At 41.2% G+C, this 144179-nt stretch overlaps 6 protein-coding genes across 11 annotated transcripts in view; 2 read left to right on the top strand and 4 right to left on the bottom strand.

The window, feature by feature from the left end:
- Positions 1-13803, bottom strand: part of SHCBP1 (SHC binding and spindle associated 1) — a 16309-nt gene extending 2506 nt beyond the window's left edge. Inside the window, exons 1-10 of the mRNA XM_057401117.1 lie at positions 13663-13803; positions 11629-11799; positions 10964-11079; positions 10155-10363; positions 9055-9147; positions 6423-6656; positions 6157-6325; positions 4829-4949; positions 1140-1271; positions 154-272 (exon numbers count right to left, since the gene is read on the bottom strand). Of these exons, the coding sequence (XP_057257100.1) occupies positions 154-272; positions 1140-1271; positions 4829-4949; positions 6157-6325; positions 6423-6656; positions 9055-9147; positions 10155-10363; positions 10964-11079; positions 11629-11799; positions 13663-13771 (1473 nt within the window). The 5' untranslated portion in view covers positions 13772-13803. The remainder of the gene's footprint in view (positions 1-153; positions 273-1139; positions 1272-4828; positions 4950-6156; positions 6326-6422; positions 6657-9054; positions 9148-10154; positions 10364-10963; positions 11080-11628; positions 11800-13662) is intronic.
- A 21780-nt stretch (positions 13804-35583) lies between these two features.
- Positions 35584-39383, top strand: LOC130594867 (histamine H3 receptor-like). Its single transcript, XM_057401112.1, is given in 5 exon segments — positions 35584-35880; positions 35960-36126; positions 37955-38299; positions 38301-38357; positions 38359-39383. Coding segments are annotated over 5 exon segments (1302 nt in total). The 5' UTR covers positions 35584-35624; the 3' UTR covers positions 38836-39383.
- A 1834-nt stretch (positions 39384-41217) lies between these two features.
- VPS35 (VPS35 retromer complex component) lies at positions 41218-58957 on the bottom strand. The gene is made up of 16 exons (XM_057401109.1): positions 58802-58957; positions 58328-58424; positions 57464-57587; positions 55827-56009; positions 54551-54764; positions 53698-53781; positions 53114-53223; positions 49988-50084; positions 49749-49897; positions 49030-49237; positions 48366-48521; positions 46657-46779; positions 45521-45700; positions 44224-44463; positions 43407-43550; positions 41218-42126 (listed from the first exon to the last, which is right to left on the bottom strand). The coding sequence occupies exons 1-16, from the start codon at positions 58814-58816 to the stop codon at positions 41947-41949; spliced, it is 2304 nt and encodes a 767-aa protein (XP_057257092.1). The 5' UTR covers positions 58817-58957; the 3' UTR covers positions 41218-41946.
- A 6844-nt stretch (positions 58958-65801) lies between these two features.
- ORC6 (origin recognition complex subunit 6) lies at positions 65802-72123 on the top strand. The gene is made up of 6 exons (XM_057401114.1): positions 65802-65892; positions 66684-66847; positions 67954-68043; positions 69703-69815; positions 71006-71080; positions 71461-72123. The coding sequence occupies exons 1-6, from the start codon at positions 65812-65814 to the stop codon at positions 71631-71633; spliced, it is 696 nt and encodes a 231-aa protein (XP_057257097.1). The 5' UTR covers positions 65802-65811; the 3' UTR covers positions 71634-72123.
- Positions 72124-74532: 2409 nt separating this feature from the next.
- MYLK3 (myosin light chain kinase 3) lies at positions 74533-129240 on the bottom strand. 5 transcript variants are annotated; one of them, XM_057401103.1, is made up of 13 exons: positions 96310-96980; positions 92790-92880; positions 91384-91810; positions 88243-88760; positions 86690-86795; positions 85518-85611; positions 85108-85217; positions 84273-84414; positions 83213-83283; positions 78680-78808; positions 77486-77638; positions 76072-76204; positions 74533-75091 (listed from the first exon to the last, which is right to left on the bottom strand). In XM_057401103.1, the coding sequence occupies exons 1-13, from the start codon at positions 96820-96822 to the stop codon at positions 75020-75022; spliced, it is 2559 nt and encodes an 852-aa protein (XP_057257086.1). In that variant the 5' UTR covers positions 96823-96980; the 3' UTR covers positions 74533-75019. The 5 variants fall into 5 exon arrangements, with proteins under 5 accessions (XP_057257086.1, XP_057257087.1, XP_057257088.1 ...); XM_057401104.1 differs by lacking the exon at positions 96310-96980 and adding an exon at positions 108649-108805 and having other exon boundaries at positions 74538-75091; XM_057401105.1 differs by lacking the exon at positions 96310-96980 and adding an exon at positions 93855-93972 and having other exon boundaries at positions 74540-75091.
- CUNH16orf87 (chromosome unknown C16orf87 homolog) lies at positions 123168-137062 on the bottom strand. 2 transcript variants are annotated; one of them, XM_057401116.1, is made up of 5 exons: positions 136808-137062; positions 132116-132212; positions 129103-129285; positions 124362-124419; positions 123168-123707 (listed from the first exon to the last, which is right to left on the bottom strand). In XM_057401116.1, the coding sequence occupies exons 1-5, from the start codon at positions 136871-136873 to the stop codon at positions 123686-123688; spliced, it is 426 nt and encodes a 141-aa protein (XP_057257099.1). In that variant the 5' UTR covers positions 136874-137062; the 3' UTR covers positions 123168-123685. The 2 variants fall into 2 exon arrangements, with proteins under 2 accessions (XP_057257099.1, XP_057257098.1); XM_057401115.1 differs by lacking the exon at positions 124362-124419 and having other exon boundaries at positions 136808-137057.
- Positions 137063-144179: the final 7117 nt, after the last annotated feature.

The raw sequence follows: 144179 nt of genomic DNA, 5'->3' as shown, positions 1-144179 counted from the left end.
AATCTCCTTAAACTCAGTAATGTGCAGCTGTCCCAGATGAGTTCGTAAAGGTTCTCTCAGGAGCAACAAAAGTTGCCCCGCTATAGACAATTATTTCCAAGCAGAAACCTTTATTTTAATTTGGGAAACCAGTCACAGTTAAGAATTTTGTACCTTGGCACCATACAGATCTGAGTTTTTCATTAACAGCTCAGCTGAAGTTCTTACTGTTACACCTGCAGTTTCACATTGTAACACACAATTCTCCACAGTTGTTTTCCCATGACGGACATCTGCATACACAAAAAAGAAATATTGTTAAATTAATCAATTATGCAAAAGCAAACCCTTCCTACACATAGATGGGCTTGTAGCATTTCTGCAGTGTGATAAAATTACTGTTTTAATCTTACCCACTTCAGGTCCACATGCATCATGTGAGCTCATGCTATTTTTTTAGTATAAGCCAGAGCCCTGTTGCAAGGGAGTAGGAGTCAAGAATTTCTTACGGGTTCTTTGGCTTTTTTTTTGTTGTTGAAAAGTGGCAGCAACTGTTCTTTTCTGATTCAATAAGATACTGAATACATGTATACAGGTGACAAAAAAAAGACATTTTAACACCTTTAAACCCAAATGTCTGGAGGCAAAATTTTAATTGGCACCGTCTGCAAAGAGAGAAGGATCATGGCCAATAAATTAATTGGATACAATTTAGGATTATTCAAGCCTCAGTTTGACTGTGCTGTTAGCAAAGTTCTACACTACTTCTACAGCATATGCCATTCCTCAATGGAGAGGTTTCTTCTGTGGAAGGAGAAATTATTTCCTCTTCCAGGTTGCCTGACAGAGGCTGTACAGCAGTCAGAGCCAGGCAGCCTTACCAGCAGAAAAATTATGCAGTCAAATGATCTTATACAAGTATAAAAATAAAACACAAGAACCCCAATAGCTTAAAAATGCAAAAAGTAATGTTGTTTTGAACTCCACATTATGAGCAAGTTAAAAAAAAAAAAAGGGGGGGAAGTCTGCATGTTTATACTTGTAGTGCTCCACTCTACGGTATTGTTAAAACTAGTAAATTCCAACACTGTGTCCCAGCTTTAATTCTATGAGCAAATTATGAAAGAGTCACACAGAGATCAAGGTACTTTTACACTTACTTAAAATCGCCTCCACAGCATCATGCTGCACTAACTTCAAACTGGAGATCCTTATATTGTTTCCTGTACAGTCAACAAAATTGTCTCCTTTCCCTCGTTTTTCTATCACAATATCATCTGGCAGGCCATAGCCTTGAAGCAGAGGTGAAAGACAGAAGTTTGATGAATAATTGGTAATAGTCAGGGGCTAAATTACAGACATTTAAATATGGAGGTTATGGTGCTGAGGTCTAGTATCTTGAATATGATTTTCCACCCAGTGGCCAGGCTATACCATACATCCCCTCTGAACCAAGGTACAGGTACTCAGAACTCTAGAGTTACCTTACTTGAATGACAAGCTATAAAACGTAAAGTTATTTTAGACAGTTGAACAAAAGGGTAAGTGAGCTCAAATTTGCCAAGGTCAAAGTTCTCACTCCCCAGATTTACAGCTGAACAGGGAGATACAGTAGCCAAGGACACTGATGCCTGCAGTCCACTTGCAAAGTGCAGAGCTTCAGAAGAGCAAGCAGAGGTTCCAAAGAGCAAGGGGGTATAAAAGCAGTCACCACCATGACACAAGGGAGGCAAGTGCAAAGGACTTGATATTGCTAGTAAGCTTCACTGAACATCCATATTTAAGTGAAACTTGGGTCAAAATTTAATGTTCCTGTGTTAATGGGCTTCCAGATTAATTCAGATCAGAAAAGAAACCTTCAAACATATGCCAGCATTGATTTACAAAACCATCCATAGTTGTCAGCATTCAACCACTTACAGGGAAATTTAGAGCATGTAGGGCTCTTATAGCTTGTCACTGACAAGAATCATGATAGGGAAAGCAATAATGCAGTATTTATTAAAGCAGCATGAGTCCTGTCATTTTCTGAGAGCACACACAAACTCAGATAAGAAGTGCCTGAGCAGGATGCTAGCTTTTAACCAAGTACATAAATAAATACTGTAATGTGCAAGTAAAAAGCTTCAAAAGCAAAGCCTTTGAACAAGAGTTGGCAGAAAGTTTTAAACACAGCAGACTTAATGCAAATATGAGTGACTGACATACACTGTACTACTAAGAAATCTTTTCCTACTGCTACTGATTTATGGTCACCCCTGGGGATGTGGCATGGGGCAGTCTACTTCCAGTGCATAAAGAGAGAACACTACAGGACAGCAAATGGCACATATAGTTTAACTTCACACAGAAGGAAGTTATTATCCAGGGAAACAGTTTTGGGAATAATTGTCCTACAGACTACTTGCAGTTTTTCCTAATGTCATGGTTTAAGCCCAGCTGGTAACTCAAAACCATGCAACTGCTAGCTCACTCCCACTCCTTCTATCCCCACCCCTGCTGCCAGGGGAATGGGGAGGGGAATCAAAAGAATGCAGGTCCCATGGGTTGAGGTAAGAACAGTCTGGTAACTAAGGTATAACGCAAACCACTACTACTACTGCTAATAAGGGAAATGACAAGGGGAAAGAACATAAAACTAAGAGGGAAAAGGAAAAAAAAACTAAACAAAAAACAAAACACACACACAAAAAAAACCAAACAAACAAACAATAAACACAAGTGATGCACAAACAATTGCTCACCACTCACCAACTGATACCCAGCCCTACCCGAGCAGTGACCGAGCCCTCCCGGGTAAGTGCCCCCAGTTCATAAACTGGGCATGAGGTGCTGTGGTATGGAATACCTCTTTGGCTACTTTGGGTCAGGTGTCCTGTCTCTGCTTCCTCCCAGCTTCTTGTGCCCCTCCTCACTGGCAGAGCATGAGACTGGAAAGTCCTTGACTGGGGTAAGCATTACTTACCAACAACTAAAAACATCCATGTGTTATCAGCAATGTTTTCATACTGAAAGTAAAAACCACAGCACTGCACCAGCTACTAAGGAGAAAAATAACTGTTACAGCTGAACCCAGGACACCTGGCCAAGTTTTGGCTTGCTTTACACTTCACCTTTGAAGTGGCAGCTCTGGTAGTAAAAAGGAAACTGTGAGAAGATAAGGCATAGAGGAGGAAAGAGTCACCTGCTGTCAGTGGTGCTCAATACACAAGGTGGTCATGGCTGCGTCCTGTAAGCTCAGTGACTGCCCAGGGGCTAACAGCAGTAATCATCCAGTAACACTGACCACAAGTGTTAGATGGGCTGACACTGCAGGTTCCCATCCAGCTTGAACAACTACTATACAAGCAGAAGGAAAGCCCTTAGGTGCCTTTGCTACACATTTTTGTCAAGTGTTAAAGTTAACTTTACTGTGATTTCCTGCAGTTGCTACTGCTTTTACCTTTCAACCTTAGGACTGACTTGCACAGTAGCTGGGAAAAAAAAAAGCTCCACTAAACAAAGGGACATTTTATCTTTGATGGGTCACTCTTTCATCCCCAGAAAGCCACCCAAATGGCCAGCTGCTCAGATTAGTGTCAGCAGCATTATTCTTCATGCTCCTACTTCAAACAGTTTTGGCTGCTCCTATTGCTATCAAAACTTCTCTAACACAAGTCCATGTAAGACTAAATACCCTGGCAAGTACCCATTATTCAGAGTGATTCATACTAAAGATACATATGCATATGCCTTGCTCCTTAAAACAGAGCAGCATATTCTTTAATAGGGGTGCTATTCCATCATTTGTATTACTGCTTTCTCAAAGCTACCACCCCACAATTTTAGAACAATGTCAGTCTTGCAGATAAATAAAGCACTTTAGTGCAAACCTGTATCCTACAGGTGCATTGGCTATCACCATGCATATCTGTATAAATCAAACATACACAAGAGGACAAGAAAGAAAATGACACCAATAAAATAAGGAGGGCAAGAAAAATCAAATCCAGAACAGCAGGAAATTAAACTCCCAGCCTTCTCATTAAGAGCTTTTGACAAAACAAAAATGCAGTTAAGTATCTGAACAGCTGCACAAGCCCCAGTGATACACTGCAGATTGTGCATGCCTTAAGCAGAGGAATTATACTGAGAAATCAGGAACTTTGAGGAAGGGATGCAACTTATCCTACACAAAAGTATTTAAACCAAGTATTTTGCAAGAAAAATGTGATCACATACGCTGTGTCTGTTTGAACAGCAAAAATAAATCCACAGCTCCCTCTTCTACCCATGTGCTTCACATAATGTATATTCAATGTATATTCAGCCCCCCCCCCCGCTGACAGGCAGTAAGTGCCATAAATAGCACTTGGCTCTTGCCCTCTGTATTCACCAGTACTATACTGTCAGGGAGTCTCAGACTTCACCTCTGAAGCACATTAAGACATGAAACGAAGTACTTTTAAGTTACTGGTTCTAAAATCTGAAGCCCTTCAGAATGACTTTTCTGCTTCTGAAATTAAAAAACATCAAATCCCCTGTGTTTCTTTGAATCTTCTGTATTATATATATAAACAGGATTTATCCAGACAAATGGTTAGCAGGAAATTATTAATTTGCTATTAATCAGCAAAATTTGCAGTTTATTTGCAGAAGTAACTACAGCTAATGAAACAGCTTACCCCATCCTGCATTAGACATGGTTCTACAGACAGAAATAGGAACACTTTGAAGAAAAGAAGAAAAAACAAAACAAACAAACAAACAAAAAATGCTCCCACCAGTCTCCACAGAAAGTAAATCTTTCTGCAAAGCTTGTTCAAGACATTGTTTACTTTAAGGATCTTTATGCTATCAAACTTTCTACCTTCTAGTTCAACTGAATCAGCAATGCAGAACATGTCATCTACAATATAATGACCAGGACAGATGATGACTCTGTCTCCTTCATAACAGGCATTTACAGCTGCCAGTGGATCATTGTGAAACTGTGAAAGACAGAAAACATAATCAGCTCCTGAAAATGCTATAAAAATGGATGCATTTTTACCCTTAAAAAGCTTGCTTTTCAATTAAAAGTTGCTGCCTTTACTTAAAAGAAATCCCTTTTAATGCATCAATAATACAGAATTTCTACTTTGTCCAGAACGTGATATTATTCTTAAATTCAAAAACAGGCTTAAAACATTCCTTCAATATTTGTGTCATGTCCATTACCCCATAAGAAAACTGGGACAAAGACACAGATTGAAGAACATATGCATCAGAAAGCAAACCTCAATATGGCCTTGGTTTGAAGCCAGCTTTTGAACAGACAACAGAATGTAAAGAAAACTCAGCCACTAGATTTGAACTGGTTTGAACAACTGACATAACCCTTTACTCCTGCTGCAAGTCACCCCAAAATAGAGTTTAGATATTACAGTAGTAAATATGGGGTCTAGATAGACCTTTTTCTTGCCCAAAGAGGGCAGGCTGATACCCTTCACAAATATTATTGGGGATTCTGTACTGAAGGATTACAAACAGTGCAGAGAAACTGCACATTTATTGCTTCCCAGCAAATTCCAGGGTAAGCTTAAGAAAAACACTTTCAATTGTCAAGTCAGAAAATCTGATTTATAGCCCAAAAATTAATCTAGGACCTTCCCTGTGGCTCCATTGCAGCCACCAGGTCATGAACTTGATCAGAATACAGCAAGCAATTTCATTTGTGCCCAAGGAATCCAAACTGTTAACCAGTAAAGTGGTAAGTCCTATCTGAATTCACTAGAACTAGACTGCTCCAAAATAAATGTATCTCCTACTCAGAAATAAAACAAGAGAAAGACATTTCTTCCTTGAAATTCTAGGTCATTATCAGCAACATCAAAAGAAACCAGCATATCAGAATTATATATAAGTATTATACCTTACCATGTTTCATTGTAGAATTATTACAGGTTTATCTCATTTCATACACAGAGGAAGGAAATTGCTTGTATAGAGTACACAGCAGACAGATGAATTAAAAGAAATTATTTGTATCATCCAGTCTTACCACTTACAGTTAAAATTATACCGCTTTTTTTGAACTGACAAAAAACAACACTACAAATGTAGTATCTTGCACATGATAAATTAACTTACCCTTCCCTATTGTTTCTCAAGCAGAAAGAAAACCTGTTAGTAGTCAGACAAGTCCTGCTGCTGTACCTGTATTTCTTGTTCTTCGCCACAAGATTCAGGGCAAAGTTTGTCCCTTATCAATGACTGCAGCGTACTTGCCACCATGGTTGAAGACACAATGTGAGTGATCTTGGCACCCGTTGGTCTCAATCCTTTAGCTTGGAGACTGCTGTATTTTTGGTAACCACACACATACCTAAAACAAGAGCAGCAAAGCCATCATTGTTATATTAAAGACTGTCCATGTATAGTTTCCCGTATGGCCCTCCTCCTTGCATAAACCCACCAAATACCTGAGCAGAGGATTCTCAATTAGTTTTAGCTTTCGTTTTAAGTGCTCTATTTTCTCATGCAATTTTAGTCCTTCCACCATGGAGACATTTTCTACTTCCGAGTCTAAATCACTGCTTGATAGGCAGCTCCTCACATCTGAAAACTTGCTGTAAAGCTCTTCACATTGAGACAAGTAGTTCTGGTAATTGGCCACAAGCCCAGAAGGCACACGGTGTTCAAGAATGTCATAATGCCTGCAGTTCAGAGCAAGGGGTCAATTATTTCACATTAACAATTTTTAAACACAGAATATGAGAACAATTTTTAAACACATTAAGTACATCAGTACTTCAGTCTAGATTCTGTGCAGTCTACGTCAACACTGCTAAAGTTTCTGAAAGCACAAAACCAAAAATATGAACAGACACAAATAAATTACTTCCTAAAGAGTTGGCCATCCACCTTGGAAGATTATATACAAGTATCAGAAAATCACGGTAAAACAAAGGCATAAGCACAGCTCTAAAAAATGGTAAGTACTTGTAATTATATATAAAAAATAGTCTTTTAAGCATTTAATAGAAAAACTGAAAAAATCATGTTTGAAGTCAAAGAAAAATCCTATAATGTACAGTCTCTATTAGCAGAAATCTAAACTACCTGAACAAAACTGCAGAATGAGAATAAGAAAGGCTTTATCGGCACCAGATGAAGATGGGAAGGCACTGCATAGCAAAATCTGCACCATCTCAAGAGTAACCTCTACAAATGAAATCGCAAGCCAGAAAATGCCAGCCCATAGTTGCATTGCCAAGGTCAAAAGATGAGGACATCTGCTAGCTAGACAGTGCCAAGAGCTTCAGGGCCAATCATGTAGGACCAAAAAAGCTGGACATCAATTAATGACACAAATAAAACAAGATTTAATTATCTCGCACCATTTTTGTAGGAAACCAACTGAACACAGTATACAGAACTCTATTTGAGAGGCTGTGTGAAATAAGGGCAAAGATGTTCCCTCGACTTTCAGAGATTCTTTAAAGGGTGCACTTAAAACATGCTCCAAAGAGCAAGAAAATTTGTAGTCACAGCAGTCAGTATCTATACAGGGTGAACAAAAACACAGAGCCTCACAAAATTTTGGCAATAGGGTTATTAAAAACAGAGTAAGTCAATGCAGCATGATTAACAGCAGATGATTTTATAGTAATATAGAAATATAAAACATCTGAAGGAAACAATTTTGTACACAATTCGTTTTACATTTTAGACCATGCACTATGAAAGTGCATAAAATTATCTTGATTTTTCAAGCTTTAGTTATACAGTTCACGCAGCTTTACTTAACTAATGTGCAATGTAAAGCTACTGTCTGTTCTCATTAAAACAGCGCACACCAGACACCCAAAAAGTTTAAAGCATACTGTGTTTCCATGCACTGAATATGGTTCCTATTATTCCTGAGCTGAAGCATCAGAGAATAAGAAAGTATAACATTCACTTTTCTACTTGAAGACATTTTTTTAAACATTTTGGATTCTTGCTAAAACGGCTGTAAGGCCACACAGTCTTAAAAAAAAAAAATAAAACATTATCCCATGGCATATCATTCTATTCTAGTTTCATGACATGGCAGATCTCCATGAGGCTGGAAAAACTCAACAGCAGAACTGCCACTTGCTGGAGAGAACTGGTATAAACACTTCAGAAACATGTATAGTTTCCATATATAACAGTTCCTCCTCGTTTGCATGATCTCAGAAAAATACAGGCACATCCCAGTCCTGTTTGAAAGAGTCACATTGTGTCCTGTCTTAAAGAGAGGCCTCCAGCCACCTTTCTAATGTGAAGAATTGCACTCCTTTTCTTTGTGAAGTACATGCTATATGCTATATTCTAAATAGCATTTCAGGGTAGGTTGCAAATGTTCACTGATTTAGTTCCCCCGCATCATAGTGGTATCAAACATGTATCTGAATGACACACAAACTGCCAGATACTCACGGTGCTAAGTTATGATAAGAAAAGGAAGAGTAACTCATGAAAGAAAGATACAGCATCAAATCTCAGGAGAAAACCCACATTAAAAATCACTTACAATTATTCTTTCCAGGTATATTTTATGCTTTGGTTATTTGGTACCCTCAAAACTATAAACAGATCATGTCTTTACGCACTGCTTCAGTTCCGCGTGACAGGACAGCATTTAAAACCCACCTACAGAAAACCTAATGCTGACTAATCCCACTAGGGAAAACAATGCACGCATTCCTCTTTCAGCATAACCAATTCACAATTTTTGTTTACATTCAATTCCATTCCAGTTCTTTCTCTACACCCAGAGGCATCACAGCATCCTCTGCTAGTATTACAGTTCACATCCACATGAAGGAGGCTATAGCTGGGTCTGGAGTACCATCTGATGGAAGGTCAAAGATGACAGGGAAAAACAGAGGGTTCAGAAATCAAGTGGCAGTCTCAGCTGCACCCTTTTTCCATGAAAGGTTTTGACTGTCAGAAGTGAATGCTGCTAGAATAAATTTGCTCAAATTTACCAGTAAGAAAGGCTTTTAAAAATCTAGCTGTGTCACTATTACTACACAACCCTTCCCTGTGGTTCTATCCAAATAATATCAAAGGTTTTGCACTTACAATTTCAGTCGAGGCTCAACACATCGCACAAAGTAATCAAAATCATCATCCTCCTCCTCATCCCAGGACCTCCAGATGCACTGGTAGAAGAACCTTTTGAAGCAAAGTAGGCATTTAACCACACAAAGGAGATCACGTTTACCTGAGCAGGGAGAACAGCACTGAAAATGCAAATGTAACCAGTTTGAGATTTCATCTCAAAGCATCACCTCGCTCAAGTTCCATGTTACTATAAAATATTTAACGCACACAGTTCTCTGTTGTCTACCTGCATAAAGAGTTTTATTTTGTCCATTAGAGCTGAAAATCCCTAAAAAGCCCAAGTTCCAATTTCATCAAGACAGTGAACAACTAAAAGCTGGATTTGGAAGTTGTTTGGTTTTGGGCAGGCATCCTTCAGCTAAACTTTCTTTTTGGCAATGAGCTTGTCACCTCCATCATTCAAGCTTAGATCTCTAATACGGAGTACCTCTCAGCAGAATGTGTCTGTTCTCCCCTTTTTCACTCACCACTTCTGAAATGGCCCATTTTCTAGACAGGAAGGTCATTCCCCCTATTTGAGCTGTTTCATCCATCTACTGCCTATTTGTACACAGTATTTAGTTTATGAAAGCAAGTGAGATGGAAAAGACACAGAGGTGATAAAGGAAAAGAAAATAGAAGACATGAACACTTGAAAAATAAAGAGAAAATTCAGGGGAGGAGGCAAAAAAGCAAAAAAAGAGAAAGAATAGAACAGAAAAATGTTATGGAAAAGAAAGAAACGCTGCATTAGAGCCAGCAAGGTGATACAGCCCAAGGAAATCTGGCTGAAGGGAAGGAAAACACAAATTATTTTCTTCCAAGCTTTTGACACAGCAAGCAGACTGACAGTAAGCTGCAGCCAAACATACCTGGTTATTGTGCAATTACCTGCAGCTGCAGAGGACGCCATAGATTTTTCTTTATGAACAGTCTTCGCACAATACCAGTCACCAGTTTTTGGAAAGCTTAGCTTGTGGAGCTGCCATCATGACCACAAGAACTCAGGGCACCACCCACAGGATACTATCAGAGTGTCATTGCTCAAGACAAAAATTAAACTTCGGGCATTTTCCTACCTGACATGCTCTACAGCTAGTGCTGTGTTGTCCAACTCTCCTGACTCATCATACACAACCCACAGCTCCTGCAGTAGTATCTTTCGCTCCTTCAGCTCCAAGAGCTCCTGCACACACTCCAAGGTAAAGGTGCTGTCCCGCGACTCACACAGGAAAGGCTCACCGAGTTGCACAACTGCTTTCAGAGCTGAATACTCCACATCAACAACCTGTTAGAACAAATAGTTCTTAAGATTCCTCAGAACCTTAGATACAGCTGAGGAGGCTAACATGCCATGCATATGCCAGCAGCCTGTACTCATCAAAAATGTAATGGAAATGCCAGTTTGAACATCGAAGGTTTGAAAAAAGATGTATGATTTGGACACTGAGATACCTAGAAAAGAAATACCCAAAGCCAGCAATCCTCAGTGGGTCTGTGACAGGAGCACAATGTGGAAAAACAATTGTCAGTACCAAGGTGGGCTAAAATGAAGAATTTTATTGATTAAAAAAAAAAAAAACAAAAAAAAACAAACTGAGAAATTATCAGAGGCTGGTATCTGAAAAGATTACATTACACCAGCCAGCTCTGGCCAAGTATTTATTCCCTCTGTGCCCAGAGTTCTACCTCACAGCTCGCTCTCACTGATTTGGTGTTCCCCTTCCAGTTTCAAACAAGGACCCTTAAAAAAATCCCCATTGCTCTAGCCATCACTAGCAATTAGATATGAAAACATTACTATTTTCTATCAGCTCCTAAACTTATAACTGATCTGTCTGTTAGAGGTAAATCATGTTAGTTGGAGACTAAATGCCTGAGCATTTACCTCAACAAGGACCTCAAACACATTAGTGCGCCAGACTGCCTGCCATCCAGATGGTTCAAGGACCTTCGCCAGGTACTCAGCTGTGAATTCTTTCACTTCAGAAACTTTGCAGTCAGCTAAAGAAATTGAAGACAGCAATTTATGTAAAGAAAGTCATTCAGCTCACCAGAAAATGAAAGTCAACACGGTTGAAGTCTTTCACATCTGAAGTTTGAATTCATTCTGTTTTGTTCATGATAACCAGCAGCATTTTTGCTGTGTGTCTCTCTCAGAAAGCTGGAGAGACATCTGTTTTGTGCTTCTCTAGAGAAAGAGATACAGTACGCAAACTTCCAGGTACTGAAAGTTTCAGTGCCAGTGGTATTAAACAGCTAGCCTGTGCCTTACTACAAACAAAAAAAGTACTAGTAAGATCAGTTAAAACAAGGCACAGAATCCAATATTAGCACCTCTGCCTTTCAGAGTTTATTTACTTATACTGAAACCATTGCCTCCTGATCCACAAGCAATAGCAGCATAAGTGATCACAGCACACTACATCTTTGCTAAGCCCAGTTAAGATCACCTTATAGTTTAATACAGAATCAACTCCACTTAAACTGGATTATTTAATAAGTCACTACAAGAAACCTGACTGCTTATTCCCTTTCTAAGAAATTACTTACCCAAGATATAATCCTGGTAAGCTTTAAATCGCTCATAAAACAAAAGATGACTGGTGTGAAAAACATCCGGAAAAAGCACATTCCCATTTGGCGCAGTCCTTCCTAAAACAGTCCCTGGTTTATCGCTGCTGCCATAATCGCTGCTGGAATCATCATCTTCCTGGAGCAGATCTGGGGAGAGGAATGGGAACAAAGCAAAGCCCACATACTGTCAGTTCAATGCAATCATCAGTCACTCTATTCCAATAGAACAGATCACTCTATTCCAATAGAATTCCTTTTCAGCTCAAGATCTATGACGAACCTGCTTTCTACAACATGTTTTAAATTATCCTTAGTGAAGAGACTGCCTTATTTAGTTACTTGTTCTCTTCTTCAGGATGGTTACCCCGTATGAGAAGACGATTTCCTTTTTGCTGCCACATGGCTGAGCTGCAGCTACATGCTAGCTTACTTGGTGACATCCAAAACAATGCACAGGATTATTGTGAGCAAACAGCAAAACATACACAAGATGCACAAGAAAACAGTGGATACAAGTCTCAGCTAAAGATGTGTCTTCACAGCTCCCTGTAAGTCTTTTCCTGTTCTTCAGTGCAGGCATTGATTTTGCATTTTAATAAACTAACATAGAAATTCAGTCAGAACGGGGAGTGTTGTAATTTTTAGCCCACTTAAATGGATACTGGCTGAATCTGTTCTTTGAAGGTTACTAGGCAATGATAGCAGTTCTCCAGGAAGTGTCTCCACTTGTGTTCCAATTACAAACTCAGTCATGGTCATCCCTAAGTTCAGAAAACAGCATGGAAATGACTGAGTAAACCAACAGCGATGATGATGTGTTTTTTTCCTTTTCATTAATGCAACAGCTCAAGACGCCCTCTTTGCCCATACCTTGATACTTTAACAATTCCTAGACTTCTGCATTTTTATTAACTACAGTCTGTCCTTCACCACATATCTAGATGTAGATATGTAAAAGAAAAAAAAAAATCACATTGTTTTTAACTCATCCCTTACATTTCAGGATGTGTTATGAAAGCTAGCAGTTTTGACCTCAAATTTTTAAAAATTTTACACATTTGGGGCAAAACTCAATCAGCAAAACCTAATCAGAACCAGTGCATGAGCCAGTTACAAGTATTTAGGCAATGTAAATTTTCTTTGTAGCAGAAACACATAAATAAAGGAAAAGCTGATTTTAATCAAGTACGATTTATGAAATATTTTAAGTGCTTATTGTAAAACTGTAGCTATGCTACACATATGCTGTAAATAAGTTTTTTTTTCCTACACACCCATAATCAAATACAGGAACTACAATAGCCATGCCCTGTACTAGAGCACAGCATACACTCCGGAACAAGCCATTTAATTCAGCTTGCACTTTGTTTACAAATAGCAAGCCTATAACTTCGCATCAATAATGACCTGGCACTGAGCAATGATATTCCCTAGATACTAAAACCATCGGTATTCCCATGCTGTGCTATTAAGGCAGAGGGCAGGGGTCTCTCCCAGGAAAGCGTTTTTCCTGTCAGCGTTTCAAACGCACAGATGTTCCTGGACGCCGACCAAGTGTCTCTGGTTTGTACCGGAGACACCCGCCCCAAGTTCACAACAGAAAGAAGATCGCTGTGTTTATGTCCGCAGACACCGGGTGTTCCCCCACAGGGCACGGCTCCCAGCGCGGTCCCCGCCCCACGCACCAGCGGCCTCACGCCGAGAAGCGGCGAGCCGCTGCCTGATTCGGCCCAGGGCACCGCTGCCTCCTCCCGCTCGGGGGGTACTGGGCACAGGAAGCACCACAGCAGCGGCTGGGGCACGCCAAACCCCTCCGCGGCCTGCTCTGGCTCCACAGCCCCCCGGCTCCGCGGCCGCCTCACGCTCCGGCGCCGACCCCACTGCAGCCGCAGAGCCGCCCTGGGCAAACGGCCCGACCCTGCCCGCGGCTCAGCGATCCCTTCCCGACCGGAGCCAGAACCGCCGCCCGCAGGCTGCAGGCGGCCCCGCGCGGGACGGGCAGGCCCCCACCTGGCTTCGCCTCCCCGGCGCGCTCCTGCCGGGCAGCGCTGCCCGCGGCACCGTCCCGGCCCTCCCGCTGCGGCCCCGCAGCGCTCCCCGCCGGCCCCTGCTCCGCCATGCTGCGCGCGCGGCTGCTCCCGCCGGGATTTCAAACTGTTCCACCACCTCACCCTCCGCAACGTCACCGGCAGCGGCTGTTCTGATTGGCTAGCGACAGCACCGTGCGAGCCCGGCCGCAGCGGGAGGGCGGGGCCACGCTGTTGAACATCCAATAAGGGCCATCCTGCCCCAACCCCGCGTTCACCGCGCGGGTCGCTCGCGCAAGTGCCGGAAGCCTGTCTTGGCTGCGGCCCTCTTGGCTCTGACCAGCTCCCATGCACAAGGCACGTGAGCTGTTTCAACGCGCAGGGGTCTCCCGGCTGCATTTCTCAGTCCTTCGGTTTCTCTTCCCGTCCTCCCAGCGCCAGCATCTCCCGTTTCTGCACTGACACCTCACAACCAGTCTCGCAACCCAGCGCTTCTCTTCCCTCTGCTGTTCGCGTTTTGAGTTGTGAATACAAGTGCCTAAGACTGAAGTCATAACGATGTGAGCAAGGTTGAGCAGCTGAAGAGGTTCATATTTAATATAGTTAAACCTAGTAGATCTTTAGCAAAGAAAAGGTGACTGCAGGATGGGAGGGAAGTAAAGAAAGGAAAATCCAAGCCGCTCCAGGGAGCATTCAATGCCCACGGAGTCATTGTCGTGAAGCATTCATTTCTCCTCCAAATAATAGCTAATTTTAATCGGCTTTTGGAACAATTGCTTTAGAACATAAACGGCCACGAGAGGGCTGCCTCAGGTTTAAAGAGCTCCCAGCTTGGAAGTTTCTTCATGTTCACTTCCCAAACATTAACAGCTTTCAGAGTAGCAGGCCGTTGCCTACAGCAGTTTTCACCTCCGGAGCAAGCCAATAGCCTTGTTCATCCCGACATCACAAAGAGTCCGAGTTGCCTCGGGTCCACAGAAATCAACTCTTGCCCATCATAACCCCAGCAGAGAGTTTCCCAGTCCCGAGGCCTTGTCTGTAGCATGCCATCAGAACTTAATCATTGCACTGGCCATGCATGTCTAATACTGATGTAGTTTTCACCAATCGTGATTAGATTAAAAAAGTCCACTAAAACATATAAATTTCACCACAATGCATATTCCTGGGGGAAGGTCGGCCTTGAAAGCAGAAAGTGTCCATAAATGAAGTGTCTCTAAACTGATTTAAGTAATTAAGAGTTGAAAGTTTGCCCCTCTGAACTTAAAATACCATGGAACATGGTATTATATCTGAGGTGGGTTCCCCAATATTTAAAGAGCAGAGTGACACAGTCATTCACAGCATTGAGATTCTGCAATAGGCAACACGCATTTGTATATTCGCGCAGGTGAATTTCTCTGGTATGAAAGAAACTCCACAGAACGAATAAGGGTTTTGAATCCAACCTCAGCAACACGTACTAGCAAAATTGTATTTCAGCTGTACAGAGTCAGGAACAGGAGAGTAATGGTCAAAAAGAGAAAAAAAAAGTAAGTAATAGCATAACAGAACGGAAAGATAATGAAGCAGCAGCAATAAGAACCTTTACAATGGGAATAGGAAAGAAGAGAGTATTTGGAAGGAAAAGTACTGGAAAAGAGGTATTCCACCAAGATGAAGAAGATCATCTTTCAGCATTTTGGCCTTATGGGATGTTGCTTGTCTTGTACTTTTTTCAGCTCCTAGAATGCAAAGACTATCAGCATGAAAGGACAGAAACAGCAAACACAACAGAGACAAAAACTGAGAAAGGCCAAAAAAAAGGGCAGAAAAGCAGAATGCCAAAAATAGCCTGGAAGATGCATGAGAAGCCAAAGAGAGTCTCAAAAACTCAGAAAATGTTTTTGTGACTAGAGGAGCACAAGAACAAGCTTCTTTTCCTGAACGTGGGACCTAAGTAAAGGATTCAGTAAAAAGCATGAGGTGGCTACAGAAGAAAAGGGGTAGCAAGTGACGAGCAAGCAAAAAATCTCATTCCATTATATATTTTAGAGGTCTGCTGTTACTCTTGCCTGTAAGTATAACTGTATGCATAGAGTAACTATATAACCACAGTAACTATATAATTGTAAAGTTATAGGTATGTGTCCTGGGTTCAGCAGTAGCAGTCATGTTTTTTCCTTTGTGTTAACTGGTGCAGTGCTGTGTTTTGACTTCTAGTTTGAGAGCAGCGTTGGTGAAGCCGATGTTTTCGGTTGTTGCTAAGTGATGTTTACCCTGACCAAGGACTCTGTGAGGCTCATGCTCTGCCAGGGAGGAGGGGAAGCTGTGAGGAGGCAGAGACGGGGCGCTTGACCCGGGCTAGCCGGGGAGGTATTCCATACCACAGCACGTCATGCCCGGGGTGGGGGGTAACTGGGAGTTACCCGGAAGGACAGGAGCTTCCGGGTGGAACTCGTTTTCTTGGCCGGTGGTATCGTATTCTCTTCCCTTGTTATTTTCCCTTATCATTGTTTTAGCTGATAGTAGCGGTGGTGATTTGTTGCTGGACTGTTCTTGTCTCAACCCGTAGGAGTTGCACTCTCTCGATCCTCCTCCCCGTTCCTCCGGGAGCGGGGAAGGGGAGAGCCCCGGTGCAGGGGGGGGGGGAGACGGACACGGACCTTGATTGTTGTCAGCTCGGCACCACTCACTGGGAGTGAGTGAACAAGTTACCTGACTGGGTTTAAACCACGACAGTATGTAGGTTCCGGTAACATTTAAATGTTTAGATTATTTTTTTCTCCTCATACATACAGTGAATTTCATCAGGGCTTGCAATAGGAAGGTCAGTTTTTTTCACATCAAGGTGAAATACTGGCACAACGTTGCAAACAGGACAATCCTTTTACCCCTATTTCTTCAGTTTTCAGCATAGCTGGGGCAGAATGAATTCTATGTAAGACACTTCTGTAATGTTCACCTAATCATCCCCAATCCTTACAGCAGAGCTGGTTGGGTTTGCTGCTGCTGCAGGCAACTATGTCATGGACCACTCAAGCTCCACTGTGGTCAGAAAAAAATCCACTATAGTTGGTTTTCTGCCCCTTATATTGGAAATAGAAACTCAGTCCTCTTATTGTTGGAAATTTTCCACTTTCCAGCTTGAATGTGCGTGCATAATGCAGACCATCCATTATTTTCTTGAGCTTAAACAGTTCTTTTTCTCCCTCGATATTTATCCATCCAGTTTGTTCTTGAACATATATTAATGCTTTCCTGAAATTCTTTTGGTAAATCATGGTCTGTGTCTCCTTTTGCACAGCAGGTCCTCCATTTTCCTCATCTCACTAGTTGCCCTTCTTCGCACTTTTCTCAAAGCTTATTTATTTCTTCAGTGAGAGTGACCAGGTCTGTGTGAAGTGCAGAGGACTGGGAGGATTTTACATGGAATGTTAACACTCTTGAGTTTGAAAGGAGGAAGAGAAAGTGGTTGCCCTCACACTCTGTAATCGGCTCTCATACTTTCTAATGAAATCTCATTGCTATTGTTCTGGTCAATGAGATGTGTCCACTGCAGTCACCTAATACTTCTAAAATGCTTATCCTTATCTAAAGTTAGGTTGTCTTTCCCCTGAAATACTGAAATAGTAAGGAGTACTGGTAGCAGAACTCTGACTTCTGAAATCCGAAATATACCTTCACTGAAAAACATGACAGGGCAGTTATACAGTGTGTAAATCACAGAAGGCCATTAATTGTGTTACAGAAATAGATGCGAGTGCAGTATCTAAGGAAATGCAGAGAGGAACTTGTGTCTTGGCACTAAAAGATCATTTTATTTTGGTATTTAACTAGTTTAACTGAAGGAACACTATGGTAAAACAGACCCCAATTGTGGGATTTGGCCAGTCTGGGTGTCCTGACAACAGGCTCATCAGAAGTAGTCAGATTACTGTAGCTCCAATGCAGGTGTCACGTAGGCAGCAGTAAGAGTGTTTTGGCTCAAAGCCTGGTGGAAACCCACTGCCTGGCTAAGAGAAGCAGCCAGCCATAAGGGTTGCTGAAGCTGACATGTGCAAGCCAGCCTACAACCAACCCCCTGTGGAGGAGGGCTGAGCTGCAGTGGAGAATTATTGCTGTGCAAAATTATGCTGAGCTGTTGCATCAGCTCTCCTCAGCGCCGGGAAGATAGCTGCCAGTTATTAGAGATAAAAGTGTGCAGTTCACAGGGTCAGGACAGCCCTTCCTTTTTAGGTGTCAGCTTATGAAGAAAAAATACCCATCTACAGAAGTATATGTAGGAGAACAAACTTAACTTGGTGACTCTGGACTAGAACTTCTTTATGTGCCATTGATTTCACTGGAGCAATGTCTGTTCATGCCAACTGAGAATTTGATACCAAAGTTAAAAACTGGAAGAAAAATAGCAGAGTGTTTTACACAGACTTCCTATCCAAAGAAAAAATACCTTCATTCTAATTTGCTGCTGGAAGATAAAACCCTTAATATTTGTGGACATGCATTGACTTCAGTTGAGACCAACAGCTATTTCTGCTTTAAGATTTCTTAAAATAAGATCTTCTTTGTCATGTCTTATTACAAGGCAACCTTAAAATACACATTAAATCAAAAAATTAAATTATTTTGTTACAAGTAATGAAAAAAAAAAATTTTAGTTAATTTAAGGCTTGCAAACCAGAAAATGTTTATCAAATGTGGAGAATAAGCAGTTGAGACAAGCCAGCAGAGATGTGATAGTGACGGGAAAGAAACACCAAATACGCAGAAAAGACAAAAAGAAAAATCTAAAAGAGGCTGTTACAGAAGACAGTGAAACAAACATTGTGTGCTGTTCTTTTTCCTGTCACAAATTTTCTTGGTTGCCATGGCAACCACTTTAGAACCTCTAGGCCTCCATTTGCCCCCTATAAAATGGAGATTTTTTTTTACTGCGTGTTTTGTTACTCCATTTGCAAATACTTTTATGTCTGGAGTTGAATGGTGCCACATAACTGTTAATTACTTGGGTTATTAGATGTAACTCATGTTCTTTGACAAGATTCCATCAGTCTTTAGACTTCTTTTTTATAACTGTATAAACTGAAACTAATGTAAACCTAAATAAATTGAATCTACCCAGAAAAGCAATTAAACTTTTGAAAACCTGTATACTTCCATTCCCTCAAAAATTCAAATCCTTGTATTTTTTATTAGATATTTTGGAGCTTCACATATGAGTTCTCCACCAAATGTCTATATTTATCAAAGATGGAGCCATATCACTGAGATCAAGATATCTGACTTGCAGAAGCTGGAAAAAGAAGAGCTGGAAATCAGCTGTTCGTGTCACTGCTTCTCTCTTTATTAACAGAGGATGCTTTCTTAAGTGTTCTCTACTGTGACTTGCGTAGTTTCAGAATCTTCTTAATATTGTCTTCTTCAGAAGGGTGCTGAGTGGCCTCAGAACTGGTCTAATGGCGCCTTATATTTTACAATCCAAATAACAGCATTGCTGATTTGTTTTTTCCTATTTATAGAACATTCTTTTCTTGCAATTCACCTGAACAGCTTCCAAGATTCTTACTGCTTTGCCTGCTGAGCACTGGGGGTTTTACCTACAAACATGCCTCGTATTGCTAACTCCTTAACTTTCAGAAATGCAAGTTTCACCTGACTGACCTTGCAAACTGAACCTTTGCTCTTCTTACCAAGGAGCTGGTAAAACAAATTTTAGCCTTTTCACTCATTGAAGAGGACACTGCAGTTCTATTTTCAAGTTTCACCGAAGAGCAAGCAAGGTGCTTCAGTAGGGGTAGAACTGAAAATTGAGTCCAACCAAGAACTGATCTAATTCAGATGGGGGTTTGGGTTTTTTTTTGTTTGTTTATTTGTTTGTTTTCTGTTTGTTTTGGGTTTCCTTTACTTTTTTCCTTATTTCACATATATTGAGATATATCTGCCTCTCAGCCCTGCTTTTATATCAGGGAACATTCAATCTAGATGCTGACTTATGGAAGGAATCTGCATAATAATGGAAAATTCAAGTCTATGCAGATTACTCAACTAAAACACATCTACAACAGAAGTGCTATTCATCAAGCTCCATTAGTATTGGTAGGCCCCTTCTCCAGATACTCAGCTCTCTGCAAGAAGACCTTAGTCAAGAAGCAGCCCTTTTCTAGATGTTTCACATTTGTCAAGAGCCCTAGAAGAACAGACTAAGCCTTACACAAGGTGTTCCTCAGCTGACTGCAGAGATACAACTTGAACATAGTCCATTACATTATATTTTCTTTCTTTGGAGACATTAGGTCGGCAGATTTTCCAACAGATGTTAAAATTGAAGTTGAGTGTTGATGGGAAAAATTGAAATGGTAAACAGCCTTCAGCTTTATGACTAATACTGTGAGATTTATTTTTCAGGCGTTTAACATTGCATTTTCACTGGAATTAGTAAGAATGGGCATCATGGCCATCACTGGCTTCTTAACTTTTTCTCCCTCTAGAGCTGCTGACCACATCTTTGAAAGAATAGCGAAGATGCCCTGACCAAAGGATGAAATCACGATTACTGCAGATGCAGAACATGAGCCATTAGCTATAATTATGGCAGGAAGAAGGCATGCTAGAAAAGAATGAAAACTGCTTGCGCTAGTGATTTCACATGAGCACTGCACCGCTTCATTCACTGTAAAGAAAACAAAATTACTACTGACACAAAAGAATGCAGCTGTTGGTGATGGGATATGTTCTTATGATTGACACTTCCTCTCAATTCAGTGAAAATTTTGAACATGGCTTTTGAAAAGTGATTCTCCTATAATTTCACGATAGTTCAAGTATTTAAAGTTCTTTTTTCCAAAAGACAGCTGCATCGTTATCTTGTCAGCTAATAATGGCTCTCAGGTCTTAAAAATTAACTGTTATAGTGCGTTGGAAAAGATATCAATTAGCACAAAGTCATTTCTGACAAACACTTGCCAGTGGGTTTATGATTATGTCTTAACAGATGGTAGTTTGAAAGGCTGGAGCTATCTAAAGTGTGTTGCTTTGACTGATAGAACAGTGAAAGGCAGCCAGTTCATCTTGGAACTGTTGGAACAAGTCCAGAGGATGGCCACGAGGATGATCAGGGAACTGGAGCACCTCCCATGTGAAGACAGCCTGAGAAAGTTGGGGCTGTTCAGCCTGGAGAAGAGAAGGCTGTGTGGAGACCTCATAGCAGCCTTCCAGTATCTGAAGGGAGCCTACAGGGATGCTGAAGAGGGACTCTTCATTAGGGACTGTAGTGATAGGACAAGGGGTAACAGGTTCAAAATTAAACAAGGAAAGTTTAATTTGGATATAAGGAGGAAATTATTTACTGTGAGGGTGGTGAGTCACTGGAATGGGCTGCCCAGGGAAGTTGTGAACGCTCCATCCCTGGCAGTGTTCAAGGCCAGGTTGGACAGAGCCTTGGGTGACATGGTTTAGTGTGAGGTGTCCTTGCCCATGGCAGGGGGGTTGGAACTGGATGATCTTAAGGTCCTTTCCAACCTTAACTATTCTATGTTTCTATAAGCACAGGCACACTGGGCTTTAGCAACTTTCCTGTTCTTGAGTTGGGTTTCTGTGCTCTGCAGTCTGCTTAGCTATTTGTACATAATCACAACAATTTTTCTACATACTACAGAATTATGGCTATATAAGAATAATGTAACATATAATTACATATACATTAAAATGATATAGTCAACTCTTTTTCTAATGGAAGTCTTAAAATATTTTGGAATTTTAAAAATATGTTGAAGGCCTCTCAGGAAAATATATTTCAGAAAAAAATGCAGATTTTTCTGCTCAGCACAGCAAATAATGGAGTGCATTCTAAAATCATGGTTTATAATGAATAGAATATGTGACCCAGTGATCACTAAGAAGCACAATCTATTAAACTAGATAAGATTTGTCTGAATCTTACTTTTTATAGGTAGAATAGTATATATCTTAGTATATAACATATACTAACATTGTTGTTAGTAACAAATGGCCAGGATGAAAGTTACTGTTTTGTTTGGATACCATAATTTGTGGCAAAAAGCAGTTACTAACACAAAATAGTGACACAGAGTAAATGGCAAATGCTATCACTGTATTGTACAGCACTTTGAGACAGTCAAACAACATTTGCCATAGCAGGATTGCTTCTTTTACAGTATTTCCATTATATTATAATCCAGAGCACCAACATAATGGTTTAAACCAGATGTAAAGAAGTGAATGGCTTGAGCTTTTATTTTAGGCATTAGGAAAAAAGGTACTGACATCCTTTTGGAAATTGCTTGGGAGGGATGAGAAGCTTCCAATGTTAGATGTTTTTAAGAAGAAATAGGCAAGCATCTGTCACTAATTAAGTGGTTATAATGAGCTCATCTTCAGGCAGACAGCTGATGAAGCATAGCCCTACTTCCCACAACCCAGTGTGCTATTTTGTAAACAGAGTATTGAAAGGTGCTTCCATCATACAAACGCTTTTTCATCCTTTGAAAGGTGACAGATGAAGGTAAACTTAACCTGTGGTTGCAGGCATCTTAAAGAAAAAAAAGGGCGTATCTACCTGATGTATGTGTAAGAGGTCCCAGACTTGTTTGTGCTTGCTTTCTGTTGAACCAGCTTGTGATGTTAAGTGTAGCTTTACAAAGACTGTTTTTTCCCCTCTTTCCCCATCTGCCACTATACACACAGAGCTATTTGTCAGTGCTGATCCAAAGCAGGCAGAAAGAAAAGGCCCAGTCCTCAACATAAGAAGCTCAGCTAGGTGCTGTAGTGATTCACTGGTGTACTTCCAGACAGCACAGCAGTATCATGGGAAGCTACAATTTTACTTTTAGGAATTCCAGGCCCTGAGGCCAGTGGGAACGCTTGGAGCAAGGAAGACATGCTATCAGTGGAGGAGGAACAGATCAGGGAACATTTAAATGCAGTGGACATACACAGGTCTATGGGATGTACTTAGAAATGCTGAGGGAGCTGGCCAGTGTCACTGTAAGGCCACTTTTGATGATCTCTGAAGGGTCATGGGGATCAAGGAAAGTTTTAAGGAAGAAAGCAAATGACACTCCTATCTTCAAAAAGGGCAAGAAGAAGGATGCAGGGAACTGCAGGCCAATCAGCTTCCCTCAGTATCTGGGAAGGTGACAGAGCAAGTAATTCTGGAAGCCATTTTCAAACACATGAAAGACAAGAAAGTGATTTGGAGTAGTCAGCATTAGGAGCAGGAAATTTTGCTTGACTAACCTGAAACAGCTACTAGCTCAGTGGGTGAGTGTATAGCACTGGATGTTGTTTATTGTGACTTCAGGAAGGCCTTCATGCACTGCATTTTATTACATCCTTGTAGACAAACTGATGAAGTATGAACTAGATATGAGAACTGTGGATCAAAATCTGATAGAACTCCCTGGGTCAAAGGGTTGCTGACAGCAGTATGAGTTCAGCTGGAGGCACTCATTAGTGGAGTACCCCAGGGTTCAACAATGGGGCTGACGTTGCTAACCTCTTCATTAACAACCTGGATGATGGGACAGGTTGCACTCTCAGCAAGTCTGCAGAATATACAAAGCCCAGCGAAGTGTCTGATAGGTGGAAATGCCCACCCCATTATCTGCTTTAATCAAAAATTATTCTCTTGCTGACACAAGGGCAATTTCATTTAAACTATTATAAGAAAAAAATACTTGGTTCATTAAAGTTCTATGAAAATAACAATATTAATAAATATTTTTAGATAGATAAAGCTCTTTATTATTGTCATGGTTTAAGCCCAGCTGTAACTCAGAACCATGCAGCCTCTCTCTCACCTCACCTCCTTCCTCCCCTCAGCTCCTGAAGGGATGGGGCAGAGAATCAAAAGAATGTACCTCCCATGGGCTGAGATAAGAGCAGTCCAGTAACTAAGGTATAACACAAACCACTGCTGCTACTACCAATAATAATAATGATAAGGGAAATTACAAGGGAAGAGAATACAAGCGCTCACCACCCGCCAACCGATACCCAGGCTGACCAAGCAGTGATCTAGCCCTTCTGGGTAACTGCCCCCAGTTTGTAAAGTGGGCATGACATGCTGTGGTATGCAATACCTCTTTGGCTAGTTTGGGTCAGGTGTCCTGTCTCGGCTTCCTCCCAGCTTCCCCTCCTCCCTGGCAGAGAATGAGACTCAGAAAGTCATTGGTCAGACTAAACATTACTAAGCAGCAACTAAAACCATTGATGTTATCAGTGCTGTTCCCAGGCTGAAAGTCTGCACCAGCTACTAAGAAGGAGAAAAATGACTGCTACTGCTGAACCCAGAACAATTATATTTTAGCTCTTTTTTATTTTACTACTTCTTTTCAGTCTCTCCTCCTCTGTTATCAATGTCCTCAATTAGCAAGATACCATGCTATTTGAAAAAAGGGCAACTTAAAAGCAGTGACTGTTTCTTAGATAAAAAGCTCAGCCCCATCCATGGTAAGGCAGTGGTACCATCTGTTGTCAGAACAAAGTTTTGGGGAAGCAAACCGTAAAAATCCAGTTAAAGCTGTATTAAACCACTAGAAGTACAGAGTGGCCTAATTCCCACAGCTCCCAGGCAGTACTGCTGTGGTGTACTCAGCAGTGGTTCAAAGGGCTGGTGTCGCAGGGAATCGTGGATGTGCTCAGCTGGGCAGAAGTGGGTGGCAGCGTGGTGCTCTCAACTGTCTTTGTGTTCATGATAATGCTGAAGGAACAAAGGCTGACTGGATAGCAGCATGCCCATCTCCTAACTCATCTTTAACATACTGAATTTACAGCTCCCTGCAAGACAGATAAACCTCCAGTACATGCAATCTTGTCTATGAACAGCATCTTTTACTAACTTCTCTCTATTGGTATCAAGAATTCTGCAACACCTACAACCGCACCATTAGCATGTGCTTTATACTGATGCTTATATTTCTGTATTACTTAACTCCATTCACGGTAACACGGAGATTCATATGTTGTCAGTGGCAACATTATGTTAGTCACCCTTACCATGGTGCCCTGCACAGCACAGTATTTCCTGTTCTCCTGCTGGAGTCTGGAGAAGTGAACCACTTTCAGCAGGCACTGAAATACAGCAGGTGACCTGAACAGCCTTTCCAGGTGTATCATCAGTACACTACTAAAAATGTGCTCAGAGAGAGATCACACTTTTGACACACTGCAGACAGACTCGAAGACTTCCAAGAAATGGAACAGTCCTAATTCCCCACATGGGCTTCATAAAAAGGTGATGTTGGTACTTTGCCAGAGCTTTCACCTCTAAGAAAATAAGGCAGAGAGATGTAGAGAGAAAGAGAGGCAGTCAGAGACAACACTTTTCTCTGACCTCTGTTACTGAGAACAGGAAGCAGTTTTCTCTAACTACATGAAACAAACCAGGTCCAAAATGGAATATCCAGTATTTACATATATTTGTTTTCTTTATGCCTTATCAATCCTGATCTTTAGCTATTTCACAGAATCATAGAATCATAGAATAGTTAGGGTTGGAAAGGACCCTAAGATCATCTAGTTTCAACCCCCCTGCCATGGGCAGGGACACCTCACACTAAACCATGTCGCCCAAGGCTCTGTCCAACCTGGCCTTGAACACTGCCAGGGATGGAGCGTTCACAGCCTCCCTGGGCAACTCATTCCAGTGCTTCACCATCCTTACAGTAAAGAACTTCCTCCTTATATCCAATCTAAACTTCCCCTGTTTAAGTTTGAACCCATTACCCCTTGTCCTATCACTACAGTCCCTAATGAAGAGTCCCTCTTCAGCATCCTTGCAGGCCCCCTTCAGATACTGGAAGGCTGCTCTGAGGCCTCCACGCAGCCTTCTCTTCTCCAGGCTGAACAGCCCCAACTTTCTCAGCCTATCTTCATACGGGAGCTGCTCCAGTTCCCTGATCATCCTCGTGGCCCTCCTCTGGACTTGTTCCAACAGTTCCATGTCCTTTTTATGTTGAGGACACCAGAACTGCACACAATACTCCAAGTGAGGTCTCACGAGAGCAGAGTAGAGGGGCAGGATCACCTCCTTCAACCAGCTGGTCACGCTCCTTTTGATGCAGCCCAGCACACAGTTGGTTTCTGGGCTGCGAGCACACACTGAAGCTGGCTCATGTTAAGTTTCTCATCGACCAACACCCCAGGTCCTTCTCCGCAGGGCTGCTCTGAATCTCTTCTCTGCCCAACCTGTAGCTGTGCCTGAGATTGCTCCGACCCAGGTGTAGGACCTTGCACTTGTCACGGTTAAACTTTATCAGGTTGGCATCAGCCCACCTCACAAGTGTGTCAAGGTCCCTCTGGATGCCATTCCTTCCCTCCAGCATATCAACCGAACCACACAGCTTGGTGCCTTAGGCAAACTTGCCAAGGGCGCACTCAATCCCACTGTCCATGTCTCTGATAAAGATGTTGAACCCTGTTTTTCCCTTAGTCTATCAAACATTATTCTGTATGGAACATTGTTCTGTATGGAACATTATTCTGTATGGAACACTGCATAATGCAAACATACAGCCAGGCTTTTCAAAATATATAACAGAAGAAAATGAAATATCCCAAATATTCCACTGGTAATATTCAAATAAGATACTGTACTCATTATGTGTTAATTAGCCTGCTAAAAACAAATTGTCACAACTACTTGCCAGAACTGATATGTACTTGAGGATGACAAAAAACAGCTCTTAATAAAAGCCCAGGATTGAATCTGGTTATTTTCAATGTTAATCACACTGCAATGCCACTTATATTGAGCTGTTGTACTGCATGGGAACCAAGAAGTCCTGCAGAAACTTACACAGCCAGGACAAACAACTCAAGGATAAAGCATACAAGCAGGGCTGAAATAGCACAAGCAATGAGTTTTAAGGTAGAACAACAAGGAGCATGTCTGTATATATGCATATAAATGTGCATGGAGAGACCTTAGTTAACCTAGGAAAAGACAATATGAAATCGGTAATAGAACAGACTATAGCTGCGCCCAAAAAAAGCACAAGTGTAACAAACCCACTTCTTTCTTAGGCACTAGAAAGAAAATTGGAGCAAATACTGTACTATGAATATAAGAGGAGGTTTCTGGGGACACTCTTACATGCTAGATACTGTAAGACATACTTACATGATAGGCCTGTAGACACATTATATTTTCTTATATTCTACATCTAGATGATTATATTAATCTATTCTTTCTGAGGCCCTGGATTTTTCCACAAATAACTTATAAAAAAGAAGGCTCAGTCTGGCATCACTTTTCTCTTCTAAAGCATCCTCATTCAATACAGGTAGGTAGCATGCTTGTAAGCGTAACAGGCTAAACAGGTATTTCAGAGCCATGAACTTTGCATATAACTGAGATCTTAAAGTACAAATACACGCTCAGAAACAGGAAACCATGCCATAATTACTGCTTTAAAGAGCTTGGGCATGTTATTACTACCTAAAATTGACTTCATGTTGACTATATAACTACATAGCTTATCTAATTCCTGTGCAATGAGCTAAAGTAGCCAACAGCTGCATGCATTACACAGTAAACAATTCAACTGTTAGAACATACCACAAGTTCTTCAGCCCTAACTTATGACAAGGGGTAACGGGTTAAAACTTAAACAGGGGAAGTTTAGGTTGGATATAAGAAGGAAGTTCTTTTCTGTTAGGGTGGTGAGGCACTGGAATGGGTTGCCCAGGGAGGTTGTGAATGCTCCAACCCTGGCAGTGTTCAAGGCCAGACTGGATGAGGCCTTGGGTGATATGATTTAGCATAAGGTGTCCCTGCCCATGGCAGGGGGGTTGCAACTAGGTGATCTTAAGGTCCTTTCCAACCCTAATGATTCTATGATTCTATGATTCTATGATGATACATAATCACAAGAACACTAAGAAATACCATTTAATGAAAGATACAACAAATGCAGTGTACTACTGAAGAACAAGAGCTTATGCTTCTAACACAACCTATGCCAAAATATTATACCTACACTAGCAATTACAGCATGAGAAAGTTTCAGTTAATACCTAGATCTTGCCTTTTACTTCAGTGACAGCAGAATGTCCTCTTGCCCATGATGTTTGAATACTCTTTTTTTTTTTTTTTACTTTCTATAAATATATATAAAATGCCAGCTGGTACTGTACCTTCGCTTGTGGCCTGTGCAGTGTTCAGGCATGCAGCTTTCTGTATTTAACACTGCATTTTACACTTGCCTGGCCTCCTATTCAGTTCTCTGACAATGCATTTTTCATGCTTGTGTACGAGACACTGTGTTTATGTGCATGTGCTCATTATCCATGTCACACCAAGCTCCAGAATTTGTTGTAGCAGTGCAGTGGCCATCTAATGCAAACAACTATGGATTTTAACCGTCTTCATAATGAAGAATTGGGTAGTTTCTAATCATACTGAACTGGTAAGCTTTGTTCAGAATTGGAGTAAGGGTTGTTTTGGTATGGGTTGGGGTTTGTTTGTTTGGGGTTGTTTGTTTATTTTTGTTGTGTTTTTGTTGTTGTTTGCATGGGTGTTTGGGTTTGTTTTTTTTTTTTTAGTGTAATTTTAAATAACAGTTAAGCTGTAGTAGGGTAATTTGCAAAAACTGTGAGGCAGATACGTCTCAGTTTGCTACTAGAATTTGTACATTTCAAGTGTCCCATCATTTTTCTTGCAGTTTATTTTGCCTAGGAAATCTTTGCATAGCTACAGAAATATAAGCAGAACAATAAAACACCTTACCTACTCAATTCCTATTTATTTTGCCCTTAACTTAAGATGAGGTTGGTTACTAGAGTAAGTGTGACTGTTATCTTACAGGCAGCAGAGAAACTTACTATCAGCTTGCCATGGAAATACCCTCCTGGCTTGGGTTAAAGGAAGAGGAAGAAAGCAGATGTCAGATGCGCTTGTTCCTGTTAATTTCTAGAAAAAAAGGTAGTGAGGAAAAAAAAGGTAGTGAGCAAGTGTATCCAAATGCCAGAAACACTGTTTCCCAGGACTCCAGTATCACTTACTCTAAAACTACTGTGGCAGATTAGCAAGATTATGTATCTGGACCCTATTCATGTAAACAAAAGAGGTGACAGGCCAGGGAGAAAAGGAACTTTCCGAGGATTAAGGAAGAAGGAATTAAGAATGAGAGGCAATAGTCTGGGTACCTCTGTTTTTTTCAATGTCCTCATCACCAATACCTTGTTAAGAGATACTTTTTTGGAAGCCCTTCCAGCTCTGAGTGCAACCAAAACATTCAGTCCTCCTGCAGCCAAGGGACAAAATTGTGATGAAATCCTTTGATGCTGGGAAAGTGAAATACTGATATGCCAAGTCACCAGGATGGGAAGGATATGAATGCCAAATATGTTGCATTACTAAACTAGGTAATACAGGGTACTAATAATAATGGGTGAAACTGCTGAATGTATCCAGAAGGAACAAAAGGAAATAAACCTGTTTGTAGTGCCTATAACATATTTCATTATGATGCTTCTGAATGCTAATATAATTTTGGTGTAACTTTAAGGCAGTTGTCTACAGGATGACTATTTCTGGTACCTTATTGCAGTCTAATTATCCAAGTTCATTAGTTAAATTGTATTTCAAATCTCTCATCTATATTCATTAAAATCACGAGTCTTACTTCTTGACAAATGGTTATTAGAACAATAAAGACAGATGTAGAGGCGATGGCAGCCTCCTGCAGAACGTGCTGCAGAAACGAATCTTCCGAATCACCTTATTACCTCCTTGATACCACATTCATGTTTACAAGTAAGCACAACAGGGCTTCATTAAGCAGCAAATCACACTGAAAGAGGATGGAAACCAGTTTATTGATGTCTGAACAGGTGAGAATGGGGTTCATCAAGAACTGAGGGGACAGCAGTCTGGTTTCTTTGTGCTGTTAAGGACTTTAAGGTCTCGCCATGCCTTTACAGGTGCCTTAAAACCAGGGTGGGATAATTCTATGACCAGCTGTTGCTACCAATACCTGCTATCCCACAAGAATCATTATGCACAGGACTGTATGATACTGAATGTTTCTTTAATAAAGAAAATAAAAGGCATCATCAGTAAATAGTAGGTAACTGTGTGTACTCTAAAGAAGATGTCTTCCCACTGGCACAGATCAAATCAGTGTTTTTTCTCTACAAGTGCAGGAACAAGAAGAATTAAAAGATGAATTGCATCATATGCATGGAAAGATCTACAGAACATTAAACAAAATGAAGGGAAATCAGTATGCAAGCAAAACCCTGACTGGTAACGTACATGAGGTTAATAGGAAATTATCATGGCAGAATTTATTTTTCCCTGTTAATTTTATTATAATCAGCTCTATCTGATAGCAGAATATGGTTATCCCAATTATGGTAACCCTGTAATGATTACCCGTTATGGTGGTAACGGGTTAACACTTAAACAGGGGAAGTTTAGATCAGATATAAGGAAGAAATTCTTTACTGAAAGGGTGGTGAGGCACTGGAATGGGTTGCCCGGGGAAGTTGTGAATGCTCCATCCCTGGCGGTGTTAAGGGCCAGGTTGGACAGAGCCTTGGGTGGCATGGTTTAGTGTGAGGTGTCCCTGCCTGTGGCAGGGGTGTTGGAACTAGATGATCTTAAGGTCCTTTCCAATCCTAACTATTCTATGATTCTATGATAATATGATTTATCAGATGAAAAAAACATGTATATGTTTTCTCAGGCAGTCTTTTCCTGGCCAAGGAAGCTTTTTCTCTGTCAAATACCAATCACTCATAGCAAGAGAACTGTTGACAACAACCTATAAATATTAAATAGGGCCATTAGCAAGGAAATATCTTATTGTAAATTTGCAAAACTACCAGTGAATAGTTTCCCTCATGTAAGGGAAGGTTCCGTACACTTCACTGAAATGTGCAAGAAATGCCCTTCAGTCTACTAGGCAGAAAACCTTCAGTAAAGCTTTGGTACCATACAGCTTGTGGCACACTGAGAGTTAACATGTAGATGAAATCCTAAAAATAAAACAAAGTATCTTTAAAAAGAACAAGCAGAGGAAGAAACATTATATGCAGTATGTTATTTGGTAAAAACCAAAACAATTTAGAATTGAGTTCAGATTCAGGAAAGATCCAAAGTAAGTGTGCTTACTACCTTCTTACTACCTTCCTTAATCATACTTCAAAGAAGGTACTAGATGAGAAGGTCTTCTCCATCTTCCATCCAGCTGGACTCTGCCCACTATGTGGTTGCCCAAGTCAATTTGGAAGCTGAATTTGGCCTGTTCTGGGAAAAGTGTCATCTATCTCTGGTATGGGAAAAACATTCTGGTTTCCCGTCATTTATGTAGATCTGCTCACCCACATATGCTAGAATCATGGGAAACTGCATGCTTCAGACCCCCATTTCAAAAATCACTAAAGGAAGTCTTATGGAAATGAAAACAATTACCACTACAGAAATCACAGAAAACAAAAACTAAAATTTCAGAACACATCAGTATTGCTATGCCTCGGAAAATGTTGCATTTTTCATTATTTTCTTGGGATATTGTCAATTTCTCTTTATCACATCTAATCAATTGTGTCTCTTGCTTCCAGGGTTGGATAAAGATCAGGAACAAAATATAGATTCATTAATCATAGTGTTCTCCCTCCAGAACAGACCACTCAGACAATGAAACTGATGAGATATAACTCTCTTCTCTTTCCTGTGCTTGTTTTAAGGCCTTTTTTCCCCATGTGTGCATGTACCTACACCACCATAAAGTGTATTTTAAGTAAAGTGAAGCTCTTTTCTCAAGAACTAATGTTCTTAAAAAGAAGTCAACACAGTTCAGTAAAAAAGATGGTAACTAGTGGGACATGACAAAATCCTTTTTCAGGGGAGAGGGAAAAAAAAAAAGCTTGAAATCCAGGTTTGTAAAACCTGCTGTTCTCACAGTGCTGGCCATCTAATGCACACTTGGGTTTTCTGTCTGCAAGGGTCTCTGGACAGCACAAGTGCAGTCTTCAGCAGTAATTCCTCAAAGTGTAGAGTTATGGACTGATGGTTCATGCTTTTAGGAACAGAATTCTGTTAAGAGTTGCAGTCCTCATGCCTTGCCATGCTGGCATACTGCTTGCCATACTGCCCAGCAGTAATAAAGGAGCATCAGAATGCACTAAATGCAATTATGGGACTTACTGAGAATCTCAAAATCTGCCATGAGGTAATACACTACAAAAGCTGCTCCAAATACAGTACATAAGCATACATGCTCCAAACTCACTGAGCTGCGGTGAAAGTACCTTACATTAAAGGAGTTAAAGAATATAGTAATTATTTGTGAAAGAATAAATGAATCCTGCCACGTTTTCCTGATGATTGATGGAGATATATATATATATATTTTTGTCACTCTTGGCTGCCTCTTTTATCTTTTATATTCGGCAACACCACCAGATAGCAGTAATCATTAACAAGCTTGATCCTGCCCAAACTGGAGTAACACTGCTAATTGTGCTCAAAGGGAAGTGAAAATGGGTCCCCAAATTAAGGAAGAACAATAATCCTTGTGATAATAAGATAAGGCTTCAGTGTTCCTGTCAATTGTGCTTTGTGTGGCTTTATTTGCCTTAGGGAGATGATGATATGGGGGCATGTAAAAAGAGTATTTTGCTCATCCACATCAGACATGCAGCTGCCATTTCTGATGTAAATAGAGAGGCCATATCATCAGCAGTGTAAATTGTAAAATCTACGCTGTAAAGCTGCTGATTTATAGGGATTACCTGGCCTGGAATTTGTAGTTCCAACATTGACATTAGGTTAATGATTCTCTTCGAATCATGGAATCATAAAGAAGTTAGGGTTGAAATGGAGCTTAAGATCATCTATTTCCACTCCCCTGCCATGGGCAGGGACACCTCACACTAAACCATGTCGCCCAAGGCTTTGTCCAACCTGGCCTTGAACACTGCCAGGGATGGAGCGTTCACAACTTCCCCGGGCAACCCATTCCAGTGCCTCATCACCCTCACAGTGAAGAACTTCCTCCTTACATCCAATCTATACTTCCCCTGTTTAAGTTTGAACCCATTACCCCTTGTCCTGTCACTACAGTCCCTAGCAAAAGGTGCCTCTCTAGCATCCGTATAGGCCCCCTTCAGATACCGGAAGGCTGCTCTGAGGCCTCCACGCAGCCTTCTCTTCTCCAGGCTGAACAGCCCCAACTTTCTCAGCCTATCTTCATACAGGAGCTGCTCCAGTCCCTGATCATCCTCATGGCCCTTCGCTGGACTTGTTCCAACAGTTCCATGTCCTTTTTATGTTGAGGACACCAGAACTGCACACAATACTCCAAGTGAGGTCTCACGAGAGCAGAGTAGAGGGGCAGGATCACCTCCTTCAACCAGCTGGTCACGTCCCTTTTGATGTAGCCCAGCACACAGTTGGTTTCTGGGCTGCGAGCACACACTGAAGCTGGCTCATGTTAAGTTTCTCATCGACCAACACCCCAGGTCCTTCTCCACAGGGCTGCTCTGAATCTTTTCTCTGCCCAACCTGTAGCTGTGCCCGGGATTGCTCCGACCCAGGTGTAGGACCTTGCACTTGTCACGGTTAAACTTTATCAGGTTGGCATCAGCCCACCTCACAAGTGTGTCAAGGTCCCTCTGGATGCCATTCCTTCCCTCCAGCATATCAACCAAACCACACAGATTGGTGTCATAGGCAAACTTGCTGAGGGCGCACTCAATCCCACTGTCCGTGTCAGCGACAAAGATGTTGAACAAGACTGATCCCAACACCAATCCCTGAGGAACACCACCCGTTACTGGTCTGCAGCTGGACACTGAGCCATTGACCACAACTCTTTGCATGTGGCCATCCAGCCAGTTCTTTATCCACCCAGTGGTCCACCTACCAAACTGATGTCTCTCCAATTTAAAGACAAGGATGTTGTATGGGACAGCGTCAAACGCTTTGCATAAGTCCAGGTAGGTGACATTAACTGCTCTACCCCTGTCCATCAGCTCTGTAGCCCCATCAGAGAAGGCCACCAAATTGGTCAGGCAGGATTTCCCCTTAGTGAAGCCATGCTGGCTGTCACCAAGCACCTTGTTGTTTTTCATGTGCCTTAGCATGTCTTCCAGGAGAAACTGCTCCAAGATTTTGCCAGGCACAGAGGTGGGACTGACTGGTCTGTAATCCCCCGGGTCATCCATTTTCCCCTTCTTGAAAATGGGGCTTCTATTTCCCTTTTTCCAGTCGTCGGGAACTTCACCAGACTGCCATGATTTTTCAAATATGAAGGACAGTGGCTTAGCAACTTCATTTGCCAGCTCCTTCAGGACCCGCAGATGGATTTCACCAGGCCCTATGGACTTGCATACATTCAGGTTCTTAAGATGGTCTCGAACCAGATCCTCTCCAACAGTGGGCCCAGGTCTTCGTTCTCACAGTCCTTTTGGGGGTAAGGGCACTGCTACCCTGAGAATACATGCTCACCCTCAGCCACGTAACAGACAAGTTATTAAGCCACTCTTACTTGTCTTACCTGAGGTCCCTTTGAACAGATTTTTGGAAAGCTACCAAAACTTCCTCTCGTGCTCATCAACAGGGAAGGGCTCATTGGAAATGTGATGCTCCAGGGCAGCCTTGGATGCAGCGATCATGAGATGGTTGAATTCAAGATCCTCAAGACAGTGAGAAGAGCGTGCAGCAAGCTCACTGCCCTGGACTTCAAGAGGGCAGACTTTGGCCTCTTCAGGAACCTGCTTCGGAAGGTCCCATGGGATACAGCCCTAGAGGGCAGAAGGGCCCAGGACTGTTGGTTGATATTTGTTATTTCAAACTGCAGATTCATACTAATCTTCTACAAAAGAGCTTACCACATGTGAAACATTGGCAGAATTAAGTGAAGATTATGTGCATCCCATAATAGGTTTTGAGCAAGTCCTGTTTTCTTTTAATGATAAAGGAGCTGTAATGAAGACAGCAAGCCTCAAACTGCTTAGTCTCTAGGGAACTCTCATGGGAGGGAAGTCAAAGCCTATCAGTGGTGACATATTTTAAGGCAGATAATGATACAATCGGCCAAATAATAATAGTAGAGGCAAGCAGCATTTCCTCTCTTGAATTACCCTTCAGCTTCCACAGGCTTCAGCAGCCTCTGCAGCTCATTCGGGGGTTGCTGTGCCCCACTCCTCTGCCTCAGCACTGTCAGCCGTCTTGACAGAAGCTGGAAGACACCTTAGCCTGTTCGTGGCTGCTCAGGTCAGGTTTCTGGAATAGACCTGACTTCTGCGATAAAACTGGCTCTCCAACATGTTTGTTAGAACACACTTTAAAATATCACATAAATCCACTGTCAGTTTTGGAAAGTGAGGTCTCAGAAATACCGCGTTCCTCCAGGCTTTGTGGACACAGCAAAGAGCCCTTCCTGGTGCAGAGCGACCGAGGTGACTGCAGTCCGGCCCGTGCCGGGGGCTCGAGGCTGGAGATCACCAGAGGCACAAGATGGCTGCCCAGACCTTAGCGGGGCATGGCGGAAAGCAAAGATCACCCAAGGGCCCTGTGGACCGCAGGACAGGGCGGCAGGTAGGGTGTCGGGCACGCGCCACAGAAACAGGGCTGGCGACTGAGACTACCCCATCAGGGACAGCATGTGAGGAGGGAACTGGGAGAGCCGTTGGGGGAATGCGCGGGCGGCCACGGGGGAGCCGTGAAGAGGGGCAGGCGGCCGCTGGAACCGCTACTGCATGAGCTTCGCAGGACGGGCTCGGGAGGGAGCCCACCCACAGGCAGCGGGAGCGGAACTGTCCCGCCCGCAGACTCCGCAAGTGCGGCCACTCCGCGGCCACCCCCAGCCCGCCGCGCCGTGTCTGGCCCCTCCTTCCGCCGGCGCGGGCTGTGGCGGGGTGGTGGCAGGGGCAGAGCTGCGCTGGGCAGCGGCCGGGCGTGGGGGGCAGTGCGGGTCGCCGCCGGGAGCCATGGGCCAGGAGTTGCCGTGGCTCAACCACTCCGGCAGCCCACGGGCGGCAGGCAGCGCTTGTACGGGGGACGGGCAGCGTGGAGGGCCCTTCGCAGCCGCCACCGCCGCGCTGCTGGCGGCTTTCATGGGGCTGCTGGTGCTGGCCCCCGTGCTGGGCAATGCCCTGGTCATTCTGGCTTTCCTGGTGGACCGGAGCCTCCGTAAACAGGGCAACTTCTTCTTCCTTAACCTGGCCATCGCCGACCTCCTGGTGGGTATGTTCCGGGGCGCTGGGAGGGGCAGAGGGCACCGGCCCGCGGGGCTGCCGTTGTCACCGCCGAGCTGTGTCCGCAGGCGGCTTCTGCATCCCACTGTACATCCCCTACGTGCTGACGGGCGAGTGGAGACTCGGCAGGGGCTTGGGTAAGCTGTGGCTGGTGGTAGACTACCTGGTGTGCACCGCCTCAGTCTTCAACATCGTCCTCATCAGCTTCGACGGGTCCATCTCAGTCACCAGAGCGGTAAGGGCTGGGCAGGGGTCGGGGGGCTAGGTGGGCTGCCCTGTCAAGCAGGAGGATTTGCTTCAGTCACCGGGCTCTCAGCCCCATCGCACCTCACTCAAACCGCTCAGCAGACAGGGGAATCAAGGCAGTTCCCCTCGGTCCTGGAAATAGTTCTGGGAGTAATCAACTTTGGCACAAAAGACATTTGCTTCTCACTTTCACATTGGAAGAGGTACTCTGCTTTACCAGCAGGCACAGCCTTAGCTGCTGCTGTTTCAGCTGAGTACTAGAGAGGTTTCACTTAGTTATTTTTCAGCCCACTGCCTCACCTACATTTCCTTAAAATGTTATTTTAGTTTCATTTCTCATTCTAAGTCACACTAAAAGACAATTATGCTTTTTGGCAAACAGCACAAAGAGGCTGCAAGATAATTTTAACAATTCATATGCAATGATGTTTTACCAAATTCTTTTTGAAGAGGGAAAAATGAACAGATTCGTAAACAGTCAACACACAGAATTCCTTTATTTTCTAGGTTCTGAATTAGCCATGATTTTTGCTTTCATAAAACAAACTCATTACTATCCCAATAGTATAAATATAAACTGGATGCTTTCAGCAAGGAAAACTGGTTATAATAAATTATAATAATTAGCCACTTTTACATACTTCAGATCAATCCCCATATAAAAATGCCTTCCCAGGCAAGAGTACAGAAGCTGCCAGTTGGATTAGGGCAGTGTAATAACATATAAGCAGGAATTTCTGAAGTTCTAAATTATTCTCCATATCAATAAAAATGCTAATCTTCCTACAAGACTGCCCCTGAAATCATTCATAGCTTTCTTAGGGATTGCAAAATCAGACCCGATTCAGACAAACTCAGGATTCCTCATCTTTGTGGATATTCTACCAGAACAGCATTGGCTTTGGAGAGTGAGATCCACAGACTGGGGCAGTAATCATGAATCCTATACAGAATTCAAGCTTGAGGACTTCATAACCCAAAACACTGCGTGGCCACATTAAAGCTTTGAAGACTGAATTCCAATTCACTATATGAATGTTGTCCAGTACACCAGGGAATTAGACTGTTGAGAAGATCATCTTGATTTTAAGATTCTACTGAATGTTACTGCTCATATGGTTTACTGACAATTTTTTTGTACCTTAGTTTCTTTATTTTCTAAATAAGGGAAATCAGTTACTCTTCTTGTAAAGCACTTTGCGGACCACAACACTCCATCTATACATCTTAATTGCAGAGAAGAGTTCTGCAAGTCTTCAAAAAAGAAAGTCATAAAAGAATGAAATTAATCATACCAAACAAAATTAAAAGCTGTTTCTTGTGGTGCTATTTTCACATTAAGGAAAAAAAAGGCTATCTTTCTACAAAGCACAAAGAAAAGAACTTACATGGATGTTCTATGAATTCACATGCTTTTATGTATTTGAAATTAAACTATTTAAAAAAATCTAAATAAGTGGATTCTGAAGTGCTTCTTTTAGACGTTATGTAAACTGGTGTCACAGGTAATGCGACTGAATACACAAGCAACTGGTGACAACCACTTCTAGGAATAGCGGCAGTTTGCCTTGGAAAAGCCTTGGTTTTCCAGCTTTTAAGATCTGATGCACATTCTCAAAACGTATCCAGCCGCCTTGATACTGTTTGTTGGAATTCCTATTTCAGAAACAGCTTTTCCATGGTACTGGTAAGCTTGGTATAACCCCTCACCCCTAAACCAATACATTATCAACCCTCACAAATCACTGAGGGGGCCATCTCCAGACGACCATGTTTGAGATACTAGTAATGTATGTGACTTCACTTCTCTCTCTCAGGTCAGTTACTGGGCTCAGAAGGGGATGACCAGAAATGCAGTGCTGAAGATGATCACTGTATGGATTGCTGCTTTTCTTCTCTACGGTCCAGCCATTCTGAGTTGGGAGCACATTGCCCAAAAGAGCATTCTCCCTGAAAGAGAATGTCATGCAGAATTCTTCTACAACTGGTATTTCCTAATGATTGCCTCTACTATTGAATTCTTTACACCTTTCATCACTGTTACATACTTAAGTATTTACCTCAACATCAGGAAATGCACATCCCTGAGGAAAGAAAACCTACCACCTCTTCAAGAGGACTGTGAAATGAGTTTCCCAGGGGAAAAAAGGGAACACACTATATTTTTTTGTAAAATCTGCTGACAGACACAAACATGAGAAGAGAGCTAGTAGCTTTTCTCCCCCACAAAAAGGCTTCAAGGGTTAGCGAACATATGCATGGCAATCAGTCACAAAATCTGAATGTCAGTGAAGACCTTCTACCACTCCAGGTGGAAGTCGAGACCAAGCCTCATAGGAGTGGTTTCTACAAAACTACAGAAGGCATATACAGCACTATCAGCAGAGTGGACACGGCTGACACCATGGCAAACAGATTTAGACTTTCCGGGGATAAAAGAGTAGCAAAGTCTTTAGCAATTATTGTATGTGTGTTTGGTTGGTGTTGGGCCCCATATACACTTTTGATGATCATCAGAGCAGCTTGCCATGGCCACTGTGTGCAGTATTCACTCTATGAGACCTCATTTTGGCTTCTGTGGGTGAACTCAGCCATTAACCCTGTTCTATACCCTCTGTGTCACATGAGCTTCAGGAGAGCCTTTATAAAACTCCTGTGTCCGGGAAAAGCCAAAATTCATCCTCATATTTTTATGTGAAAAGCATGAAGTATCTTCCTTTCAGTGGGAGCATGAACTGGCTAATACTGATCTGCAAATACTACAATCATCCACATAGCTGGAGAAATCACAGCAATGAAGAGAAAGATAATTTCTCAAAGCTCTTTGGGAATTATGCCGACAGTATATTTTCTGGTAATGGTGCACTAGCATTACAGTACTGAAAAGGGAATACAACATTTATGGCCAATAATAAAAGTTCAGGCTCTTTCACTTTTCATGATTGTAAATCCTGTTGGTAAGGAATTTCATAAAGTCTTAACCTTGAACCTGTTACATTTTACCCCCAAACCCACTCTAAGATACCAAGGGTCTCAGCTGTTAAATGTAGGATGCTTTTCCCTCCATTTAGTGACAAGCCAGATGAGATCATGACCAATGCAAAAAACTAAATATTGGTGTCTAGGAAAAGCATGGAACAAGAGGAAACCGGACTGGTCAGGTTAACAGAGCAGCTGATCAATTGTAGCAGGTAAGACAGCACTGATTTCAGTGGAAAAGGTGACTAAGAAATTGTAGAACTAAGTTCAATAGGAATAAAAAAGGTGTTTGAGCTCTGGATATAAGCTATGAGAATTGAGAGAGTTCATGTACTGGATGAGTTTCCCACCTCAGCTATGATTTCCTCCCTGCCCCTGCCTGGATCCTGCATTGGCAGGAATCTACTCAAGTCAAGCCTCTGCTCCTCCTCACAAGACTGACAGGTATTACTCTTCTATCTTTTGCTGTAAGTATTGAGTAAGCATGATTAGTCTGAGATCTATGTCAGACAGATCTTGCTATAGACACAACTTTAGGTAAACTTCGCTTGGAGTTATTTTTACATTTCCAATTAGCCTTCTACTAGTTCTGAAAAAATGTTGTCTTCCCCTACCCGATCCATTGGATCAAGTCACAGTGGAAAAAAAAAAAAAAAAAGATCTGAAGTGTTCAGACATTTTCAAAGTCATGTATCACGAAAACCACAACTTAGAAAAGTCTGTTAAACTTTATAGCCTTGCTACTGTGTGTTTGAAAATCAAGAACCAACAACTACATACTGCTGTTGCCATTTTGCCTCTGCCACTAGAGAAGCTTGAACAGGTAGATCGCAAGTTTTGACTAGACTTGTCCTATAAGAGGTATCAGTTTGAACATCATTAGTGATTCAAGTTTATTTCCACCATCATAAGCATTTTCTGCATAGCTGAACAGACACTTTACTGGCAGGTGATAGCTACTGAACAGCTGTAGTTGTCCACTGCCACAGCCAAAATGCATATTAGTACAGTCAATTTTAAAGTTTAAAGACAGTATTTTGAAATCATTTACTTTGTGAAATTTCAATAAAAGCAATTATAACTGTGGACGAGTCGTAGCTTTGTAGCCTTAACAAGTGGTACACGGGAAAAAGCACTAGCTACAACATTTGGGTTACTGCAGTTGAAACCACCACAAAACGGTTATTCAAAGACAGTTCCTAAGTTGCAAGGGCCAGCCTTGAGCTTTAAACAAACATGGTTAGCAAATACTGTATACTAGGAGGGCATATTGCTACTACATGAGTGGATCTACATGAACATGATCACCATGTTCTGCTATGGATGTTTTATAATAAAACAATCAACTTAAGAGTTCTCTTAGGAGGAACATTATCCAGATACAGAGCAACATAAAGGTTTTTCAACAGCATTAATTACATCACTTGGGCAAGTAAAGCCATTAGATCATCTACTCATTCCTCCTCCCCTCCAAGACAGACTTACACATCAGTAGATCAATGAAATTGTTGTCTACTCCCTAATTCCTGTTTCTTAGGATCATATTTGCCTTTTTTATAAAACATGTTACACTAAATTATTGGAGTCTCATTCACTATCTAATCAAGCCAGGTCAATTTTCACAAGTGGTCAACTGAAGAAATAAGGAAGTTCAATCAGTTAAACTTTAGAACATTACATTCAGTTAAGGTAAAACAAAATTTCAAAGCTTTCAGCAACTGGCATTAACTAACAGACCAGACCAGTTTTCAAAGGAGTTGCCATTGGCAATTGTTCTACCACTCTGTTTCCTGTGGCTTTTCATGTAATTGCCACTCATTACTCTAGCACAGACCTAGAATCCAGTAGGGTTTTCTACCCTCAAGAGATGTCATAAAAGCATTCTGAAATATGAACACACATCATCTTGGCATCAGTTGGAAAAATACTGTGTTTGAATGATAAACTTCCACATCAGAAACACAGCAGCCTCCCAGCTTCTCCAGGTTAACTATGCTTTGCTTCTTCTGTCCCTATAGAACAGAAGTTCTTTTGGTTTTATCAAAAGGTTCAACATTAACATTGGATTCAACAGTGGGCTCTGAAGAGACATGAAACAACATGCGTTAATAGCAACTTTATTGTTTCACTGGTGCAAAATCATGATACTGAATAAACTTGTGTAATGTGTTTCCCCCTAAATTTACAGTAATGAAGGTTATACATATCTATATAGATTGCAATTTCTCTATTTTTATACTATTTGGAACAAAGTTATCTTGATAAATATACCCTGTGCACAGTATTGGTCCTCACTGAATGTCACAGAGCCTTAATATGCAAAATATAACTTCTGATTTTGAATGTGGTGCTTTAAAATTCTCCAAACATGCATTAATATATTCTAGTTTTTAGGGAAAAATATTACACTTAGTCTTAACTTGCATTAAAAGAAAAGCACAAGCAGAATCTGACATACAATAATCCCAAAAATCTGATGCTCTGTATAAGGATCAGACATAGTTTCAGATGAGTCACTGCCAATTTAGAACTCTAGTGCTACAGAAGCAACAGTGAAAAAACAAGAAAATTCAGAACCTAAAGAACCTTACCATGTTACATGGATTTCAAAGAAAGTTTCAGCCATGCTAACTGACAAAACCTGCAGTTGCTGGTCCAACCTTTCAAATTGTTAAGAGTACCCCACGCAAGTGTTTGAAGTGTCAGACTGAACACACAAATGTTAACTTGACATTTCTGAAAGGCTCAACCTATAAATCTACCTTACAAAGAAAAACAAATAAACCATACGGTATGTAAATGAAAAGAAGTAAGTACAGTGTGTATCCTCCTAAAGAACAAGACCTTCATAAATTGGCCCCTCGGATTCTGGTGATTCCCTCCTCAGACGCAAGTGCTCCAGTGTGTTGTGAAAGTGTTTGTTAATTTGTTCTGTTTCTTCAGTAGACTCAAGGTTTGGGAGATCTTCTCTTATCTTCTGTATCAGCTGATTCAAAACCTGAATTGTCACCTACAGGAGAACATAAACAGAAGCCATCAGCAAGACCCGCATAGAAGTGCATTGACGTTGGCTTTAACAGACTTGTGTCTAAACTGTTTGTATTTGGACAGTTCTTAGAAATATTGGCAAGGCTGCATGCAGACAAACTGCTGGAGACAGCCTTCTCTTGCTTCTCATAGGGCTACTCTGATTTCAGAACTTTGTGGAAATTGCCCCCATGCCAGCAAATGTAACGAGTTTAATCAGTCATTAATCTGATAGATTTATGACTTTTACTACAGCATTTCTCTTATTCAACATAAATTGAAAAAGCTTTAAATAAAAAACCCAGATAATCAGATTGTCTGTGTGCTCTAATATAATCTGTTTCTTGTAGAAGTCAGCCAGGATGGTCATACCAGATTTAAAGTAGTTCTTAGTCACTAAGTCACTGCCTAGGAAAGCACATTTGCCTAGCGAGTCCTGCAATACACAGAACACCACTGAATCCAAAGGCTGTTTCTACATCTGCCAAGTGTTTTGAAATTCAAGATTTTATTTTCATCTCCATCAGATACTGCATCTCCTATGCTAGAACACTACAGCAGGAAGCCAGTTCAGTTGTTGTGAAGTCAGCAAATCCCTAAAATCTCTTTAGACATTCTTTCGGAAGTACAGGGTATTCATCAACATCTGCTCTTGACCAAATAATGACACTGGGGGGGGGGGGGGGGGTGGGGGGTGGTTGATCTCTACTTGACCAAACAGCTTTTTCAAAAAGTTTACTTTTTACTGTTTACTAACAGCGAGTATATGCAACAATTATCCCAGATTGCAGATGCAGAATTTAAACAGGTACATGAGATGTCATTATCTGTTTCTCAAAACTAAAGCTTACACCAACCATATGATGCACTCAGCAGTGACCTTGAATCACTACCTGAAAGTAACGACTTTCTTTCCCTTATGGACATATTAAGTTATGTACCTGTAAAGTTAGATGAGCAAGTAGTAAAATTTCAAGTCCTAGTAAGTTTTAATCTAATAAATATTTCTGGTATCTAAGTCCCACAACATTTAAATTCATACATAGACAGAAAACGTTTGGTGTTTTCACCCATGTAAGAACGAAGCTTTATCCCAAATATTACTACCATATCCAGAATTTGCTACTCTTACTGCCAGAACTTGTGCCTCTTATAACTACAGAGCAAGCTGAAGACACATGATTTGGGGTATAAGCATGAATGAAGAGCTTAAAGAAATCCTCTTTTAAAAAGATGCAATAGAGAGAGTGCATTTCCACTCACTGCCTCATTTTCCTTTTCATAAAAGTAGATGTATCTGTTCAGAATTTCTATGAAAAGCTGGACTTGCAGAGAGGGGTCCATGCACTGATTTGCTATCTTCAGAGCCTTCTTTAGGCATTCCATCACTCTTTTTCCTCCATGAAGCTAGAAGGAAAAAAACAAAAGATTAGAAGATAAAACAACCTTAGGGAGCTCCAGTATCTCTTCCCTTGGCACATTTCCAGGTGGTCCACTACAAACAGAAAACTACACAAACTGCGCAAACAAGCTGTCATTGAAAGATTGACAGTTTAAGTCTTGTTAAATCAGGCAAAAACATGAACAGTTGTTGATAGCCCTTGATAATGAGATGAATGAACTCAATCTTGTAATATGTACACTAATGCATATTTTGAGAAACAGATTTCAAACACTGTTTTTCACAATTACAACAGTTTATGTCACCACCCCTGAAGAACACATAATTTTTTTTTTTTTTTACATTTAATTTCAATAATGCGTATCTTTAATTTGGAAGTTTAGTAGTTCACATGTAAGACATCTACAATAACAGACATGCAAAATGCAGACTCCAGTCTCCAACTCCTCTCCGAAGTTTGAATGGTACTTCCACCCTTAAAATTGAGGTGTCTCCATTTTGGTATGCATGCAGCTTGCACTGCAGTGCGATTTAGCAGCTTTATACATTAGAACACATTTCAACAAAGTCTGCATCACTAAGTGGTATATCTACTTCAAGTGCCTTCAGAAGAAAGGCAGAGCAAGGAGAAGGAAGGCAGAGGTAGGATGTGTTACACTGCTGTCCCTTTATTCTTACCTCCTCTCCGTTCTTGTCAGTATTTCGGCCAGACCAAAAGAGATGGGCACAAGTACTCACAGCCCGGCACTGGTCTGGCTTCTTAAGGAGCTTAGAGGCCGCCAATGCACACTGAGTCCTCAAAGGCTCATGGTTCTCCTCACTGAAGCACTTCATCCTCTCAAATGTCCCGATTATCAAGGTGATTGCAGCCAGCTGTGCTTTTGAATCACTAATTTCATCTTCATACAGAGAGAAGGCCTAGTCAAAGGAGAAAGCAAGACTTAATCACTGCTTTAGAACACATCAGCAAAAAACCCCAAATCACACGTGCCAGTGACAAGGCAGTAAAGTGTCCAGTTTTACATTAGTTAAAAGCTTCAGGCAGGAAAACAGATCTTTCACTGAGAGTGTCAAAATTACGTTAAGTACACAGACTGGAAATAAATCTTCCACAAAATACTTAAGTGGTCATAGTAAACAAATGTGATTCTGCATATAACCTGAAGATTGAGTTTTTCCTCATTTCAAGCATCTGTTTGAATATGGAACCTCTTAACAATAGTAGTCCCTGAAGAGCATTTGGTTCTTTGAAACACACAGAACAGTAGAGCAAAGTTGAGAGGTAGGTCAGTAACCAGAGTAGGTAAAAATCATTGGCACTGCTGCTACATGGATGAAAAGCCTTGAGAGAAAATATGAGACTAAAAATCTTACGAATCTATGAATCATCTCAAATAGAAGGCATGTAACTGCCATGCTGCTCTCATCTTCAGAATTGTGCTATAAAAGCAACCGATACTAGACAGTGAGGAAAGGCTGAGGTTATCAGCCTCAAGAAAAAGGCTGAAGTGGATTTTCATGCTAGTTTATAATTGATTTCAATACAAGGATTTTAATTAGCAAAGCCTAGCATGACAGGTGTGAACAGTGCAAATTTTAGAGAACTTTCAAAGAGGGCTTGTGGTCAGGACAACACCTGCTTGACAGCAAGAGCTGTGACAGGCTTGGAAGCAGTGAAGGAGCATTTTTACGTTGAGAGAGCTGCACTCCTCCAGTGAGCCAACTATGCGACTAGGAGGCAGTACTGCAATATACCACATATTGTCAAACTGAGTATTCAAATCAGTAGCAATGGAGGTTAATTCCACAGCAGCCTGGGAAGCAAGAATTAAGATGAGGAGTTTCTACATAGTGGCATTAGCTGTCAATCATTTCAAGATATTTTAATTACACTGAATGGTTTAGTGTTCAGGAAACCTACCCAAGCCAAATTTAAGGTAGCACAGGACAGTGAGTGTAATAGTTGGACACTCACCTGGGACATGAATTCATAGGCCACGGTTTCATGATTCTCAAAGCCAATCTCTCCTGCAGCCAGTGCTCCTTGTAGGAAGAGACGGAGAGGCAGCTCTGCCAGCTCTGCTTTGATCAGAGCACTGATGGTCTGATGAGCAAATGAGAAGATCTTCTGGCATTTCTTTTCCCATTTGTCATCCTAGAGAAGAGGAACAAGCCAAAGCTTGAAGAAGACTATTGCTACAAAGAGAATCTGAATTGTAACAAGATCTGTCAAATGCTTGTCTGTTTTCTTCTGCGTGCCACACCAGGCACTTACTGAAGCAGTACTGAGTGCCCTAGCAGTACCGTGTTGACCTCAGTGTGCATTCACAAAAGTATTTCTTCCATTTACAAAAAGTTCACACCCATTTTTCCTACCAGCTCATAGAAACCTTCCTCACAAGTAACTGCAGTTACCACACCCATGCTTAGAACATAGCTAATGAAGCTTTTGCTCAGTTAAATGGAGTAAAATTCTATTCAGTCTGGAGCATCAATAAGGAAGGGAAGATAATTTTAAAACATTAATTTTGAGGAGTGTTTTAACAAACAGCATTTTAACTTATTTCCCCACAATATATCCTCCAAATAAGGGAAAGTAATATTTTAGCTAAGTATTTCAATCAGAAAGCATTAAAGGGCCAAGATGGACCAGTGATTGTTTTAGTGTGCACTTTTGCAACTACTGTGTGAGTTAAACTACAAAGAAACACTTGATTTAGAAACATTAAAATAGCAGAGCTGCAGATTTAGAAGTTGATTAATTTCAATATCTGGATTTAAACTGGTTTCATGCCAGCACTTGCAGTGTCCCAGCTCTCTGGTCTCCCCAAATAAAAACACATCAGTCACCTTCATGAATAAACAACTAGCCAATTTCTGCTTCAGCATTCCTCAAGTGCTGAGGTAATTTAGTATGAATTGATAAAAATCCTCCATAAGTTAGAAAGCTCTTTACTTTTACCTCTAGTAAAAATCTGGCTCAAGAAAAAGCAAACAAAAACCTTAGCATTCTACATCAAGTTTTAGCACACAGACACAGCCAGACAAAATGCATTTTTAAGAAAGCCCAAAAGATGCAAGTACACAAGAGTTACCTAGAGGTCAGCTTACCACTTTGGAGTTCTCTTTGTAGCGAAAAGCAAGCTGGTATGCAGCAAAAACCAATGGTGGCAGTGTAAAACGAATACGTTGGTTCCCACCTGCACCAAAGTGCTTCCGGGCAGTGTTGAGGATCTAGAATAGAAGCACTGTAAGCTTACAGCACTCTTCAAAATGTGCGTTATTCATATCTATAACTTAGTCTGCACTCTATAGAATTAGAAAGACATGGTGGCAGCATCAGACAGTATTTTGGGAGGACTAGATACAAGTTGCTTTACTTGAATTAAATGTGTGCAGTCTGTATCATCTCCACAAACTTTTGTTGTACTATACTTATTGCAGATACATTTCAGACTGTGCAGGAAGATGGAAGTTGCCTGAGCTTAATCCAGCTTAATGACACCAGATACATTCTGTCCTCAACGCAATGGAAGCTACAAAAGGACTATTTTTCCCTACAGTAGCCTGTAAGAACATAAAAAAGTAAGAAGCCAAGTTTCATGAAACTGAACACACAAGTCCGTAAGGCATCTCATACTCTGAGAGAGACTATAGCACTACATTCTGATAGCCACAACTGCAACTGTTGCCACTTCCCCCTGCTTTTACGTTTTCATTATGCTCATTAATGCTGCTTTTATTGCATTTCTCAGTTTTAAGCACAAGCTGCACATACAACATGAACATGATACTCTGCCTTTTGCCCTTGCTCTCAATGAGTGGAGAGAGACTAATGAGCTCTCCTTGTTTGTACTCTTAGCTTCTCCGCTTCCCCTTATTTTGGGATTATTTCTATCCATTGATACAATCAGTCATGTATTCTCACAACCAGAATTCTTGGTAATAGCAAGAATCTCAGATATTGGAAATCATTCAATTCATTCAAGGCTAGCTAAACATTAAAATAACCTGACTCCCTTTCAAAGGGCACAACTCAAGATGTACCATATTTCACACTAAAACTTCAGAAACCAAATTTCAGGTAATTTCTACTAGAGATCAGAGTTTAAAAGCGAGATTTATTTTGTGTCAGAACAATGATGGCTAGGTTACTACAGCCAGGTTTTATTACCTTGCTGTCTAGTCACGGCAGTCCATTACCACTTTGAAACAAGCACTAGAAGTGAAGCTCAGTGTCCAACCCTACATACATTTCTAGGTTACCTGAATTGTAGTTACTAGAATTCATGTAAACAACATGAGTAAACAGAAATCTGTCATCACCCATTACTCACTTTATTAGACACTTTGGCTTGTAGTGCACTAAGGTGAATGAATTTGCATTTCAGACCTCTTCCATACAGAACACATAATTTAAAGTGAAATACTGTGAAAGAGTTATGAAAATCCCATAGTCCTGGATTTTTTCCTACTGTTCCTGTAATGCAGGAAAATCTGATACAAGCATTTGTGATGCTTATCCAAAAGTACAAACTAATACAGTTGCATCAAAACTGCCACCTTATGCTTTTAAGTCCTTATCTGCTTTTTCCAAATACAAACCATTTCATACTAGCATTAAACATGTCATACAATGTTCTCTACCAAATATGTAGCACCAGAGTAGTGATGCCCCAGTACTCTGTGATGTCCCAGCTACACACTGATGTCCCAGACACTACAGTGATGTCCCAGCTACACTGAAGTCTTGTACAGCAAATAAAGGAAGAACTGACAATTCAGGGAACACAAGCATTTCGAAGCACTGATGGCCATACCAGATACTGTTGGTCAGGGTCATCTGAACGCAAGAGATGAATAAATCTCCCCACAAGACTCTGCTCATCAGCAAAGTCTTCAGGGTCGGGATCTTCAGCAGGCTGATCTGGTTGATCCTGGATCAGTGTGGATACCAAATTCATGATAGCATCAACCTGTTAAAGGCAATAATAGCTCTGTTTAAACCAAAGCAGCCTATAAGCATAAGTTGAAGTGAACTGGTGGCATCTTCACAGCCATTCACAGAGCTGATGAAGCATGAGCAAAGTCTGAGTTGGTGATGCTTTAGAAGGTATTAGCCTTACTCCCTGAAGTACAGTCCCTCCTAGCACAAGTGGGACAGCATAGCAGCACAGAGGAAATTCAGATCCCAAAAGTACTATCCAGTCTTCCTCAGGTAATTTTAAGGGGGTTCAGGGTCTTCATTCAAACTTAACAGAAACAGTCTCTAGGATGAGGTTAGGTAAGATGTGCAAAGACAAGATACTTAAGAACATGGGTGGACGAATTATCATGTGGGATAAAGCTCTGCTACTAAGATGGGAAGACAGAGGTACGCCCACTAGGAAACAAAGCATGTCTTGCATGAAGTCTATGATTCTAAGTCACTCAGTATTTGTTTTCATATCATCAAACAGCAGTTCAAATTAACTTATGTCATACCTGTTCTTGGGATACAATTTCTGTGTTATAATCCAATACATTGCTAAGCACGTAACAACTCATGCTCTTCCTGGACTCATAATCAAAATATTCAAAGAGTGGGTGAAAATGTTTTAGTTTCAGAACTGTCAGGATGTTGTTGTAAGTATCAACAGGGATTTTCAAAAGTCTAGTCAGCTCCTTTGAAACAGCACTGCTTGTTGCAATACTAAAAAAAAACATGCAAAACATAAAATTAATTAATAGTTCACACATGCAGACAGATTTAAAGTCTGTTTCAAGACCAATTCTGATGTATAGCACAACATCTAAGCAACTTGCTGATACAGAGAAAGGAAAAGGTATCAAACCAACTTTTATCTTGCTCTTTAGGATGTACAGTGGAAAATGCACGGTTTAAGTTGCTGATGGCAGAAGCAGAGATTGTGGCTGTAAATTCAGCAAGGGGAGAACTCAACTGCTGTAAGGAATGAACAGATAACGACTACACACTGCTTGGCATACACATTGTGTACTGTAGAGTGGCACAGTAGGATTTATGCACACGTGAGCAAGTCCTGGTGAGTCAGCAGTGTATCATGATCCTTTATAGCTTGAAGAAAGGTGCTAATTTTACACATCAAAGCATGTTTGCTATTTTGCTAAATATGAAATGCAGAAGTCAAGATTTTGAAGTATTAATCACCACACCAAAGAGAATGCAGGAGATATTTACTTACTGTTCTAGATTAAGTTTGTTGAATATTTCCACGGTTGTCTCCAACACCTTATCAACATAGTCAACACGGTCTGGGTAGCATTTCATAGCCAAGTTAATGAGAGAAACTTGCAAAGACACCACATCCTCTGAGGGCATGTCCTGACGAGACTGAAATTTAAGACAGCACTGAGTGGATTAAAAAAAAGCACATAGCTTGCAAAACCATCCCAAAACTGCATGCAAGAACACCCAACATACCTGTATAACAGTAGCCACCTGCTGTGAAAATATGTCAAACAGTTTGATATCTGCTGGGATACCAGGTCCATCTTCACGATGTGCAAATAAAGCTAACCTGGTAACACATAAAGAAAAGCAGCTGGTCAGCAAAGTCTTTCAACTTCTCAGATGCAGGCGAGAAAGAGATACTGACAGGCAAAGCAAGTCTTTTGGTGTATTTGCAAGCTCTATTACAAGAAAAAAGAAAATTAATGGAAGTCAGAAATCTCAAGAGCAACTGAGCCTGGTAAATATCAGTCCTGGAAAAAGTGTGTTAACAGAGATGGCGAGCTGAAGAAAGAGCAAGAAGGATGTTTCATTATCCCATGTTTTTCAGCTAGGAGCAAATATTCTGTTCTAGTAGAGAAAGAAATATTCTACTCAGATGATGGAAGAGCAAATATCCTGCATCTATTCAGTGATATTACTGAAGTCAGATATCCAGTAGCATTCTCTGCTAAACAGTCTCTAGAGGAAAAACAGAAGAAATATGCTGACTTAACTATGCTTTGTCTCCAAAGACAGATCAACATGTTTGGTACTTCTGATGTTTGCAAAGAGCAAACTACAACGCAAATTTGAAGTGGAGAAGAATACTTTTTTTTTTTTTTTTTTGGAGGGGGGGAGAACCAAAGCAAGAGATCACTATCCAGCACGCATCCAAAGGATGCTGTAGACCTGTCTCTATCTGTAATAAGAGAAAGTCACTCCAACCACCGTTTCTGCAAAAATCAGACACAACATAAGAAACACTACAGGAAGGCAAGCAACTTACCAAGGCTGCAACATAAAAAAAGCTCAGCATTGCTATCTTTACTTTCTAATTGCCAAGGGATTATTCTATACTGAATTAAAGAAAGACCAACATACTAAATACAAAAGTATTTAGGAAAACGCACCTGATTAAAATTTTTAAGTTATTAAACTTTAATTTTGAATGAACTTTGGGTCTGAAACAAAAAGGCAGGTAAGAAAAGGCTGAGGTACCAAGAAACTTCACTGCCAGTTAAAAACAGACATTGAACTACTACTGTATTTCATTAGGGTGGTAACAAGAAGACTTTCTAAAGCTAGGAACAATCACTGCTTTTTCTCAAAGGGACAAGGCAGCTTTTCTTGGCAACAGTTCAGAAGTTAAGGCCAGCACGCTACAAAGTATGATAAATTGCAGGCAGACAGCAGCATAATTAAAAGCTGTGAATGGCTGAGTAAGGCAAGAAAGATCCCAAAGCAGCAAGGCTATTTGCAGAAAGATTGCATAACAGGAAAGCCCCATGGGAATAGGGACTACAGCTTCACAAGCTTCCTCAGCAGTCACAGATGTTCAATTATCCTATACCAGCTGAAATAAAGATGAGAAATGACAACAGGCACTACCTCTATGGGGCAGATTCGCACCTTAACTACACAATACTGAAACACACAACAATTGCTCCTAACAACTCCAATCTAAACACAAGAGCATCTTCCCTACATGCATGGGACAGATCCATCCCCCAATACCTGCAGTAACACTACAGTCAGAAGCACAACTTGCCATAGTACAAAGATGATGAACATCACACCACCATACTTTTACCTTGTCCTGTAGCCAAATGAGAAAGCTCTGGAAGACACTATTAGTGCCCCAACAAAACACAGTAGTGGTAAGTCTAGGAGGACAGCAGGCTCAGTCTTAAGTCAGTTGCTTGCTGTTGTTTTTAATAGTGAAAACTTACTGTGGAGGTAATACCAAAGCTGTTTAAGTCCTCTAAGTAGACATGACTGCAAAGCTACTTGAGAAAAACCTTGCAAGAATCACATTGCTATGCACTAATGTTAAGTAAGAAGCTAGCAAAAGGTTGTGACCCCTGCTGAAAGCAGTCACAAGACAGTTTCAGAAATTACACTGTTACAGGCAATGCCTTTGCGATTTGGAGGTTTTGTGTTGGTTTTTTTTTTGTTGTGTTTTTTTTTTTTTAAAAAGCTAACTAAATTGAGAAAACCCTCACAAAATCACAGCTGCAAAGTGTAGAAAACCAATGAATTCCTGTGAACATCTCTGGATGAAGGCAGAACTGCTTCTCTGCCAAGTGCACAAATACTGAAAGATACTCCAGTAAGACTGAAGTCCTTAACAAATAGATCTGATGTAACCTTAAGAAAACAAACTACAGATTTGTTTTTACTATAAGATCCTAAGTTATACCATTCATGCTTAATATATACCTGTTCCATCTTCAGACATTAGATAAGACAAAGAAACAAAACCACAACTATACTCATTGTTGAATTCCAGTAGGACTCAAGATCCCTATAGCAACTGAAGTCCATATATTGGTACTTGGACCAAATACACAAAGGAACATACACTTGTGTGCAAACGCCAGGAGAAAGCTTTTCTGAGGCTTCAAAAAGCCAGGAAAGTGCACTTCCTTTCCACACTACGAAAGTACAGGCATTCACTGATAATTTGTATTGCTTCCTTTCAGGATACAGATCAAAACTTCAGTTTGACCTTAAAGGTCTTTTCCAAACTAAATGATTCTGTGATTCCTCCCCCATATCTGAATTCAGTGCAAGCAGTCTTAAGCTGTACCTCCACAAGAAAAACACTTCTGGGAGAACAGGCAGGAAGTTAGTGGTAAACTAAGAAATTAAGAATGTAGTTCCATTTCCTACTAGCTCTTTTATGAAGAGGTGTTATGTTATGCTCTTATCAAAACTGCAAGGTAAAGTATCCTTGATATGTGATTTAGCCATGAGGATTTTCAGGGTTTCAAGAGATACTTATGATCGATATGGCTGTCAAAGCAGAACACTGCTACCACTTCAGCTCAGAAACATGAAATTGGTTGATACTAAATGGGTTGTTTTCTGACTTAATCTGTTTACAAGTTTTAATCAGTCCTTAAAGCAGGTTTCGTTGGAAGCTGTAAAAGCAGAGTCCAGAGGGCAGAAGCTACGTTATTCACAGCCTTAATTACAGCTGATGGAAATACACAGAAACAGTGAAGTTACATGATACCAAAAATGGAAAATTTTCAAATGCTGGAAGAATTATCATCTCCTTGTGCACAACACAAACTTAATTTTGAGGCAGTTTCCACCCCCATGGTCACTCACCTGTCAATTAAAGCAATAATTATATTTTTCACATTCACATTTTGGTGCAGCTCAGCACAGGCTCTGAGAAATGGGTTCAGGGTTTGAAGGTGAAATTCATCTGGGAAAACCTAGTTTTAGATCAACAGTCATCATTAGTTACCAAAAAAATACATCAAATTAAATTCGCCAATTGTTACACAGCAGTAAAATGCAACAGAGTAATTCTAAGGCAGACAGCCACACAGTAAATATGGACTGGCCTACCAGTGCTTTAGAGCTCCCCAAGCTGACCATGACTGGGTAAATGCATGAAGCAAGAGGTGCAAGACAAACAGGTTACTTGAGGGACCAGCTATCTATTATAATTCATACTGCAGGCACTGCAGCTCAGATGTTTACAAGCTTCTGCAGCAGAAGGAGCACAAAATCAATTCATTTCCACTTTGCTCATCTGTTAAAAAATACGGGATAAGGCACTAGGTAAGAGTAAGAATGATGAAGTTTTCCATTTCATGAGAAGAGGTGAAAGCCTGAATCTGACTAAAAATAAAGGAATAAGTGTCCCTGTGTCCCATCACTGAAATTGAATTTAAGCAGCTCACCTGTATGATACACTCCATGAGGTACTCCTGAGCTAAAGCATCTCTACAGTTTACAACTTGCTCCAATATTCCAGAAAGAACAATCTGGAATAGGAGAAAGAGTTTTGCAGTGATTTGACAATTACTTTCTAAGTTTATATTCAGACTTGCACATTTAATCCAAGCAGACCAGTACTTCTAACATTTCTCAAATTTTTCCTTACTTTCTGATAAAAAGTCCCAGTTTTCAGCAATTCCATCCTTCAGAAGAAAAAAAAAAAATATATCTCCTGGTCTCAGATATCTGTCCCTTTCATACATGGTACAATCTGCAAACTGATTTAGAATATCAGAGCTACTAGCTTTGCTGGCACATACTACTACTCGGTCTCAGCAGCACTGCTTAAAAATATTTTTTTAGAAGCTATATGGTAGAACTTTCAAAGGACAAACTTCTAAATAATGTATTTGCTTGACTATCATTTCATGCAGTAACAGTTCTCTTGAATGCTTTGGGAAGCATAGCTTTGTTTAAGTAGTAAAGTCTACCACAGAACTTTGTATGCGATACACATCCCTTCAAATCAACTCATTCGATAAGTAAAATGGGAATTAAGAAGGAAAGTTTTAAAACTTCTTATCAACATTACACACAAACTTAAATGAAAAATGCATGAGTCATCCTCAGCCTCACAACACGTTAACACATCTTTATTAGCCTTCAGAACTTTTACTCAGGTGAAGAGTTTGAGAAGCACCAGGATTACTGAACTTTCAGCATAGCCGTAACACTTCAAGCTGCCTATCTGAAAGTCCAAACTGGTTTCATTTGGAAAAAGTAAAAAAAGTCAAAAAGCAAGGACAGACATCCTACCTGCTTGTATCGCTCCACATTGACACCTTCCAACTGACTGAGGCGAACCAGGTTTGTTCCCACTAGGATCCTGAGTTCCTGCCTTTCTCGCTCCCTTTTCTCTCTGTCCCGACTATGGCCCTGGTGTTGCATTCTCACCCAAAGTTTGTTCATTTCAGCAAAGTTCAGCAGCACAAAATCCATTGAATCACTAATGTCTCCAGTGGTTTCTTCACTGCAATTGAGGACAGGTTAGGAAAAGGAAGTGTGTCAGAGGTATTCATCCCTCCCATCTGGTGAACATCCCATTTCAAGCAGGTAAGAGGGTACAGAAGTGTATAGTGGGCTTGTAAGAAAGTTTCATACCCTCTCTTGTGAGAAACCTTAGTTCTGAAAGAGAATTCTGTTCAGTTTAAGCCCAGGCAGTAACTCAGAACCATGCAGCCACTTGCTCACTCCCCCTCTACTTCCCTCCCCACCAGCTCCAAAAGGAATGGCGAAGAGAACTGACAGAATGCAAATTCCACAGGTTGAGATAAGAACAGTCCAGTAACTAAGGTATAACACAAACCACTACTGCTACCGCCAATAATAATAATGATAAGGGGAATAACAAGGGGAGAGAATACAAAACTAAAAGGGGAAAACAGTAAGTGATGCACAATGCAATTGCTCACCACCTGCTAAACAATCCTGAGCCCAACCTGAGCAGTGATCTGGGCCTCCTGAGTAGCTCCCCCCAGTTTCTATACTGGGCATGACCTGCTGTGGTATGGAATACCCCTTTGGCTACTTTGGGTCACCTGTCCTGTCTCTGCTTCCTCCCAGCTTCTCATGCCCCTCCTCACTGGCAGAGCATGAGACTGAAAAGTCTTGATCAGAGTAAGCAACACTTAACAACTAAAAACACTGGTGTGCTCTCAGTATTGTTCTCAGACTAGAGCTGAAAACACAGCACTACACCAGCTACTAGGAAGGAGAAAAATAACTGCTACAGCTAAACACAGGTTCATACCCTGTGTTGTGAGAAACCTTAAATCTGAAAGAGAATTCTTATGTTTATGTTTAAAACAATTTTTTAAAAATTCTTCCCTGTGAGGGTGCTGAGGCCCTGGCACAGGGTGCCCAGAGAAGCTGTGGCTGCCCCATCCCTGGAGTATTCAAGGCCAGCTTGGACATAGGGGCTTGGAGCAAGCTGCTCTAGTGGGAGGTGTCTCTGCCCATGGCAGGGGACTGGAACTGGATGAGCTTTAGGGTCCCTTCCCATCCAAATCAGTCTGGAATTCTATGATCTTACTCTGCTTGCTCGCCTTCATCTGGTAAGATATTCCTGGTACACTGCAGGAGATAGTTCCTAAGAAAGAGGCCTCTAAGAGGATGCTGTACTCCACGGCACATCTCCACCAGGTCTTTCAAAATATCTTTCCTGGACTGTGGAAATGACTTGACATAGACAACACCCACTGTTATCAGGAGATATCTGCAAAAGGCACAGAATCAAACAATAAATTATAAATAACAACATACTTAAAGGTAACAGTTCCTTTCTTCCCTCCTGGCAGTATTACCAAAGCACAGAAAGCAATACAACATCATCTAGGTCCCATAATTTTGCACATTAAATTAGCTTTCAACTCCTGTTTTCCTCTTCCAGAGAGCACAGAAAGTCTGAATAGCCACCTGGCCTCATCACAACACTTCATACATTGAATCTTTAAATGCTTAGCATACATCAAGTTCTGAATGCTCTCAGATTAGCTTGTCTATACTTCCAGCACCCCACTAAACTGGAAAACATCTCCAACACATATAGATAAGTAATCTGTTATGGTGAAGCAGTTAAGCCTCTTTCACACTTTAGTCTAGCAGGAGAGGTGCTATGCTCTTCAGAAATCCCCAGGCCTGTACTCATTCTTTCAGCATCTCTTTATTAAGTGAAAGGTAGAAGGGACATGCAAGACACAAAGGACTCATGCTTCAGTGTACTGGAGTCCCCTTCGCTTAAGAGAAAAAACATTCAGGACTTTCACACATTCTGTTTAGAGGCCTCAAGCCTCTGACACCTCTGTCTCCTGCATGGATGTGCACAGAACCTTCATGAAAGCACCAGAAATGGTCATGAGGGATAGTAAGAGTCAATATCAAGCAGGCAAGAAGACAACTCAAATGATTATGCAGAGGGGTAAAGACATCATGGTAGTGATTAGCCAAACTCCAGAAACTGCATGAGGATGCAGCCTTGTTATCTCCAAAGCCTCTTCCTGGCATGAACATAATGTCAGGAGTTAATAAAACTGCATTACCAAACAAAATCCGAGTCCTAAGTCTGACTATCTAGATCTACTCCAGCCCAGTGGTAATATATTTAAAGATAAGCCTTCCAATATCATCTCTAGCATGCTAACACCAAAAGCACATATTCAGAACCACAAAGCTTTTTAAAATTAAGTCACAGAAATTTTTGGCTTCCTTCTCACATTTCTTACCCTCCAAGAAACAAACAGTTATGAAGCACCTGCTCTGTGTGAGAATCTAAGACTTGGATCCTCAGGTACAAGTTCATTAACAGATAATTGAAAATGTTAATAAATGTGTAATCAATCTTAGTGATCAGAAAGTGGTACTTTTGTGGTACTAATCTTCCATTAGTACTGTGGTACTCATCTTCCACTGACCAGCTCTTTACTCAAAAGCCAACTTTTTTCCAGTATCAATGTGCTTCCATCTTGGTCATGTGCAAAACAACACACCAGCAGGAAGAACTGACCTTCTAAAGCTGCGCTCCTGGCCTAAATCTCAGAAGTCTCACAGCAATCCTCTCTTAAGATATGCAGAAATACTGCTCACCATTGCAAACAGAGTCAATCATTATCTGCACCGAGAGTCCGACCACTACTGACTACTTTTAACACACGGTAACATATACACACTTACAGTCTTGGAATAATATTTCCAGCGTACTGTACTAGCTCATAAAGGTCTGCCACTTTCCTTCCTTTGGCAAATTCATCTGTCAGGTAGACTTCCAAGTAGTGCAGCTCATCAGAAATTGCCATGTCTTTCTCATAGTTAAGGATTTTAATTTAAAATATCTACAACAGATTTACACACTAATGTGCTCATTCACACCAAAAAGGAAAGATGCTGTACCAAGTACAACCATGCCCAAGTAGGCAGTACTTCTGAAACAATAATTACTATTGGGATAAACATGCAGAACTAACCCCAAGCCTTCAACTGTCAGTTTTAGCATATTAGAAAAGGGAAAAAAACCCTAAGTCAAAAGAGCAAGCAAATGAATGTGACTGAATAGAGTATCTAGAGTAACTGCATACTATGTCTTTAGAAGAACATCATCCATCCATATTCACATTCTGTTCCTAAGTCACATAAATTTCTTCAGATACCACAGTATGCACAAGTAAACACACTGAGGTACTACATGTGATTAGAAGCTAATAATATAATGAAGGGCAAAAAATAAGTTGGTTTTACAGATTTTTGGGGTAGCATAGTGCAAGCAGAGTTGTTTTACAGAGCTGATATTTTTTATGGAACTAGACTACTGAAAGCTCCCAAAAGAAGACAGAAAATATATGGAAGACTTATACCAAAGGGAAAAGACAAATTTACACAGTGAGCAAATACGTGTATCTTCTCCTACAATATATTCAGGTAACTAAATACTGAGGAAAAAAAGTGCTAGTAAATATGAGATAGACAAGCTCCATTGTACCAAAAAAGCAGATGAACATTTCACTCAGCACTTCAACTATTTATTTCCTTTTCAAAGGATACAGAGCTCATAATAGCTCTTTGGAGATAACATAGAAGTCCGCAGCTCACCAAGCATGTTGGAAGCATGTTTCAGAGCATCCATGAGCTTGTTTTTGTCCTGTAGAAGAAGAAAGAGAGAATACTCTGTAAGAAATACTAGGCAACCACAGTATTTTAGAAAGCTACACTTTCAGCCTTTTAAAAAAGCAGATGGAGGATACATGCTGCCAGCAGACCACTGTTAAGAATTCTTCTTTTCCTACTTCTTGCTCAACACCATCACCCTACTGAAAGCCACAGTTTATTAGGCTTCATATAACTTAGACTTATGATGCATTTAATCACCTGGCACCACATGATATAAGGCAAACTTCTAATCTACCACCTATATATACTTGGGTTACTTCTCTTCACAGTACTGGAGATTAGTATTGATTTACTGGTTTACTCCAAGCAGACAAGAAGCTTCATTGCATTTTAAAATCACACTCTTACCAAGCATCTCTTCATCTGGAAAGACTGCACCTTCACAGCCTGTATGGCTTCATCCAGGAGTTTTTCCTGTTCATCCTGAGGAGATTGCTGTGTTATTGGCTGGAAGGAAACAAAAAACAACCAACAATAAAACAAACAAAACCAAACAGAACTCAGTAATTTTCATGAAGCTGTTTATGACTTGATTCAAACCAGATTCCTGCAGTTTAGAATACAGTGCAAGTGACACTGCAGTGTAACCACTCAAGAGTTATCAAACAGCTGTGTGATATGTAAGTGAGAGATCTCCCAGGACTTCACAAAAACCTCAGGTCAGGGGTGAGACTGGTTATGAGTAGCCTGTGAACACCATTGCTTCTTGGAGTCCACAGCCAAGAGGAGAGAACAGGGTCAACTTTTCCCTTCTAACATTTAGAGGTCAGGAATCCAGTGCAAGATCTGACAAGAAAAATCTTCAAGAGAATGCAGACATCACTATGTTGAGAGGAAGCACTGTTACTTCTTTACACAGAGTTTCAAAGCGAAGCCCAGACTGCACACATTGCAAGTGCGCAGATGCTTTCCTGTACTCACAATTCTCAATTATCTGCTGTCTGAGCCACAGGACTCTATTAAGGACAAGCTTCAGATAAGCAAAGGATAAAAGTACAGCCAGTGCTTTCTGGAAGGTAGAAGTGACTTACAAAAGGCAACAGAAAACTGAAGAGAAGCAACAACTCTTCATGTCTGCTACCAATCCCAGTGATCTCCTCCTCTTAACTCTCCTCAAAGGCCTTCAACATCTTTTGCCTTCCAAGGATCATATTGCAATTCTTTATGATTCAGACAGTATCCTCTTTTTCACTATATCTCAGTAACAAGCTAGTAGGCTATGAGCTACATCATCCTAACATTCTTAAAGCTAGTATCCTCAGTACCAACTCCCTCCACACAGCCCCCAAGTGCAGTCCCCATAAATGTCTTCTGAGCACTGAGGTTAAAACTGAGGTTTTCATTAAAATAAAGAGGTTTTAACTTATCAGAACTTCCAGGTTATAGAGCACTGCAGTCTCAGTACACCCCTGTTTTCTCCCATACTTAATTACATTCTTGTTCTGCAATTGGAATCTCCCTAAAGAGACACAGACAGTATTTCCCCCTTGCTCTCCCCATATCCTTTTCTACATACAGATTGCCTCCATCACACCCAAATAGGCAGTGAAACTGCCCTTGAAGGTTTTCTATCACCCAGCTAGACAAAACCAAGGCTGAACCAACATTCATGATAATCCTCCTTCAAGGAGGAAGTTATAGGAGATAAAGGTTCGTTCCAGCCAACACTTCCATGACTCAGTGTGCCTCAGTAATATTCAAACCATGCACAATAACTAATTAACAAGTCTATTTAGTCAACAGAAAAAGCCACTTATGTTAATTAGAGTGACTGCATGTCTTACAAAGCTCTCTGTAATTAATAAAGTGCAGCTCTTTCAAGAAAGAATTTAAGCATAAGGCAACAGTAGCATCCATGGCTAGATGACCCTACTTCCCAGGCCATTCAGTAGGTACAAACTCTTAGAAAACCTCCATCTGTGAAGCAAGAAATGTTCTGCCAGCAAACGTCACTGCAATTCCTAAGTTTTATTTATTCCACAACAGATTGGAATTTTAAGGAACAGAAGATGACAGTGCTGGAATGGTGTGCAACAATATCAAAACATCTTGTAACAGACTTGCTGAATTATGCCTATGACAGAACATTTGTCACACTCTACCATCTCCTGAACCTAGCACTAGTGTTTAGAGGAGATACGTCACTACTGAGTATCATATGCTGTAACCACATCAGATATCTCTATGTTAAAGCACAGCCAGAAACAGCACAGTAACACTGACACTAACCATAACTGCCCATGTTCCCTTTTTCTAATGGGCATTAAGCTTACACAGTCACCAGTCCTGCTGCGCCATCCTTAGCTGTCCACAGGGCTCAGTAGGGCTGGGAAATCTGTTTAGGCTGTAAACCATCAAATAAGCCAGAAGACTAGTCCAGCTGATCCATAGTTTACCGTTCATGCTACAACCACATAAAACATTGCAAGAAGGACTGTGAGAAGGCAGCCTTTTGAGGCCAACACCAAGTTAAAGCATTTATTGAAACCCTGGTTTGCTACAGCCCCAAGAAGTAGTTGGCAGAGTACACATGCATCACTTTCCTTAGTTTTGGTGTGAAAAACACTGGTTAAAGCATAACGGCTACTATGAGTTTGACACTATGCTTTACATGATACCACTCTTTCACGGACACCCCCTTGTCATGGGGAAAGAGCTTGCGTGCCCTTGTGAGGCTGGGAGCTATGCTGGTGGTGGCTTATGCCTCCGGTAGGGTCTCCCATGCTAGACAGGTCTCAACTGAAGGGTCAGACATAGCGTGTCCATGGGCAGGATGGGCTCGCTAGCCTTCAGGCAACCATCCTAGGAGAAGGACACCACCTTTTTCAAACCCGAGCAGATGGAGCTCGTATAGCCCTGTAAGGCCACCCATCTAAGAGAAGGACACTCTAAACAAACCTATGACCCAGGGACTTTGCTGTCACCATCCAAGCTCGCTAGCCCCTGGCAGATAAACCTCAGGTGTAAAGGGTGGGGCCAGTTCTGTGTGCGTTGTGCCTCACCTAAAATATCCACTGCACAGGCCCTAAGGGTTTACCCACATGATACCAATAATAATCTCACCAGAAACATCTAACTGAAGATATATACTTTCTTACGCAACTTTAACCACTGCCTTTTACCAACAGCTAGGGAACTATTGGAGTTTCAGAGTCTTGCTTTCAGACCTAGCTTTCACATTTATACTGAACCAGCCAGCTTTGTATCAAATTCTGCCTGCATCAACAGAAGCCATTTCCATTTCTGCTCTAAATCTGAGCAGCAAGGTCCCACGCTGTATTCAACGCTGGGACTATACAAAGTACATGACTGAATTCATTGACAAGCATTTCCACAATACCACAAGCGATCAATTTTTTTCTTCTGTATCTCTTCAAGATTAAGACTAAAATCACACTTGTATTTGTTTCAGTATAACAACTGAGAAGGTGACTGGTCTAAACAAAGATGTCTGTACTACAGGGTATTGTACTTCATGTCTAAAGAAGGTGGTATTGGCATCGTACAGTCACACAGGTAGTGAGATAACCTACCACTGCCACCAGCATATAAAAGAAGCAGTCTAAAGTGGTGTTTGTAATAGCTTCACTTCTATATGAAAACATCTTAACAGCAGCAACACCGAACAAGTTCTAACTCTTTCTTAGGTTTCAAAGTTTGAGTGTTTATCAGCTTACCCTTTTCTTTTCTACTTCAGAAAGCAAGCTACTTTCAGATTCAGAATGACAGAGATTTCCACACACAGTTATTATCAACTGTCACACAAGATCATATCAAGATACACAAACCCTGATAACATGCACCTGAAGTTTGAGGAAGTTGTGGCAAAAAACAGCTGCAGGAAAGAAAACACACATTAAAATCCTACCAACCACACTTAGCAGGGCACACACCAAACTGGAAACTAGTTCTTTTGTCAGGTACAATGTTGAATAAAGCTGTTTACGTTCCCTATCTTCCACTTTAAATTAGGAACCTAATAACAAAACCTGGCATTTCCAAGTGCTATTTTATCAAAACAATGCAAATGTGCTGTGGAGTCCTATGCCAACCTACAAACAAGAATCTGGAACATAAGCTTTTGAAGCAGATTTTGACACTGGAGAAAAGCAGCAGTACTTCATAATTACAGCACAGAATGTTCTGGCTTGTCAACAACATATACAGTAAGGCATAAACTCCTGCATGAACACAAGATAAGCAAATTACAGGCTTTTAGAAATGCCTGAGCCTTACCCCTATTAGATATACTGCAAATGTTGAAAAAAAAAGACTTGATGTAAACACAATTTTCTGCTTTACTTGCTCCCTAACCTTTTTTCCTCTGAGAAAAGGTTTAAACCATGACAAGTGACAAGAACAGAGAACTGCATCATTAGCTGCACCATCAGCAGCTCTTGAGAAGAGCTGGTTTTTGGTGTGTGCTGTGTGAGGGGTTTTGTCCCTTTCAGGTTTGTTTCTTTGTTGTTTAGGTTTGTGGTTTGGTTTTAATTTTGGGTTTTTTGTTTCTTTGCTTGTTTGTTTGTTTTATGTTTTTTTTTTTTAATAAAGGCTGGTGATCTGCAAGTTGCCTTGGACTTTGAAAACAAGATTTTTTTTTTTTTAAACCCAAACTAGCCTGGGAGGAGTCTACTGCATGGCTGATCAGAGTGGCCAATACAAGCTATTTTGCAGGTAACAATTAGAAAAGTGTATTATCACAGCAGCAAACATAATTCTGGACCACACCTTTCTTCATAATAGCTTTAACATACATAACATTCTTCAACACACAAAGTAAATATTACACCTATTGTGTAGAATTTTCTTATTTTCTAATAGCTCCTTGGGAAGACTTCATAAACTCCATACTTAGTTTCACACTTGATTTAGCTGCACTCTGTAGATAGTTATTATTTTGAGTCAATGTGTGACTAGTTACAATGCTCATTTCACTTACAAATCTGGTAACTTTCAGTACTCAAGAGAAAGAATTACATAGTATTGAAATACAGCAGAATTCATGGCAAGCTTATCGAGCCTACCAAAAAGCCTGAATTCTGGCTATACTGGTATGTTAAGTTGGATACAGAGTACCAATAAAACAAGTGGAAGGTTTTGCTTCTGTTCCATTCTAAAGCGCATTTTCATCTAATCTCCAAATAATTAAATACCTTTCTTTAGATAACTCATGTGCTCACATCCTGTTCCACGCATGATTTTTCCTTCTGTTTACTCACATGCTTTTGATTAGTACCTGCAAGATGCTGCACCTGGGTCAGGGTAATCCCAGGCGCAGCTACAGGTTGGGCAGAGAAGAGATTCAGAGCAGCCCTGTGGAGAAGGACTTGGGGGTGGTGGCTGATGAGAAACTTAACATGAGCCAGCTTCAGTGGGCTCACAGCCCAGAAACCAACTGTGTGCTGGGCTGCATCAAAAGGAGCGTGACCAGCTTCGACCAGGTCGAAGGAGGTGATCCTGCCCCTCTACTCTGCTCTCGTGAGACCTCACTTGGAGTACTGTGTACAGTTCTGGTGTCCTCAACATAAGAAAGGACATGGAACTGTTGAAACAAGTTCAGAGGAGGGCCATGAGGATGATTAGGGACTGGAGCACCTCCCGTATGAAGATAGGCTGAGAAAGCTGGGGCTGTTCAGCCTGGAGAACAGAAGCTGCGTGGAGACCTCAAAGTAGCAGAAGATGCTGGAAAGCGACTCTTCATCAGAGACTGTAGTGACAGGACAAGAGGTGATGGGTTCAAACTTAAACAGAGGAAGCTCAGGTTAGATATAAGGAAGAAGTTCTTTACTCTAAGGGTGGTGAGGCACTGGAATGGGTTGCCCAAGGAAGTTGTGAACGCTCCATTCCTGGCAGTTTTCAAGGCCAGGTTGGACGGAGTCTTGATGACGTAGTTTAGTGAGAGGTGTTCCCGCCCATGGCAGGGGGATTGAAACTAGATGATCTTAAGGTCCTTTCCAACCCTAACTTTTTTATGATTCTATGATTCCACAATGAATGAAATTTATCCAAAGTTTTTCTGCCTCCTCCTAGCTGGATATATTAGGACTACTACCAAAGTCACCCTTGAGTTATTTCAAATGAACACTACCCAAGACAGAAGATGGGTTAGCTGCAGAAGTAGATCAGGACAGCTGTCAGCCTACAGATGAAACCTTGGTGCACACAAGGCAATTCTTAAAAATCGCTGAGCTGCCTGGAAGTCACCGAAAATGCATAAGCATTTTATATCACATGGAAGCACTACTCTTCAATACTGAAGGCAACTCCACAACTTTATATATATAGGAGCTCAAAGATGAACCAGAGAGAAGAAAACATTTTTCACATGTTTAAACTGCTACTTACTGCCACAGGAAGCCACAAGACATTAACAAGAATCAAGGGGCTGGACTTTGCATTCAGGGGTTGGTCAAGAACAGCCAGCGCCCTCTTAAAATCAGTCTTGCTAAAGGTACTTAAGCATCTACGTAGATTTAGCATTTCACATCACCTAGTTTATTTTTTTCCATTCATCTCTCAAGTAACATTCAGGTTTTGTCCCCTCTACCTCTAGAGGATGTAGTATTAAACTGATAACAGCATATACATAACTTGAAGAAGAAAGTTTGTTCCAAAAGCCTAAGAACTGTGCAATTCCTGCTTTATAAAGCTTGCACTTACTTTCTCCCCCACCGTCTACATACTATTGCTACTGTTTATACTCTGCACTTAGGTCAATTAACATGCTGTGATAGTTACAGCAAGTGCTGCTTAAAGTTTGATTGATTATTAAATGCTGCAGAAGACACATTAAACAGGCAGACCTTCAGTTTTAGCAGGAAACTTGGCTGCCCCCTTATTTTTACTGGAAGCTGAAAAGCATTTCTCAATAAAAGCTATTTCCATACTGAAATTTCAGGTTTGCCTCTCTAATAAACACCATCATGTGCTCCAGAAGCTCTATGGAGATGGGCTCAGCAACGCAAAGCCACCTTCTCTGCAGGAACGGAAAAGATATTCGCTAGGACAGTCTGAAACAGCAGCCTTGGAGGGTCGGGAGAGGAACTGCCTCGGGGGGAGGCTGCGACGCGGGCAAGAGGAACAAGTCTGCCAGCGCTGGAGAGGACATAGCCGGCAGGAGCAGCATGCTACACCACACAACTCGGCCATAGGTGCAGCAGCGATTCCCCAGCCAACACACCGACCTCCCCTGCGGCCCCACGAGAGAACTCGGTGCGGCCCAGCACGGCAGTGACGGCTCTGACCCGCGGTGGTGGGCCGCAGGCAGCCGTCACCACGGCGCGTACTGCTACCGCGGGCATCGCAGGCCCAGCCATCAACTCAGCCTTGCCCGGCCGGGCCCGAAATGCACGGGATTGATGGCTCAGATGACAGCTACAAGTGGTGTTGTGATGTGCCTGGACCTAGCAGCTAGCTTCATGAAACAGCCAGTTGACAAAGTAAGCTGCAATGTGTGACTTGGCTGGCTGGTGTGTTCTCTATAAGTGCACTGAAATCACTGTTCTGTTTAGTGTGTTCTGGGAGCAGGAAAGGGGTCAGTAATGATAAGTGACGTTACTCTAGTGTGCTGCTAGACAGTGCTGGAGCTTTCACTACTCAGATTTTGAAACAGGGCAAATTGAGCCCAGTCATTTTGTGAGCTGAGCTTGCTTGCTGTAATTTCAGAGGTTTTAACTGAATAAATCCACAGCAAGGGTGTTAAATTTAAGATCTGTCCCACTTATTGTGAAAGGGGAGCGGTGGCTGTAAGGAATCCCTCTCTCTAGTGGTACCTGTAAACCTCCATCTGCAGACCTGCAGGTAGATGGTAATGGTCTGGTACAAGTTGTTTGTGACAGTCCAGTCACAGACAGAGGAGAATTTAATTGAAGCTGACCAATGAGGAGTAGCATGAAAGTACTGGTCATCTCTTCAAGTTGTCCAGATCTTGGTTACCTTTGTTTTTAACCAAATAAAAGGTTTGATAGAGGGCCATGACATAATATATGGAAAAGACAAACCTTACTTCCAGGGAAACAGTCTAAAAATACCACTGAATTAAGAGATGTGGCATTCCTAGGTTGTTAATCTTTCTGTGTACAGTCAAATTTACATCAATCATTGCACAAATTTATTTAATGTAGCAATTGAACTTTATGGCACTGTGTAGTTTCTCCCAAATCTATTTTGGTTGCCTGAATAAAATATTGGCAGGAATCTTGCTAATTCTTGTGGTTTGTTTTGTTGAAAGAGCTGTTTCATTAAACTCTCTGGCTTGAACAAGACTACCTACCAGAGCTCCATGAAGTCTTTGGAGTGTTTGCTAGAGGTGAACCCCAGACTGAGAATGCGAGACTTGGCTGTGCAGTTTTGTTGCACAGAGGCAGTGAACACTGCTTCAAAAATACTCCAGAGGTGAGTAAGCACTCGTGAGCACACTGGTAGCCACTAGTAAAATCCTTTGTTAGATGTGTAAAGATCTTGATAGTTGGAAGGGGCAGGTATCTCCTGCTGATGAGTGGTGAGTTGAGTTCTTAGTACTGACAGTCCAGCCATTTATCTAGGCCACTTTTTAGAATGCATGTTAGAAAGACTTAGTCTGTGAATCTTAGCATTGTCTGAGTGAATCCCAATTCTTCAATTTGGAATAGTTTAAAAAATACTGGACTCTCAGACCCTGTATTTTTCCGTACCATCACACTGTCTTCCATTTAACTTGTGTCATGTCACAGTTGAGAAGTAATGCTCAGTAGAAACAAATCTTCCCTTCTGGAGAAGCAAATGTCTCAAAATGCACATTACTGTAACTGTAAAAACAATAGGTTCTTACACATCAGCAGAGATCCAACAGATTTAACTAAAATTTTGCACTCTGTAATACGTACTTTAACAAGAGCAGTCACTGAAGAGCTCTGGTCTGGAGTGCTGTCATCCTGACTGCACGTGTTTAAATGCTGTTAGGTCAGTGAACAAAGGCCTGGTATGCCTGTCAGTGCTTAATACAAGCAAAATTAATATATAGCCTGGAGACAGGTGGACAATAAAAAATTAAATTCTTCGGTGCTGCACATTCACTTTGTCCTTTTCCATATTTCCACATTTAAGTCTTCATATATGTGTAATGCACAGAGGAATCAAAGAAACTCTAATTCTGTCCTCTGTTATAGGATGGATTAATACAAAGCAGCTCATTGTAACTTTCAGATGTAATGTGGAGATAAAGATGCTGTGTAGATGGGGAGTACAAGTATTAGACTTTACTGGCATGCCTTGATCCAGATCCCTAATTTAAAGTACCTTTAATTCAAAAAGAGGAGGTGGTCCCAATGGCCTTCTTTTCTCTATTCTCTTTTGCTCTTCTCATCCAGTAGTGGCTGTTCCTGCTTCACTGTGTTGCAAAGGACTAAGTGTTCTAACAGGAGACCTGTTCAACTCCTGAGAACCACATGACAAATTAATGTCAACAGCTTCATCTGAGGCAAGTGCATTATACAATTATCACTCGTATTATTGTTCTTTAGATACGAATCCAGCCTCTCTGAAGCACAGCAAATGGACCTTGATTTCTCAAAACCACTTTTTGTAACGGCTGCACTATTCACTGCATGCAGGTGAGTAGCGCTTGAGGGATCTTTATGGGCTTAAATGCTTAGTGAGATACCAAACAGAAATAACACTTACAATGTAAGCAGCTGATTCATTCAGTCTATCTGAAGGGTCTTGCTTAGCCCATTCTCCTGGAAATGGAGACAGCTGTATCAAACCAGGCATTCTTTACAGTGAAGTCTCCAGCCTACACTGTATTTGCCTTCGGGAGAAAGCAGAAGTAACTGATGCTGTGATAATTCCATTAGCATGTATCCATAACAGTGGCTGAAAAACTTTAAGTGTTTAGCATTTCACTCTCCTTCCTCTCAGTCTAACCAGCATAACATAATCCCTTAGTAACATTTTTCAGATTTAGTGGTCTTGTGGTTTAAGCCCAGCCAGTAACTCAGCACCATGCAGCTGCTCACTCACTGCCCCTCTTCTTCTCTCCAGCTCTTGGCAGGATGGGGAAGAGAATGGTAAGAATGTAAACCCCACGGGTTGAGATAAGAACAGTCCAAAAACTCAAGTATAATACAAACCACTACTACTACCACTAGTAATAATGATAAGGGAAATAACAAGGGGAGAGAATATAAAACTAGAAGGGGAAAAGGAAAAGAAAACCATAAACACAATTGATGCACAGTGCAATTGCTCACCACTTGCCAACCTGAGCAGCGATCTGGGCCTTCTGGGTGACTTCCAGTTTCTCTGCTGGGCATGACGTGCTGAGGTATGGAATACCGCTTTGGCTATTTTGGGTCAGATGTCTTATCTCTGCTTTCTCTCAGCTTCCCATGCCTCTCCTCACTGGCAGAGCATGAGAGATTGAAATGTCCTGGATCACAGTAAGCGCTGCTGAGCAACAACTAAATAATTGGTGTGTTACCAGCGTTGTTCTCAGACTAAATCCCAAACACAGCACTGCACCAGATAAGAAGGAGAAAAATACCTCTTACAGTTGAACCTGGGAAAAGTGGGATATTTTTTTTTTTTTCCATTGTCAGGATAGATTTTGAGGTGGGCACAAAGCAAAACGTTGAACAGCTTTTGGTGAGATGCTGCTTAGAGTGCAAGGATAGCAGCTAGCTTACTGCTGAGCACCAAGAAGTAGCCATGCTGAGGAAGAAAAAGCCCTAAGCCCCACACCATCACACCCTGAGGGTGCTCTAACCTTTGACCAGTGGATGTAATAGGTATAGTAGGCCTGTATCAGCTTGGAAGATAGGTGTCAGGAGCACATAACTCAGCCAACCCTTTTTAAGAATTTTCTTGCATGCAGATGTCTTCTCTCTTCAGTATTACACCTTATGAAAGTCTTGTGAAGCAATTCAGGAGCTGTTAGTTGCACATGTTCTTGTGACATAGGGGTTCCATTCAGCTTTTTGGAGTAGCAGGATTTTATTCAGGTTCCTTCAAAATCTGATGAGTCACTTTTCCTAACAGAATTTCCTTATGTAACCTCAAGTAACCCTGACTCTCAGTTCCTGAGCTGTATTGATTGCATGGTGGAGGGGTCTTTTTTTTAAGCAAATTTGGGACAGACAAGGATTAATTAGGACAAAAAAAAAAATAAATCAGGCCCATCTTCATCATTCTCACAGGCAGTGTTGGTATTGTAAATGTCTCCTCACCTGAGTAATAGGTGCTGGAGTTACAAAGGTAACTTTCTCTTGTAGGTGTTTGAAGCTAAAAGTGGACAAAACTAAAATGCTGGCTGTATCTGGGGTGAAAAAAGCAATATTTGACCGACTCTGCAATCAGCTGGAGAAGATGAACCAGCAGCTCAGCAGTAAGTTTTCAGCCTTATCCCTGTAATACAGCCCTTTCTCTACTTTCCACTGGCAATTTCATTCTGATCACCCACCTGTCCCCTGCCAGCCATTCCAAAATTTCCCACAGTCTCAGTTGCAGTCATTGCTTCTGGGGATGGCGCAACAGCTTAGCACGTGACAAGGCCAGAAATAAGTATTTTCCTCTCTTATCAAAATCTCAGTGCTCCTTATGTCCTCTTCTGTTGCAATTTATTTCTTTGCTTCTCCCATACTACCTGACCTTCTTTGATTCCTCCTTCTTGCTTGCTTTCTGCATCCTGTTAACATGGCAACACGGCATACAAATTAACATAAGCATCTTGCTGCCTCTCTTGCTTTGACTCACTTCTGCATTTTCCTTCCCCTACTACAGGATTAACAAGCCTAAGCCTTGCTTTCCTGGTACTAATTCATCCATTACCTGTCATCATCACTTCTCACCATTTGAACCCATAGCTCCCTCCACTCCTTTTTGTGGAGGACGAAGACTGAAATATGATACACATCTTCCTGTCCTTGAATCTGGTCCTTCCTACTTGCCTCCTTTTTCCTTTCCGAGGGTTTCATTCTTACTCTCCCACAGGCAGTGTTCCTGCTTCACCCTGTCTTCATGCTTCGTATCTTGAAGTCTCCTAGAATGCTGCCTGAACCCAAACCAAAAGCTGCTGCTCTCTCCCTAGGCATGGACATTTCCATAGTGCACTGCCCTGTAGAAACTGCAAAACCTTACTCTACCACTGAGGCAGCTAATGACAGCTGGGAATTTGTGGGCCAGTTCAGGGAAGAATGTGCATCTGTATGTATGGACAGCTCCTGCATGTTGTGGGCATCTGAAAAACAAAGTGTGGAAATGGGATAGAAGGAGAAGAAATAACTAATAATCCTGCCTGAGCAATGAAGGGTAGCAGCGTGGGCTTGGGATATGAACATGGTGGATCACTGTGATTGCAAATGCAGTAGAAATACTAGTTAAAGCAGCCATTCAGTCTGTGCAGCTCTTGAAGTGTGTTGGCATCTCTGCATGTACAGCTTGAGCATCTGTCTGGACCAGGGAATGCTCTGAATGGGAGACGGTACTTTTGGAGGGTGGCCCTGCTGTTAAAGAATTACATCTAGAGCACCATCCCTGGGGCCCCGAACACCAAGCGGCTTTGTTATTTTTTTTTAGAAGAAGATGTTCCAGTGGTTGCAGAGACACCTGAAAGCTTTCAGATCAATATGAAGCACTGCGAGAAAGAAGATGGTAAGTTGTGTTCAGCTATGAACTAAAACTCACATCACCAGTGCAGTTCTGAGCTATATTGCTGCTTAGTATTTTAGTTGTGCAGTATGCCATAATACTCAGTTCATGGCAGCTTACTGCATTCTGCAGACCACTAGCTCATGAAAGGACAAAGAGAAGCAGCAGGACAGTGGTGTTTATGCTGAGTAGTCCTAGTAGAATTCAGGACAACTATTCCATTCAAACACAAAGGTGAAGAAGTGAAGAAGTTCTGGCAGCTGAAGAGCAGCAAACCATCCACATAACACAGTGACAGACCCTTTGCTCACCGCCATGGTTATTCCCAGCAACATACATATTGTCCGTAGTAGCCTGTCATTGACTTTCTCCTTCTCTTGTAGGATCTGAAGATGATGAGGAGATGCCATGTAAACGGCCAAAGACTGAAACAAAGCAAGACTATGAAGAATGGAAAAAGAAAATCCTGGAAAATGCTGCTAAGGCACAAGAGGCAAGTAGGAGTGTGTCTGTAGCACCACTTAGAAATGTATCTTCTGCTTGTTCAGAATTTTAACTCTCCCTCTGCTGTAACAAGAGACCTTGTAGCATATAAGCGATGGCTGTCTGGTAGCCAGCTTATTTATTAGATAGTTTTTAAGAATGTTATTTTTAGTAAATGACACCAGAATTAGGGCAATCTTACAAGGAGCATGTCTGACTACTTGCCAGGCTGGTACCTGAGCAGCTATGGCATTGGGTGGTAGGACAGCCTCATTCTTTCACTGCAAGAAGCAGGTAATGTTTTAATGCTGTAAGTTCTAAGTTATATGCACCTGGGCCCCTTCCTGGAAGTAGTGGAAAAAAAAAAGAGGGAGGGGACTAAGTGCCTTGTTAGTACAGGAATTAAGGCTGATGAATTTTTATTAGATTTTGTACTGTTGAAGAAACATTGTTTAGTCACTGAATTTGATTTATTTTTTATAACCTATATGGGACTGAAGTCTCTTGTGCTTGTAGGGGGTCCCAGATATTCCAATAAACAATAAAAACAGTAGAAAGAAAAGGTTCTTGGCACTTGTCATGTATAAACCTGTTAGAATGCAAAATGAAACACAAACAGGTGATGTCTTCACTTCAAAGCAGCAGATGTCCAGGGGACAAGCATCTCGTCTGGGCAATACAGGTTTTCACATCTAGCAGTCATAAACTTAGGGAACAGGCAAGTGCCCTGTGCTGTAGTCCTTAGAGGCCACTTCTGTGGTCCTGCACGTTCATCCCAGCTACTAAAAATACAGTTTTGAAGGAAAAGCATTACTTTTAGCAGTACAGTTACACCAGCAGGGCTGGCATAACTATAATGAAATGAATCAGTCTTCAGCCCATTTCTCTTGCTTTGTTGTTCAAAACAATCCAGAAAACCAAAGTGTCCATAAGAAAAAAGATAAATTATCTCATGTGTGAGCATTTAGATTTGAAATGCTGCCCGAGTTTCTCCTCAGCAGTATTTTAATGGCTTGCCAAAGGCCACACTGCTGTGCATCCTCCTGCTTACCTGGGTGGCACCACACCAGGATTGCAGTAGTTGATGCTGTTAACTGCTTTAGATATTAGTTATGGGCTAGTTTTTTGTCAGAGTTACTGTTCCAGTGACTCACAGGTCACCTGTTGTTTGTCCTTTTAGCTTTTTGTAGACTCCAAAACAAAATGCATAGGATGTGGTGAAATCTCTGATAAGGCTGCAGAGGTGGGTTCCCCTGTACTGCAGAACCATGGGATGGCTGCCAACTCTAATGGGATTTTTATTAGAAACAAAATAGTAATTCTGCTGGCCAGATGCTCCTTTGTTCTGTAGAAAATGGAGAAGAAATACATACAAGACTGCAAAGAGCATCTGTGTGTTACTCTCTTAGAAAGGCAGGAAGAAGCACACAGTAATTGGAAAATTAAAACTTACCATTCTCCTTTCACTTCTCCTAATACATGAAAAAGGAGATCACTTGAAGCCAACTTTAACTAGCAAGAGCTGATTTCATTTCAGAGAAGAGTCATGAAATATAACAGTAACTATTAGGGGAATAGACTCCAAACTGATGCTCAATGTGCAGAGAAAATATTGGATAATTAACCCACACTGAGTAAAAGCTGTAGCAAAATGTCTGGTGTTGAAAGGCTGATGTAATATGTAGCAGAGGGTCCTCAGGATGGGAGAAAATCCAGCCTACTACCATTAGCATTCTGCCATTAAGATCTTCTCAGAGACATTTTTGGGTTATTTTTTGGTGGGACGGATTAAACCAAAACTGAGGAATAGGCTTGTTCCACTTTAATGACATTTATTAGTATTAATTCAGAAATATACAAACCAATTAATACAGTCACATTTAGCATGCAGAACCAGTGTGGGAGGAAAACATGGACAAAAGTGGGCCTTCATAGAAGGTGATAACACTGTCAAGATCATTACTCTTGATTTTAATAATGATCTGTCTCAATTCTGGAAATGCTGAAGTCCAGAATTCAGGACTTTGGAGAGTGAGAAGCACTAGAGTGGAAAAAATAACTACAGTAGGGTAAGTCAGTTACCCTCTTCATTAGCAACCAGTACTTTTGCTAATTCAAGGGACATGTGAGCCTATAAAATTAAACGGAACTTTACAGTGGTTTGACGGCTTTTCTGGAAAGCTGGTTTTAGAGCTATAGTTTCTCATTTTGATAGGGAGTCCATCCAGCTCACAGAGGGTTTTGCAGAATCTAGAACAGGAATAAAGGAAACCAGAGGCTTAATAAATAATGTTATACTTTTAGCTGAGAGACTGCAAGTGGCTCCAGCTCTTTATGCATCAGGAAAAAGTTTAAAATACAAAAGTAGTTAGTATTGTGAAGAAAACATTTAATGTTCAGGAGCAAAGTGGGAGGGGAAAGGGCTTCAACCTCCTAACTGGGCTGAAGGCAGATTCCAGTAGCACACCATGTCCCTGGCACTAAATAGCAATAAAACCTGTTTTGCACATCACACTATATCAACTTCTCAGACTTCATTAAAATTGTCTGAGAGGAAAATAAAATCCCCAAACTAAAACTTACAGAACTAATGGCTGCAGTTGAAGCCACTTACAAGTTTAAATACATACAAAGGATATCTGCAGTCTCTTCTATTCTGGACAACATGGGATCTTTTTCCATAGACCCAGGGGTCATTGGGTGATTTTAACTTTTGGAAGGAGATGGATGAAACTGCCACAAATCAATCCATTCAGCTCAGCTGAACCCACCATAAGAAACAGCAGCAATGGCCAACTGACTTAAGTCACTTCAAACCAGGATTCCTCCCATTCCCTAACTATGGAGTTACAGGATACAACTATTTTTTTTTTTAAAGAGTAGAATTAAAAAAGCCAACAAACCCAAAGCATTCAACTCTGTGTAGTTGCACTGAATCATCATCATGTTTGGGGGAAAAAAATAATCTTTTTGAAAAAAATTACAGAAGGATTCTTGGTATCTTTTGTTCTACGTAACAAACACCAGAGGAAAAATTGTGCCACTGTTGTGGCAGTGCTCTTCAGTCATCAAGAAAGTCGTCAGAGATCCCATGTTCACTGTGAGAAACAGAAGACTGACAAGATGTTGTATGAGATGAACATCCCAACAACATTCTGCAGAATCAAAGCCTTCAGCAAGAAGTCAGCCCCAGTAACAGCCATGTTTTTCCATCACTACGTACAACAACTAAAAACTTATAAAAACAAAACAAGGTTCTGCTTTTAGAAATAATTCCAGTACTTCTTCCTCGAGGCACTTCTGGAAGCTCTGCAGTACACACACAATATTTGAGGACAGACCCGAAACCTTGTATTAGAAAACAAAGGGGTAGAAATTACTGAAGATACTGAGTTCTTTTTCCATGATTTCATGTCGTGTCTTCCATGGCTCTGAGGGTAGTAGATGCTTCACACAAGCTTATGCAAGCTTGACAGACATAGTTTGAAATCTCTTCAGCCTGTTAGCAGCAGCCACTACATAAAAATGTTTCTGTGAACAGAACACAACAGTACAAATGTAAGTACAGCTGAGGTAAAGGACCTTTTCTGTAGCTGACAGTTTTTTCTCCTGATAAATGAATTTACCTCTAGTGACCCACACCTTGTGTGGATTGCAGTGCAGAACAGCTTTGTACTGGGAGATGACCACTGCAGAACAAGACTGATCGCACCATAAGCTTCTGTGATATGTCTTTAGATTATGTATTTTTTAAAACACAAGTGCAGAAATCTGCAACCAAATGGCTGGGCTGCAGGAGTGGAAAATGTGTAAGCCTCTGGTTTAGCTCCTTGGCAAGGAACTACAGCTCTCCAGTGAGAAAAGAAAAGGAAATGGTCCTCACTGAATTTTCCTCTCATTTCCACAGGCTTCTTTGTACCAAGAAAGATCACTGTATTCATCTTTCAGTATCCATGACTTACAGTCCAATAGAGACTTCAGTAAAAATTCTTATCAGTTCCTCATACAACATTTAGTTCTGAAGGAGCATGAGGTGATCAGGCAGGTCCTGAGAGTTCTCTGGATGGGTATAAGCCTAACTTTTTCTCTCTCCCACACTTCTGCTAGCTGTAACAAGAGACAAAACTGCCTTATGTTGTGTCCCTACTCCATAGTGACAAGAGACAATGAAACTGTTGTCAATGGAAAAAAAGTCTCCAATATCAAGCAAAGAACATTTAAAGCTAAGTAGTATCTGAAGTCTCTGAACTTGTAAAGAAAAAAAGGTGTAAAACTTTTAAACACCGATCAGGATTAAATTTGAAAACCAAACTTGCTAAAACTAGAATCAGTATAACTGTGCAGGAGAAAAACCCTTAGTTTACCAGTGAAAATATACTTTCCAAACTCATATTTACAATAAAGAAGCCTGTGGACAGCAGCGAGCCATTGTACAAAAAACAAAGGAATGGCTCTGCCTGTGTTGAGCTGATTTTCCCTCTGGAAGTAGATTTGCCAGTTTATCTATTTACCTTCCATTTTCTGTGAGCCATGTAACTCTGCAGCAACAACTGGGACTTCAGGCGAAGCTTGAACTTCTTGGCTTTAGCAGGTAGGTTGTTTAACCACTCATGCCTCAGACACTGCGTTGCACTCATCCGGCAGCTGCGGAAGAGGAAATCTGCCATGTAAACCCAGCTGCCCTAGCTGCCATTCTGAGTGCCCTGTGCTCCTCAGCATTACTGATAAAGAAACTGCCTTAAATGGGCCAACACAAGTGTGTGGCAATTCCTGCACTCTCTAGTTCAAGGGGTGAGCAGTGTGAAAAGCCTGCAGTGGGTTGATTGAGCTGTGGTTATATGCTGGATTTTGCCTTTTTATGGTTTGGGTGTGTTTGTTTTTCTTACGTCTGAAAAATCCCTTTGTGTTCTCTTGCTGGCAATATGGAATCATAGAGTTTGGGTTGAAGGGACCTTAAGATCATCTAGTTCCAACCCCTGCCATGGGTAGGGACATCTCCATGTCACTCAAGACTCTGTCCAGCCTGGCCTTGAACACTGCCAGGAATGGAGCATTCACTTTCCTGGACAACCTGTGCCAGTGCCTCACCACCCTCACAAGGAAGAACTTCTTCCTTATATCCAACCTGAATTCCCCCGATGATGTTCTTTTTATGCTTCTCAGATCACTTACTGTTCATATGTGGTACTAGAACTGATTTGTCTGATTTACATAATGATATGGAAGTTGTTAGTATTCAAAGCACTCCTTTGAATTCAATTTGTTTTATTGTATGCCTCATTTCCTGGCTTAATTAGTATTATATCACTATCAGCAAGAGAAAAATATCTCTCCTCACTCACCCAGCCCCATTGCCACAGTCTGACATCAATGTCATCCTCACTCTCCCCTGTTGTTTCACGTTGTGCAATCACTTTCTATTTCAGTGGAGCAAAGACTGAGAAGCCACATGCAGTTAAGTCCCAAATGCTCCTTAATATCCACCAAAAGTATGTAGACTGCTTTAGAAGAGAACCATGTGCATTTTTGCAGCTGCAGGTTCCATTTATCCTCCATGACATTCCAGAGACGTTTTTGCAATTTGTTTCAGGCTTGTGAGAATTCAAGGCAACAATAGAAACAGCTTTTGCTCAGAGAAGGAATACTAAAGACATATTTCTACACAGAAAAGTCCTCCCAGATTTCCTCTGATCTGCCTATATTGAGGCTATTGTGAAAAGCAACTTTCTTCAGTCAAGGTACATAGACATTTTCCTTTTAAATAGGGGCTTTTGAATCACTGAGGAACTGCTCACCAAGCACAGATATAGCATAAAAAGTGTCAGGTAGTGACTTCTCATTGCTGCATGCAATGAACACATTGGCTAGGAGAAATTTAATGATGTCATTAGGTGCTACTGTCCTCACAATTGGACAAAGAAGTACCTTTTCTCCTTCACAAGTAGTCTGGAAATAAAGTCTTTAGCTTCCTCCGATAGCTGTTCAAAGGCTTCTGCATCAAAATCCCAGCTGCAATTGAGTACATAATTCATTGTCTCTGCATCAGTTTCTCCCAGGAATGGGGACAGGCCACTAAGCCTTAAAAGAAGAAAGAAGGGGAGGGAAATCAGTAGTTGTTAAATGTAAGATGTGTTTTTTCTTCTGTGAATCCTCTGCTTTACAACTGTTCTTAGCTTATGGAGCGGAAAAGACTCTCGGCTATGGGGTGTTCCACTCAGTCCCTACCAAGATAAGCCAACAGTGTGGAACAACACAGCATTGTAAATGTTAGTGTTACTCTCTAGCAGTTCACTCAGCTACGTCAGAGAGCATTAATAATAGGGAGACCCCAAAGGAAATTAATTCAGTCGGGATCTAGGTATGTACGTCAGTGCCTTCCCAGCTGGGACAGCTAGGGGGATTCAAGAGCTTTCCTGAATCAAGGCCCATATCCTTACATGGCTTGAATTAAACGCAATTCTGACCTATAGCATACTTTTTTCAATTAGCCTCTAAGCCCAGATTTATTGCTTCAGTCGCTTATTAATTCACTCAGTTGGGCTTTGGATCACACAAAAATTTAAACCAGAAATGTATCCAGTTTACAGAAAGCATCTGTGAAAGATTCTGGGATGCAAAGTCAGCTCGTCAGAAGGCAGTTTGGACAGACAAGCTGTCCATGGCGACCACCCAGATACCAAAGAAAAGTTTTAGCCCTATTTGTGACATGACATTTTTTAGACTCACAACGTAACACCCAATACTAATTCCTCTGTGCAGTCGCACACCAAGTCCAAGCTACTAAAATGATCAGACTGCAAATCTGAAAATAATCCATGTCCTCAAGAACACTATCAAAAATGAAAACTCTGACATGCTTGTGGCGACTTTTCTAAGTAAAAAGAGACCTGATCCATTTTACCATACTGAGTAAGATGGTGAGAAGAGCATGTACACATTTATCAAAAGGCTTATTTGTTGTTTAGAGACTTAGTATGCACAGCAAGGTACCTTTGCATTAAGGGCTGGGTTTTTAACAGAATGAGTTAGGCGAAGTCACAGGCAGGTGGACTCAGGGGCAGCCACATTCTTCCTCGGCACAGCCCCCCTGTCTTTGGCAGAGCCCCCAGGTTTACTCACAACATGTACGTGATGACACCAACACTCCACATGTCTGTTGGGAAGGAAACGAAGTCATAGTTCACCACTTCAGGAGCCAAGAACTCTGGAGTTCCAAAATTAACCTTCAGTTTCTCACGAGGTTTGTACCTTTACCAGAAAGAGAGAGAAATCGGTTCTGAGAGCAGGCTAGAAAACATATCTCATCTGTAAAAAATCAAGGCACAGCTTTTGGCCATGCAAGTACAGCAGAGCAATCATAGCAGACTCCACAGGCAATCAGGACAGCGTAACAGTCTTTGAAGAATAAACTGACTTCACGTGAATACACCATCAACTACACCCTTGGACAGAGCAAAGCCAAAAGGAAGACCAAAGTAAGTAAAACCTGCAAAGGCCTGCCCACTTACTGCTGGCAGATTCACTCTCTGCCAGGCTCCACAGGACCCTTTCCAGCAGATATTGTCCAACACAAACCAAATAAAGCAGCTTCCATTGAAACAGGTTTGGAAAGCATTTGCTTTAGTGGGATGTACCCAGCTACAGCTCAGACTAAAGGTCTGCATAACAGATGTGAGCACAAGATAACCACTGAGGTGGGACTCTGAAGAGGATTACTTGGGCTTGGTACCAACTTTAACAATGAGGCAATACAGGGACAAAATGATTCTGTTCTATTGCTTAAAAGAGAAAGACTACAAAACTGAACCAGTGTTGACTCTGGCTGATGGTACCTGCCGTTACATCTGTGTACAGACAGAACAAACCATTAAAGCATTGCTTTTACATCTCTTTTTCCTGGAAGATCTGGTTTTCAAAACTACTTTAGTAGAAGTTTGCATGTCTACTTCCCAATTAAAAAAAAACACCAAAACCAAACAAACCCAAAACAAAACAAAAACCACCCTCAATGTGTCCATGTATTTTTAGAAAATACTTCTGAAGAAGTCCTTGGACAGATACATGCACACACATTGGTACATATATTGTGTTGGGGGAAGGGGCATCATTCCATCCCAGCACTCCCAGTCAGTTGCCAACACCTATAATAAATGCTCAGAGCAATGTAGAGATATTCCAGCCGCTCCAGCCAATGAGCCGGCTTCATATGGAGCTCAGCTCAGATGCCTCTATACAAACGCCTGTAGTATGGGGAACAAATAAGAGGAATTAGAGGCGTGTGCACGTCTACAGGGGTGTAATATCAACAGGCATCACAGAAACATGGTGGGATGGCTTCTATGACTGGAGTGTTGGAATGGGAGGTTACAGGCTCTTCAGAAAAGAGAGGCCTGGAAGGTGGGGAGGGGGAGTTGCCCTTTAAGTTAGGGACTGGCTGGAGAGTATGGAACTCTGTCTGGGGACAGGTGAGCAGTCAACAGAGAGTTTGTGGGTCAGGGTTAAAGGGAAAATATCTATGGGAGGCATTACTGTAGGGATCTGTTATAGACTGCCTGATCAAGAGGAACCTGTGGATGTGGATGAAGCGCTCTACATACAGATAGGAAAAGCCCCACACTCACAGGCCCTTGTTCTCATGGGGGACTTCAACCACCCTGACATCTATTGGAAGGACAGTACGGCCCAGCGCAAGCAATCCAGGATGTTCCTCGATTGTGTGGAAGACAACTTCCTTCTGCAAGTAATAGAGGAGCCGACAAGGAGAGGTGCCATGCTTGCCCTCGTGCTCACCAGCAGGGAAGGGCTCATTGGAAATGTGATGCTCCAGGGCAGCCCTGGATGCAGCATCACGAGATGGTTGAATTTGAGATCCTCAGGACAGTGAGAAGAGCGTGCAGCAAGCTCACTGCCCTGGACTTCAAGAGAGCAGACTTTGGCCTCTTCAGGAACCTGCTCAGTAAGGTTCCATGGGATATAGCTCTAGAGGGCAGGGGTGGCCAAGACTGTTGGTTCATATTCAAGGATCACCTACTACAAGCTCAGGAGTGCTGCATCCCAACTAGAAGGAAGTGCAGCAGGAGGGCCAGGAGATCTCCTTGGATGGATAAGGAGCTGCTGAGGAAACTTAGAGGGAAAAAAGAGGCTTACAAAGGTGGAAGCAAGGACAGGCAGCCTGGGAAGAGTACAGGGATGTTGTCCGAGAAGCTAGGGACCAGGTTAGGAAAGCTAAGGCCCAGTTAGAATTGGCTATGGGGGTATTGGCACCTCCCATATGGCTAGGGGTATTAAGGATAACAGGAAGGGATTCTACAGGTACATAGCAAATAAAAAACAGACTAGGGAGAAGGTAGGCCCCCTCAGAAAGCTATCGGGAGAACTGGTTGCACAGGATTTGGAGAAGGCTGAGGTTCCCAATGACTTCTTTGCCTTGGTCTTCACTGGCAAATGCTCTGACCACACCACCCAAGTCTTGGAAGGCAGATGCAGGGATTGTGAGAATCAAGACCTTGTGCCCACTGTAGGCGAGGATCTAGTTCGAGACCGTCTTAAAAATCTGAACGTGCACAAGTCCATGGGACCTGGTGAAATCCATCCACAGATCCTGAAGGAGCTGGCGAACGAAGATGCTAAGCCGCTGGCCATCATATTTGAAAAATCATGGCAGTCTGGTGAAGTTCCCAACGACTGGAAAAAGGGAAATATAACCCCCATTTTCAAGAAGGGGAAGATGGATGACCCGGGGAATTACAGATCAGTCAGTCTCACCTCTGTGCCTGGCAAAATCTTGAAGCAGATTCTCCTGGAAGGCATGCTAAGGCACATGAAAATCAACAAGGTGCTTGGTGACAGCCAGCATGGCTTCACGAAGGGGAAATCCTGCCTGACCAATTTGATGGCCTTCTCTGATGGGGCTACGGAATCAATGGACAGGGCTAGAGCAGTTGATGTCATCTATCTGGACTTGTGCAAAGCGTTCAACACTGTCTCACATGATATCCTTGTCTCTAAATTGGAGAGACATCAATTTGATAGGTGGACCGCTTGGTGGATAAAGAACTGGGTGGATGGCCGCATGCAAAGAGTTGTGGTCAATGGCTCAATGTCCAGTTGGAGACCAGTAACGGGTGGGGTTCCTCAGGGATTGGTGCTGGGATCAGTCTTGTTCAGTATCTTTGTCATTGACACGGACAGTGGGATTGAGTGCACCCTCAGCAAGTTTCCTGATGACACCAAGCTGTGTGGTTCAGTTGATATGCTGGAGGGAAGGAATGGCATCCAGGGGGACCTTGACATGCTTGTGAGGTGGGCTGAGGCCAACCTTATGAAGTTTAACCATGCCAAGTGCAAGGTCCTACACCTGGGTCGGAGCAATCCCAGGCACAGCTACAGGTTGGGCAGAGAAGAGATTCAGAGCAGCCCTGCGGAGAAGGACTTGGGGGTGTTGGTCGATGAGAAAATGAACATGAGCTGGCTTCAGTGTGCGCTTGCAGCCCAGAAAGCCAACCGTATCCTGGGCTGCATCAAAAGGAGTGTGACCAGCAGGTCGAAGGAGGTGATCCTGCCCCTCTGCTCTGCTCTTGTGAGACCTCACCTGGAGTATTGTGTGCAGTTCTGGTGTCCTCAACATAAAAAGGACATGGAGCTGTCGGAACAAGTCCAGAGGAGGCCACGAGGATGATCAAGGGACTGGAGCACCTCCTATATGAAGCTGAGCTGAGAAAGTTGTGTATCTTCAGCCTGGAGAAGAGAAGGCTGTGTGGAGACCTCATAGCAGCCTTCCAGTATCTGAAGAGGGGCTATAGGGATGCTAGGGATGGACTCTTCCTTAGGGACTGTAGTGACAGGACAAGGGGTAATGGGTTCAATCTTAAACAGGGGAAGTTTAGATTGGATATAAGGAAGAAATTCTTTCCTGTGTGGGTGGTGAGGCACTGGAATGGGTTGCCCAGGAAAGCTGTGAATGCTCCATCCCTGGTGATGTTCAAGGCCAGGTTGGACAGAGCCTTGGGTGACATGGTTTAGTGAGAGGTGTCCCTGCCCATGGCAGGGGGGTTAGAACTAGATGGTCTTAAGGTCTGTTCTTTTTTATGACCCTGACTTTTTTAAGATTCCATGATATATGCATGAATGTACCAGATCTGGGCTTAAGAAAAGCCTCAAAGGGTTTAGAAAAGAAATTGAGAAATGCTGTTGTTCTTACTGCTATACTAACAGGAGTCATTCCTTTTTATTTTATGGGAACTGGCTCATGCTTTTATAGCTTTCTTTTAATATAGTCAGTTTTGTAGAAAATCCCCACAAGTAGAACTTGCACCGTAAAACTCAGCAGTCAAGAAGTCAAAGAGCCTGTCTGAAGTCCCTGAGTAAAAGCTTTACATGGGGAATCATTTAGAGATAGTTAGAACAGCAGTATAGCTTTATCCAACAGAAATATTATTTGAAAATGTAATTAGATAATTACTGCACACAGCAGAAAACTCACACCCAGAGCAACATACTGCTTAGTTCATTCATACAGCAGAATTACATTAGAACCACCAAAATGTACAAAGCCCCCCTAAGAACTATCAAAGTCACATCAGAGGTTTGTGGGGTTATTTTTGTTTTGTTGTTTCGGTTTTTTTTAATAAATGCACAACTGAACTCTCTTACCTCCTTGCTAATCCAAAGTCAATAATTTTAATCTGGTTTCCTGTGTGATTTACACATAATATATTTTCAGGCTACAAAAAGAGAAGAGAGTATTTTGAGTTAAAAAATGTCTAATTGTTTGAGAGATCTAGCGAAACAGTATAAACATGTCAGATTTTAATGGTACTTTTTAGTATAATACTTTTCTTTTGTTCCTATCATGGGAGAGAAGGATTTGACTGGCATACAGAGTTAGTGACGGGTTTGGGTTTCAGCCTCCCATAAAGAAGTTTAACTTCTATTCCTGTACAACAATATTCCATAGATGACAAAGATTTTAAAATGGAAAGGCCCTTCTGTGAAAAATGGTAGTCAGTCAGACTGTTGAGGCTTACCCACTGGATTTATTCCCTAAGTGTAAGAGTCACTCCATAAAAAGCTTCATGAAACATGTCAAATGCATCCTTTGGTTTGCCCATGAAGGCAAAAACTTGTTTTTTTTCCAATGAGAATGATTTTCAAGGTGGGAGTGGGGGGCAACAGTGTCCAAAGTTATTGCAACTGCAGCGCTGTCTACAGGCCAACCAGATCTAATATCATAGTGTAAGCCACTATATAAGCAAGCAGGAAAAAAAATTAGTTCGTATTTCTGTTTAAAAAGGCCAGTTATTAAGGGGCCATTAGGAAAACACTAGGAAGATGATATTTGAACACAGCTACAAGGGGCTAGGGGGAAGTGAAGGGAAGAATGAAGGCATTTCTAGCCAAAAAGGGTTTGAGGTTTGTTTCTTTTCATTAATGACAAAAGGGCATTGTTTAATTTCACACAGAATTAAAGGCTTCTGATTTGAGAGAGGCAAAAGCACAGAATCCAGTTCTTTTCACTATTCTCAGCAAGCTACTAAATAAACATTAAAAAAAAGCAATGAATCTCTAAAGCTCCATTCATTATGGCTGTTGAATTAAGTAAGTCTACTCCTTTACGACATAGTCCACAAATAGGGAGATTACTCTTGTAATTAGATACTGTGGTGGTCCAAGTCATAGCATAGTTAAAGAGCAGAGAGAATGAAGTACTGACCTTCAGATCCAAATGGAGAATATAATGCTGGTGCAGGTAATGGACTCCTTCACAAATCTGCTTGGTAAATAGGATTGCATCCAACTCAGTCAGATTGTAGTTTTCATCTGTGATCCGGTCAAATAATTCACCACCATCAAGACTAAAATTTTGCCATAGGAAAGTGTTAAAACCCTGAAATTCCTCATTAGCTCAATTAATTTCCAAGCTGGGAACTTAGGTGCCCTAATTTAGCAAGGGTCCTAACAGCCCATCCAGTATAAAGTCTATCAGTAGTCTCAATGACTTCAAGCAAATTATTTCTGAGTGTGAGATTAAGTACCAGTATAAATTAAAATTGAAAAGTTGTTGCTAATATCTGGGGGGGGGGGAATATACCTGTCAAACCCAAACCCAGATGACCTGGTGATCTGATGGGGACCTGAAGAACCTATAGGAAGTTCCAAAGTATCTATTATTTGATCATTTTAGTAGTCTAGAAAAAATAAGTCTTCAATCTATAAAATTTACTAAATGAAAGCCTAACTTAAAAGAAAAGTGAACCATAGTGGAGCTCTGTTCATCTTGTCACTTGGGTCATACTTTTGAGGATAGTTGCCTTTCTTATAATTTATTGTAATCCTGTCATCTTGTAGTCTTGCCAAACAATTTTTAACCCGAAGACGTTACTTTTAAAACATGTATGATTTTTAATTTTCCTTCCAAAACTGAATTCAACTCTCTGGCTAGGATCCTACTCAAATCTTCTCACAGCTCATAATCATCATTCCCTATTTCCTCTAGTGACCTGAAAAAACCCAAACATATAACAATTCCTGAGATAATTTAAACTTACTATTCCATGATCAAGGTGATACTATTTTTGGCTTCAAAAGCATCATAAAGCTGGATCAGATTCACATGATTTATTTGATTCATGATATTAATTTCATTTTTTACTTCCTCCTGAAAAAATAGCAAATTAACAAAAAAATGAGCAAAATACACCCCTTAAATTCCAATATATTCAAATACAATCATTTGTAAACCCAATGACAGCTATACCACAGGTCTCCTGTGGACAGATGTTTTAATCACAAACAGAGGAGATGAGAATCATATAAAGGCCAAGCTTCTACTTATTAAGACAGATTTTACAGTATTCGATACTACCCAATGCTGATTGAGGGAACTGGTGATAAGGTGCCTGCAATGAGGCAGGTTTAGAGTGTGCTCACTTCAGTTCACAGAAGCTCAGTTAGTTACCTTCTCTCTTGCTCCTTTCACTTTTATGATTTTGGCTGCCAGGTTCAGCCCAGTCGATATCTCTGTGCACTTGTGAACTTGTCCAAACCGCCCACTGTGGGTACAAAGGAGATGGGAACACAGCTTAACAGAGCTCACCAGAAACCACGCATGCAACTAGTCCTATCGTCCATTAAAAATAGCACGGTACAAAGTGAACGGCATCAGGTGGCCAGCAGCATGAATCTCCTTTTTCTCTCAGCTTATGAAGGATTAGTTTTATCTTTCCAGCCAGTTGTTCAGTGCTTACATTAAAATATTATGCCCCTTCTGTATTCCCACATTTCACTGTGGTATGATGACCTGATGATATTTTTTTGCTCTGTAACTGTACCCACTTCCTGTCCTTCAGTGATGCATTTGTGGGTATATTAACAAGGGTATTTTTATCCTCGTCTCCTAACTTTTCAAATGATTTTAAGACAAGTAACCGCAGCCACTCCACAGACTTCATCTCTTACGCACTGTAAATTCTTCCCCATGTCACCCAGGCACGTCGATGGCCGTTGGGATGATTTCTAAACATTATCTTCTCTGCTATGGCATCATATCACTTATATTATTAAGCTCTATTTGTACTTGGATCAACCCATAAATTAAACTTTGTCAGGTAAGTAAGGACACAAAAACACAAAGGCTGAAGGAGCTACAAACTTCTTTTCCGTGAAAATTAAACATAAGGTCAAAATAATGGCTCCCTTAGTTTTCTTTAACATGCAGTTCAGCAGGGTAAAAAATATTTGGACTCTGATTTCAGATGCTCTGAGTGTGTTTGCCTGAAGGGCACAGGTTTTCTTCCTGACACCAGGTATGGCCAGGATCGTTGTGACAAATGCGAAACCAGTCATCCCAGGGATCTGAAACAGGACCTCGAGCAAAAACCAGTCACCTATGGGTCACCCCACACATACTCCCCACAAACTGTGAAAGGTTGATACAAGGAACCCAGCAACTGCAATGGCCTAAAAGGTATCAGGGATGAATCTGCTTGCTCTGGCTGCAGTGACCCTATCGCACCTCACCCACAAACCTTGGGGCTGTCTGAAGAAGAAAGGTCTAGCTCTCCAGCTCATTGCATTTCTCCATGCCTTAGCTACCAACAGCAGTGCAGCATTAGGGAGAGGGATACTTACCCTCCCAGTACTTCATGCCGACACACTGAGTAGCATGTTGTCACCTCTGTTTGCTTGACACTCACCATGCGGTGTTCAAAAGGAGCTGGAGGAGAAGGACTGTCATCTAAAGAGGAGACAAGCTGGTCACTGAGATGTGCGCAGATACATTGAGATGAATCTGCGCGTATCACTGCACTCGATTCCATCTTCATCACACCAGTGACTATTACCACAGGACACAAACATTGCCTTGCTGTGTTTGCTAAATGTAATAAGAATTCTCAGCTGCTTCCTGTGCTCCCAGTATCCACAGCTCTACCAAACTATACCCTCACTGTTTCTGAGGGGATGAGCCCTGTTTGTCAGCCTGGAATCCCTGATGTAGCCCTCAGTGCTTCTGTGGGGCTCTAAGAGAGCAACTCCAGTACTGACACAAACACAGACAAGCCAGCCTGCCACTGCTGCCAATACACTGCCAATGCAAACACTCAAAACACAACTTTATACTCTAGTGCACTGCCCTCTTCCAGACTTCCTTTTTGCTTTGTGCTCTCCACCATGCCAGCATTATTATTTCTGCTTGAATTCAGACACGCACTGAAGTATCTGGATAACATTAAGCGTGATTCCATCACTATTTTCAGAGTGGCATTTAAGTAAAACAACCATTGCTTTTGCAGCAGCTACAAAAAGGGATGTGCTGAAAAGATCCAAAACTACCCTGTTACTTCACGTGAAGGAGTTTTACTGCTAAGAACCTTTTACAGATGAGGAATAAACTGCCAGAGAACAGGATACCACCTTCTGAATCTCAACCCTGGTTTTATAACAGAGAAGCTAAATCAGTTAACCATGATGTACTTCATGTCCAAGTTTTTCTGGGGTGAAGCTTCCATAAACACACTTTTGGTGTCTCCTATTCAAAACAATTTTACAATTAACCTCCACATATCTTGGGCTGCAATTCAACATGTATTCATCTAATCTCCAGTCACTGCTGAGAAAGCCAGCTTCAGGTCAGGACATCTACACATGGAAGTACATTCTGAGACATATATATGCTGCCTGGAGAGAGTACTCCCTGAAACTATGCAGCTGAGTGTTCACACAGTAACTGAGATCTACAGCCAGTAACACAGCAAAGACTACAGCAAGATACTCCTCCCGCAATATTTTGCTGGTCTCTGGATCTCCAGTCCACAGCTGCTAAAGCATACCTGGTTTGCATATTCTATCATAAGGAATAAATGCTTTAATCTAAAGAAAATGGATTTTTTCAAAATGGCTCATACTTCTGGTCACATGTACACTTCACCCAACTTTATCTTAATGGAACCTTTTTTTTCCCCCAAAACCCAAACGCTTTAAAAGGAAAACTACTCTTACACGCATTTGTACAGAAGTTAATTCAGTTATTTATATAGTCAAAGATATCTATGGCAAAATGCCCTTGAACTGTAATACACAGGTGGTCTACTGAGCAGTGCTCCAGCTATTATTGTACATGTAACACAAGAGTAGCACCAAATCCTCAGTGTAGAAGTTTCTGAGAGTAACTGTGAGTAACTTACCGATGACCGTTTCATCCTGAGTGGGCAGCTCTTTGGTAGCTTCCAGTGTCTCAGCTTTCTCTGATGTCATTCCTTCACACTTGGGTTCTCTCTTCTCAACACTGGCATCTGTTTGGGATTCTTCTGCTTTTGCTGTTTCTTGATGGATTTTCCCTCCTACCTCCAGATCCTTCATAGAGTCCTTTGCAGAGGTATTCTGTGAGGTCATGGGCTTGCATTTTAATTCTGATTTCTCTTCAACCTTTTTACCTGATTTGGGCTTACTCAGTAATGGCTGTTGCTTTCCATTTTGAGGTGTAGGTTCATTTTGCTTATCAACCATTGTCATTTCTTGATTTGGATCAGTGCTAATGTTTTTAGGACTCTGTTGAAGTTTCAATTTGTCAGGCAGCTCTTTGACTCTTTCCACTTCTGCTGTTGTGGAGGGTGGGGATTTTACTTTGGGATCGTTTAAGTTTCCTTCCTTGGTCTTCTCAATCTTTTCTTTCACTTCAGTCATATGTACATTGATGGATATCCTGCAGAGCAAACAGTTGACATTTTATGCGGATGACTATCCTTGCTTTTGGGGAGGGGAAGAAAAATCTGTAGCTCCAAATCACAGATTTCTACAGCATTAAAAAAATCAAATTGTACCAATCCTTTTAGAAAATACAACACTAAGGGAAAAGCACCATAAAGTATGCTGGTGTGTGTCCTCATCTGTGTGTATGTCTGCTTTCTGCTGAACACAAGATGTCTCACACTGAAAAGTGTTAATCCCACATTTGAAAGCTTACCCGCTTTATGTGACTATTACAGTTGGTCTAATAAAATGCCACTAGTCTGGGCTGAGAGGGGGTAGTGATTCATTTCACAAATACAGGCTGATCATCTAAATGGCTGACTGGTCATATGGTTCTACGAATCCAGAGGTTTGCATCCATTCCAGTCCTCTTCCATCTGGCTGACCTGCACACTCAGACATCTGTGCTTGTGTCTTCTGATGGGACATCATTTTTTTCATTGCGTTCTGTTAAAAATGTAACTTCCATAAACTCTCATTCCATCAATACTATTTTCTTGCCATTCTAGGTACTGCAAAAGTTTAATATTTTTTTCCTCTTCTGTTACCTAAGAAGAGTATGTGTTAAAACCAATTGCCTATGCTCCTAAAACCCAAAGACATTCATGTGACAATTTTTGAGTCAACTGTTACTGCTCCAGCTGTCATGAACAGTCTGATTTCAGGGAGGCTGAATGGAAAATTGTGAAGTTGTAAAGCAAATTTTATACAACAGCAAGTAAAGAAAATTTCCGATGTCTGGGAAAGAACATAACTCATTTTCACAAAACTTACTGCTTCTTTTGGTGCAGCAATGTTGCTACAAAAGATGTTAGAAAATGCTACTGCTTTCACATAACAAGATTCTGAAGTGTCCCATTTTCAGCAACTTTAACACCATTGTGTTATGCTATGAATCTAAGCTGCACTCAAATGAGCCATCAGAGCAGCTCCAAGCAAACACTTCCACTGCTATGTGGTAAAGTCTGAACTCGGCAGGACTCATTACTCCAAGCAGGGAAACACAATGTCCTCCTGACACTTCTGCGTGGGCTTACAGACCTCATTGAAAGTTGCATTCATTTTAGAGAAGCATTCACCACCCTCATGTGCCTCCACAAAAAAAAAACAACAGGTTTCCTGTGCAGGAAGGCTGCAGATTCCCTCCCCAGACCAATGTCTTTAGGGCTCATAAACCCCCTGTCCTACCCAAACCAACCAGCTGCTTCAGAACCTACTGCCTCTGCTCAAGTTCACCACCACAATCAACGAGCACCGACTTCCACAGCTAACAGCAGCTGTTCCCCCACTGCTTCCCAAACACCTTGGGCCATCCTCCGCGCACAGAAAAAGCAGAGCCTCCTAGGCAGCGCTCTGTGGGCAACTGGGATAGACTCAGAGCACAGCACCTACAACTACCAACCAGAGCCTAAATCCCACAGGGAAAACACAAGGGAGTCCGTGAGTCCCTCTGGGTTTAGTGGCATTACAACAACCAGTTTGGAGGTAATGTTGCCTATAAACTCTTGTTCCTGAATGCTTGCAAAGAAGCCACAACGGTGAAGGATTCTATGCTCTAATGCCACATCCTGACACTACCTCTTAGGAGAAAAATATCCGTGTGACAAAAGTAATGCCATGTTCTTATCTGGGCTTCAGACACCAGTTTGTATACATGAACAATGGGGAAATTCCACACTCAAAGTGGCATATATACATATTTATGTGCATGTGTGAGTGTGTGTATCACCTCACCCCCACATTCACATCTATAAACAGCTCTAGAGCCACCAGCCCAGACAGAGAAGGTATGGCAGTAAAAATTTGCCACAGCATTTCCATCTGTTGGGGTTTGGTTGGTAGCGTTTTTGGTTGTGGAATTTGGGTGTGGTGTTTTTTGTTGGTTTGATGTTCTTTTCTGAAAAGATGTTATTTGGTTGGGTTATGGTTTGGTTTGGTTTTGTGGGTTTTTTTGTTGTGTTGTTGGTTTTTTTTTGTTAAATACATAGAATTAAAATCAAATCCTAAATAAATAGTTCAAAATAAAATGGACTATGAAAGGTATATTACTAACACCTTTATGAGGAAAAGATTGCGGTAATAGAGATTGTTAATAAATGATCATTAAAGGTCATACCTTTAAGTGACCAAGGCATATAAAACCCATAAAAACAATGAGGGCAGCAAACACAACAAGTAGTTTAGTTTTGGCATATACTACCAAATACCTCAAATTCCTTTCACCCCCATGGCTATAGAAACAGGAAACCAATGAGTGGTTTATAAATGTCCAAATACTTGAGCTCTACTAGGGTGGTCACCTTTATCTCTAATACACAGGAACACCGATCATATAAAAAAATCTCCCATACACCTAAGCACTCACTGGCTTCATGGGAATTTACACTGGACCCTTGCTGCTTTGATTTTTTTGCCTTAACCATTTGTAAGGTGTCATCACTCTTATCCTAGCATGGCTGGATCCCCTGGATCATGTCTCGGCAGGAGCTGCCTCCTTTAGATCTGGCTTCCTTTTTTTCCTTCTAGCACATGAAATGGTTTCAGATCACACAGAAAGCTACCAACAAGGCCATTACCTGGTATGTGTCACTTCACACCCTGTGTCAGATATAGCCTGAGATGTGGAGGGCACAGCTTCCCAGGATGCCACACTCGAAAATGAAGGTCTGTTTTCATCCTCTCCAAGTTTCTGATGAACAAGCTGTCTGTGGCACTCATCTAGGTCCACATCGTGTGCTTTAGCAGGAACATTCTGGTTGCCCACATGATCTTGATTTATGAAGGGAAGACCGTTGTGTTGATTCAAATCTTTGACACCAAGTTCCATTTGCTGCTGACAGCTCTTAGAGCTGTGTGTTTTGCCAGCACCTTCTACTACTTGCTGCTGTGCTGTTCTCTCCTTAACTTGGAGTTTGGAGTCAGTTTTGTGGGTTTCAACACTAGAAACGTTCACCATCTCACATGCTCCCTTGTTGTCATCCAGTTTTTTCCTACTTTTTGTCTCTGAATAAAATAAGCCATTAATAAACTATCCTTGATAAAAGTGACAACAAAACAGAGAGGGAATAACGTAACTCACCACTCAAAGTGACCTACAGAGTTACACATCTGAAAAGGTACCAAGAAATTCCCCAAAAGGTTTAAAATCCTTACATCAACAAGCTTGAGACAGCCACTATTAATGCTCATGGCTTAATCAGAGGTTTAATTCTCTGTTGGATTTCCAGCACTGTTACAGATTGAATATGGATTTCCATTAAGCAAGCAAAAAAAAAAAACAACTGCAGAGCTCAAGCTCACTGCACCTACAATCTGAAATCACTCTGCAGGCAAATACAATGGGTAGCTCTGGCACTGAAGACCCATCCAGGACCCTCCTCACCCTGATACACCCTCTATTTGCTTAGAGGGCAGAGACAGAGTGAGCAAGACTCCAAGGGATGTCTTGAGGCAGTGCCTCTTGGGTTTTCCTCAAAAAGACAAGAAGGCAGTGCCCTGACAGATGCGTCCTAAACAGGAATCTAGCTCTGACATGGCAATGAAACTTGCTGATCAAGAAAGGATATTCCCAGGGCCAACATACCCCTTTTTCAGAGACTGGAGGAGGGAGGGCTGGTTCAGATTTGTTAAGGGGAAAGAATTTATTAGGTTTGCTATATGATACTGCCACTACCTTCATGGTATCTCTGAATGACTACTGCTCTCAGTTTAGCTCATTGTAATTACAAAGCAAAACAACCACAAAACTATACACACAAAGGTGCTGCTTTTAATGTCTTGATTTTCCAGCATTTTGTGGCAATTGATCCAGGGGACAATCATCTTTGAGCAGATGAGAACAATTCTGTTTTCCCAGTACTGGTCAACAAAGGTAGTTATATTTGAGTAATTCAGGTAGTGGGAAATAGCAGGCTATTAACTTCCAGATTGTCTGCTACACATTGAAGAGTCAAAGCTTGAGCATGCCTGGAGTAATACATACCTTCCAGAGGCTTCTTGCTTTCAGTTTGGGTTCCTCTGTTATTAAGCACATGCTTAGGTTTTGCACCACTCTCCTCAGGCTTATCTTTGGCCTAAAAAGGTAGGGGAACACAAAAATAGTAGTTATGGCCAAGAGTGTTTATTTCCCACTAGGTTCCTCCAGCTGTGTAGGTATTCAGACTCTGTAAAAGGATATCAACACCTCTGATTTTCTGAATTTTTGGTTACTATTGTGTTTACTCCCTTTTCCCAACCTCTCCCCACTTTTTCATACAGGCATACTTCTGAAACAAGACGACATAGAAAACTACATTAGCTCACTGCTTTCCGAAATTTTGCCTGTCAGGATTTCCCTCCTGTCATATTTACTCATATGCATTAAAAACCATTATATATAAAACATGAGAGAGATTAGAAGAAGAAATTATACGCTATTTCTGTTGCTTTTTCATCAGTGACTGAAAGATAAGAAATGTCTCTGAAGATACTGTTTGTCTCAACGCATCTGAAGATTCATGGTTTCAACTATGAAACAGGTAATGTCAAAAAAGAGACTCTGGCTTTATGGCAATTCTTGTACATGTACTTGACATTACATGTTTCACCTCTGACATGGTTAAAGCCAGACTTACTGTCTTTCAGAAATCGATTTTGATTTTTAATCAAATGTTTTCCTCCAATTAAGAAAGCACAGAGGAGGGATATTTTGTAATAGCCCCACTAAACACACAGCAATACACTTGAAACAAAATTAAAGAACTAGTATTTAGCAAAAAAAAAAAAAGCATTACACGAAAATAGGAACAGGCTTAACATATTTCTTGGCTGGTATATAGTTAAAAATCCAGTAATAAGCAGTCCCCTATCCTTATTTGTACAAGCAAATAAGTAACATTTAAAACATTTCTGCAGACAACTGATTACAAGACTGCTGCAAAGCAGCCCCTTCATTTGTTAGTAAAAGTACTTTAGGATCTGATGCTTCAATCATATAGATCCCACAGAGCCCCCCAATTTCCCCTTCCCAGAAAACAGGACACCCAAAAAGTGGTAAAAAAGTCATTACCATTTTTATTACAGCTCTAAGCAAACCTGCAACAATAACCAGGGGGAACATTATTCCTGCAGAAACCTACGTGCAAATAAAGCCTCAGATAACTGAATGTCTAATGCTGGTGGGTTTTTTCCATCTGTTTGTCAAAAGCTAGAGGTTTGGATCCTGTGAGCTCAGCTCATAGTCTTGCATTAATTTGACTCCAACCCCACGAAACTTCTTCCATAAGCATGCCTATGGCATCCCTGGAATGCTGTCATACCATCAACAAACAGCTTCACCCAGCAATGAAAACATCACCTACCCATTCCCATCCCCATACTGGGTAACGCTGCATGAAGCCAAGTCTGTGACAAGCAGCACACTGTTACAAAGCAGCTGAGGTTGGAACACACAAACAAGCAGGTAGCAGATTCTGCTCATGTGCAACCCCCATGCAACTGTGGAGCTCTTTGGACATGTCTGTATCGCTATCACAGAACAGGCTGCAAAAGCCTGACCAAAGTTAGCACATGGCTTGGTGCAAGCTGATTTGTTTTTAAATTCACCCATGCTCTGCTCCACATTACTCCAGCTCAGTCACATACATACACTACTACCTCATTAATTCAAGCCTAGTTCAAATACCACTCAGCAGCCTGATATATCTTTAGTTCTAATAATAACTGACCATATTTTCAATTTCAGAAACTGTTCATGACCAGAAACAAAAAAAAAAAAAAGGAGAAAAAGGAGAAAAGAAAATAGAAGTAGTAACTTGTATTACAAAATGAGTTAGCCATAAAACTCTCCACTTGTCCAATACGCATTGCCTGTTCTACAGCTGAGGCAGTGGTTAGAGCCTGGGACACAGACCTCCAGCCCATCCTAGTCTATCAGGTCACCAACGGCAGGTCATTTCACCTATGGCTATCCCCCTGTCCATAAAACCTGGATGAATGTCTGATCTCCTTCAGCCTCCTTTTTTGCAAACACAGATGAAGAGGCAGTGCTAGGTTGACAGGTAATCCTGACAGCATGCTAGAAACGCATGTGAAACATTCCTCTAGTATCCCTCACGCCACCTCCATTTAAATCCCTTCTTACTGGTCTTCTCATTTAGAAATTGGCAGTCTGGAAACAAAATTAGTCATCTTTACGCTCCTCTTCACCTGGCCACACTGTGCACTGGCAGCTCAGCTCAAGGTGTAAACCCTGTAAAGGGCTCGCTTTGTTTCCAGGCAGAGACTTGTAACAATGCAGCTTTAACCAAAAACATACCAAAATTTTTCAGATCTTCAAAAATCTAGAACTGAAATTGAACTGCAGGTAGAAGCTATCATCGCTACCCAGAACTAAGATAGATACCTAATGTATGATTTACAGTTCTCAACAATAACTGAAACTCTATAAATTCTTTTGTCTCGTAACAGTCTAACTCACTTGTCAGCCTCTAGCCCTTAAAAAGGGAGACAAGGGAAGCAGCACTCAAAGCCTGAAAAGATTTGCAAGCATCTAGCATTGCCCTATTCTTGTAAAAGTTTAGGTGTACCTTCCACCAAAATATTTTACAGTTTTGGTGAAAAACACTTGGATTAAGATACAAATGGACATTTGCATTTAAGCCAAGTTCTCCTTACTCCAATCAGCTCTACATAGAAGGAGATTCTTGGAATGAACAAACCTATTCCAACTCTTGCAGTTTCCTCTCACCTTCTTCCTACTGCAGGATACAAGCCATAGTGAAAACTGAAAACTCCCATTAGCTAAATCTAATTCCAGAAGGCCATAACTTTTAAAAGCTACATTAATCAACTCCAAAACACTGTACCAACTATGTACCAGTCTTGCCTGTTCCTCCCTCACTGTCCTCAATAATTAAGAAACTTTCAGGAACTGATGTCTAGGAACTTGCAAACACAAGAACTATTTGATTTGAGAAGTGAACAATGTCGATGGAGTTGATAAAGTCAAAGTTTCATCATGAAGATGTAGCTAAAGACAACTTGGATGTCTAAGGACATATAAATCAGCTCTGTAATATGACCGTAAGTCAGCATAGGTTTTAGTAACTGGTGTTATGTTCAGAACTCATGATCAATCAAGCAAATAGAAGCTTGTTCCAACAAAAGATGCTTCCAGTATGTTACTTACACTTTTCACTAAGGCTTCAATTCAGTCACTAATTTGAATGACATTGATGATCTTCAATCACTGGTAGAAGCTGAATTTCCCTTTACAGTAACAATCTACTCATACTTGTTACACGATTGCCTGGAGCACTTTGGGAACCTCAGACATCAAAGCATGCTTTTGAGCCTTGGTCTCTGCCTTCAGAGCCTTGCAATTCACAGGTCACAGCAGTACTCTGTAACAGGATACTGAAAGGAAAACCTGAACTATTATGTTGCACAAGGAGCCAGCAGGAGAGCCTAAAGCCCTACTACAGCACAAAGCAAAATGTGAAGAACAGCAAAACAAAACCAACCTCAACAAGGATTTCCAGCAGACTCCCCTTCTTCCAGGGCACAGTGCCTTTGAGAATAAAATCCACTACTTTAGAATTTTTTAATACTTCTTCTACAAATGTAATAACTTTATCCAGTGTATCAACCCTTTTCTCTATTTTTGCCAGCCTCTCCTTATGCTTTGAGGCATCTAGCTGGGCAGCTTTTACCAATTTCAACACTTCTGCGCATACACTGTGGATGTCAGTCTGGAGAGTACTGTCCGATACTTTTAGGCCTATTTTCACTGCATCTGTCTCATCAGGAGGTGCTTGGGACACTGTTAGCTTGTTAATGCCTTTTTCTATGTCATCAATGCCTTTGTTAATTCGCTGCAGTTTGCCTGTTAGATCTTCTTGAAAATGCAACAGTTTGTCCATCTTTTCATTCAAGAGGTTCAGTTTTTTGTCCATCAAACTTAAATTGTTCACTTTTGTAGGCTGTAACTTTGTCAGGGCATTTCCTTCTGCAAGGTCCGAGCTACTCACAGACATTTTGTCCAGACAGCAGGATGTCAGATAGATTAGGCTGGCTTTTCATTAACCATAAATTAGAAAATGAAGATCTGAAAGTTCATCTTCTTTAGCTATTCCTGCACCAGACATCCTCACTTACTGGAGTCGCTAGAGTGTATCATGAGATAGGTACTGCACTAAAGATTTATTTCTGTGTTATCTGTTTCTTCCCGCATGCTTGCGAAGATGGAAGTAATTTGGCACCAGGGTGTATTTTCTTGGGCCTCCTTGACGTCACAAAACCATTTAAAATTCTTTCTCGAGAGGCTGTTGATAGGCAAGCATCTAACAACTGCCAGTGCCTGAGCAAACCTCTGAAGGGAGAGGATTGTTCTTATGACCAGTTTTAGTTCTGTGATAGTGAAAAGAACTTGCTAGAGTGTTTCTTGTCATTAAATAGGAAAAATGAAAAAGTAAATCTGGTGACCTTGTGCTAAGGCTTGGAAGAATTCAGCTTTGCAGCATGAATGCAGAGGACTCAGGACAGACAGAGTGTGCTCTTTAGGTTGGCTGGCACTTGAATTTAAAAATAGAGTACAATGACAAGGATCTGAAATGCGTATCTAACACCAGCACGTTTTTGTCAACTGAAACGTCTAAAATTAAATATTTCACCCAGCCTATAAAAATTAAAAGAGTAAAAAAAATCTTCATGAAGGCACAACAGAATTAGTCTATTAGCCACAAAATTATTAAATCATAAATATTAAAGGATTTTGTTACTCTTTCACTTCTAAACCCCAGCATGTCTGCTACAGAAATCAGTCACTGCAGAACAGAAAGGTAGTCACTTGCACTGCCTTGTCTGCCCCAGCTCTGATCACTTCAAAACCATTAATGAATGCATCCATAAAACAGAACAGAATAACAGACACTTCCAAAGGGGATGAACTGTGGCATTAAGAGATAAAGCAATTTGTCCCATCCCAGACACGACAATGTCTAGTTCCTCTTTTCACTGCTGTATGAATGTGGAGCAAGGCAGGGAAAGGATGGGGAAAACCCTGCTGCAGCAGTCTTCGTGCAACATAACATACCATATCAAAACCATGGGCTTTGAGATACAGGACGTCCCTTTGAGATACAGAACGTCCCTTTGCCTCAATCCTTTCTTCATTTTCTAGAACAGACGTATGAGAAGAAAGTGATGTTCTTGGAATGAACTTGTATGAAATAGGATGTTCTAGAAATTAAAATCCTACCTCTACACACTGCAGAGCAGTAGCAACATTAAAATTACCCTCTCAAGATGTTAAATTCTTGCCACTTCTGTAAGAAAATGGTTTTTTACCTTTACAACTAAAAAAAACAAAGTAATGGTTTTATGTCTACCAAGGCCAACAAGTAAGTGTAACCAACTTCTGTGACATTTAGAGGCCAGTAACTGGCTTTCCAGAATATCAAAATCTTTGAGACCTGGACTGTTCATCACCTTGAAGTGATGTTGATGGTTGAATACCATGCAATGACTTTAAAAGAAAATTCAGGTTGTGAAAGCTGATGAGAGTCAGCTCCCTGATCAAAAAATGTTTTAAAGTCACTGGTATTTTCACAGTGGTCTGCGATAGTATGGCATAAGTGTTATGATATCACATATAATCTTATTTCAATAATCAGCATACAATGCAGTAAAATATACAGCTCTATCTTGAAAGTATAGGACATTGACAACGAAAACTTTGCATTGCTACTAATACATTTAAATAATCAGTAATAAACAAATGCTTTTAAGTAATTAATTATTTCAAGTCTACAAACATGCCTAATGATAAATAAAACAACCAACATTTTTATTAAATCGAGAGTACCGGCTGAATGTTGCCCTCTTAGGACAAAAAGAAGGCAGATTCATTAGATTGTTATATTTAAAGTCAGGCAACTTGCAGCAAATATTTTAATAAGGAAACCTATCCAAACAAAGTCATGTGCAATTGCGTACTTGGAACTTCAGTTTCCACCACCAGTGTGCTATTACAGGCACAGCATGCATGGTCATGAAACAATGCAAGTATAATAGAAGTGCACAAGTGGCCTCTGTGTGTATTTGTGGGCAAATGGGAGTCTCTGGAAATCTGGAACCAGCTTCTTATTCATTTCACAATTGAGAGCAAAAAGCATTAATGTTGCCCCACTGTTATTCACCAGTGTGTAATTCATGTAACTGATGATTTAGTCCTACTCACATACCATGGACACTAATGGTAAGTGCTATTGCTATGTAAAAAAAAACAACAACAAAACCAACGAAACAAAGGGGACTCTCTGAATTTGTATTGTGACTGCAGCTTGAGGGTGCAGTCCATCTCCTCCTCCTTCAGACTTGGCCACATGCACAGTGTATTCCAGCTATATGGAATGGTGTTCACCACCTAATACCTACTCACACAGTACACTGAGATGTATAAGATAATGCACTATGTAGAATTCTTGCTACATGCAGCAAATAATACTTGCTAGTGTGTCTGATATACATATAGGGAAGATACATCCCAGACTGCCTCCTGCTCAGATACAGCCATTCAACTTGTAACACTACTTACATGATACTGTCCATCCATGAGCAACTACAAAATTATGGGTGGGATGCGGTATAAAGAAAGAGGCCTCATTTGGCCCATAGTGGGAAGTTTTAAACATCTGTCACACAGTTGTTAAGGTCACTTTTTCTTTTTTCTTCTAATTCCTTCCTCCTCTCTCTTCCCTGTAGAACTGCTGGCAAACACAGAACGAAAGAACAGCTCCAACAGATCTAGCTGATTGTTTTGTTTTCAGGATGATAATATGTTTCAGTACTGGAAAAAATCTTTTCTTCTTTTTGCTTTGAATTACAATAGAAGGCAATTTTTGTTCAGAACATTAATCTGGTGCCCAAAGTTTGCATCTTGCTTGAGCAGTATGAGGAGAGCATTCAGTTCCATCGACAGTCTCAAGCCTTTGAATACTTAGCAAAAAAATAGGAGAAAAATTCCTTAATTGCTTGACTCTGTATTACAGATCACAGTATAACCACCCTTAGACATCAAAAGAAATACAGTAGCAAAAGCAATAGCCTATTATATTCACTTTTTTTTTTTTTGCCAGGAGCTATTGCTTATAATGACATTGTGCAGTTACATATTGCAAAACACATGTTGCTTCATCTTCAGCATCCCTGAAATCACTTCTGAAGAACGTGAAGTCTTGTATGAGCTCAAATACCAGTGAATCTGGCAGGAGCTCTGTAGATTGCTGTGTTATCACTGGCAAAACAAACTGGTGATCCATGAGACTTCATCATAGTCTGGATGTAATTTAAAGTTTCTGATGCTAATTGGTCTCCTGTGGATTTCTGCTTGTTTCTTTCAGGTAACAAAAAACCCAAGCACCTTGATGTGGAGCATGCAGGCAACTGCCTCCATTCCAAGAAGAGATAAACTGCAATTAACTTCTTGGATACCTTTAAAATCTCCAAGGTATCAAGTATCCCAGGAGTGCCAGAGAAAAGGAACACAGACCCTGGAGAACCAGAACGACAAGTGACTTTGAACCAGTGATGCCAAAGAGACTTCTATTCTCAAGGGGGAAATGAGAGTTTATTCTTCTTTGGCTTCAATGCCATGTATACTCTTGCAGTGACAAAAGAGAGATGTCAGAAAACAAGAGAAAAATTCACATTCAACACAAGGAACCGATGATATGGTAGTTCAGTTCTGATCCCTCCTTCCTACCTCTGACCCAAAGGAAGGAAAAAACCAAAGATTTGGGGTGAATAAAAATATGAAAAAAAAAACAAACAAAAGATCTACAGCATGTACTAATGTACTAAACAAGAAATGTCACAGAGGTTAAAAAATAGGTAAGTGAAAAAATAACCTTTCATATGGCCTAAACAAACCCAAAGCTTAATAGAAAACTTGAGGGCTTTGGGAGAACTTTGCAGTGACTGCAATGCACAAAGTTCTAAGAAGATGAAGAATTCCATGTGGTGAAACATCAGGAGCTTACATAAAGGAAAAAAAAACAAACAGCAGATAAACTCAGAATGATCTGGCTGCACCTGCTGGACACTACTCAGGCTAAAAGTATCTTTTAAGTATTTAGAAAACAGCTATCAACCTTTTCAAGTTACATTGGAAATCGACTCATTGCTGCAGCTCATTAACATGAGCTTTTTAGTTTCCCCCCAGCAAATTAAAGGGTAACTAGACTTTTCTAGGGTACCTGAACTTTTGAAAAATTAAGCCCTACACTACTGAGTAATTTCTCATGAACAGCATGGTTCCTAGACATAGAAAAGGTAATAAATCATGTCCACAGAGTAATGGTGCAGCTACAGAACAATTCTAATGAGAAATGGCAAGCACTGAAATGGATATTGGCTCTAATTTAGAGGAATAACTTCCAAGGGCAAGATATGCCATGCAGTCTGGATAAGTCTATCCAGTCCAACACTTCAGTCTCCTGCTGAGATCAGATCTTACTAGGAACTGGCCTATGCCTGCTTTAGAAGGACGAGAACCTGACATTTAACACATCACTCATTTCGACCTTGGTTGAAACTCACCTGCACAATAAAAGGGGCTATAAGGCACTCTCAGTCTCCCCAGCTGACCATGGCAGGATACATTTCAGTATTACCTACCTTACACAGCACAACATCACTGTAGGACCAGATCATCTCAATCTTAACAATCACTATATGAACTTTTTCACCCTTTTTCTATATATTTAATGACAGAAAACTTAAACCCAGTAAGTTATGAAACACTCCTGCAAGTCCTGACTTCTTCCTCCCCTTCTATTTTATTCTTTTCCAAACAGCTGATTCTAAGGATAATGCTCCCAGGCAGTGGCACTGAGCTAAGGATAGGTTAATGAATCTGAGATCATGTGTAGTATTGTAATGCATCTCTGTCAAGCAGCTGACAGCAGATACTTTAACAGATCAATTGTGACATTTCATTTACATCAAAGTGATGAGATTTCTAGATAACACTGTTTACCATTTGTCTACATGGCTTAACAGGAACCTTTAAGTCCTTCCTCCAGGTTACTTTGCCTCTCAGGAGGCCAAGAGAGCACCTGTTGCCCGTCCACAATCATTCACTCCACCTCAAGCCTGTCACTCACAGAAACGACATCAAGAAGCTGTCTCAATACTTTTAATCTCAACTCTTTCAATTTTTATTTCTTTTTTGTTTTTAACCCAAGCACCCTCCCACTCCTCCACAGCCTCCAACAAAGACTCCTCTGGAAACTGAATAGAAAAATCATTTTGCTCACTCTGCTTTCCCTGAAATTCAGTGATCTTACAACTAATGCAGTAAGTTCCTTGTATAAAGCCTGCTGATTTCAAAAGTCAGCCACAAAAGCTACCGTTGGATTCAAGAAGCTCCAGCTCCTCATTTACAAGATGCTCTCTCACTACTACTAGGAGCTCAGCAGAGAACACTAAGGAACCTTTTACACCTGCCAAAAGCTCTTATCTCTACAGCAGTTTGCTCAGGTAGATGCAATTGTAAATCAGTTGGCATCTGCCATAATGCAGAAGAGTAGCCTTGGCTGTGTTGTAATGCCAATAGGAATGAAATCAGTAAAATCAAATTCTTGTCACTGAAGTGATGCAATAGGCCTCTCAGTAGAAATATATACAGATCTGTTGCAGAAGGAAGGGATATTTCTAAAAAGGCTACTTTTCAGAAAAACCCCAAACTTTACATAATCCAGAGTTTGCTCCAAAACACACTGGAACTAGCACGATTGTCCCTGCTGACTTGAAACAGGACTGGCTTCAAACCAAACCCTTCAGAAAAGGCTCTCCTGTGCCAGCAACATGTTTTTGTTTGAGAAGATGAAAATACCAAAGTGCTCTGTGCTTTGCGCCGTCTTGTTCCCTTTTTGCTTCAGAAAATCTTTTCAGCTTCAAGTTTGAAAAATCCCCACAAAAATGAGCATGCAGAGCTGTACTAACATGTTCATTTGTAACCATTGTTTCCAATTTCCCCATTCTAAATACCACGAATAACAGCTGCTGTAAGAATATATTTGGCTTTTTTCTTTGCTCCCTCACTTATGTTTCCAAAGTTACAAGGCAATAACACCATTCCTTCAGCTACCCTTCTGCCCTTCACAGTCACTCACTGAAATATGATCATTTTCAGTACAATTTTGCACTACATTGATTCAAGTGTTTGAAAGGTAAAACATTTTACTCAAATGCTGGCAACTCAAATCATGGCACTGGAATTAAGGAAACGTTCACAGACAGTCACATGAGCAGCAGCCTCCAGCGACTCACACACACACTTGGGAACTTTTCCAATTGCAAAATCAGTCACTGCCATCATTTCAGGCCTCATGCAAGCTGGACTCTCAGCTATTGGTTTTTATTTTCCCCTCACATTTTCAGTGGACAGTTGCCATTGCAGCACAACAAATACCAAGTACTATGCTCACTGTTCCCTGCTAGTAACAGTCTTTACAGGACTATAAAAAATAAAAACAAAAAAACATTTTTAAGTCAGAATACTCCTTGACATTGCTATTCCCCACTAATAACCAGAACACTGTATTAAGGAAATTCTAGATGAAGTAAATAGTCATCTGTCCTACAATAAAGCCTGTTATGTGCTATATTCACCTGCTGATTTAGATCTCTGACATTTTGCTTTGACGTCATTCACAAACACAGGAATAACTTCAACCATTCAGGCTTAGTATCAACACAAACTCTGCTTGGAAAAGGACTCAGAGTAAAAGAGTTTGTGTACAAGAGCTGGTGGTTTTGCAAACTCTTCTCAGTAATCAAATACTCAGAGAAGTCACTTGCACTTGTTTAGGTGAATGTTTAAATGTCTGTCAAAAAACTGCACCCACTTCAGATATGCAAAAGATCTCCATCTATATGGATGATCTCCAGCTATATTTATAATGGTTTTCATCAAGTTGGAAGAAAGATGCAGGACTTGAAAAAAAAAGAATGCCATTACCAGAAAAGCTTGTCTAAAAGAAAATTTTACCACATGCCAGTGGAATTGCAGAAAGCAGCTAAAAACAGGCACAAAGCTGTCCACAACAAGGAATGAGAAGGCAATTTTTAAAAGTCTATCTCTCTAAAGCAAACAGTTGGGTGTGAATTAGAAGCCTTGCATTAGGACCCCAGTCATATGACTAAGCACAGTGATCCTTCTTTTCCATCTGAAGTTGGTATCTTAGTACAAATCTCTAGTAAAAATAGAAATCCAGAGGATGCTTGGTGCAGCCATTTCCACTCACAGAACAGTAACTCCTAGGGCTTCTCTGCAGAGCTTCTATCAGAACTCAGGAAGCTTTGCTTCTGAACCACCTTGCTACCCTAAATCAACAGCCAAAAGACTCCAGAGTGTTAATTTTAAATAACCATACTGAAGGTTCTCTGCATGCAGAAAAAGCTCCAGAATTGAAAATACAAACCCATCAATTTTGCAGTTCTGCTATTCAGTGAGTGATAAATTAATCTCCAGACGCACTGTAGAGACAGCTGTGGTATAAACCCAGACAGACTGATTATAAGCACTCCACTAAAAAAGCCCAGCACCAAGTCCTGGCATCGTAAAGCAAAAATCACTCAGAGAAAAGTAAGAAAATAATACTGTTGATAAAAGAGCCAGGATATACATGGTTTGGATTTCATATCAGGTGACATCAGGGGTATTTTGTCACTGAAGAGTAGTAAGGCAGTGCCAGCCACATGTACATCAAGATCTTCTGAACGTGAGAAGTTAGGAAAGTAGTTAAAATGCTGGGCTGAATGCCAGAAAAGACTGAAGAAATATTCTGCAGAGGTAAGCAAGATACAATTGGCAAGAATATCCACATACAGTCCATGAAAATGGGGAACAAAGAGCTCCCTGGCTCTTGTTCAGCCACAAAAGCAGGAACATGAAAACTTTGCAAAAGTTTCTCTGAAATGAATCTAGTGAAGAAAAGATCTGATGAAATTCTGCATTGGCCATCACCCACTGAAAAGTGAACTGGAAAAAGTTCAAGGCCCCTCAGTACAGAATGGCAGCTTTCTACCTGGCTTACCGAGACAAACAATCACTGACAGCCACAGTAAGAACTTCCTCACAGAACAGGGTGACCCAGTCAGCCATTTGGCAACTTGCACCAATGTTTTCAGGCCTTAAGACTGATAATTCTGCATAAAACAAACCCAGGAACAAGGTCAGTCCATGATCAAATCTGCAGCAACCTGTTCTTTTTACAGCAAGAGCAGCCAAGGAAAAAGCAATTCAAGCTGTACCAATTCCGCAAAGTGGTGCTGAGAATTAAGGAGGACCCTGAAGCTGAAGCTCCCCACACCACGCTTCTGGGGGACTTCAGCTGGAACTGGGAAGAGGAACCTACCAAGAAAACATCCAGAACAAAGCTATTTATACAAAAGGGGCATTTCTTTTAAATTCTGCCCAGCCCCAGACAATGCCACCGAGCATGCAATGAGAGTGCTGGAAAGAATCAGGTCCCTGAAAAGAAGCATTCAGGACTTAAGTCAGAAGCATACGTAAGTAAGTTTGATGAGCCAGAAAGCACATGTACTGCTCAAACCTAACACTAAAATGAGGACACAAATGAAAGGTGAGCCACAAATATAAAGACAACAGCAGGAGGACCTGCTAGCTCTTGCTGTCACAACTCAGCCCGGGGAGAAGGTGTAAACAAACCTGTTTGTAATGTCAGAGACTATATATAGCTTACTATTCTAGTTTCTGGGATATGAACTGACTGAGAGGATACTCAGCAGAATATATTTAGACCGCAAACCACTATATACTGGTGCAAAATTTAAAGCAGTGCATATGACGTCTTTCTCTTGAGTTCCCACAAAGCCTGGGAAGACAATATTAACAATCAAGATGCTCAGAAATTTTCCAGCCCTGCATTTTATTAAAACTCCCAATCCTTTAAAATAGCTTATTACTTCCACTGATATATTTTTTTATTGTTCAGGTTGTCTGCCTTTCTGCTAGCTCTCCGGAGCAGCCTGTTCTTAGCCTGCCAAAGCTCTGGACCCACCGATGGCAGTTTGGGCCTCTGCAGTATGCAGCCTGCCCCAGAGCCTGGGATCCCAGATCTGTCTGCTGAGTAGAGGAGTGAATCCCCAGGTAAATGCCAAAGCTGTTCAGCTCACGGGAAGGAAAAGCTTGAAGAAGTACAGGCAACTTGGTCTTCAGGCACATGTTAGAACAGTCCTATGACTGCCTCTCCTAACAAAGAGTCGAATTAATATGAAAAACACAAAAAAACCTCATCTGTAGCTACAGGTATGAACTATGCCCTTCACAGACCATCTGAGCAGTACCAAACTTCCAAGTGACTTGTAAAAACACTCAGGCCACTGTTTACAGAGCTGCCCACTGTTAGAGGAGTCCGCCCATAACACCAGGATCAGCTGAGCCAGCCACTTACATGAGTACAAGCAACCAGATCATCAAGTACTATACCGGAAAGAGACTGTGGTCAACAAACATGCAAACAACACGTTCCACACTGCAACCACTGACATCAGAAGTGTATACACTCACCAGCTCCTGCTGGAATAGGCTCAAACCCACCTTACAGGCTCCCACTCCACATGGGAGAAGGGAGCTCTCACTAGGGTTAATATTAAACTTACAGATTAGACCAATTCTCATCAATTTTAGTAAGAACTGCACACAAGGTCCAAGACACTATTTATCATTATATGCTTCTCTACTGGTCTTACCCTGCAAAAGCATCATTCCTTTTATAATGTTACATGAATTTCAGTGCTAACTTTATGAACAAAACAAAGAATGATTTTCCAAGACATAAACATAACAGGTGTGGCAAACTGGCTGGAGTGATGCAATCCAATGCAAGACATACAAAACAAAGTTATTTTTGATTCTTAGCTCACTGTGGACTAAGAAAGCCAATAAATCAAACTAAATCTAACACAGCTTTTACCTGTGGGTGACCTTAAAGTGTTGTCAGAAGAGAAGCAGCATTATCACTAGTTTTACAGAAAGGGAAATTGAAGCAATGCATACAAAAGAATTACTAAGTCACCCAGCAGATCAATTACAGAGAAACAAGATACTCTGAATCTCATTATAGCTTTCATATTACAACAAAATACTAACTGATCTCACAAAGCCAAGCCACAGAATACCATGTAGACAGATAACTGAGACATGACTAGGGAAAAAAAAAAATGGAAAAAAAACCCTGGCTCATTTGCTAAAGCTACCTTCTGTAGTCCTTCTTGAAATATAGAATCATAGAATCATAGAATTGTTAGGGTTGGAAAGGACCTTAAGATCATCTAGTTCCAACCCCCCTGCCGTGGGCAGGGACACCTTACACTAAATCATATCACCCAAGATATCCTTCATTTGCACTCCTCCAGCAAAAAGCAGAAGAGCAAAAAAGCCTATTTCAGGCTTTAATCTGGCTTTAATATCTTTAACGAAAACCTGAACATCAACAATTTAAACACATCATCTGTTTAGCACAAACAACAGTTTAGTAGTATATTAAAATTAATAGACCAAAATGTTTTTCTGCTATACTGCCATAAATTGACAATAAATCATGTGGCCACAAGGGTATGAAACATTGCTAGTCTGCTGTTTCTTATGTGATAAATTATAACAAAAAAATAATGTTGTACTCTTGGCTATATTTAAATCCAGTACATGACATGACATTAGATGAATTTAAGGCTTTGGAACAATATCCTGCTTCTTGAAATTAGTAGAAATTTCGTCCTTTTCTTCAGCTGGGCCAGAATTGGGTTTATTACTGTTGGCTTAGTTCATCTACTCCACTGGCCCTTTAAAGGACAAAGATGATTACAAATATACACTACTGTTGAAGAAAATACATATGGAAATACTTTATTCAAAATTTTGAAAGTGAATGGTCTTAAAACGACAATCTGATACACTCTCATTTAAAATACAATTCCTACAGCTTTTTTTTTTTATTACTTAAACACTATTATATCCACATGGCATTCTGTCTTTTCAGCAACTCAAAAAGTAGGCAAATGCAAACAAACCAAAGAAAAGAGAAATCACATTTCCCCAGACTTCCTACCACTGTAGCAACTGAAACTTAACTCCAAATGCATGTTTAAAACACAGTGTGGTTTGATGAATAGCTTACAGTAGTAGAAAAGTAGATTCCTATTCCTGTTCCACCAGTGACGTCTCTATGCCTCTTTCCTCTTACACAGTTTGCGGTCAATGGTTAAGCTTTCAGACTCATTCTCTTTCATTCTGTTTCCTCAGACCCTTGCACAATGGGGTTCTGACCACACAACTTTAATTCTTAGCCAAGAGCACACATTTCAGGTGCTGAGTGCCCACTGCTCTAGTCAATCACACTGCTTTTACCACAAATCAAATGGCTTATGCAGAATTTGGCTCTTTATTAAATCAACTCAGCCCAACAGTTCATATTCTTAAAACTCTCAGACATAGGACAACTAAAGTAAGAAGCTGTAAGAATCAACCTCCACATAATTCAAATGACTGTCTGACATCCTATACTACAAATACACCACTTAGAATAGAAGTTTTAATATGCCAAGGCTCTCACAAAAAATAAATTTGTTTATAAAGGCAAAGCCTTCACTCATCATTTCAGAAACACCTCTGACATCGACAGGAGCTTTGCAAGCCAAGAGACTACTCAACCTGGCCAAGAACGTCAGACACATATAGCTCTTTTCAAAAGTCACAGAAAACAATACTGCACCATCTACAAAGTTTTTACTTCCTAAGTAGGCTCACAACAAAACACTACGGAGTCCCTTACCGTAAACCTCTTTACGTAATCAGAAACACAAAATCCTCCCATGCTCAAACGAAGGGACCTGTGCAGGGAAGATTCTTGATATAAAGTTCCCATCCTGTTTGGCTTGTACAGAGGTCACCCAGGTACCCTGCAGCCTTTTACTGAGTAAAGCTGCACAGGCTCCCTGGATCTTGCTAGAATTCTGCTTGTGTGATAAACCAGGCATTTCATCTTATCTAACACTGCACCAGGCATTTCAATAATTTCACTTTCTTATCAGCAGTACTAAGCTCTATCTATATCCCAGCAGCTCACTTCCTGAACCAGTGATAACAGCTACTGTAAGGTGTGGAAACAATGGGAGACCACAGCCGAGCCTCTTGAGTCACTAAGAGTCCCTTCTTGCATTTCTCTGTTCCTTTGCTTATTTTTGCTTAGTTTAACTTTGCTTTAGTTGTAACTCAGGGACAGCGTGTTTGCTTCAGCCAAGCACTGACAAGACTGTCATTCATTTGACTGTTCTTTTTTTCAGTGACACTGACTATTGCTGTACAATGTTTGCCTTAACATAACATGATTATTTTAAATCTCTTTTATTTCCAATTTCTTCAGCATAGGAACAGAGGGACCAAAAGAATGAACAAAAAAGGACAAATATTCATCCTCCACCAGAAGTCACATACCCATTTATGCCTTGAAGCACTGTTTCTACAGCCTGATGCTAGGCACACTGAGCCATTTACTTCAGTTTGTAAAATACCTTTCAATCAAACAGAAGTCTTCACACAACTCTCCTACAAAGTCCATCCAGGGGTTCACATATATGCCTACACTGAGAATCTTCTAATGTTTTTTCTACCTAAGAAGCAAGCATACTGTATCTAAATAATGTCCCTCCACATGCATTTGGTCCTCAACTAATGAATTCCTTTTTATTTTGCCCTGTGTAAAATACATATCATCTTGGAGTTCTTACCTAAATGATCATGTCAGTGGAACAGAAATATACAAAGACAACAGATACCAAGAGGCTGGACGATCTAAGAAGGAAACCAAGTTCTGGAGATGTAGATGCAAAACAGCTTTTCATCTGTGCTGTGCATTCCTGTCCCACTTTGCCAACAAGCTGCAGTAGAATTAGCCATTTGATTACTAGCTACAGCTGATCTAACATTAACATGAATCACATCAGGTGTGGGTACACAAAATGACAGCCATTCACTAGGGACCAGAGGCCTCTGAGCAGCTGGACCAGCACTTCAGACAGCAGTATGTGGGCTAAGCATGGGCCATGTCTTCACTGCATAAATCAAAACCAAAAGCGTGTTTCACTACAAGATGAGTGCACATGCACTCTCCCCTAAAATAATCAAGGGAGCAATGGAGGTAAGATACTGTACCTTTATCATTATGGTCTAAGGGAGTCAGGTCCAGAGGTGTGGGTATAGATCTGGCTAGCCCTCTCACAGTTAAAATGAGTGCTCTGTTTCCACTTGGGTTTGTTCTGCAAGATAACTAATATGCTGTTAAAAAAAAAAAAACAAACAAAACAATGTGAGTACACACAAAACCAGTGAGTTAAGGTGAATGAGAACCTCTTACAGGGCAAAAGCCAGCGAGAAGATGGCCATGCTTGCTGTGCTGCAGGTATTTCCTACTGCCTGGCATGGAATATTTTTCAGGCCATTCACCAAACAACTTAAAAGACTAGGGGTGGCCTGGTGGTACAGGGGGATTTGACGGTAGCTCATAGAGGTGAGAGCTCTACCAAGAGGTTAGCAGTCTAACGTCCTGGTAAAGGGACACAGGCCACGTTAAGCTGCCCAAGACATTACACGTAGACCTCCACAAATGTGAGGCCAGTCTCAACTGCCAGACTTCTGCCTAATTTCTGACTCCACCTCTGTGCCTTGGTTTTTCAACTGTAAAGGAGTTAAACTCTCCCTAGCCCACAGAACATTTTCAGAGCCTTACAATCTATTATTACTAGATTACTATTATATCCCTCTTTTAAAAGGTAAACCCAGTCCATAAACTCTAGATCACTGTCCCAAAAATTTTAAGATGCATCAGCTAGCTCCATAGAATGGTGCAGGAAAACTGGTGTCTCCCAGGCATTAAGCAATGAGACTGCTGCTGAGCCATTTTGCCTGGACAGGGTAAAACACCTGGATGCTTTCTGGCAGCAGCTGCAGCAGTATTCCTGGCATTTGCACAAGGAACACTATCCAACCACTCTCAGCTGGAGAGGAGACTATCCACAGGGGCATCAAGCTCTTGAACTCAGCTGTAAGCTTTTATTAACGTGTAACTTGATTGTATGAATTAGATAACCCTAGTCCAGATCCTATGAAAACAACAAATATTACTCCTGTTCAAAAGGTGTAGTGCTTAACAAATGAGTCAGGAGATACTTTTTTGCCCTCCCTGAGTCTGGGTATTGTTAATACATTTGTGTCTTACTCCAATAGCACAAATAATTATGTTGTTACTCCAGGTTTAATAAAGAGACTCTATTACTCAATCTGGCAGCAAAGGCATGTACATCATGTAAGCACCATGCTACAGGGGAAAGCTTGCATGACAAAGAGAATCCTTTAGGAAATTTGACAAGCACTCCAGAACAAGCAATGCTTAGCCTGCAACCTTCCATTATCAGATCTAAATACAGGACTGTAGTGTAAGACAACACCTTCCTGCAGTATTTTTATTAATTAGTATTAAGAATATAATTATCATGATTATGAGCTTCACTGACTGCTTTTTCTCCATTTTAACATCAGAGAAAAATAAAATCGGAGCTTTTCTCTCCCCCACTTTAATTTCATATCTTACAATGCCCATTCTGGACTGTGTTTTCTTCAGAAGAGTATTAAAATCAACAGATCAGGAGCAACTATATAACATCCAATCCACAACAAGGAAATAGTTTCCTTTCTAGAAAGTTAAATGTATTGCTGTGGACAGAAAACAGGCAATGGACATGGGACTACATTTTCTTTAGTACCAAGGAAAAGCCTATTTGATTTTACAGACAAGTCAAAATAGAGTTTGGTGCCTTGCCCTATAATACTAAGAGCTAGAACCAACGAAAGTGCTTCTTTTGAGTAGAGGTAACGAGTCCAGGCTTTGCAGATTTCACAGGACATTATTTAATTACAGAGTAAATGCAAAGTTTTTCAAAAAATCATGAAATCTAGCATCCAAAAAATTACATAAAGATCAAGGTTACTAATTCAGCTTTTAGAGCAACTCTTTGAATCTGCTGTGCTTAAACTCCAAAACTCCTCCTTCAAACCAAAAGAGGTGTTTGACAGCTAGATCAGCTCATTCAAAGACCAAGAAAAGGAAAAAGGTAATATTAAGAGGCTAGCTGTTATTACTAGCTTGCCCAGCCTGCTGCTGACAATTATGCCAAGTCCTTGCATAAATACAGAGCAAAATGAAGGGGCTTAGCATTCTTGGGGTGATCTCTCTCATCGCCCAACATCAGCCTCTGTGAATTGACAGGAGGTACACTCCACAAGCACATTCCATTTTTAGAGAATTTATAATCTAAACAACATTCCTTTGCTGAAATTGTTAATACAGAGAATTAACATTCCTGAGAATAAGTAAGGAGAAGCTTTAGTCCCCTGGCACATTACTTTCAAACACACTTAAAAGTTAATAAATTACTTAAGTATTTTAGATCCTTTTGTCACCAGTGATCAGAGACAGGGAGCTAGTAACACTGATGTCACCCAGTTTAACTCATGACTATGCCCAAAACATCTAACTGAAGATTCACAGTTCTCTTTGAAAAGGGATTTCCAAATTCTACCAATAACTTACCCTTTCATTATGCTTCCATCCATGCAACAAGCTAGAACTGAATGCCAGCATACAGTAGTGCTCCAGTGAAATGCAGACAGAATTAGCAGGCAGGGTATTGATACCAGAAATGCTCAAGTCCCTTTCTATATCTGATCAATATTCAGGAGTCTGTGAAGACTTTGATTGACAAGGCATTTCTAGGAGCAGTCAATTCCTGGTTGTCCCTGTGCCAGTATCAGCGCATTTCTAGAGCTGCTCCACTCACAATGGATTAGTATTAAAGGCCAGGTCTGAAAGCTTCCCCACCCTCCCCACCTCATTAATATTCAGTCTATAAATCCCATTTACACAGGAACTCATCCCCAAGCCTAGATACCTCAAATTATATTCAGTTTTTAAACCTGCAGCGTTCATTACCACTGTTTCAGAAGGAAAACTCTAGCAGCTTTAGGCAGGCTGCTGTTGTTTAAAAGAACAGTATCTAAAGCTCTGCATTAACTTCATTAGCTCACAAAGATCTGCACTAGAATGAATCCTGCCTGAAAAGCTCAAATACAACTGTCAGCAGGTTTTCATTCTTTCATTATTCTGCTCTTGTTCCAGCTGCCAAAGCTGGTGGGTATATCTGCAGCTGAACAAAGTCACTAAAAAGGCAGGTTACATAGCGAACACTTCAAAAATAATTACAGTCACCATAAAAACAAATTAAGAGAGTAACTCAGTATCAACTTTGTCTCTTGGCAAGCATGGGTAGAGGACTTTTGTAACATGGTATGCATTCAAAGCATACCACCTTACATAGCAAGCCTGGCTTTGATGGTCATAAAAAAGGTCCAAAGGAGAACAGATTCAAACCTTCTCTGTAAGGATGGGGTCCACTTTCTGGGTAGTACTCTTACTTTTGGATAGCTCAGAGCACTGTTACACAGGTGAGCCCTACAGGCAGCAACAGCTTCAGGATGTAAGGCAGACACCCTTCTGGTCTCCACTAGTGAAGGAATGAACAACAAAAAGATTAATTCTAGTTTTGCCATATTCTCTTTTACAAAGCATTTTTGTAACAGATTTACTATTCAACAGCCTGCTAGTTTTTAACATGGAGAGGTAACCTTCTGAAAAAAAAACAAAACAAAACGAAACAGAAAACAGAAAAATTTTACATCATTCCTCCACTCACCCATCAGAAACCTACAGTTGTGAGATCAGATCAAGCATCTTTCCCAGAAGATGCGATAAGCAGACTGTCATTTGCATTGGATGATAGATTTTTATCAAGTACCTACTTTGCACACTCACCAATCTGTATTTTTATAAAGAACTCATACCTTCTTGCCCAGACTGAGGCAACCACAAAGCACAGTTGGGCATTACAAGCTCTCTTTCAATGGTCTATTAACTTAAGAAAACACCATTTCTGTGAGTAAGCCCCCCAAAATATAAATGCTGCAACAAAATTGTATGTCCAATGAACATATACATAGAAATCAGATTTATAGGATTACTTTACATTTGAGTTTGAAATTCAGAGGTTAAGTATTTTAGATGTAGTTTAACTTCGGCAGTCTGGATTGCTGGCTTTATTTTTTCTTTTTAAATCAGTGTTCACTAACTAGATTCATTCCAGTCCTCAAAAATCTTCCTTACAAAATGTTTCCTTATTTTCAATCAGCTCTGAAGAACAAGGATTAACACTGTCAGTCCCTCTCCCAGTAGTGGAGAGGGATCTTGTTTATCTTCCACATTGCATCTGAATGTTTCCCACAAGAAAAGCCCAGTAAACTCACAACTACGGATACACATGGGGAAGCCTAAACAACAGAGTTAAAAAAGAGTCTAGCCTCTGGAGAATTGATTTCTCAAACTACCTAATTTTTAGGTAAAAAGGAAAGGCTCAACTCTGAGAACAGCTTGAGTAACAGTATCCTCACTCTTCCCACAAATTCAGCACCTCTCCATTCACCTCTCTGTTGTTCTCCGAATTGCTTTGCTCCTTCTCACATGTTCAGTAATCTGACACACGTGCATCGACTTCACCATCACAATATTCTACGGGAGGTCTCCATGTCTCTCTCCAAACAGCCTTAACACACTCATCTTTAATTCTCATCGTTATACCCTTCTTTCTCTATCAAAGTCTAACTTTTCTTCTTAATCTCCTCACCATTCCTAGCTTGGTCCATTCCTGCCTCGTCCCCACGTCTGGAGTGAGCTGCAATGACCTTCCTCCCTTTGCCATATAATGAAACCCCACTGCAGCTAAAACACTGGCTAATAATGAGAACTGCATGACTGAGTTTCTTCTTTTTCAACGGAATTGAAAAGTAAAACTATAGCATCAGGCTCTGAATCAGACTAGACTTGGACAAGACTTGATATATCTCAATGTCTTAAGCATTTCATAATTTACTGTATTGTTCAGCTGGGTTCAGCTGTAACAGGGTTCAGCTTTAACAGTTATTTTTCTCCTTCCTAGTAGCTGGTGCAGTGGTGCGTTTTGGCTGTAGTATAACACTGATAATACACCAATGTTTTAGTTATTGCTCAGTAGTGCTTACCCTGATCAAAGACATTTCAGTCTCTCCTGCTCTGTCAGTGAGGAGAGGCACATGAAGCTGGGAGGAAGTAGAGACAGGACACCTGACCTAAACTAGCCAAAGCAGTATTCTGTAACACAGCACAGCACGTCATGCTCAGTATATAAACTGAGTTACCCAGAAAGCCCGGATCACTGCTCAAATCGGGCTAGGTATCAGTAGGTGGATACTGAGGAATTATATTGTGCATCACTAGTGTTTATTGCATTTTTGGAGGCTGGGTTATTTTTTTCCCTTTCCCCTTTTAGTTTTATATTCTCCCCCCTTGTTATTTCCCTTACCATTATTATTAGTGGTAGTAGTAGTAGTTTTGTATTGTACTTTAGTTTTTGGACTGTTTTTTACTTGTGGGATTTACATTCCTTCCATTCTCCTCCCCATCCCACCCTGAGGGAGTAGAAGGGGAGGGAGAAGAGCAGGAGTTACTGCTGGGCTTAAACCACAACATTTATTCTTTGGAATTGCTCTGTCTTAAAGAATAGAGATTTGTTACTTTTTCAAAATAACAGGAAGTAATCATTATCCTCCACTGTTTCAGAAGGCTAAAGTAAAAAGCAATTATATCTTAACCCTCATTCTACAGTAACACAGTTTCCCCAATGAACTTTAAAAAAAATGAACCTTGCATTTCTAACTTCTTTCATTGGAGGTCACAAATCAACATTTTTTAGTTTTAATGCATTCCGCCAGCTGACAGTCTCAGGCAAAATAAAGAGCCATTCAAGAGTTTCTTACATTCATGCCTTTTCTTTGACTTCTGTCTGGTGTTCTAAGATAAACCCTGCGCTACCTTCAGGACATTCTGTGATTTCACAAGGTAGGTTTAATACCTACTACACCTCTTAGGACATATTTAGATATAAAGATTCATGAACTATGCTGTTCATGAAATATATCCCTTTACTTAAACAAAAATGTCCTTTAATACATCAGAATTAATTTCTTTGTCAAAGAAGTAAACTCCATAAACAAACATTACTTTCAAACACATTACAAACTATTGTGCAATGCCAGTAAAATCAGTGTAGCACTCAGTCTCATTTACTTGTCTTACTGAAAATCAGAACTCCTGGTTCACCTCCTGCTCCAGCTAGTTCAGTGACCTTAGATGAAACACTATATACTGCTGCTGAGGATCAGGACCTGGGGTCCAGACCACCTACATAGACTTCAACCATGAATCTCACTATTACATGTGCTCACATGTGCATTTACACACATACACACACACATTCTGCTCCACAATTTCTCCAAATAAAGCAACTTTGATCTCAAGCTAAAGTTTTTCTTTTTTTTAGCAAGCTATCTTCAGTACAGCTCAAAAGCTGTTTATTCCAAGACAAAACAAAAAGCACTGAGCCTTGGAAAATTGCCAGACTGTTAACATTTGCACTCCCGGTATCTGGAGCACTCACTGTTCTTAACAGCATTTTATGGTCTTCAACACAGTCCAGGATTATAGTATTTATTAATACTTATGATACAATTGAAGACAGCTGTGTTTGAAATCGAGTTCTGGTTCTATGTGCAATGCTAAGAAGCACCAAGAAAAGCAGCTTATAGGGGATGGGGAGAAGATGAGGGAGGGGTACCTGACTCTTTGCTGGGGGATATGCTGCATGATGACACCAAATAATTAATGAGCTTGAAATTAAATAACTTCACTGAAAGCAGGTTTAAGTTTTTTTTCTGGCAAAACAAACAAACAAACAAACCCAAACCCACAGATTTATCAGTTTCCACTGCTTTATGGCTAATACATTTTCTTGCTTTTTATTTAGATTGCACATGCCAATCAACAGCCAGCAGCTATGAACAACTTTTTTTTAAGTAAGAGCAGGAAAAAAACCAAACCAACCCAACATTATTACATTGTTTTACAGATACTTTCAGTTCATTATGAACTCACAATATCTACTGAAATCATGCAGTGTATTTCTGCAGTGCCTGATTAGACATAAGGCATCAAATTTGATCATCCTCATCTCAACAGAAAAACTGCTTAATCAGATACAACTTCAGGGCTGCCAGACTGTTCAAATTCTGTAACTGCTAGTGAGTTTTGAAAATGACAACCTAAACAAGAGAGGGGGATGTCCTATCACACTGCTATCTATGTGGCAACCTCCAAAAAGGCAAATATATAAAGGCAAATATATAGGCAAATATATAAAGGGACAGCAACTACTTGAAATGCTATGGTTAGATTCACTAGAGGTTTATTTGCCAGAATCCACAGTGAAATAAAACCCTAGAAAGTCAACTACAAAACACTCGTGGCGTTGTTAATACTTTAAGGGATAAATCATTTTATAGACTCACCTGAAAGCATTGGTTGAACTTGTTAAAATTTGCTCTGCTGTATTTTCTTTAACAAGAAGTGAGGCACAACAGGAAATCCGTAGAGTGAAACAGTTGGTACTCAAGGCCCAACACCTGCTACAGCTAGACCTGCTCCTACAGACCAAGGACTCGCTAACAGCTGAAGGACATCTTCAAGGTCAGGGTTTTTTGTAAAAGAAACCTTATTCCTGCTCCCCAAGACCATTCCAAAATGCAAACATAAAAACTGGAAGTAATAGGCTATTATGAGATTTGCTTGAAACGCACACTTCTAAGCCAAACATACTTTTTCAGATACACCCAGAGATACAATATTGCACACCAACAATACCTGCACATGTTCATGCATGCAGAGAAACCATATTCTGGAGAACAGCAATTCAAAAAGGCTTAAGCTAAAAAGTGGCATAAGACTTTCTGGTTACACTATTTAATTACAGGTTATCAATACCTGAAAGGTTATCAATACGCTCAAGAAAAAAGTCAAGCACCGTGTCCTGTTAGGCAGTGAGATACTAAGCATTCTTGATAATATAGTCCAAGATACAAAGAAAAGATACAGTGCTGCTAGTAGCCTACATGAATCCCTGTTCCACCCTGAAAAAAAAGCACTAAAAAAATCGAAGAAATAAAAATAAAAAGCACTAAGTCAAACCAACCCAAACACCTAGTCTGGGACCTGATATTTGAAGTAAGTATCTTAATTCCAGTCTTCTTCTCTGTACAGCCTGCTGGCCAGCCACAGGGTGATGATAATCTGTGAAGTATTCCCTAATATCTTGCCCCATTTTCAACTTTTTTTTTTTTTTTAAATCAGCTATAACAGTATAAAAGTAATAGGAAAATTAGAGATGTCGGTAAAATTTCACCAAAGAAAACTTACATTATGGGACTTTAGGGCAGGTGAAGAAGAGTTTCCTAAGCCATTTTTTATTAAAGTGCCAACTGAAAGTTGAGAGTTCTTTGGTCTTGACACAATATTCGTCTCTACCCATTGTCATAGCCCAAGAGCTAACACCCCACACAACGACTACTACTACTACTACTACCTACTTTTAGCCTAGATAGCCAGTAACACCTTAGCAGGATTTAAGCTTCCATGCTATGAGTGATGTTCTAAGAAAAAATAAACTTTGTGTGCATTCACTGAAAACTGAATACTTTGCTCTACCTTAATATCAATAGTAAGAATGCCTGACTAGACAGTAAGCCTTACTCCAGTGTCTTCGGAATAAGGCTGCCATCTAGTAGCAGATCATAGTAAATACATACAAACCTCCGGCCAGAATTTGAACTGTGAGCCTGCTGGGCAGTCTGGCACGCTGCTGTCACACAGTTATAAACACTGGAAGCATAGCTCTTCTGGGAAAAAAAAAAAGACAGGAAAAACAGGAAAAGAAGTGACAGAAAGCAGAACTTTCTAGATAGTGGTTTATCACCAGACCATTCTCCACTACAATTCTAAACTATTCGGTTCAAAATATCAAGATTATCTAGTTGGACAAGTCAGCATGTAGACGCAGTATGGAGGTGGAGTGGTATTTTTGTGATGGTGAGATACTTGATCATCTTTCAAGTTAATTAAATCACAGCCCAATTCACGTTTTTGTGAAAGACCACCATTTTTCTGTGTGAGGTCTCATGCCACAAAATGCAGTGAAACAAATTAAGTTAGACTGAACCACAAAGACATTCAATAGCAGGGACTAAAATCTTATGCTGGAATTGGAACCACAAAAAAAACCTGCATAAGCAGCTTCCTGAAGTGTTACCACATTTATTCATGCTTGGAAACCATGCTTTCAGTTCTGGGTAAGTCAGAGCTACATTAAATACAATTTTACTCTCTCCTCATCTAGCTGTGCCAATACATTGTACAACTATAATCTACACTGATTTGCCACAGTGTTTCATCCATTGATCATTTCTAACAGTGAAAGAGCTCTTCACATGCCATCATGCTGCTGCCTATTACACACAATGCAGAATACAATACACTTTACAGTTCAGTCATTAACTTCCAAGAAACCTGTGTCTTGGTGTTCCAAAGTCAGTTACCAGGGCTTTTGAAAGATGCTGAAGTATTCCATCTATATGGGAAAGAACGATTTGTTTCTGGTTGGTGGGAAAAGAAAGCCAGGACTCCTACTTTACAAGATCCCCTGGCAACCACTCTCTGCCTAAAATATTTTCAAGGCCACCTGCTTCCACCATAGCTGTCTCAAAGCAACTAGAAGAAAAACAGCATGACAAGGGATGTGCAAGATAACAGGGATTCTATGGGTATGTAGCAAATAAAGGACTAAGGACAATGTGGGCCCTCTCTGGAAGCTATTGGGAGAACTGGCTACCCTGGATTTGGAGAAGGCTGAGGTTCTGAAGGACTTCTTTGCCTCGGTCTTCACTGGCAAATGCTCTGACTAAACCACCCAAGTCTTGGAAGGCAGACACAGGGACTGGAAGAATGAAGACCCTAGGCCCACTGTAGGAGAGGAACTGGTTCAAGACCATCTTAAGAACCTGAATGTACAAAAGTCCATGGGACCTGATGAAATCCATCTGCGGGTCCTGAAGGAGCTGGTGAATGAAGTTGCTAAGCCATTGTCCATCATATTTGAAAAATCATGGCAGTCAGGTGAAGTTCCCAACGACTGGAAAAAGGGAAATAGAAGCCCCATTTTCAAGGGGAAAATGGATGACCCAGGGAATTACAGACCAGTCAGTCTCACCTCTGTGCCTGGCAAAATCTTGGAGCAGATTCTCCTGGAAGGCATGCTAAGGCACATGAAAAACAACAAGGTGCTTGGTGACAGCCAGCATGGCTTCACTAAGGGGAAATCCTGCCTGACCAATTTGGTGGCCTTCTCTGATGGGGCTACAGAGCTGATGGACAGGGGTAGAGCAGTTAAATGTCATCAATCTGGACTTGTGCAAAGCATTCAACACTGTCCCCCTTGTCTTTAAATTGGAGAGATATCAATTTGATAGGTGGACCACTCGGTGGATGAAGAACTGGCTGGATGGCTGCATGCAAAGAGTTGTGGTCAATGGGTCAATGTCCAGTAAGAAACCAGTAACGGGTGGTGTTACTCAGGGGTCGGTGTTGGGATCGGTCTTGCTCAACATCTTTGTCGCTGACACAGACAGTGGAATTGAGTGCACCCTCAGCAAGTTTCCTGATGACACCGAGCTGTGTGGCTCGGCTGATCCGCTGGAGGGAAGGAATGCCATCCAGAGGGACCTTGACACACTCGTGAGGTGGGCTGATGCAAACCTTATGAAGTTTAACCATGCCAAGTGCAAGGTCCTACACCTGGGTCAGAGCAATACCAGGCACAGCTACAGGTTGGGCAGTGAAGAGATTCAGAGCCGCCCTGCGGAGAAGAACTTCGGGGTGTGGGTCAATGGGAAACTGAACGCAAGCTGGCTTCAGTGTGCACTCGCAGCCCAGAAAGCCAACCATATCCTGGGATGCATCCAAAGGAATGTGACCGGTAGATCAAAGGAGGTGATCCTGCCCCTCTACTCTGTTCTCCTGAGACCTCACCTGGAGTATTGTGTGCAGTTCTGGTGCCCTCAACCTAAAAAGGACATGGAACTGTTGGAACAAGTCCAGAGGAGGGCCACGAGGATGATCATCAGGGGACTGGAGCACCTCCCGTATGAAGATAGGCTGAGAAAGTTGGGGCTGTTCAGCCTGGAGAAGAGAAGGCTGCGTGGAGACCTCATAGTAGCTTTTCAGTATCTGAACAGGGCCTATATGGATGCTGGGGAGGGACTCTTCATTAGGGACTGCAGAGACAGGACAAGGGGTAATGTGTTCAAACTTGAACACGGGAAGTTTAGGTTAGATATAACAAAGAAGTTCTTTACTGTGAGGGTGGTGAGGCACTGGAATGGGTTGCCCAAAGAAGTTGTGAATGCTCCATCCCTGGCAGTGCTCAAGACCAGACAGGATGGAGTCTTGGGTGACTTGGTTTACCATGAGGTGTCCGTGTCCATGGTAGGGGGGTTGGAACTTGATGATCTTAAGATCCTATCCAACCCTAAGTATTCTATGATTCTATGACAAGTGGGAAAGAGCTGACAGAAGAGACCTGGGGAAGTTAAAGGGAGGAAGTGCAGAAACAGAAATCAACCACTATTTCAAGAGGCTCCAGCAAGGAAGAGAAAGAAATAGCATTATGCTTTTGAGAGATATGAACGTATTTTTGTGTACTTATCAGAGAAGTCACCAATCTATATATAAAAATTCTAATTTAAATTTTGCTATATCTAATACACATCTAACAGTGGTCTCCAAGGATCACTGACTCCATGTACAGAGCAGAAACAAAACGATTACTGTAGAAACGCAGGTCAGAGCACCAAACGGGCTGCATTCTACCAACAGAAACAATACAAGCCTGATCATATCCTCAAATTGTCAAAATCAGAATTTCTCTTTTGTCATTCTGACTTAATAACTTACCATGCAAACATATCCTCTATCCTTAATAGTTACACATGCGTCCTTACTACTGGTATCTGTGACAGGCTATAGCTGTGGAAAGCAGAAACCTGCATGATGTAGTGAAGTTAGGTTTTGCGCTCACAATTCCTTGCTTACTGGAATAAAGACAAGTGTGTATTAGTGGTTTGAGTGTGTTTTCACATCCATTCCTCTTATCCAGTCTTAAAAGGAACCCAATTACTCCTTTAGAGTTAAGAATTAGAAATCACTTTCCAAGTTTCCTGATTCTGCTTACAAAGCTTCCATCTGATCAGTCTGTCCCTTGTGGCTTAACTCAAAACTACCATAGCTCTTCCCCATCAGAAATAACTAACAATCAATATCTGATAGCCTAGCTTTATTAATAAAAACCTCTGCTTCTACCCAGAGATCAGTTCTGTAGCATAATCTCATTAGGTAATTCTCAGTACTCAGTAATGCAATACTGAAAAGCATGAGTAATACATAAGAAAATACATTTAGTTGCATTCCCCTTCTTAGAAAAGAGTGAATGAAAGGTGACAAAAAGCTAGTATGACAGGTTTTATGAATGCAATTACCTCCTGCACCTGCTTCCCCAGGATTTTACAGGGCTTGAGCTCTTTTTTCTTTCTCCTTGGCAAGACAAACCCTGTATATTTACTAAAGTAAGGGTTTGGGCCAAAATTGCACTATACCATACAAAGACGACTTTGTTGAATGTCTTCCCCAAACCTTTTTCTATCAAAATAGCACATTTTGTACATTCAGGTAGGCTTCTGCTTTGATGTTTACAGTCACAAGTCAAAAAAACAATACTGCTAAGAATTACTTTCAAAAGACAGATAGAAAAGCTATTGACAGTAAATGGCACTAACATTCCTCTTGTCTTTTGGCAATACCCAGTAAGAAGATGCTATCTGCAGATCTGCATTTCTGACACCTGCTTCTCTCCCTCTCCAGTAGTGGGCTAAGAGTTTGGGAGAAATACTTACCACCTGGACAAGGCTGACACCCAGCAAATAGTTGTTACAAAACAGCACTTAGTTCTCAAACTTCCGGGTCTGACCCCAAAAGTTATGCAATTTTTAAACAACACTGTGTAACAGGGAATCATTTTCTAGACAGAATTAATGAACAATTTGAAGTTATCAAGCAGAATAACCCCCCAAAGTGAAACCACTTTAGTTTTCTATCAATTATATCACACCTTTTAAAAAAGTGCAAATCTAAAGTCACAGCTAGGAAGAATACCAGATTTCTAAGAGGATTAAAACCAACACATACTAAATACCACACATGTACTTAATGCCCAGTTCAATAAAATATTGGAGTATCAATTTATTAAAAAGTTATGTGAACTATACATACATAAACTGGAATATAGCTGAAAAATCTGAAATATATAATTTTAAAGGAAAACCATTTATTTCTGGAAATATTTAAAATATTGCATTTCTGGCAGGAAATTTAAAAGAAGTGCTCTGGAATGGGTGCAGTCTCTCTGGGCATTTGTCTTCAAGGCGTAAAACATCTGCTTTATGATTTTTCATAACACAATCTTGTGAACTCTTTCTTTCTGACTTGTAGAGACAGATTTCCAAGAACAGCAGCAGAATTTTAAAAAGAAATACCATGGTCCTTGTCAATACAGACAAAACACTTTCCGAGAGCCCATGACACCTTGGAAATACACTAGCAATTCTGCATATAAATGCATCAGATTGTGTTTACAAGTTACAGAATAAGTCTTTGATTGATAATTTTTCTGTTTATTTCCGCCAAGGCCACTGAAAATACAAAGGCCTTTTCATCTGAAAGGTTAGCATACATGTCAACTTCTTTTTCTTGTTTCTCTGTAGAAGAAAAAAAAGTCACTATTAGAAGCTTTTTCCATTTAAGTTAATGCATGTTACACAAAGTTTAATAAATTACGTGGAATGGAGCACTGGAATTGAAAAGAAGTTAAACAGTCAACTCCTACGCATGGAAGGACTGAGAAAGAGGAGGAAGGAATGAACAAAGGTGCTAGAAGAGCCACAGAATTAGTCATCCAAAAGCATGAGTGAATTTCTGTTCTTTAACAATGAAGAAAGAATGAGTTGTTAACATTATATTGATTCCTGACAAAAACGAGTATCCAAGTTTCCTTCCAGGTTTTATGGTGGGCGTTTATAGTTTTTTTGGTTGTGTGTTTTGTTTATTTGGGGTTTTCTGTTGGGTTTTTAAATTTGTTTGGGTTTTGGGGTTTTTTGTTTTTTTTTTTCCTTTACATAAACACCTCCCATCCTAGAAAACAAAGGTACTTTATTATATCCTCACTAATTATGACATTTGTCCCCCCTATTTTACACCTAAGTACCAGAAACCCAAGGTTTATTTACAGTGTCCAAAACTAACATGCAGATACATGGCAGAAGTCAGGTTCCAAATATCTCACCTTGAACATTTCTGGATTTTCTATACTGCAGACTTTCAATCTTATCCCAGATACAGAACAATGCCAACACCTCAGTGAGCAAGTGAAAGCCTCTGCATTCCCTCTGGTCATGGTGGCTTGTTTCAATGCTACAGACACACAGCAGCAAGCTGTCAAGAACTTTTCATACTGCAGTGCTCAAGGCCAGTAAGTTAGAGTAACATACGGCAAACTCATAGAATCCCAGCACCTCATATCTCCACCTTCTCACACAGTCATCCCCGCCATGGGTCCACATTCATAACAAAACTTTTAGACTTGGCTTCACATTTGTTATCGCTACAGACACCATTCCAACAGACTGCCTCCCCTGTGAAGTGCTTGTATTAAACTACTAAAGGGGGAAAACCTGAAAAAATCCTTTACCACTGTGTGCTAATTTAATACTGAAAAGTATTAAATCAGAACACAGCATGTTCTGATTTAATACGGAAAAGTATTAAATCAGAACACAGCACAGCAACAAACACCTCTACTTAAAGATTTCTAGACAACTTAAATCACACACGAGCTCAACTTTCCCTGCAAGTAAAATTGCTTAGTGAGAGCCTGGGCACACAAAGATGCATCAGTTTTTAATGTGAATCCAGGACACCTACTTAGCAAAATAAGTCAAATTGAAGCTTGTCCGTTATTTGGAATCTTAAGTGACTTCTTCCTTATCCCTTGCTACACAAGACAATATTCTCTAGTGTACTGAGTTTGAAATGAAAGCTAAGAAACTGAGTTTTGCTATTCCTACCCTGTAAGGGTAACTCAGTTTCTATACATAAGTTAAGGTAACTCAGTTTCTATACATACACCCAGTCTGCATTGCTCTACTTCCTCCCTCCTATTTACAAATTAACAACACTGGGAGCGGTTCTGACCACAGACACTACACACACTGGTTATTCCACATTATCCTTTTCCATTTTCATATCTAAACCCCTGCCCTTTCTTCATTTTTTCCAAACCAAACAATCCAACCACCACCTGAGTATGTCAGCACGCAGCAAAGTTAAAAACTGTTAACAGATTGTAGAATTCTTAGCAAAAAAGATTTCTCAGGTTTCCCCTCCACCCTGTCCTCCCACAGTACTGGCTTGCTCTGACAGACTTCACCTATGAAGAATTAAAATCTTGATCTCAAACAGGATCAGGGATTAACACAGGTTTGCAAGCTTTAAACATTCTTAAAACAATCCTACTTCTTGTGAGTACCTAGTGAAGAGCTTGCACCTGCATGACATTTTATCATTTGCTACTCATAGGATACTGTGATTTCTACAGACACTTAAAACTTTTCACTTCAGTCTTACCTAGAAGTAGTTTTGACTAATTTTTCTGTTATTAGGAAAAGACTGTCTTACAGAATTACAACACTATTTTTGTGAGACCAGGTATTTTGCTATACAACTAAGAGGCTATTTAGGTGAAAATATCAGTCTTTCTGGAGCATGCCTCACATCCCAGATCTCCTGCAACCCACTAGACCCACAACCCTTAAAATATGATTATGTATAAATCAAAAATGGACCCTCCCCCCTCACAGATTTTGCATTAATTCAAAATCCAAAGTCCTGAAATTCACTACCCAAGACAGTAAGTTACCCTAAATGCATACATTGGGCAAGAAAATGTACAAATAATATAGTCGGAAATTACTGGAAAACTTCAGTTCAGCTTAAGTATTATCAAGATACTGAAATGTACATAATTTTATAAAGATTATTCCCTTGTTACGTATCAAGTATGCTTTAGTAAGACTCCAGGCTACTCCTACTTAGTCTCACTTGACACTTCTCTTTCTGAACAACCAATACCACTTCCTCCACCATCTGAGAGGTTTTTTGTTTGTTTTAATATAATCAAGGCTGTTGTGTAGGTAACAAGGCAGCCTGGGAACAAGCCTGGTTGGTATTGCAGTCCCACACAGTACAACAAAAATTATACCATCTCCACAACAAAATCACAATTGAATTATTATGAAGGTATTTTCAAAATAGATTGTATCATTTCTGACAAAGAAACTAAGTGACAATTCTGAAAAGCCAAGCCTGCAGGGACAATCTCCTATTTTCCAGGGTCATCACGTGGCTGATTCTCTGGGTCCCAGCACTCAGTCATATCCCCTCAGTGTCACCTTCCTCTTTTCTCCCTCTCCATTCCTTCTTACTAAATCTGCAGGAAAGATAGCTTATTTTTAAAAGCCTTTTTGCTTTTCCTATTCTTCTTAGTTGCTGTTGAATCCTGCAGATCTTTGCTCTAATGTGAGCCACTCACAAAACATACAAAAGAACAGTTAGTCCAAGGCACAGACCTAACTGTGAACAACCATGCTATGCACGAAAAGAGCATGACAAGCACAGTAACAAAGCTACAGATGTCATGGGTGCCTTTAGGCAGGAAATCTTCACTGGATGATCTTCAAATTGACAGATTATCTGCTCTTGCGTGCTATTATAATTCAGATATTCCCTGCTCTCCCGTTTTTACATCTACAGATACATCAGGCATTGCAGAAGCCCAAGAGACACTAAACTAATTTCCCGCGCTCCAGACCTAATTTTCAACACTATAAAATGAGTCACACAAAAAAATCACCTTAGTTGTAGTAGAGGAATTAAAGTTGCTTAATACGCTTTTATGTAAACACCACTATAAAGCAGCAGGTTTGGTAAAGGAAGAACATTTATAAAATTCCCAGTGATTACTCCACACACAGTTGTCAGGTCAATTTTAGAAGTGATTTGAAAAGGCAGGAGTCAACATCAACTCATTTTATAATAATTACTTACAAAATTATGGGTTCTCTACTGAATTTATAGCCATGACAGCTGTTTTGTTTTGTGGTTTGTTTTTTTTTTTCAATCTGCCCAATAATCACCACAGCGGTCTACACATTACAGTCTGACATACCCAGAAATAAGAAGTAAGAAAATATCCTAATCCCACTTATTTCTATACAGTTAGGTGTGCTGTACTGGTGAGTGCAAACCCAAGTCTGTATCAGCTCTGCAGAAGAGGCCAAGGCAGAAGTAGCAGCAGTAGTCACACCACCAAGTAAATGGGATGGTAGTACAGGACAAAAAAGGCGAAAGCAATCTTAAGTGCAACTCAACTTAAAAAAACCCCAAACACAATATCAAACACCAAGAAAAGAACATACAGTGAGGTCTCATGCAAAGATCTCACTGCATCCATATTTCTACCTCAGAACACTTGCATATTGCCACACTTCAAAGGAGGCAGCAAAAGGTTGAAAACATTTAGCCCAGGTTTGGACAGACAAACATTCTTTAAATATCCCTCATGTTTTTGAATTCTTGGGGTTTGGAGACTATAAAACATGCATTAAGAGAATGGATCTTCTGTTTGCTTAGATTGCTTTCCTCTTTTTCAGAGGACAGCAAAGATTATTTATTTTTATAGGACAACCCAACCAGCTTGCAGAAATTTTCAAACCAAAACTATGTGTGAACTTGACCCACAGTTAAATGCCTAGAAATGATTCCATTGGTGCTAAAGTATAGCTTGGATCAATAACAAATAGGGAAATTCTGTATTCTGTGAAGCTGCATACGTCAATAAGCCACATGCAACACTGAAGAGATTAGGTATTATAAGTGTATTCCTATTCCAGTAAAGCAATTGCCATCCAAAAAAACATACAGAAATGAAATTCCATATCCTCCTTCCACAGCCAAAGCACTGAAAAAAAGAATAAATCCCAATTTGTACTTTGTTTTTATAGAAAAGAAACTTTAAGAAAGAACAGATTTACATTAAACAGCGGAGACAACAAAAATTAGTTTTGAAAAGTTAGAATTTAAAAGAACTCACTTTGCAACATGGTTTAAAACCCATTTTTTGTTAAAAAGTAAGGTGTGACAGGAAAAAACAAAGCAATTCTGAGTTAATGCCGCAAGGTATGCTTGAAGATTTCAGTAGTTTTAAGAAGAAGATCTGAATATTTATATAAAGTCTTGTTACTCCCCTCCTGTCTGCCTTCCAGCCTTTTTAAGTCCATGCTAACTTTTGGGTACACTATTCAGGCCTAAAATGAATATCCCCAGAACCACATATAGCAAACACAGTGTCAACAGGCTTTCAAAAAAAAAAAAAAAAAAACACCCACAAAAAACCCACAAAAGAATCCTAAGTGATAGTCACATACTTGAAGACCTGAGACTATTCTACTGCATGTAACCGTCTCATTATTGTATAAAGATTAAAACCAGCAGGTCACCAAGGAACCTTAGTAAGTCAGTAGGTATTTTTTCCTCTAGAACATTACTCTGTAGAAACCACTATTCTGTAGGAAAAAATTCAGGTCAGAGTACTGACTCAAGATGCCAATTTTATTTTGGTTCTCCAAAAGCTTTCAAGGAACTTCTTGAGCAATCCAGTCATCCTAATCACTCTGACAACAGACATCATCATATTGTTTGTCCCTGTGATACAGGGCAGCAGTACTTAAAAAAAATAATAAAAAAGAAACCAAAAAAAGCTACTAAACCCTACTACAGTCCAATGGCTTTCAAAGATGTTGAAACTTGATACAGGGGCTAAAAATACAAACTAGTTCTCTGGAGTTAGTTCCAATCAGACACTGAAACAAAACCAGAGCTTTCTACAGATGTGAAACAGCCCCTTCCTCATATTAAGATATCAAGTACTGGCTGAACTAGTCTACTTACTTAAATGGTTTGAAAGGTATAAAGATTTATTGATAAAAAAAGTCTTTATACAAAAAGAAAACACAATTGACATTTTTTCAGTTCTCATACCCCTTTCTTCTTCATGTTTTTTGGCTGAGGCACTCTTAGGTCTTCCTCTTCCTCGTCTGCTATGGTCTGAATGGCTGCTAGACCGGGATCTTTTTCGGTTTTCTAAGTCTTTATTTACTGTAGAGTTTATCTTCTCTCGCTTAACTCTCTCTGTTCGTCTCCTTTTGGCCTCATTCTTGTTTTCTGTGCAAATTAAAAGAGATAATATTGTATTACCTAGGGTTGTTTTCATCTTTTTTTACTAATTTACTCTTAGCAGTTGCCCCTTCCCCAACCCCTTTCTTCTTTAATTCTCTGAGCAAAAGCAGTTAGATGACTTTACTGAACAATTACATCTGCACAGAAATTTCTGCCCCATGCACAAATTAAGCTATCATATCCACAATGACACTTCATTTCTTGATTGCAAAGGCCAAGCCTTTAATTACTTCAAATGCATTTTGCAATGAAATATTTGCTAGCACACAAAAGTTGTCTCCCATAGTAAGATGAAAAAAACTGTACATATCACAAACACCAAGACAGCCCATTGTATCTGTTTCCACTAGCCAAAGAAAAAAGTTTATCATATAGGCAAACAGCAGGCAAACATCAAAGTACTCCATCTTTTTTTGACACTATCAATGAAATCATTCCTGCTGCTCACAGAAATCGAAATGCTGAGTCAATGCTGCAGTCAGTAAATGCCACATTACCTAGTCCATATGTCCCACCAAGTCTAGCCTATCACAAGGCATCAGAATGCTTCATGCTGACCACGTGTCTTGCCAGAGACAAAAAAAAAAAAAAAAAGAGTATTTACATGAGTTTCACCTGTTAATTAAGTAGAGATTAGTGAGCTTGGGTGCAAAAATAGTCCCCACAGCACACTATTAACACAGACTAGATGCACATTTGCAAGGCTGCAGCATGATTCTGCAGTAGCTATGTCCCAGTATTTTCAACAATAATGTTTTCTAAAGGAAGTTGCAGTTAACTTATGAGCACAATACAGATATACATGGTCTCCCATTACACCTTCGTGGGAAATGTTTTCTTTTTTGCTGCAATTATCCCACTAATCTTGTGTAGACATAAGGTACACACTGGACAGCAGGGTAATGTGTCAGTAATGTCAATACGAAAGCTGTATTTCACATTATCCCAAAAAGGCTGAGGTAGCAAGGGACCTCTGGAGATCAACCTCTCCAATGCTCCTGTTCAAGCAAGGCCACCAAAAGCCAGCTGCCCAGGACCACATCCAGATGGCATCTGAGTATCTCCGAGGACGAAGACTCCAAAATGTCTCTGGACAACCTGTGCCAGTGCTTGTCACTCTCACAGTAAAAAAGTGTTTCCTGATATTCAGAGAGAACAGCCTGCATTTTTGTACACATTGCCTGTTATCCTGTCACTTGGCACCTCTGAAAATAGCCTGGCTCTGTCCTCTAAGCACCCCTTCTTCAGGTATTTATATACATTGATAAGATCCCCCTGGAGCTCTGGTTCACCAGATTATGGCCTTCAGCTTCATTTGGTAACTACTTTATTAACAACTGGGGAGGGGAGGGTGGGAAAGAAAACTGACCAATACTTCCAAACTACCACAGGCATTGCTTAACCTCCTCCCTCCACCTTGAAAGCTCGGTTATCTGGTATAATGGTATGTAATTCCTATGTGCTAGCAAACTACAAGCATCCTTCAAAATTGTAATGTAAAATACCAAATACTTAGCTTCCATTTTGTAGGCCTGGTAAGCAATTTTAAAAAGCAGACATTATAGATGAGATACTTTCGGTTGTTGGGTTTGTTGTTTCTTTTCCTCTTCCCTGACAGGTGCTTGTTCTAACTGACTCCTACTAGTACTGGAGGAAGTGATAAAAATGAACACAAGGAGACTTAACCATGCCAGAATGCACATTCAACCAACTTCTTACTGTGCCCATCTATAACAAAAGGTATGTAAGTTAGACAGAGAACCACACTATTTTTTTACTTTAACCCATGCAGAGAGAAGCAGATGCACATGGTTCTAGATTAAACATATGACCAACTATTATTTTCATAAAATTTGTCTTCAATCTGCATGTAGTCTGAAATCTGACTCCTTTAGCACCTCTAGACTTTAAGCTTCAAAACAGGATTAACAGAAAGCTTTCTGTAAGGAGCTGTTACTGTAAAAGTTGATTGGAAAAACTCTCAGACTCAATTTGGAGTTTTAGAAGGCAGGCATTCTTTATTGCAGAGCTGGGCACATACACAAATAGCTTTGCAAATGTGAGCGCATCTGTTACTTGCTGGCAGCAGCTATATATTTAGCATACTCATTCATATCCACAGATTTTCCAGGAAACTGTTTCTGTATTCATGATATTTCCAGGAACTAATTATAATATTTGCATCCTAATTAAGCATGTGCTTTCTTGCTGAGTGGGGGTCTTTGGTGGTTGCTGATAGTCTTCCTCACTGTGTTTACTGAATGACCTCAGTGCTTGCGCAAGCTTGCAAGGTCCTAGCGCCGAGTTAGCAGTTGGTATGTCCTTGCTTCTGTCCTGTTCCAGTCTCACTACACACTGGGCTACTTTGAAGGCTGGCATCCTTAGTCTTATTTATTGTCTCCATAGTTGTTATCAGTTGTTGATGCTCCTTCCCCCATCAGCTGAACATTCCTTTCTCTCTATGTAAGGTGGAATAGTTTGCTCTATTCTGCTACATTAAAGGCACACAAACTGTTGTAAAGTTTAAAATTTAAACCTACAGAGTTATTTTGCATAGTGACCAATGAGTGTAGCTAGACTAGACACAGAATAAATGCCAACATTACAAGTATGAAGCAAGTAAGACTGAAAACACCAGCTTTTTTTTCCTCCTCAAAATTAAAGAAAAATTAACATATTCAAATTAACCATGCACACATTAAAGGGAAAGTGAACTGACAACAATCAATTTACATAGAAAACCAAAATATCTTTTACCTACAAGTAAGAAGAAAGAACTATTGTTCCCCCTTCTTCCCACCTCTGTAAGTATTACCTGTGATGGGTGGTGATCTCTCAGCACGTTTAGCATGCAACAGTTTTCGACTAATAAATATGTAGCCACAGGGACATGATTTACATGCAACAGGAACCTGGGAGAATAAAAGACAAATATTTCAGTTCATTTCAAATTCTGACAAAATTCCTGTCCAATGAAGAAAAAAAACCCTAGTAACCGGCATTTTGTCCTTGGAGATACCTCTTCAAATTCAGTCTGTTCTACAAACTTTGGCCTGTACTATTACATAATTGTATCTAAGCATAGTAAAAACAGGTTCTGCTGTGAATCACCTAGCAAGCCTTTTCTTTATGCAGTTGCTAGAAACCAAGTTTGAAAATCAGAGTTTGTGACTGCTTTATATTACAAACCCTCCTCCCCAGACTGTCAGGAAGAAGGTGAAGTAGAGAGCAATAAAGCAAGGCTGAATTAGAGCAGAAATACAGTTTCTCTTAAAACTCTCAAATATCCCCAGTCAAATCAGTTAGACATTTCAAGGTTTGCTTCCTTCATTTACTTCTAAAAAACAATTAAAGAAAAAGTGTGAGTTAAAAGTGTCAGTACATTCTGAATCCATTTACTTTGAGAAGCATCTGAAAGCAACCCCTCTACAGAGCAGGAGCAGCTTCAAACAGAAGGTACAAGAGACCCGAAGCAAACCAAATGCATCTGTACCACACTCCACAACAGCCTGCAAACAGACTATGTGGTTACACAAGGGCCTGCTTAACACAAAACTCAACCTATCACAGCTAGACAAAGCTGACTGGAGACTGAAAGGTTTGAGACTCCAGGGCTCCTCCTCCTCAGCAAAGCTGTCAGGAGCAGTACAGTCCCCCAAGCATAATACAACTTAAGATGAGAACAGCTGGAAATGTCACACTTACACGAAAAATGACAAAAACTTTACTCTGAGCAATTAAAAAAAGGGATGCTGATAAATAACAAACTTCATTAGCTTCACTTAAAGCTGAGATCTCTTAAAGTAGTACAGAATACACAATATTCCTTTTATTAGGCTTAAGACTGAAAACACAAAGCAAGTTTAAACAAAGATCTGGAAAAGATTAACATCACACATTAAAGTTAACGTGTGTTGAAGCACAACAGTGGGGGGAAAAAAAGCAGGAGATAATTTCTGAAAAGTAATTCTTTAAGACAGGTCTCTGCAAGTTTGTCAGAGTCCACAGAGTACAGAACCATGACTACCTGCTCAGTTTTACTGGACACGTACAAGAACCAAGATCCAGTGTTCTACTGGCTATGAAAAGACCTGCCAAGTTAGTACCTGAATTTGTAAAGGGGAACTTAACTGCTACTCAGAATAAACAAGTTATTTTGCTTTCTGTAGCACATCTTAACTCTTCTACTTCACCCTACAAACAGCTTACAGATAAGATTTTGACTCAGGTTTTCTCTAACTAGAGACCTTTTAATTCACTTTATGGAGACAATGACATAATAAAAAAAAACAAACTCTAATCAAGGTTTATTGAACCTTAAAGCTCAGAATTTAGCTGACTGTGTACATGCTTATCTCCTTATTCGTATGTCAGTATAAGAGTACTAGAAAACACTATCTAGCAGAGATAGTATCTTTAAGGCGATAGAGGAGTCTCCATTTAAACCCAGCTTTGAACACCAGGGTCTCTCCAATAATTATGTTTCAAAGGAAAGAGAATACAATACTCAGCACCAGCCGACTGATAACTTGCCCCCCCCCAGCCCGACCAAGCACCAAACGATACCTCCTCCAACCCTGCAGTCCCAGCCCTTCTGGGTAACTCTCAGTTACATCCTGGGCATGACGTGCGGTGGTATGGAACACCTCTTTGGTCAGTTTGGGTCAGGTGTCCTGTCTCTGCTTCCTCCTGGCTTCCCCTCTTCCCTGGCAGAGCATAAGCCTCACAAAGTCCTTGGTCAGGGTAAACATTACTTAGCAACAACTGAAAACATCAGTAGTATCAGCACTGTTCCCAGGCTGGAAGTCAAAACACAGCTCTGCACCAGCTACCAAGAAGGAGAAAAATGACTGCTACTGCTAAACCAAGGACACAGAGTCAGCCTAAAATAATTTGGTGAAAATCACTCAAAGGGGTTGGAACAGACCCAGTACTTCTCAATGAACTTAACTGTACATAACAGAACAAGATTGTTCTTGTGTTACAGGTTCAGCACATAGGTGGGGTGTGTGTGTGTTTGGGAGTGTGAGATTAGGGGGGAAGGGGCTTATTCAGGGAACCATACCAGTTATCCTTCAAAGACCTACACTGACAGCGCAACATAGCCCTACAAACACCGGTTTACTCTGTTTAACATTTCTGTAAACAAAAGAAAACTAGTTCCTTGTACAAGAAAATTTACCTGAAGCTAAATTAAGAAGTGATAATTATTTCTTCTGACTGCAAGTTCTTCATGCTCCCCAGTTAAATGGAGCTATGCTTTGACTGTGAAAATATCAAAACCCTTTTTTTTATTAATAAAAAGAAGCCTAAATGGCAACTACATATGATCTAAATTACAACAGTCTAAGTAGCGTTACTCAATATTACACTCCACTATTTGTGGTTGTCTAAATATTTCCAAGCATGCCACTTCTAGCAAAGAAATCAGAAATAAATGCATAGCTCTTAGAAGAATTTAAGAAATGCTAGCATAGGACAACCACTTAAAGAGTCACACAGAGCCTTTCCACACATGACTTGTACTGTGGGTTTAGTTTCTTGTCTTCCCTCAAACTTTTGGGACTGGACAGCAAGGTCCTACAAGCAATGCTTGTGCCAGGGCAGGGCACATACAATGAACATTAATTCTGTGTTAGCCATGGAAGTGCTGTTAACAGAAAATTTACATTAGAATCGTAGAATCAACTCTGCTGGAAAAGACCTTTAAGATCATCAAGTCCAACCATTCCCCAGCACTGCCAAGCATTTGCCAAGGCCATCACTAAACCATGTCACAAAGGGCCTCACCTACATAGTTTGTAAACACTTCCAGGGATGGTGACTCCACCACTGTCCTGGCCAGCCTGCTCCAATGCCTGAGTGCCCTTAGGGGAAGAAACTGACTCTAATTTCCAGTCTAAACATCCCCTGGTGCAGCTTGAGGCCGTTACCTCTTGTCCTAAATCTACACATGTATGCCATGTATTTCAGTTTTAAAGCACAGAACAATGTGAAAGGCTCAGCATTAAAGAGCCTGTGAGAGCCTGCTTGCTTCCTTGCTCTTCCTACTGTTGGTAGTTTGACATCCACTACAGTTATTCTCAAAAAAAAAACCGCACCCCTTGCATATTCAACTCTTTGCTCATTTTAATTTCTTCTTTCACCAACGAACAAGCAGAACTTGGCACACTACTTTTTTCTCAGGAATAGTACTTCAGTGATATGCTCAACACATGAGCATTTGCAAGGGTTCATCTATTGCTTAAAACACTAAAGAATGGCCCTACACAGCTTAACTTTCCAAACTGCTCCAGAATGAGCAGAAACGCTATAAAATCTATGCAAGTCAGAACAAATGACTTCTTTTTAGCCCTCGTAAGTAAAAAAAAATTAAAAAAAAACAACAAAAAAACAGCCTTTTATTTTTTTTAAGTATAGCTGCAACAGTGTGCAGCAGCTCAGTTCTAAAGTCCAACAACAGAACTCTGTTCCCCAGGGTCACACGCAGAAGCCCCCTGGCAGCCTCCTGCAGTGGTGTGCTGCTGTCCCCATCACACGGCCTGGTTTTAACAGCAACATCCTCACCAGCAAAGAGCACAGATGAAGACAGCTCCTATACTGTAACTGTGAAAATCAGCTGCTGTTAACTTTAAGCAGCTGTATTCTGTACCCATAACAAAACCGCAGTAAGGCACAAACGACAGATCCCATCTACATTTGCACAACAGAAATGGCAGCAAAGGTCTAAATTTTGCTGTTTCTGAGCTACTCCATGAGAAAACTGAAGGCTCTCCCAGGTAGCCTTAGGCTCGTTATTCATTCAAAAGGCAAAATGCACTGCACAAATTACCAAGTTCATTATATTATTAATATCGTTTCTAAACAACACTAACATATAATTCTGCACATCACACTTTCAGCATAACATAACTATCATGCTACCCTGCAAGAGGAAGACGGTGTTTCACCCACATTCCAGGCAGAGACTGCAAAGGCAACATTTACCTCATACAAACGTTGCTTCAGAGGCACGGAAACGCTTTAGTGAACCAAGCAGCTCGCCCGACAGCTCCTCGCCCCAGCGCTACAGAAGCCTACTTTGCGGAGGAGGGTGTCACACGGCAAGGAGGAAGCAGGGCGCCCACCGGGATGCGCTGGCTCGGGGTGCGGCCCGGCCCCCCGGGAACGGGAAGCCGGCTGCGAGCGGCCGGAGTTCAGCTCGGCCCCGCAGCCCTCACCGACCACAGTCGAGGGACGCGGGACTCCACTGGCTCACATCCCTCCCGTCAGCCGCACCGACACCTGTCCCCGCTGAAACGGCCGGAGAGCCCTCCGCCACATGGCTGCCCGCCGGCCTGGGACAGACAGCCCCGACCACGGGCTGGCGGGGCAATTCCCTCGCCCTGACTCAGAAGCAGGGGGCAGTGAGGGGCAGCGCCCTCCCCGCTTGAAGGGCCGCCCTCTGAACCCCGTGGTCACTATTCCCCCCGGCCCGAGCGGGGAGCGGGCCCGGCGGCCTCCTCACCTGCTGGTCGCACTCCGGGCAGGACTTGGTGGCCATCTTCACTTTCTTGGCCCTGCTCGAGGACATGCTCGCTGCTGCTGCTCCTGCTGCTGTTGCCGCTGGTTCTGCCGCTGCCGCCAGAGCGCCGGGCGAAAGAGCGGGGCCGCGGCGCCGACCGCAGCCTGCAGAACCTCACCGGGCTCCGCCCGCCCCCGCACAGCCCCTCCACAAAGGCGCCGCTCCCCGGCGCAGGACAAGCCCCGCCCACCGCGGCGCCCGTGCGGCAGGGGCGGGGCGGGGCGCGCGCCCGCGCTCCGACCCCCGCCCCCAAGGGGCCGGTTCCGCCGCCGGATTGGTGACGCGCGCGGGGGGCGGGAGTGTTCCCCGCGCTGCCCGCGCCGGGAATGGAGCAGCCCGCTGAGAGCGGGGGGACTCGAGGCGGGGGCGGTGAGCGTGTGGGCCTCATAAAGTGCGTTTGTGAAGGAGAACAGCAGCGAGGGGCAGACAGCGCTTCAGCTCCGGATTGTCCCGTGATAGGGAGAGAAAAAAAGCAGGTGATGTTTCAGGTAACTTCTCACACAAACCATGTCACGAATGGGTAGTGGTTGATCCGCTGGAGGGAAGGAATGCCATCCAGAGGGACCTCGACACACTTGTGAGGTGGGCTGATGCCAACCTTATGAAGTTTAACCATGCCAAGTGCAAGGTCCTACACCTGAATGGGAGCAATCCCAGGCACAGCTACAGGCTGGGCGGAGAAGAGATTCAGAGCAGCCCTGCAGAGAAGGACTTGGGGGTGCTGGTCGATGGGAAACTGAACACAAGCTGGCTTCAGTGTGCACTCGCAGCCCGGAAAGCCAACCGTATCCTGGGCTGCATCAAAAGGAGCGTGACCAGCAGGTCGAAGGAGGTGATCCTGCCCCTCTACTCTGCTCTCGTGGGACCTCACTTAGAGTATTGTGTGCAGTTCTGGTGTTCTCAACATAAAAAGGACATGGAACTGTTGGAACAAGTCCAGAGGAGACCACGAGGATGATCAGGGACTGGAGCACCTCCTGTATAAAGATAGGCTGAGAAAGTTGGGGCTGTTCAGCCTGGAGAAGAGAAGGCTGTGTGGAGACCTCATAGCAGCCTTCCAGTATGTGAAGGGAGCCTGTAAGGATGCTGGGGAAGGACTCTGTAGTAGGGACTGTAGAGATAGGACAAGGGGAATGGGTTAAAACTTAAAACAGGGGAAGTTTAGATTGGATATAAGGAGGAAGTTCTTTACTGTTAGGGTGATGAGGAAGTGGAATGGATTGCCCAGGGAAGTTGTGAATGCTCCATCCCTGGCAGTGTTCAAGGCCAGGTTGGACAGAGCCTTGGGTGACATGGTTTAGTGTGAGGTGTCCGTGTTCATGGGGGGTGGGGGGGTGTGGAACTAGATGATCTTGAGGTCCTTTCCAACTCAAACTATTCTATAATTCTATGTTTCTGTGAATGCCAGTAAGGTAGTAGTGGTAGCTAGACAACTGATCATTAAGATTTACCAAAGATGTATGCTTTTCTTGTTACTCTAATTTATTAACACACTGTCGCGGTTTAAACCCAGTCAGGTAATTCGTTCACTCACTTCCCCCCCTTTCTTGCCCTTCCCCTGCTCCCGGAGGGACAGAGAGGAGAATCGAAAAGAATGCAACTCCCACAGGTTGAGATAAGAACAGTTTAGTAACTAAGATATAACACAAATCACTACTGCTACCACCAGTGATAATAATGATAAAGGAAATAACAAGGGAAGAGAATACAACACCTCAGCACCAGCCAACCGATAACTCGCCCCCCCCATGCCCGACCAAGCTCCAACCGATACCTCCTCCAACCCTGCAGTCTCCCAGCCCTTCCAGCTCACTTCCAGTTACATCCTGGGCATGACGTGCTGTGGTATGGAATAGCTCTTTGGTCAGTTTGGGTCAGGTGTCCTGTCTCTGCTTCCTCCCAGCTTCCCCTCCTCCCTGGCAGAGCATGAGGCTCACAAAGTCCTTGGCCAAACCAAAACATCTCTGTCAGCTCTGTTCCCGAGCCGAAAGTCAAAACACTGCACTGCACCAGCTCCCAAGGAGGAGAAACATGACTGCTACTGCTGAACCCAGGACACACACTAATTTCAAGTTTGTGAAGGCCAAGGCTATTTCTTTTGCATCATTTCAGAGATTTAATCCAGCACTGATAAAACCACAACAAAACATTTCTAAGGGTACATGTACCTCCCCTCTTAAGGTAGTCAAAAATAAGTGGTGTTTTGCAAGACCAAGTCTAACTTAAAATGTGTTTTAAACTCATTTAAAGAGACTTTAGAAAATTAGAAAAATACGAAAGTTATACCATTTCTCTATTTTATGAAAAGCTACACATGACTGCATAAGTGTCTGTTCCTGGTGGTTTCTTTTTGTCTGCTATCGTAATGAGAGTCCAGCTGACCTGAGTGATCTGAGATCTCAGGGTTCCTTCCCCTTTTCACTGCCACACCAACTTCCTGCACACTACAGTATTTTGGCATGCAACTGGAATTTTACAAGAAAAAGGTCTCAAAGTAGGTACAATTCATAGATCCACATTAGAGTTGGAGAGAGAAGCACTTTACATGTTACATTCCTGCTCAGCACTACAGATAATTTGGAGGCATTTGGCTCTCCTCAGTGGAGTCCCCTGAGAGTGTACACAGTCTCAGACTTGCCCAAGAGCTGACAACATGCAGCAAATTGGAAATTTAAATTCCTAAAATGCTGTGCAACCTTGTGTCAGCAAGGTTATAAAATGCATGCTGATTAATTAACAACTTCATTGTTAGTCAGCTATATTCCGTGGGGTTTGTATTCTTTCCACAGACAAAGTACTATATAGAGAATTATTATGTTTCATCTAAAATACATGGGTATTCATACCAGCAGTGGAATGTATCAGGGGAAAATTGCAAATAATAGAAACAGTAGATGATAATATTTGCAATGTTACCATGAATGAATTTAATAATTGTAATGTTACAGTATATAACTGCTAAGAGCTGTTCATACAGTTACTCTAATTATACAGACAAGCTTTAATCCTGTTTTCTGTGATTTTGGTTTTGGCAATTTTGGCAACCATAACAGTTTGCAATACATAATATTGTTACTATGCTTCTCCTTGGTAGGTTTCAGAGCAGCTGTAATCTGAGTACCCTCTGTGTCCTTTCATGAAAAATTGAAGCTGTGACTAACAAGTGCTTTGAGATCCTATTACTCTGAACTCAGGCAAGAACAAAACTGAAGTGGTACAAATGCTTACTTTGTTCTCCAAGTGCAGTTAAATATTGAGCATTTCTCAATTACAAAGCACTTGGGTCTTCAAAATGTGGTTAAATGTTAATGTCTTTTGGTTTCATGAAGCCCACATTCCAGTTGCCGTTATTGTAATTATGGGGCTTAAACCATGCAAAAGGTCTGTCAAAATGGAAATATATAGCTGCAGCTGTTACTCTGTTTACCAAGGGTTTTTTTCCAACTCTCTATCTGCCCTTGTATGTATTTATGCACTTGCTATTGTTCTGTATCTTCAGCTCCTCACTATTAACATGAAATCCATTACTTTAGCTTCTTATGACTGCAAGAAAACCATCCTGGGTCTTTATGACTAAAGCTGAAACGCATCACAGGGATCAAGGAAGTGCCTGCCCTTGGTAAGCAAGACTTGCCACTTTCTTTGTCTTCTCTGTCTGAAGCTTGTATTCATATGATTTGTGCAGGATACATAAACTGGCTGTTGATCAGGCCAGTAGATCACCACAGGCCAACCTGCAAAAGCAGACATCTTCTTGGAAGAGTATAGCATGAGCCTGCAATTATGTGTGCTGCTTGCAGCTCACTCCAGGAGAGAGAGAAAGGAAGTTTTCTGTCAGTACATACAAAAAGAGACTTAACCATTAACAGATAATTACACAAGATTGCTACAAACATCCATTAATTAATTTCACAGCTCATGAGGTAAGTTTTCTTCACCTCATATGATAGGTAGATATGCCAAGCCACAGTAAGTGGCATGCTCAAAACCTCAGTCACTCTGACGCTAGAGTGCTGACTCCTGAAGTCATCAGGAACTTTGCTGCTAACTTCAAAAATCAAGAAGATAGGCACAACTTTGCCTCAGCACTGCAAACTCATCATACACCATTTGCTTTCCTGAAGGTATCTGGATTGCAATAATGTTTGGGGATGCATTTATCATAATTAAAGCAACAGATACACCCTCTATGACACAAACACTGCCTCCTATTACACTGAACATGGAAAGGCGCTTTTTTCACCCTATATATTTCTTGTGTGAATTTTTGAACTTAGGAAATTAATCAGACTATTGAATTTCAAGTTCACATATATACATTCAGATATTTTACCAAAAATGTATGTTTAGCTCGTGCAATGCACAATTTAGGATTGTTAGTTTCTTGTTCCACTGCTGCTGTGCTATGTTACATGCTAACAAACAACACTGCAGCATTTGCAAATAAGGTCTGAGGTCTTGCTTGGATTATCAGCTGGAGACAGTCTGTACTCCTGATTGCTGGAGATCAGAGATACTGTGGCAGTAACTGGTTGGAAACTTTCTGCTATGCCAGCTGTTTCTGGGGGGTGTATTGGGGGTGGAACAGCAGTGTTTGGACCAAGAGCAAAGGTTTATTTGTGTTCTTGCCACAGCAAAATTTGTGGTCCCAAATCCATTAGGCTTTGATTTTTAATTGGCTATGTACCATTTCAATCTTTCTTCTAGTGAATCGTGAAACACACTCAGACCAAGATGTCTGGGAAGTGTACTTGTATACACTGAATGTAAACACTAGAATTTTATATAAATTGCACATTTCAGGTGACCTGATGAAAGCTTACTTAAAAATCAGTTGTTTTTGGTTTTGTGGTAAATACGACCTTGGGAAGTCTTACCAAATCTTTGTTTCTGAACTGCATTTTATCAAACCAGGAAAAATAGTACCATGACACTGCTTGTTAATTATCCATCAAAAAGCCAGATTCAGACAACATTGAGCTTTCCAGATGCATGACTGATAGCAGCTTTAAAGGAAAAGTATCAAAATATGCAGGCTCTGGAAGCTGACATTTACAAAGTTAAAAAGATTTAAAATACGGGGTAAAAATCAGTATGAAGGAGATGCAGACTGCAATGTGCTGTCTCTGAACTGGGGAGGCATGTATTTGACACATGGATCACTGGGTGGATAAGGAACTGGCTTATGGTTGCACTGTTGTAGTCAACAGCTTGATGTCCACATGGAGATAGGTGACAAGTGGTGTCCCTCGAGGGTCTGTATTGCAACTGGCACTGTTGGTTCAACATCTTTGTGGGTGACCTGGACAGTGGGATTGATGTGCCCTCAGCAAGTCTGCCAATGACACCAAGCTGTGTGGTTCGGTCGACACGCTGTCGGGAAATGATGGGATAGGGAGGGACCCTGGGAGCTTGAGAGGTGGGCCCATGAGAGCCTCTTACAGTTCAACTGGCCAAGTGCAAGGTCCTGACCCTCAGTCAGGGCAATCTCAAGCAGAAGAATTTGGGATACAGAGACTGGGTGGAAAGCAGCTGGAGAAGAAGAACTTGGGGGTGATGGTTAACAAAAAAGCTCAACATGAGCCGGCAGTATGTGCTTCCAGACAGAAACCAGCAGTGTCCTGGGCTGCATGAAAAAGGGTATGGCCAGCAGGTCGAAGGAGGGGATTCTACCCCTCTGCTCTGGTGAGAACCCCCCTGCAGTCCTGCATCCAACTTTGGGGGCAACCACACAAGAGGGACGTGGAGCTGTTGGGAGTAAGTCCAAAGGAGGCCATGGAGATGCTGTGAGGGCTGGAGCAGCTCTGCTCTGGAGCCAGGCTGAGAGAGCTGAGCTGGTTCAGCCTTGAAAAGAGAATGCACCATGGAGACCTTAGAGCAGCTCCAGTGACTAAAAGGGCTATAGGAAACCTGGAGAGGGGCTTTGGACAAGGGCCTGTAGGGACAGGCCAAGGGGAATGGCTTTAACCTGCCAGAGGGGAGATAGAGATGAGCTCTTAGGCAGAAGCTCTTCCCTGTGAGGGTGCTGAGGGGCTGGCACAGGGTGCCCGGAGAAGCTGTGGCTGCCCCATCCCTGGCAGTGTTCAAGGCCAGGTTGGATGGGGCTTGGAGCAACCTGGTCTAGTGGAAGGTGTCCCTGCCTGTGGCAGGGGGTTGGAACTGGATGGTCTGTAAGGTCCCTTCCACCCTAAACCCTTCCATGGCTCTATGAAAGTTATTGAAGCTGCAAATAAACAAAACTGTCCCTGGAACTTGAATTTCTAACATACAGTGTTCCAGTGGGTCTTTTTTTGAGCAGACTTTTGGAGGGAGGACAAGCAAGGACACACTCTGCTCAGCCTTCACAAGCTGAGGAGTAAATAGGAAAAATATGTCAGTACAATCTGTACAATTCCTGGGTAAAACAACGGGATTCAGCACCACCTCCAAACAGTCCCTTAAGCACAAACCCCATCTCATTTCTGTGAGTTTAACTATGATTTGACTGAAGGTCTGAAGTAGCAATTATTTTTAAACTGGCACAGAGCAGAGCCAAAATACTACACTCAGGAATAGAATAGGGAATGGAACAAATTACCTGTGAAACTGAACAGCATGGCAAGCAGAAACTCATTAGAAATAATAGTAAAGACAGAAAAAAGACTGAAGATATGACTGTATGGGACAAAATAAAATCAAACATGGCAAAACCAGCTTGCTTTCTCTTCATCAACAAAGGGAGATACCAAACCACACAGAACAGAACCCAAGTCTCAAACCATCTAATTTAGGTACCTAAAATAGGAAGCTAGTTTTCTATATTCACCAAGTATGAGGAGAGAGTAAAAAGAAAGACGGTTCTACAAAAACAGTTCATAAATAAATACGATTTACAGCCCACGCTCTTGCTCAGGGAGGTAACATGAGGTCACAGGAATATTCCTGAGTGAATGATCCCTTTTTCCACCCACTGAGCACAAATAAGGAGTGTCTTCTGGGCACCCAGGACAGGCAGATGGGCCTCCCCCTATCCCGGAGCTGCAAAGAGAGAGCCTTTACCCTCCTGTATCCTGACTTCTACTGCTTTTTCGTTTGATGGCACATCTCCAAGCATTTGCTATGAAACGTGGGCTTAACCCGAGAGGTAAAAACATTTTCATCATCCGGAAACGACGAGGGAACCGTGAGAGAGGAGCGGGTTGTTTCTGCGGGAGAGAGGATGGAGAGGACGCGCTCCTCTGGCATGGTGACATCCGAGGGACGCGGGTGCTTGCTCGGCCCCGGCTCACTCCCAGCTACAGACGACCCTGCGCGGCCCCGCCGCTGCCGCTGAGGA

Source organism: Pezoporus wallicus, unplaced genomic scaffold, assembly GCF_028554395.1.
Source record: "Pezoporus wallicus isolate ANWC-B61680 ecotype Strahan unplaced genomic scaffold, APGP_CSIRO_Pwel_v1 contig_13541, whole genome shotgun sequence".
Taxonomy (NCBI): Eukaryota; Metazoa; Chordata; class Aves; order Psittaciformes; family Psittacidae; genus Pezoporus; species Pezoporus wallicus.
Note: the sequence above shows the minus strand (reverse complement) of the source record. Positions and strands in the feature narration are given on the sequence as shown.

Excerpts from the sequence above, each read along its gene's own strand:
- VPS35 (XM_057401109.1), bottom strand. Across the intron at positions 48,522-49,029 it reads AAATTGTATCCCAAGAACAG|GTTGATGCTATCATGAATTT; the intron begins GTATGACATAAG and ends TGCCTTTAACAG. Across the intron at positions 43,551-44,223 it reads CTGACAAGAACGGAGAGGAG|CTTCATGGAGGAAAAAGAGT; the intron begins GTAAGAATAAAG and ends TTTTCCTTCTAG.
- ORC6 (XM_057401114.1), top strand. The coding sequence starts at position 65,812 with ATGGCTCAGATGACAGCTACAAGTGGTGTTGTGATGTGCCTGGACCTA. Across the intron at positions 65,893-66,683 it reads TGAAACAGCCAGTTGACAAA|AGCTGTTTCATTAAACTCTC; the intron begins GTAAGCTGCAAT and ends TTTTGTTGAAAG. Across the intron at positions 71,081-71,460 it reads GCACTGCGAGAAAGAAGATG|GATCTGAAGATGATGAGGAG; the intron begins GTAAGTTGTGTT and ends CTTCTCTTGTAG.
- MYLK3 (XM_057401103.1), bottom strand. The coding sequence starts at position 96,822 with ATGTCTGTGAGTAGCTCGGACCTTGCAGAAGGAAATGCCCTGACAAAG. Across the intron at positions 88,761-91,383 it reads TGTGAAGTGACACATACCAG|GATATCCATCAATGTACATA; the intron begins GTAATGGCCTTG and ends TTTGCTCTGCAG. Across the intron at positions 83,284-84,272 it reads TTCTCCATTTGGATCTGAAG|CCTGAAAATATATTATGTGT; the intron begins GTCAGTACTTCA and ends CTCTTTTTGTAG.
- CUNH16orf87 (XM_057401115.1), bottom strand. The coding sequence starts at position 136,873 with ATGTCCTCGAGCAGGGCCAAGAAAGTGAAGATGGCCACCAAGTCCTGC. Across the intron at positions 129,286-132,115 it reads GAGATCACCACCCATCACAG|AAAACAAGAATGAGGCCAAA; the intron begins GTAATACTTACA and ends TAATTTGCACAG. Across the intron at positions 123,708-129,102 it reads AAAACATGAAGAAGAAAGGG|AGAAACAAGAAAAAGAAGTT; the intron begins GTATGAGAACTG and ends TTTCTTCTACAG.